General features: G+C 38.7%; 1 protein-coding gene across 2 annotated transcripts; it reads right to left on the bottom strand.

Annotated features, from left to right (window-relative positions):
- Window positions 1-23,142: 23,142 nt before the first annotated feature.
- Window positions 23,143-102,293, bottom strand: LOC106064240 (carnitine O-palmitoyltransferase 2, mitochondrial-like). 2 transcript variants are annotated; one of them, XM_056025664.1, is made up of 15 exons: window positions 102,258-102,293; window positions 97,667-97,707; window positions 94,343-94,539; window positions 91,500-91,559; window positions 86,700-86,803; window positions 84,761-84,894; window positions 83,255-83,359; window positions 82,957-83,054; window positions 81,196-81,342; window positions 74,876-75,002; window positions 74,543-74,742; window positions 64,996-65,165; window positions 53,278-53,503; window positions 43,590-43,778; window positions 23,143-24,188 (listed from the first exon to the last, which is right to left on the bottom strand). In XM_056025664.1, exons 1-15 carry the CDS (start codon window positions 102,276-102,278, stop codon window positions 24,064-24,066), a joined length of 1,944 nt encoding a protein of 647 aa, XP_055881639.1. In that variant the 5' UTR covers window positions 102,279-102,293; the 3' UTR covers window positions 23,143-24,063. The 2 variants fall into 2 exon arrangements, with proteins under 2 accessions (XP_055881639.1, XP_055881638.1); XM_056025663.1 differs by lacking the exon at window positions 102,258-102,293 and adding an exon at window positions 100,972-101,791.
- Between the last annotated feature and the right edge of the window lie 2,875 nt (window positions 102,294-105,168).

Here is a 105,168-nt window from a genome sequence, read left to right on the forward strand (position 1 = left end):
TCTTCAGTACAAAAGAGTGCGTGATGTAGGTGTGGCCAATCCTAAGTCTGGACATGGTTGTGCTACCACGCCTTGTCAGACCCTTAGATGTGGGCCGCCACCTGACATCCGCCACAATCTGCCTGAGTTTACTGTGAGTCTCAGCCTCCCATCGGTTCTGCCACTCTCGATAGGTGGCAGAGGCAATACTTTGTCTCAGGTCCGAGTAGGGAATTTGGGTTCCTGACACCGCATGATTTAGGGCTCTCTTTGCTTCTCTGTCTGCGGCTTCGTTTCCCTCAATGCCAACATGGGAGGGGACCCAGATGAAGGTGACATGCCTACGGTCGGCTGTTATTTGGTCCAACAGCTTCAGGCTCTTATGTACCAATGGGATGTCAGTCTTCATCCGCCCCAAAGCTTGCAATGCAGATTTGGAGTCGGAGCAGATTATAAATTTACTCCTTTCTGATGCTTTTACGGCCATAAGTGCAAGCAATATTGCGTGCAATTCGGCCGTAAAGATGGAGCAGCCATCGGGGAGTCTACGGGAGATTGTTTTGTTCCGAAAGGAGCAGGCACACGCGACCTTTCCCTCCATTTTGGATCCGTCTGTGTAGATGGTGCCACAATCTCCGTAGCTCTCCTGCAGTTCCCTGAAGTGGACTTGTAGTATGCTTGGGTCTGTATTTTCTTTTTTGAAATTAAAGAGGGATAAATTTAATTTGGGTTTGTTCATTAGCCATGGAGGATTCTGTGGGGTTTCGATTTTAGAGATTTGGTCAATGGGTGGGGTTAAATTTTGAATGGGTTCTCTCATTCGAAGGCCCAACGGCTGCATTGCAAACTTTTTCATTCTTACGTCCATGGGAAGTTCTCCAGCCTCCAAAAGGAGACTTGGGATAGGTGATGTACGAAACGCGCTGAGACAGAGACGCAGGGCAGCATTTTGTATTGGTTCCAGTATTTTTAGATAACACTTCCTTGCTGCTCCATATATTATGAATCCGTAGTCCAACTTGGATCGGATAAGACTCCGATATAGCTCCCAAGTCCGTATGGCTGAGTACTCTAAGTATGTTTAATGACTTTTGGCATTTCTTCTTAAGTTCCTTAATGTGGAGGAGAAAATTAAATTTGGAGTCTAGGGTGAGGTCTACAAATTTTGTAGTTTTCATGACAGGGATCTTCTTTTTGTGTAAAAATAGTTCAGGGTCTGGGTGAATTCCTCTTAAATTACAAAAATGCATGCTAACTGTTTTGGAGTTCGAAAATTTAAAACCATTATCGATTGCCCAATTTTGAATTTTATTTAAACATAACTTTCTTTTCTTTCTAAAGTATTGTAATGACCATGTTCTGTAGTGACTCTATGGTTGCGCACCAGAGAACGAGGATGGACTAAATGAACGGGGAGAGAGGAAGAGGAAGTACGAGAGGATTGGAACGGTTCTTGTTTTGGTGATCTATGTTGATTAAACTTTGTATTGTCTTTGTTCCCATACCTCGTTGAGTTGCCTCCTTTAAATGTTGTAACATTGGTGTCAGAAGTGGGATCTGAAGGAGTGCGAGAGGATTGGAACGGTTCTTGTTTTGGTGATCTATGTTGATTAAACTTTTTATTGTCTTTGTTCCCATACCTCGTTTATTTGTTCACACATTGCATCAATACCTTCATATATCTTGCGAATAAGCTCATAATCTACGGTTCAATTTCAAATAGGTGTGACAAGTCGGATTAAGATTTGGCCGTTTTGGGTGTCTAGGGGATTTTATAGTTTGAGAATCCTCACTTGCACATATAAACTACAAGCACAGCGTTATAATGCAGGCAACAAATACTATATTTAGATGTAAAATTATGTACAGTTTAGTATACAAAGGATAATTAAAAGGTAAAATGCTGTACAGTTGCTAGGATGGGATCTAGCGTATTTACATGTAGGAGACTATCATCATCAGATATTAGAACCAAGTGGTCTGAGTGTCATTAGGCTGGTTGCTTAGCCTTTGGTCCGGTGCTGCACTGGTGAGACGGGTGTGGCTGGTACTAATGCTGTCTGCTGGTGGGCGGGCGTAGTCGATCCAGGCTCCGGTTGCAGTCCAACGTTGTATGGTTGCAGAGCTGAGCTGCGTCTACCAATCAGTTAAGCCAGTGACGAGTCTGTGGCTAGCGTTGTTACTTGGACTCTTGAAGGATGAGTTGAACTGATGTCTGCAGATCTGGTGCCAGCAAATCTGTTATCAGCTTTAGGTTGCTAAGATTTCAGGTGGATGTTGCCTATAGATAAAAGCTGCAACGATATGATGTATGCGTCGGTTTAGCCATAATGATAACACTGGGAGGTAGATGCCTTTCCGTGAAGGACATCTTCAGACTGATGTAGAGAAACTATAAGCTAGTTTCATAAATATCAAAGGGAACTAACAAATGAATATATTGTCCCATCAAGGGGGATAACAATAATAATGGGGACTCCCATAAAGGGAAATAACAACAGTAGTAAGTAATATATGATAAGTAATACAAGTGACGTTCACCAATCACGGTGAGTAGCAAGTACATACATAGATTAGATAAATGAGATGACAGGGGAAGGGGAGATCAACGTCTGATACTCGCCCATGCTCTCCCATAAGTAAACATAGAGCATAAGTAAATACATACTCAGTAATCAGACATGTTTACATAAGTGTCTTGATAATTCCCTGCCAAGGAATTAATCAATGATAATATATTGAGGGCTCGTGCTGAGCGCTAATATATCAGAGTTAAATTAATAATAGTTAAAGAGCTAAATACATCTGGTAAGAATTGTTAATAAATTCTAGTCCAGATGGCTTGAACATTTAGCCACAAAAGTCATGATATAAAATATAAGTATACAGTAATCTACTTACATTATCCATGATAAGAATTTGCACAAATACGTACACAAATAATGTAGTAGTAAATGCAAAATATACATGTATATACATTACTAAGTAAAATGGTTCTCAAGCACTTTACTAAGTTACATACCACCAATCCAAAGTGAAATAAGGGAATGAAAATAGTCTAGAGCTCAAGCAAGAGATAGATGTGCTCCCTGTCAGCTCTCCAGCGAGAATGAGATCGGACGATGAAGTCTTGTCCATATACACGTGGAGAGAAGGGGGGGGGTGAGTGACAAGAGATAAGTACAAATGTGGTCTAGACTATATGGTGTCTATTGACAAAGGGGTCCCCGCTTGACCGTGACGAGAGTTTCCGGTAGATAGACATTGCGCGAAGGCGCGAGTTGAAAGCCCAGGAAATTCGCCCAGGTGGTCAGAGACAAAAAAAGGGGGGGGGATGATCGGAGGTGCCCAGGGAAAAGTAGGTTATACCTTGATACTGGCTTTGCTCTAGACGATCGGGGAGACCGCCGCCCGAGGTGTCGAGTTGAATTGGCACTTTGAAGTGACCAGCCGTTCCCGAAAGGGGGGGGGAGGTCAACGGATGTTTGCCAAGATAGATGGAGGGAGTGTACTCTTGTCAAGAGTCTAAGTGTGGTACGTGTCAAGGTGGGGATGGTAAAATGTGACATCGCTGCCAAAGGGGGTGGGGTTGGATTGGAGGGGTGGTGGCTGTATTTTTAGCGCTTGATCGCTAAATTAGTAAAATTGATGATTACTAGCGTGTAAATAAATTAATTAAATGCTTAGACCTGAGTGATACCTTCAGTGAGCTAAAACGGTTCGTCACAATAGGTAGGTCTCCGGATCTTCGTCTTCATCAATTAGGGCTTGCCGGAGACGAGCTGTAAGCACCTCCTTGCTTCAGGCGTCTGTAACGAAGTTCCTGCCTTAGCTCTTTAACTAAAAACTGGTCTAGTTGTTTCAAAGATGCCATTGTGCTAGAATCCTACCTCATCTCGTTGAGTCGCCTATAATCCCACTTCTGTCACCAATTGTTATAACTGAAGTGAGGCAACTCAACGAGACAAAGACGTTTATTTACACGGAGACATGACAAATACAAAGGGGTATCTGCCTTGAGTACAGCATCTCCATATATCTCTCTACTTGGGCGGAAATCGTTTGTCTCCTAATGTCAACATCCGACTTGTCTGGTCACAGATAGTGCGCACCTTCTTTCTGCACTAGCTTGGATGGCGGTGCGCATGGAGCAATACAATGGCTTCTTTCTTTTAAGTGCCCTGAAGGTCAGGTCGCTAGGTGGATCGAACGTCTGCAAACCTATGAATTTGAAATTCACCATCGAAAAGGACTAATTCTCCAGAATGCTGATGCGCTATCTCGACGACCTTGCAAAACAGAATGCAAACATTGTAAGAAAGTTGAGGAAAAGGAAGAGATAATCGATTGCCAACGTTTGGACCTGAATGTTTTAGGACCTTGGTCTGATGAGAATATCTGAGAGGATCAGCTGAAAGATGTGGATCTGGCAACCGTTCTTCTTGTGAAGGAGAGGGGACAACGGCCAGATTTGCAACACATTGCTGAAAAGGGGGCTGCCATGAAGGCGTACTGGGCACAATGGGACTCAATGGTAGTGGAAAACGGTGTTCTTAAGCGAATGTGGGAATCTACTGATGGGACATCAACACGATTACAAATAGTTCTCCCAAAAGTTAGAATCCTAGAAGTACTCCAAGAGTTGCACAATGGATTCACGGGTGGTCACTTGGGTATTAACAAGACGTTGGAGAAAGTGAGACAAAGGTTTTATTGGTGTCGGTACAAGGAAGACGTTGAGGATTGGTGCAGAAGATGTGACCGATGTGCAGCAACGTCGAACAAGGGGACCCCTACAACAGTACAACGTAGGTGTTTCTTCGAAAGAATCGCACTGGATATAGCTGGCCCGTTTCCTGAGACACTAAAAGGCAACAGATAAATTCTAGTAATAATGGACTATTTTAGTAAATGACCTGAGGCTTTCGCGATACCAAACCAAGAAACCACAACAATAGTCGATATTTTAGTGGAACACTGGATTAGCCGCTTTGGTGTATCTATGGAACCACATTCAGATCAAGGACGCAACTTTGAATCCAAGCTATTCCAGGAGCTTAGCAAAATCTTAAAAATTGAAAAGACTCGAACAACGCCACTTCGCCCTCAGTCAGACGGGATAGTGGAACGCTTTAATCGCACATTGATACAACACTTGGCTAAGATGACAGTAGAACAGCAAAACGATTGGGATGACTACATTCCTCTATTCCTCATGTCTTATAGAGGAGCCGTTCATGCAACCACTGGTTATACGCCAGCCAAATTATTATTTGGTCGGGAACTTCGGCTGCCAGCAGACCTCTTATTTGGGTTGCCAGGAGAAAAACAAACGACAGCTAGCGAATACGTAACAGAACTTAGGGGGAGACTTGAGAGGGTTCATGCACTTGCACGGAGTAGGATAAAAGACAGTAGCGACCTCATGAAGACCAGATATGATAGAAGAGCCAATTCTACGGGGTTTGTAGAGCATGATCTCGTTTGGCTGTACAACCCAAAGAGAAGGAAGGGAAGATCGCCTAAATTACAAAAGGATTGGGAAGGTCCATATCGGATTGTGAAGAGAATCAACGACGTGGTATACCGTATCCAGAGGGGTCCTCGAACTAAATGCAAGGTGGTACACGTCGATCGGTTGTATCGGTATTGTGGAGAGGAGAGAGGAACAGAGTCAGTTCGGGACGAACAGACATAAGAAGGAGGCAGTGTAATGACCATGTTCTGTAGTGACTCTATGGTTGCGCACCAGCGCACGAGGATGGACTAAATGAACGGGGAGAGAGGAAGAGGAAGTGCGAGAGGATTGGAACGGTTCTTGTTTTGGTGACCTACGTTGATTAAACTTTGTATTATCTTTGTTCCCATACCTCGTTGAGTTGCCTCCTTTAAATGTTGTAACAGTATTCATGTTTTTCCCATGTGTAAAAATGACAAAGTCATCAACATACAGAGAGAACTCTATGCCAAGGGACAGAGCTTTTATAATACTGTTTATTTTTATGTTGAACAGGGTTACTGAGAGAATGCTGCCCTGGGGTACACCCATTTCCTGGTCATAAGTGTCAGAAGAGGAGTTTTAGGAATCCCTCACAAAGCAGGGAAGGTGTCCCTTAAGCCCCATAAACTCCAGGTCACGTAGAATGCCATGTTTCCAGGTTGTATCGTAGGCCTTTTCTATGTCGAAAAATACAGCTACTAGATGTTCTCGTCTTAGCAATGCATTTCTGATGAAAGCTTCCAGCCTTATCAAGTGGTCAGTTGTTGTCCGCCCCTGCCGAAATCCACAGTGGTAGTTGGAGATTACCTTGTTTCTCTCAAGGTACCAGACCAGCCTATTGTTTATCATCCTTTCCATGGTTTTGCAGATGCAGCTTGTTAGTGCTATTGGGCGATAGTTAGTTGAGTCAGATCCATCTCTTCCCGGTTTAGGTATCTCTCTTGCTTTGTGTAGGTTGTCCACGTCTCGCTGCCGTATAGTAACGTGCTAAGGACGCATGCCTTGCAGACCTCCATTTTGGTCGCTGTGCTGAGCTTCTGGTTTTCCCAAACTCTTGATCGGAGTCTAGCGAAGGTTGATGCGGCCTTCCCTATGCGTTTTTTTTTATCTCCTCTTCAGTGACAGGGGATCTTGAATTGTAGACCCAAGGTAGCAGAATTTGTTTACGGCATCTAGCTTGTTATCGTCAATGAGAATAGATGGTGGTAAAAATATATAAAATCTATATATTAATTAAAATAATTTTGTTCACAAACTATGATTTCTCCATAAAAGAAGAACCGCCCCCCCCCCACTCAAAGGGTTTAGGTGGGAAGGGCAGTAAAGTTATTCACCCCTCCCCCCTCACATAAAGATCGGTTAAAAAATCAATAACAAGTTTTAATCATATAAATATTTAATTGATTCTGTTTGCAAGCTGTGATTTCTACAAATAAATTGGACCGCTCCCCCCACTCGAAAGTTTATGGGCGGGGGGGGGGAGGGGACGCCCCTCCCGACCCCACCAAATCGACCAACATACTACAGGGGGCGAAATAATCTAAAAATAGGTTGAAATATAAATAATTAGTACATATTATTAACTTAAGTAATAATTTCGATTAAAAATTGTGTGAAATCTATACTAAAATTCGTCCGCCCCCCCCCCTTCGCCCCTCCTCGATCAGCCAGTAAGAGGAGTCATCTTGAGGAAGGAGAGACTGCTGGCAGAAAAAACTTGATACCGGATATTGAGTTGCTGCTGCCGAAAATTTGCAGTCGACAGACACACTGAGAAAAAAAACACGTTAGGATTTTGGGAGTTAGTACAAAACACGGCTTGACATCTCTTCATTCTTATGTTTCTTTACTACATCTCGCTTTTCGAGCAATAATAATGTTCAACTTACACAACCCCTATGTTCGGGCAGGGTGATGTACCTTTTGTCTGGCCCCTTTCCTAACAGACCTGTACGGCTTGGTAGTACCTGCTAGGAGTGATTAGCTCCCGCTGGTACAGTCTGAGTGTCGTTGAAGCATGCGAGCTGTCTCGCCGCTGCAAGGTATGTGCATCAGGGGACAGATGCAATTAATGTTCATTATTTTTTAAAAATCTGCGCTTGACCATTTCCTTCCAACTTTTGTCATTCATTCCTCGCCATTATGCGAACTTGGCTGGCTGAATCGCGAAATGGCCGGCCATTTCGCGCATCGGACTTTCAATGGGTGTGCGTGTGTGTTACCAGCAAAGTGCATAATCTATAATACTATAGAATGCTTTTCGGTTTCAGGCGAAGTAGGAAATTTTGGTGGCGGCATTTTTGCAACTGGATCATTTCGGCGCAAAATATTTTAGATACCGGTACATATGTTAATTTTAATTAAATAAATGGTATTAGATTTATCCGGGATTCTCTCTTTCTATAGAAACATCCGAAACAATCTATTATAGATATTTGTTTGGAAAGGAACATTTTAGGTTAAATCATTTTTCAATAGCTTTTGTTTTTTAAAAATATTTTAACGTGACAGACCGACCAACAGAAGAAACGCACAAAATAAGCGGCTTTTATAATGATAAAAATTAAATATAATCTGATTATTTAAAACTTTTTGAGGGAACTAATTTAGTACCATGTTTTGCCATAGCCGTCACGCTACTGCACGAACGTCGCTGTATAAAAAGTCCATTTAAAAAAATGTGCATGACATTTACAAGGTGCCTTTTTAACCTTTATAAACAAACATAAATGTTTTCTTATTTTAGTAGCTAGTTGATCATAAAAAACAGTTAACTAATATGCCGATGATTGCGCCCTGCTAGCTCACAAAGAATATGATCTCCAGAACGCGGTCAACGAATTTTCATACGCTGCCTCCTCTTTCGGTTTATCTATAAACCTCGGGAAAACAGAAATCATGTTCAGATGTCATCCAATAAAACCTACTCAGTCCCAAAGATCATCGTAAACGGACAGCCCACTTCACATATCTAGGAAGTATAGTATCATATGATGGATAACCATCTGGCAAAGACAAATAGTGCTTTTGGACGCCTTCAGGCGAGAGTTTGGCGGAATAAATCGCTCCGTCTGCATACAAAAATCAATGTTTACCAAGCGGTGGTTCTCTCAACCCTTCTATATGGATCTGAGACCTGGGTATTTTATATACAAAAAGCATTCAAGACTACTTGAGCGCTTTCAGCAAAGATGTTTGCGCAAGACCGCACTACAAACAGCGATGTCCTTGCGAACGCCGGTACGGACAGTATAGCGGGACTTCTTATGGTCCGACAGTTACGCTGGGTAGGGCATGTATTCCGTATGGGAGACGAACGTATGATAAAGGCATTCTTTTTTTTGTGAGCTAAAATGTGGTCGATGTAACAGAGGTGACCCATGGAAACGCTTTAAAGACCAGCTTAAGCGCCAAATTGCCTTAGCTGACATAGAAGAGAGCATCTGGTTGAATGCGGCCTCAGAACGAGACAGCTGGAGGTCACTCACATAGGCCGCGGGATACACATTTGCGACCAAAAGAAAATCCGCTTCTGAAGACAGACGCAGACGGTGAAAAGAAAATCTTAATCGATCACCCGCGGACAATGGTTATGCTTGCCCTGGATGTGGCAAAACATGTATGTCATAGCTGGGGCTGCGTAGCAACGGGAAATACTGCATTCCTTATTAATCTTCGGACTCGAAGACAAGTCTAATTATTATTATTTTGTGAACATTTCTTGTACATTTTATAAATATATTTGATTTTTTTTAAATCAGTGATACTGAAAATACACACAATCAAGATAACAAAGAGAGTTAGTGTTATCACACAAGCTCAGACCACATCGAAGTCTCCAATGGACCAGGAATATTTAAGCCATAGTCTTGTTTCTATCGTTTAAATTATTAAAATAGTAAAAATCATTTTGCGTTTTTTTTTTCACATAAAAGCAAACAGGACACCACTTCGTCTTTGATAAGACTCTTGTAATTCTCTGGAATAAGTAGAGTAGAGATCCAACTGATCACCTAAAAACATAATGGAAACCTCCCAGACAGTGTCTTAGGGTGTCATCCCTTCCCATCAACTTTCTTCAAATATGTTCCAATAAACACTATTCCTAGTTAGTTCTTTATACAGTAAGCTGATTACCTACTATTATTGATTTTTACTCAAATGTTAAATGAGTGTCAGTTCTATTATAAAATCCCACTGTTTATGACATTTTTTCAAATGTTATTGCAAATTTTACGATATTTAATTAAAATTAGAAACAGACTTAACATCATGTGAGCTTGCTCTCCCAGAGCTAGTTTTATATGCAATTTTAGCTATTTTTAAAATGTATTTTTGTTGTATAGGTTAGAGCTATTTTTATATATTTTATTTTTATAGGTTAGTGTCAGATTTTATAGTTGTACTTCCGCATATTTATATAGGTTAGTGCGGGATAGTATAAAAGGGATGTACTACATGCTGTCTTAAATCAGTTGAGTGTACATTTGACCAGTGGTCAGTACCATATCTGTCTGTGTGACAGCTGAAGATCTTTGTGGTCTGTCGTCTAATTATATTTTTATTCTTGTACCTGGGACGGCCTGTAAGTTTGTAACTATTTTATTTTTTTACTAGATCTATGTCACACTATGTGTAAGGTATAGAAAATACGAAAAACATGCATATATGTAACCCTGCCGGACCAAGTAAAACAAAGGACGTTTGTTTTACTTGGTCCGGCAGGGTTACATATATGCATGTTTTTCGTATTTTCTATACAGTCGTTTACCCCTGCAGCAGTAAATCTTTGTTTTTTTGAGTATGTGTAAGGTAGTTATTTTATTTTCTACTTGGACTATTTGTCATAATAGTTGGCAACATGCTGTATTGAAGATGGCGGCGTCCATCAGTCCTAATAGAATATAATATAGTTTTGCATTTGTGTTTTGCAGACTATTATTACTGCTCTTAGCTGCTGAATATTACTGCTTTTAGCTGCTGAATATTACTGCTTTTAGCTGCTGAATATTACTGCTTTTAGCTGTTGAAATAGCTGCTGCTTATAACTGCTGTTGTAGATCTATTCTAATTCTAGGGAATCTAGTGTTATTTTGTTTCTGCTATTGATAGTTTTGTTATTGTTTCTGTAGATCTATTCTAGATCTAATTCTAGGGAATCTAGTGTTATTTTGTTTCTGCTATTGATAGTTTTGCTATTGTTTCTGTAGATCTATTCTAGATCTAATTCTAGGGAAGCTAGTGATATTTTGTTTCTGTAGTGTTGGCTTATTAGTGGTTTAGTTATAAGTTATAGTCTGTTTCTGTTCTTAGTGAATACTAGATGTTCTTGTTTTAGTGTTATGGGTTGATTATAGTAGTAGAATGTTGTAGATCTAGACTAGTTTATTGTGGTGTGTTTGTGTAGATCTAGGTCTAGGGTAGTAGTTGTGGTGATTTAGTTAGATAGTTGGTTTGGTTAGTTGTTAGTGTTTGTAGTAGTGTAGATTTAGAGGGTTTTAGTTAGTTGATGGGTTCAGTAGTGGTGATTAGTCAAGTTAGTGTATATATTATATTTTATTATTGATTTATTTTTGTATGTAAATAAAGTTTTATTTATCGTAAACTAAAGTTTGTTATCTTGTTTTCATTTAGTTAAGTTAGTATAGTTAGTTGTCTGGTTACTTAGGTGACTCTAGCCCCTTGGTCACCATACCGAGGTGCACAGATTGAGCCCACCCAGTAGCGCAAACATCTGCCTACTGGTAAATTTTAATGTTGAGCAGCAGAGAATAGGTCCTCCCACTCGCGCCTGCCTGACCTGCTCACAATCACATGAACAGGTTTCTTTTGTTTTACTTTAAGACAGAAGCGGTATAACGTTGTGCTTTTATATTTAATCTTTAACTACCTTCTATACGTGTCTAGGCATGTTTGGGCATAGATCTACAAATTTTAATATAATTAACTTTTCCGCTGTGTCTGCTTTTGCCAAGATATAATTTTTTCAACTTGGTCGCCATCCCCAAAAGGTTTTCACCCGTGCGACCGCACCCCCTCCCTAGTGACGCTACTGCTCCCAGATACGTAGCCTACCTCTCCCCAACAATGTCGATTAATATATATTATATTGGATTAGATGGGATAGGACATTTAAAAAAAAATTAGCCCGCACAAGTTACCGGTTTCCCTTGCGAACAGCATAGTGCACTTGTTACGACACAAGACTCTTCAAAATATTAAGACACTTTCAGGTTTTACTCTAGAAATACTTTAATATTATAACAAGTTACATAAACATGAACATTTCATCTCCCATCCTGTCAATCTCCTTCCGGCTTCTTGTTTTTAACATCCCTCCCATTCAATACCCAAATTCGCACCTTTTTTCCCATTCGCACCATGCTGCGTGCGCTTCGACCGTAACACCCCCCTTGTTTGCCAGGTTTGATGAACATCGAACGTCCTTTAAATATAAAAAATAATTGTAAACCACGGTACAATATAATTATATTATCTTCATTAATTCTCCTTCGGTTAAACCAGGTAAAAAACACCAACAACAAAACATTCAACAGCATAATTACATATCACCATTCCCTTCATTATTATTTTAGGTTCAAAATTACTTGCATCCATCCCAATATACAATGCCCAAACTTCCTCAACGAACCAATCAGAGTTAATCTCATAATTCATAATTATAAACTATAATTAACTATGTAACTATAATAATATATTTAAAATTTCTATCAATGGTTCCCATCAAATTCTCAATATAACAACATATATTAATATCTCGACACCTCACGCATGTAACGAAGCTTCGTTAATCCATACAGTCTTCGATTACCCTAACTTACACCAATATACATATACGTATACATATACAAAATATTCCAATCTGTTATACATGTCTATTCATGACACTGCTATTCATTGTGTTCTCACCAAAGTGATTTTACTGACATTAATCTTTTGAATAACCAATTGTAACAAAGTTGCCGTGCCCTAGCTCCTTTCCTTACTTCCATTTCTTTTCCTCCTTAGGTACACCGTGATAATGTGTCAGCTATCACATTGTCTTTCCGAGGTATTGTCCTGACCTCAAAGTTATAATCCATAAGTTGCAATGCCCACCTGGCTATTCTGTTGTTACCTAATTTATTTGTATTAATGAAGGCCAAGGGAGCGTGATCCCACTAGATAGAACCCCTATTTTATTATGCACCATACAATGGCTAGTCCTTCCTTTTCAATGGTGGCATACTACAACTCCGCGGCTGTCAGTTTCCTACTCACATATAAAACAGGATGTGGGACACCATTCCATTTTTTGCATTAGACAGCCTCCTATTGCAATGGCTGATGCATCTGTTGCCAAAATAAATTCCTTAGTATTGTCAGGTAATTTCAAAATCGGTGCCCCAGAAAAGAAAGTTTTAATTATGTCCAGTGCTTCTTGACATTCTTCCTTCCATCCACACACTATTAGGTTTTCCTTTTTTTTTTGTCAGATTTGTTAGCGATTCAATTATTCCTTTTTTTTTTGTCAGATTTGTTAGCGGTTCAATTATTTCAGAAACATTTGGGATACATTTTCTATAAAAGTTGCATAGACACAGAAGGCTTCTAATTTACTTTGGTACCTTAATGTCCAATATTTTTATACTGTTTCTCCCAGTGGTGTAATGTACTCATTTTTAATCTTATACCCCAAAATGAAATTTCACTGAGACCAATTTTTATCTTTGTTGGTTTCAATGTTAAATTGTTTTCTTTGATAATTTTAAAAACCTCTCAAAGGCTTTGTATATGCTCATCCCATTGCTTACTGAAAATGCATATATCATCTAAATAACAAATTTTGTCTCTTCAATGGTTGAATAATTTGGCCATTATTCTGTTAAACGTGGCTGGAGCATTGACTAAGCCAAAGCTCATCACATTCCATTGATATATGCCAGAAGGTGTCTTAAATGCCGATAATGGTTTAGCTTCTTGTTTCAGAGGTACTTGCCAGTATCCTCTAGACAGATCCAACGTGCTAAAAATCTTTGCATTTTTTTAGCTTAGTCAACATTTCTTCTGCTTGTGGCATTGGAAATAGATTAAATTCTGTGACTTTATTCAACTGTCGATAATCCACACACAATCTTAAGTTGCCACAATTTTATTTAACAAGCACAACTGGTGCAGCCCATGGTGAACTAGATGGTTCTATCACTCCAAGTGTTAGTAGCTCATTAACTTCCTTCTGTATTGCTTCTCTATGGTGTAATGGAATCGTATATTGTTGCAGTTTATTTGGAACTTTGCCAGTTAACTTGATATCATGTTCTATAATACTTGTTTTTCCGGGTAAATCTGTAAAAATATTCTTATAATCCTCAATTAGTGCCTTGATTTCTTTAGCTCTTTCAAGAGAAACTCCATTCACCGCGACATCCTTCCATGTTTGCCTACTTTCTGTTGCCACTGTCTCTATTGATCTAAACTTTTCCTCTGTCTCCATTTCTTCCGTCACACAGGCAGCCATTACCATCAACTCCTATTTACCTCTTTCTTCACTTCTTTGTCTTGGTCTAAACTCGTTTAACAAATCCACATGAAATATTTTTAACATCGAATCAATGTCTATTTCATAGTCCATATCGCTAATTTTCCTTGCTACTTTGTATGGTCCCAGTCAATTTGTGCCCAAAGCATTATTGTTATCCTTATGTAAGACCAAAACATCTTGTCCTGCCTCTAATTCCGTCATTTTTCTATGTTCATTCACTCCGGAACGTGTTAATTCATTTCTCTCTAGCACCTGTCTATCCGCTTCTTCACATGCCTTTATAACCTGATTTCTAATTTCTGTCACAATATCGTAACTGTCATTAGTTACTACATGATCATGTGAAATTATCAAATCGTCCAATATTGTCATTGGACCTCGTGGATTTCCTCCATAAATCAATTGAAATGGTAAAAAACCCTGTGGTTTCATTACGACTCTCCCTGTATGCAAATAGTATTGACGGTATTGCCATATCCCACTCTTTGGGTTTATCGTCCACTACTTTAAATAATGCTTTATTTAGATTGACATTGAAACGTTCACAAGTGCTCTGTGGATAATACGAGGTTGTAAACCTTTGCTGGATCCCAAACATGTTCAAGATTTGATTTGATTTTTGATTTGAGGCACATCGGCACAATTTAGGCCATGTCCTGCCTGCAGTCCCTTAAGGACTACTCTCTCTCTAAACAACAAGGGACAGATTCTATACAGTCATATAATTAAAATCAAGGTCTATTCACAGTTAAAATAGTAAAGGTAGTAAAAATTTAAATATTTGGTAAAAATCTAATGTAAATAGTGCATGTTCATAAATTCAGAAATCACATCTTCGTAGATAGCCCCACTTCCCGAATAAAGCCCAGTACCTTCCCAGGGTCGACATTATTAAATAGTGTTTTTAGATTAGTGGCTCTAAAATATTTCGCCCTGACATCCTGGTATCTGGGGCAATCAACGAGGATATGTTCCACGGTGAGGCGAGAGTCACAGTACTCGCAAAGTGGGGGCTCCTCTCTCTTCAGTACAAAAGAGTGCGTAATGTAGGTGTGGCCAATCCTAAGTCTGGACATGGTTGTGCTACCACGCCTTGTCAGACCCTTAGATGTGGGCCGCCACCTGACATCCGCCACAATCTGCCTGAGTTTACTGTGAGTCTCAGCCTCCCATCGGTTCTGCCACTCTCGATAAGTGGCAGAGGCAATACTTTGTCTCAGGTCCGAGTAGGGAATTAGGGTTCCTGACACCGCATGATTTAGGGCTCTCTTTGCTTCTCTGTCTGCGGCTTCGTTTCCCTCAATGCCAACATGGGAGGGGACCCAGATGAAGGTGACATGCCTACGGTCGGCTGTTATTTGGTCCAACAGCTTCAGGCTCTTATGTACCAATGGGATGTCAGTCTTCATCCGCCCCAAAGCTTGCAATGCAGATTTGGAGTCGGAGCAGATTATAAATTTACTCCTTTCTGATGCTTTTACGGCCATAAGTGCAAGCAATATTGCGTGCAATTCGGCCGTAAAGATGGAGCAGCCATCGGGGAGTCTACGGGAGATTGTTTTGTTCCGAAAGGAGCAGGCACACGCGACCTTTCCCTCCATTTTGGATCCGTCTGTGTAGATGGTGCCACAATCTCCGTAGCTCTCCTGCAGTTCCCTAAAGTGGACTTGTAGTATGCTTGGGTCTGTATTTTCTTTTTTGAAATTAAGGAGGGATAAATTTAATTTGGGTTTATTCATTAGCCAAGGAGGATTCTGAGGGGTTTCTATTTTAGAGATTTGGTCAATGGGTGGGGTTAAATTTTGGATGGGTTCTCTCAATCGAAGGCCCAACGGCTGTATGATGTTAGGCCTTCGATTGTATAATTCTACCTCTGTGGGGTTAAATATGGAGTCGAAAGATGGGTTTGTGGGGTTGGATTTTAGCTTGACTATATACTGCATTGCAAGCTTTTTCATTCTTATATCCATGGGGAGTTCTCCAGCCTCCACATGAAGACTTGGGATAGGTGATGTACGAAACGCGCCGAGACAGAGACGCAGGGCAGCATTTTGTATTGGTTCCAGTATTTTTAGGTACGACTTCCTTGCTGCTCCATATATTATGGATCCGTAGTCTAGCTTGGATCGAATTAGACTCCGATAGAGCAGCAGCAAGGTATCTCTGTCAGCTCCCCAGTCCGTATGGCTGAGTACTCTTAGTATGTTTAATGACTTTTGGCATTTCTTCTTAAGTTCCTTAATGTGGGGGAGAAAATTAAATTTGGAATCTAAGGTGAGGCCTAAAAATTTTGTAGTTTTCACGACAGGGATCTTCTTTTTGTGTATAAATAGTTCAGGGTCTGGGTGGAGTCCCCTTAGATTACAAAAATGCATACTAACTGTTTTGGAGTCTGAGAATTTGAAACCATTATAGTTTGCCCAACCCTGAATTTTGTTTAAACATAACTGTAATTTCCTTTCTAAGTTGTTCATGTTTTTCCCATAAGTAAGAATGACAAAGTCATCAACATACAAAGAGCACTCTATGCCAGGGGACAGCGCATTTATGATGCTATTTATTTTAATGTTGAACAGGGTGACTGACAGAATGCTGCCCTGGGGTACACCCATTTCCTGGTCATGAGTGTCAGAAGCGGAGTTGCCCACTCGGACCTGACATTTTCGATCTTTCAGGAATTCCTCCACAAAACGGGGGAGGTGTCCCTTAAGCCCTATAAGCGCCATGTCACGTAGAATGCCATGTTTCCAGGTTGTGTCATAGGCCTTTTCTATATCGAAGAATACAGCTACTAGATGTTCTCTTCTGAGTAATGCATTTCTAATATAAGCTTCCAGCCTTACCAGGTGGTCAGTTGTTGTCCGCCCCTGCCGGAATCCGCACTGGTAGTTTGAGATCACTTTATTCCTTTCCAGGTACCAGACCAGCCTACTGTTAATCATTCTTTCCATGGTTTTGCAGATGCAGCTTGTTAGTGCTATTGGTCTATAGTTAGCTGGGTCAGAGCCGTCTCTTCCCGGTTTAGGTATCGGTATAACTGTGGCTTTCCTCCAGCTGTTTGGGAAAGCGCCTGTTTGCCAAACACAGTTATAGACCCCTAGCAGGACTGCCAATGAGGGTTCAGGAAGGTGCTTGAGGAAATGGTAATGGATAGCACCAATAGCACTTTTGCAAGCTGTATCAAACCATGGTTTGCTAGGCCGTTTTGGATTTGCAGAGGTTAGGGGTACAACTTTCCTGGCTATACTTAGTAGCTTGCTAGCAAAGGTATCAGCATGGTTCTGTTCATGGAGGATATTTTCTGTGATATCCTCAGAGCATCTTTTTTGGAATTGTTCCCAATCGGCCTTATTCAGTTTCCACCGCTGAGGTCGTCCCAGTGAAGGGAGATTGTTAGTAATGATGATTGGGAAGTGATCACTTCCCCGTAGATCATTGCTAACTGACCATTTAAAATCGTCCAGAAGTCCGGGGACGCATACGGTGAGGTCAATGCATGTGAATGATCCAGTTCCTGGGTGCAAGTAGGTCTGTGATGCATCATTAAGTATGCATAAATCATGTTGGAGGAAGATATCCTCCAGCATACGACCTCTTGTGTCGGTATTGTTGGATCCCCACATGGTGTTATGGGCATTGAAATCCCCAAGGATTAAATAAGGCCGGGGGAGTTGTTTCAATAGTTCCTCCATGTCTGTTCGGTTTAATGGAGCGCCTGGTGGTAGATACAGGCTGCAGCAAGTGATAACCTTGTGAAGGGTTATCCTAGCTGCTACGGCCTGGAGTGTGGTTTGTAGTTCTACCCTCACATGGGGGATGCTATCCTTCACAAGGATACAGAGTCCACCTGATGCTCTCTCTGCATCCTCAACATTCTTGGTGTAAGCACGGTAGCTTCGGAAGCTGATGCAATCTTTCAGAAATGTTTCCTGTAAGCAGACAGCTACAGGAGTCTCAGAGTCCATCAGTAGCTGCATTTCCTCGTAATTGGCCTTGAGGCCTCTACAATTCCACTGTACAATTCTGGAATCCATGGCTTATTCTAGATGACCTACTTGGAGCTATTTGGCCTTGGGAGGCCCCCGGAGGGGTTTCCCTTTATTCCAGTGACCTTGGTATTTTTATTCTTGGGTTTGGATGGAGAGGAGGACAACCCCCTTTTGGGGGAAGTCTTTCTCTCTGGAGAGGGGAGATTCCTCTGGTTAGAGCGGAGGTTATTTCCTCCTCTCTCACCTCGGGCATCCTCTCCGCTTTGATTTCTCCCCTTAGGGAGTTGGTCAACCTCTAACTCGGTAGAGGTTGGGGTGTCTGGCTGGGTTCTCTGAGGAGAACCTGTGTCAGACATGATGTCTCCGGGTTCTCCCGGAGTATTGGTTTTGACATGCTGCTCAGTCTCCATGCTCTCATCAGCGAGCACAGAGAACCTGTTCTTTAGCATGACAACAGGGCTTTATTGTTTCTTCAGAGGTGTGTTCTTTGGCGGTGTTTTCTTCTGAGTTGGGGGAGGAGGAGGGGGTGGTGGGGTCAATGTGTCCGTCTGTGTGGCTATGGATCTTCCTTTCTTAGCAACAGCCTGGGCGTAGGTCTTTGTCAAGCCGAATTGGCCCTTGGGTAGGGCCAGTACAGCCGATTTCGCCTGGCTAAAGGTACATCCGTTTCTTGCCTTGTACTCCTGCACGGCAACCTCCTGTTTCCACACAGGGCAGTCCTTGGAGTAGGCTGAGTGGCCAGCTTGACAGTTTGGGCATTTGAACTGGGCTGTGCAGCCCTTGTCCTCATGACCCTCTCCAGCACATCTGGCACACACAGTGTTCCTCTTGCAGACTGCCGCGCCGTGTCCATAACCCTGGCACTTGAAGCACCTCATGGGGTTAGGTATGTAGGGCCTCACTGGAACTCGTAGGTATCCTGCCTTCACATACTCTGGCGGTGTCCTAGTTCCGAATGTGAGGATAATAGTGGCGGTTTTGATCTCCTCACCCTCCCTGCGCCTGGTAATGCGCCGGGCATGGGTGACTCCTTCAATGCCCTCCACTATTTCCTTCTCGGAACATTCCAGTAGGTCCCTAGAGCTGATTACACCTCTGCTGGTGTTCAGACTCTTGTGTGGCATGACTTCCACTTGGAGATCACAGAGTCTTCTGCATCTTAAAAGCCCATCAGAGTGTGTCTTGCTGTCTACTTCTACAAGGAGTTCCATTGTTTTGTGTAGCTTAGACACACTCTTGGGCTCTCCCACTACTGACTTGAGTCCCTTATAGATAATAAAAGGGCTCAACTTTGTCAGGCTTTTTCCCTCCTCTGTGCATCTAACCACCAGAAATGATGGCCAGGTGGCACAGCTTTTTGGGACCTCCTCTTTTTTATCGTCAATTCGACGTTTCTTGCCCAGACATAGGTCTGGGGCAAGTAGTTTTGTGTGTGTTTTTTTGTCCATATATATTTTGGTTAATTCGGCACCTGTGCTCCCCACCCGCCATCGAGTCCAACAAGGGGACGGGCCATTCGGATGTCCAGAATGGGCCCGCCAGGGCTACACAGGTGCTATACTCAGTCAGCTGCTACATCGGACATGTGTCCGATACAGCAGCTCCCTGATTGACCCTCCAGCCACCGCCCTCCAGCATAGGTCGACGACCTATGCTGGTAGCTCGGCATGACCAGCCGGTTGACTCAGAGCGGGCCATCTGGGTCTCAGGTCTAGGGGAACTTGGAGCCAAAGTATTGTGTTGTTGTGGTTTATCCTCAGATAGCCACCACTCAAACACCAGGATCTCTTTATCCCCCCTTACCCGTCGCAGTCCACGGCAAACGGACTGGTCTAGGACGTAGTGAGAATTTAAAGTTAAGGAGACAGAGTGATGATCAATGAAGGCAGACTTAGGAAAAGAGGAGGCAGACACAATGATAGAAAAGAAGTAGGGCACTTTTGAGCTAAGGAAAGAGGAGCGCAGTTTAACGTCATGTCTCGGGACGATTCTGATTCATGCAAATCTTTGACGGTACCTCTGATGCAAATGATTTCGATGATCTAGAAATTTTCTTACACTTTGTAGTAATAGTAATACCTCAGTAGACAGGAATTTGATACAGATATAAAGCAGGTCTTGCCTTTTACGTAGGGCGCCACTTGTTACAGTTCAAGACTCTTCAAAATAATAAGACACTCTCAGGTGTTACTCTAGAAATACTTTAATATTATAACAAGTTACCTAAACATGAACATTTCATCTCCCAAACTGTCAATCTCCTTCCTGTTTTTAACATCCCTTCCATTAAATACCCAAATTGGCACCTTTTTTCCCATTCGCACCATGCTGCGCTACGGCCGTAACAGCACTATTACCCACTAGTAGGCCTACTAATCCTGATCATAATCTACTTTAAAATAGGTCTAGACCAAGCTCTAGAATATATCTAGAGCTAGACTAGATTTCTAGACTAGTTCTAGATGTAGTCTAGATGTTTAGGTATAGATCTAGAATCTAGACTAGGTCTCGATCTCAAATGTAGACAGATCAAAATCTAGATCTATATCTAGAATCTAGACTACACCTAGAATCTAGATATAGGCCTATAATCTAGATCTAGAATAGAATTCGTATGACTTTAAATCTTAAAATTACTAGACCTAGAGTTAGGCCAATATTATGATCAGGATTAGATCTAGTAGTCCTACTATAGGGGAAGGTGGGGTGAAATGTCACAAGGGTAAGTTGTCACAAACACTATATCGATATAATGTGATGCGCTATAAAAAATGTGAAACTACAGTTGAGATGTTTACGGAAACATTTACAAATAGTTATAAAATGAAGTCGATACCTTTTCGCATTTTAAAATTATCATGATTCATTGTTTTTGACTGTTCGGAAAGTGGTATTTTATTTTTGTGTAATTTTGTTGAAAAACACTTATAATTTTGAGATGATTGTCTAACATTACACTGTTTCATATCTCTGTGTATTAGTTACACATTGAAATTAGTTTTTTTCTTAGAGCTCGACCCAATAAAATGTTATTAAAATAAATGTTCTGAAAATTGTTGTGGGGCAAGTTGTCACACATGTTGGGGTAATTTGTCACAGTTGTGACAACTTGCCCCAATGAAGATTAAGCATTTTGAAAACAAATTTTAATATTAATATTTGTTTATTAATAATTATTTGTTTTATTGATTCCTTTTTATGGTGATACCTAAATAGATACCTAAATAGTATTAAGCGACTTTCTCTTTAAATATTGCTGTTTACAAAGGTTATGCCAGCATCAACATACAGAAAAGATGTCCTCCGAACGCAACATTTATTTTAGAAAAGAAGTTACCTAGTCCTACTATTTAGATAGGTTGGAAGTGGGTGCATTGCTGGAAGAAGTGAACAGATAGTTTACAAATATTATATAGAAAAAAATAAACATTATTTTGAAGAAAAACCTGCAGCTTTTCTTGTTAGGTCAAAAACTTTTCAGAACCTCCACATATATATATCATTCTTTCACGACGGCCAGTCAAGGAAACTACTACAAGAACAAAGTCTTGACTTAATATGCTATTTCTTTTAGACATAGAAAGATATGGTGATTTTTTAAATGTGTGACATTTTACCCCATGCCTGTGTCAACTTACCCCGGTGTGGGGCAAATTGTCACAACCTCAACCCAGCCACTTTTTTGTTGTATAACTTTGATAAATAAAGAGATAAAGTTTATTTCATTTACTCTAATTGTTGTCTGAATGTTTAAGTTAAGTTTAATGTTAAGTTTGGTGAGAATCAATGAATTTTAAATATATTTAAAACATCAAAATCTGAAAACTGTGACAACTAACCCCACCTTCCCCTACTATTGAATAATAATGCACTATGCTGTTCGCATCACATTCACTTCTTAATGTGATACTACTGTTTACAGAAATAAGTCTGCACCCCTATACTGTAAGAAGATAAACTATGTCTTAAATAATTTATAGATGTAGGCATACATTTTGTTCAAATTGTTTAATATGTTTAAATAAAAATCTAGATCTACATCTGGCCTCTATGAAGTCCAATTTAGATTGTTGTCAAGTGTATCATGAAGATATGTCAAAACTACGCGCTATTCAAGTAGTTTAAATATACATAAACTTTCAACTAAAACGAAGTTCGTATTAAAATTATTTAAAAAAACATTTGAATCAGTATTCTAGGCTATTCCATGAGTTAGTTAGTTAATAAATGGAAAATCTATGTTATAATGATCCATTGATACGTTTTCCATTGTGACCTTAGTTGCAATTTTTTTTTATCAATGCGCGAATCTATGAATGAAGCTTGATTTATTAATGAATGAAGATGTCTGTGTCCTCTTTAAAACACTTACCTCCCCTGAAGTTTTTCATTTAAAAGTGGTGTATTTAAAAAAAAAAAATCTGCTTGCATTGATAATTTAAAAAATTAGATGGTTGATTTTCGGGAAAGAAAAAAAGTAGCCGTTGCATCAGAACTTTGAATGATCTAAAATATCATAATGTCCGATTTTCATTTTCTCTTCTAGTTTCTTAGATTTAAACGGGATGGATAGACAGACAGGCCACACAAAACTAACAGCGTCTTTTTCACTTTCGGGAAAGCAAAAGTGCTTTGTCGTTGTTAACCGTGGGACAAATTATTAACTGCCCCATAGATCGTAGGCTCTAAAAGGGATCATTTACTTTTTAGTTATAAATATGGCTAACATGTACTAATGTATGTGAATCGTAAATACATCTCTTATTTAAAAAAAAAACGCTATTGCAAGACCAAGAATATGATGCACCATTATGAAGCATGATAAAGGTGTTGATGAAATTAAATTTTAATCTATTTTCTATATCCAAATAGACTGACAAAGCTTAATTACTACAGGAACTCTTCTCTATGCCAACTGAAATAAAAAGTGTGAAACAAAATCATTAACTACTGACTGACATTTGAAATAAAATGTAGCAATCATACAAAAAGAAAAAAAGAATTTAGGCAAAATATTTTCTTGTCAGTTATTTTGTTAGTAATCTTTTTTTTTTTTATTTGGTGTGTGGGATGGGGGGGGGGGTGGACAAAGTTTAACTGCTCGACCAATACAATATGAAAAAAAAAGAAAATCACATTTTCCCAATGAATTTTAATTATATAAGTAAAGGCATACAATAAAATAATACAATTAGGATATAGCCAAAATCACTAAGGCAGACTGTATAACAAGAACTCTTTTAAAATAAATGATGCATTATTATCATGGTAATGTGAGAATTACATTGAGATTGAAAGATAGCAAGAAGGAAACAACATGTTACAACACATAGCATTGCAGTATCTTATCTTATAAAATACAGACGTTACTTCAAAAAAGGACATGATTACATCATAGGCGTTTAGTCATGCATGTTAATCAATGACTTAAATTCTGCCAAGTCACTGGTTTTCCTGGCTGACTCTGGCAACCCATTCCATGCTCTAATAGCACTAGGTAAGAAGGATCATTTGTACAAATTTGTACATAATACATTTTAGAACTTCAGTTCAAATAATTTAACTGTAAACTTTTTCAAGTGGTTTAACAAAAAAAAAACACCAATTTATTGTGCAGGTAAGAATATTTGCAATCTTTCTTACCTTATCCAAAGTCATTGGGTAAACCAGATGTACAGTTTGAGTTAGGATCATTATGAGAACTGCACTAGGACTGCAGGCATTGCATTATACCTTTGCAACTCAGCAAATGCCAATAGATTAATTAAGTCTTATTTACCTTAAACTTTAAAATGCTTGTAAAAATACTACATAACAATAACTCATTCATACTACAAACATAATTTACCATTAAAGAAATAATTTAAAAAATACTTTTCATCAATTCTCAATAAATTAACTGATAAACATGATCTTTTGCTATGTCCAAAAAATAAAAAAAAATGGGTGAATAAAGAAACATTGAATTTTGAGGAGAAAAAATCACACAATTTTCAACAGAAATAAGCATTAGCCAACAAAATATGTCATCATGTATAAAACAAGTATAACAATTATCCTTTGATAATCTCTAAAATCTGATCTAAACTTCTCTCACAACACTCAATGAAATCTTGAGCACTGCAAGCAGGAAATGTTGTCACATTGAATCCTAGAAATGTGTCCTCAACACCATAGCCTGAAAACAAGTAGAGCATGTCAAAATAAGTTACAAGTAGTTAGATCATTTTCTAAAGAAACAAATATTAATATTTTATTGTGAATATTGGATAGATAGCCCATAAAATGATAATTTACTTTTTAAAAAAATGTGATTATTATCATAAGGCATCCCAGCAAAGTCTTGCTAAAAATTATACTAATCAGACTAAAACTGATAGTTGACAAAATTATATTATACAAACAAATTATATTAGACAAACAAATGTGTTTCAGACAAGGTGGCAGCACAACAAAACAAACCCTAAACCTTAGGATACTCTGCGAGAAATATCTTAAACACCAAGAGACTCTCTTTCATGTCTTTATTCAAGAAAGCTTTCGACAGAGCATAGCAATGATAAAAAGTACAATATAAATAAAAACATAAAAGTAATTGAGAACCTCTATTAGCAGGCAAGTAGTGTGAAGTACTTCAACAATAAAATTGGAGGCTGGTTAAAAAAACACATTTGGAGTGAGACAACATTTTTACACTCCCAATTGAGGAATTAAAAAAAAAATTAGCAATTTCTGAAACTAATTTTACGAAATTTTTTTTTTTTTTTTCACTTCTGTCTTTTTACATCACATTTGACCACAAATTGATTTAATATTGTATTTAATATGAAGTATGTAACTGTTTACACTTGTGCATAATGTTCCAGAACTGTGGAGCTAGCTTACTAGTTGTTATCCTTGTGACTGCTGTCAAATTACAGTCAGTCAGCATCGACTTATTCTTACACTTTTTTATTTTCAAACAAAAAAAATACTTGTTCACAGATGAATGTCAACCTAAATAATGTGAAAGTTTAGCAGCAACTTTAAGTGTGGATTGATTTGATTTGATTTGTTGATTTGAGGCACATCGGCACAATTTAGGCCATGTCATGCCTGCAGTCCCTTAAGGACTACTCTCTCTCTAAACAACAAGGGCCAGATTCTATACAGTCATATAATTAAAATCAAGGTCTATTCACAGTTAAAATAGTAAAGGTAGTAAAAATTTAAATATTTGGTAAAAATCTAATGTAAATAGTGCATGTTCACAAATTCAGAAATCAGATCTTCGTAGATAGCCCCACTTCCCGAATAAAGCCCAGTACCTTCCCAGGGTCGACATTATTAAATAGTGTTTTTAGATTAGTGGCTCTAAAATATTTCGCCCTGACATCCTGGTATCTGGGGCAATCAACGAGGATATGTTCCACGGTGAGGCGAGAGTCACAGTACTCGCAAAGTGGGGGCTCCTCTCTCTTCAGTACAAAAGAGTGCGTGATGTAGGTGTGGCCAATCCTAAGTCTGGACATGGTTCCTAAGTCTGGACATGGTTGTGCTACCACGCCTTGTCAGACCCTTAGATGTGGGCCGCCACCTGACATCCGCCACAATCTGCCTGAGTTTACTGTGAGTCTCAGCCTCCCATCGGTTCTGCCACTCTCGATAGGTGGCAGAGGCAATACTTTGTCTCAGGTCCGAGTAGGGAATTTGGGTTCCTGACACCGCATGATTTAGGGCTCTCTTTGCTTGTTGTTGATTTGAGGCACATCGGCACAATTTAGGCCATGTCGTGCCTGCAGTCCCTTAAGGACTACTCTCTCTCTCTAAACAACAAGGGCCAGATTCTATACAGTAATATAATTAAAATTAAGGTCTATTCACAGTTAAAATAGTAAAGGTAGTAAAAATTTAAATATTTGGTAAAAATCTAATGTAAATAGTGCATGTTCACAAATTCAGAAATCAGATCTTCGTAGATAGTCCCACTTCCCGAATAAAGCCCAGTACCTTCCCAGGGTCGACATTATTAAATAGTGTTTTTAGATTAGTGGCTCTAAAATGTTTCGCCCTGACATCCTGGTATCTGGGGCAATCAACGAGGATATGTTCCACGGTGAGGCGAGAGTCACAGTACTCGCAAAGTGGGGGCTCCTCTCTCTTCAGTACAAAAGAGTGTGTGATGTAGGTGTGGCCAATCCTAAGTCTGGACATGGTTGTGCTACCACGCCTTGTCAGACCCTTAGATGTGGGCCGCCACCTGACATCCGCCACAATCTGCCTGAGTTTACTGTGAGTCTCAGCCTCCCATCGGTTCTGCCACTCTCGATAGGTGGCAGAGGCAATACTTTGTCTCAGGTCCGAGTAGGGAATTAGGGTTCCTGACACCGCATGATTTAGGGCTCTCTTTGCTTCTCTGTCTGCGGCTTCGTTTCCCTCAATGCCAACATGGGAGGGGACCCAGATGAAGGTGACATCCCTACGGTCGGCTGTTATTAGGTCCAACAGCTTCAGGCTCTTATGTACCAATGGGATGTCAGTCTTCATCCGCCCCAAAGCTTGCAATGCAGATTTGGAGTCGGAGCAGATTATAAATTTACTCCTTTCTGATGCTTTTACGGCCATAAGTGCAAGCAATATTGCGTGCAATTCGGCCGTAAAGATGGAGCAGCCATCGGGGAGTCTACGGGAGATTGTTTTGTTCCGAAAGGAGCAGGCACACGCGACCTTTCCCTCCATTTTGGATCCGTCTGTGTAGATGGTGCCACAATCTCCGTAGCTCTCCTGCAGTTCCCTAAAGTGGACTTGTAGTATGCTTGGGTCTGTATTTTCTTTTTTGAAATTAAGGAGGGATAAATTTAATTTGGGTTTATTCATTAGCCAAGGAGGATTCTGAGGGGTTTCTATTTTAGAGATTTGGTCAATGGGTGGGGTTAAATTTTGGATGGGTTCTCTCATTCGAAGGCCCAACGCCTGTATGACGTTAGGCCTTCGATTGTATAATTCTACCTCTGTGGGGTTAAATATGGAGTCAAAAGCAGGGTTCGTGGGGTTGGATTTTAGCTTGACTATATACTGCATTGCAAGCTTTTTCATTCTTATATCCATGGGGAGTTCTCCAGCCTCCACATGGAGACTTGGGATAGGTGATGTACGAAACGCGCCGAGACAGACGCAGGGCAGCATTTTGTATTGGTTCCAGTATTTTAGGTACGACTTCCTTGCTGCTCCATATATTATGGATCCGTAGTCTAGCTTGGATCGAACTAGACTCCGATAGAGCAGCAGCAAGGTATCTCTGTCAGCTCCCCAGTCCGTATGGCTGAGTACTCTTAGTATGTTTAATGACTTTTGGCATTTCTTCTTAAGTTCCTTAATGTGGGGGAGAAAATTAAATTTGGAATCTAAGGTGAGGCCTAAAAATTTTGTAGTTTTCACGACAGGGATCTTCTTTTTGTGTATAAATAGTTCAGGGTCTGGGTGGAGTCCCCTTAGATTACAAAAATGCATACTAACTGTTTTGGAGTCTGAGAATTTGAAACCATTATAGTTTGCCCAACCCTGAATTGTGTTTAAACATAACTGTAATTTCCTTTCTAAGGTGTTCATGTTTTTCCCATAAGTAAGAATGACAAAGTCATCAACATACAAAGAGCACTCTATGCCAGGGGACAGCGCATTTATGATGCTATTTATTTTAATGTTGAACAGGGTGACTGACAGAATGCTGCCCTGGGGTACACCCATTTCCTGGTCATGAGTGTCAGAAGCGGAGTTGCCCACTCGAACCTGAAATTTTCGATCTTTCAGAAATTCCTCCACAAAACGGGGGAGGTGTCCCTTAAGCCCCATAAGCGCCAGGTCACGTAGAATGCCATGTTTCCAGGTTGTGTCATAGGCCTTTTCTATATCGAAGAATACAGCTACTAGATGTTCTCTTCTGAGTAATGCATTTCTAATATAAGCTTCCAGCCTTACCAGGTGGTCAGTTGTTGTCCGCCCCTGCCGGAATCCGCACTGGTAGTTTGAGATCACTTTATTCCTTTCCAGGTACCAGACCAGCCTACTGTTAATCATTCTTTCCATGGTTTTGCAGATGCAGCTTGTTAGTGCTATTGGTCGATAGTTAGCTGGGTCAGAGCCGTCTCTTCCCGGTTTAGGTATCGGTATAACTGTGGCTTTCCTCCAGCTGTTTGGGAAAGCGCCTGTTTGCCACACACAGTTATAGACCCCTAGCAGGACTGCCAATGAGGGTTCGGGAAGGTGCTTGAGGAACTGGTAATGGATTTCGTCTTCTTCAGGCGCTGTGTCATGTGACTTGTCCAGCGATTCCCTCAGTTCCTCAAGCGAGAACGGTTTGTTGTAGTCTTCATTGTTCTCTGACCTGAAATCAATGGGGTGTCTTTCCTCCCTGGTTTTGACTTTTTGGAACTCTGGCGTGTAGTGTGCAGTGGATGATTTTTCTGCTATTGAGGATGCAAGGCAGTCAGCTATTTCTCTGAGGGACGTGACAGTTCGTCCTTGGTTTTTCAAATGCCCTATTGCATTTGATTCTTTCCCTTTGATTCGCCTTACTGCCTTCCAAACCGCTCTAGCAGAAGTTTTGGCATCCAGACTGCCGACAAAACTACTCCAGGAATTCCTTTTGGCTGACCGTATGGTTTGTCTAGCCTTTGCTCTAGCTATCCTGAATAGCTTTAGGTTTTCCTGGGAAGGATTCTTTATAAATGCAGCCAGTCGTTTTTTCCTATCACCAATAGCACTTTTGCAAGCTGTATCAAACCATGGTTTGCTAGGCCGTTTTGGATTTGCAGAGGTTAGGGGTACAACTTTCCTGGCTATACTTAGTAGCTTGCTAGCAAAGGTATCAGCTGGGTTCTGTTCATTGAGGATATTTTCTGTGATATCCTCAGAGCATCTTTTTTGGAATTGTTCCCAATCGGCCTTATTCAGTTTCCACCGCTGAGGTCGTCCCAATGAAGGGAGATTGTTAGTAATGATGATTGGGAAGTGATCACTTCCCCGTAGATCATTGCTAACTGACCATTTAAAATCGTCCAGAAGTCCGGGGACGCATGCGGTGAGGTCAATGCATGTGAATGATCCAGTTCGTGGGTGCAAGTAGGTCGCTGATGCATCATTAAGTATGCATAAATCATGTTGGAGGAAGATATCCTCCAGCATACGACCTCTTGTGTCGGTATTGTTGGATCCCCACATGGTGTTATGGGCATTGAAATCCCCAAGGATTAAATAAGGCCGGGGGAGTTGTTTCAATAGGTCCTCCATGTCTGTTCGGTTTAATGGAGCGCCTGGTGGTAGATACAGGCTGCAGCAAGTGATAACCTTGTGAAGGGTTATCCTAGCTGCTACGGCCTGTAGTGTGGTCTGTAGTTCTACCCTCTCATGGGGGATGCTATCCTTCACAAGGATACAGACTCCACCTGATGCTCTCTCTGCATCCTCAACATTCTTGGTGTAAGCACGGTAGCTTCAGAAGCTGATGCAATCTTTCAGAAATGTTTCCTGTAAGCATACAGCTACAGGAGTCTCAGAGTCCATCAGTAGCTGCATTTCCTCGTAATTGGCCTTGAGGCCTCTACAATTCCACTGTACAATTCTGGAATCCATGGCTTATTCTAGATGACCTACTTGGAGCTATTTGGCCTTGGGAGGCCCCCGGAGGGGTTTCCCTTTATTCCAGTGACCTTGGTATTTTTATTCTTGGGTTTGGATGGAGAGGAGGACAACCCCCTTTTGGGGGAAGTCTTTCTCTCTGGAGAGGGGAGATCCCTCTGGTTAGAGCGGAGGTTATTTCCTCCTCTCTCACCTCGGGCATCCTCTCCGCTTTGAATTCTCCCCTTAGGGAGTTGGTCAACCTCTAACTCAGTAGAGGTTGGGGTGTCTGGCTGGGTTCTCTGAGGAGAACCTGTGTCAGACATGATGTCTCCGGGTTCTCCCGGAGTATTGGTTTTGACATGCTGCTCAGTATCCATGCTCTCATCAGCGAGCACAGAGAACCTGTTCTTTAGCATGACAACAGGGCTTTCTTGTTTCTTCAGAGGTGTGTTCTTTGGCGGTGTTTTCTTCTGAGTTGGGGGAGGAGGAGGGGGTGGTGGGGTCAATGTGTCCGTCTGTGTGGCTATGGATCTTCCTTTCTTAGCAACAGCCTGGGCGTAGGGTCTTTGTCAAGCCGAATTGGCCCTTGGGTAGGGCCAGTACAGCCGATTTCGCCTGGCTAAAGGTACATCCGTTTCTTGCCTTGTACTCCTGCACGGCAACCTCCTGTTTCCACACAGGGCAGTCCTTGGAGTAGGCTGAGTGGCCAGCTTGACAGTTTGGGCATTTGAACTGGGCTGTGCAGCCCTTGTCCTCATGACCATCTCCAGCACATCTGGCACACACAGTGTTCCTCTTGCAGACTGCCGCGCCGTGTCCATAACCCTGGCACTTGAAGCACCTCATGGGGTTAGGTATGTAGGGCCTCACTGGAACTCGTAGGTATCCTGCCTTCACATACTCTGGCGGTGTCCTAGTTCCGAATGTGAGGATAATAGTGGCGGTTTTGACCTCCTCACCCTCCCTGCGCCTGGTAATGCGCCGGGCATGGGTGACTCCTTCAATGCCCTCCACTATTTCCTTCTCGGAACATTCCAGTAGGTCCCTAGAGCTGATTACACCTCTGCTGGTGTTCAGACTCTTGTGTGGCATGACTTCCACTTGGAGATCACAGAGTCTTCTGCATCTTAAAAGCCCATCAGAGTGTGTCTTGCTGTCTACTTCTACAAGGAGTTCCATTGTTTTGTGTAGCTTAGACACACTCTTGGGCTCTCCCACTACTGACTTGAGTCCCTTATAGATAATAAAAGGGCTCAACTTTGTCAGGCTTTTTCCCTCCTCTGTGCATCTAACCACCAGAAATGATGGCCAGGTGGCACAGCTTTTTGGGACCTCCTCTTTTTTATCGTCAATTCGACGTTTCTTGCCCAGACATAGGTCTGGGGCAAGTAGTTTTGTGTGTGTTTTTTTGTCCATATATATTTTGGTTAATTCGGCACCTGTGCTCCCCACCCGCCATCGAGTCCAACAAGGGGACGGGCCATTCGGATGTCCAGAATGAGCCCGCCAGGGCTACACAGGTGCTATACTCAGTCAGCTGCTACATCGGACATGTGTCCGATACAGCAGCTCCCTGATTGACCCTCCAGCCACCGCCCTCCAGCATAGGTCGACGACCTATACTGGTAGCTCGGCATGACCAGCCGGTTGACCCAGAGCGGGCCATCTGGGTCTCAGGTCTAGGGGAACTTGGAGCCAAAGTATTGTGTTGTTGTGGTTTATCCTCAGATAGCCACCACTCAAACACCAGGATCTCTTTATCCCCCCTTACCCGTCGCAGTCCACAGCAAACGGACTGGTCTAGGACGTAGTGAGAATTTAAAGTTAAGGAGACAGTGTGATGATCAATGAAGGCAGACTTAGGAAAAGAGGAGGCAGACACAATGATAGAAAAGAAGTAGGGCACTTTTGAGCTCCAAAAGTGCTAAGGAAAGAGGAGCGCAGTTTAACGTCATGTCTCGAGACGAGTCAGAATGTTTTGTTTCAAATCTTTAAGTACTTATCGGAAATGCTTGTGGTTAAGACAACTAACTCTAAGTTTGATCATTGAGAAAATTGGGCCAATAGCATCAGTTATTCAATGCAGCTTTGGACAAACTTTCCCATTTAGAGTTTATGGTTGGGATATTGTTCTTTAATTTATTTTAAAAAACTTTTTCTCAAAGGCTACATCAGTTGTTACACTAGCCAACCCAACACAGTTCTTCATAGCAATTAATGTAAAAACATATCTTTGAATGTTTCAAAAAATTGCCAATAAAAATAATCTTTGTTAATTTTTAACTTTTTATAATGACATGTAGAGACAATGTTTCTTTAGCCTCTTCATCATAAGTGATAAAAATTAGAAGTTGTAATAATTTATATAGATATTTAAATTTATTTATTTGTAACATATTTGTATGAGTTTTGAGTTTAGGCACATCAGCACAATTTAGGCCATGTTGTGCCCCATATTTGTATGTTTGATATGTATAATCTGTGGGCTCACCTGATTTTTGTAGGTGTCCGCATGACACATAAAACACTCCAGCCCACCCCTGGGATATTGGAATCTGCTCTTGAAGGTTATGAAGGCAATGTAAGCATTGGAAGAAGAAATACTAGCTTGCGCTTTACGGGCAACATAGATGGTCTGGCTAGAACAGAAGAGCTAGCTGACTAGGTGAAGCGCATAGACAAAGACTTCTGCAGCATATGTTTTGCAACTGGAGGCAAGTGTCAGTAGTTTTAAATAACTAAAAACTATCATTTCAGATTAAGGAACCAAACCTGAACTATTGGCCAGAATTGCACAGTCCACATGAGCACTTGAAAAACTCAAAACAACATGGAAAGACAAAGGCATAGATTTGACACTAATATCAGACTGATATGCTCCCTAGTCATGGACACATTCTTGAATGCTTGCAAATCTTGGCAATAATTGCAGTACTAGAGAGGAGAATCCTAGCAATGGAATTGAGATACTATAGAACAGTGATGCAATCTTATTAGAAACTCATAGATCTAGTACTTAATTAATTAATGGGATGTTTGAATCTTATTTCTGAATATCCAACTGTAGAAATGAGATACCAAGTTGGAGCGGTGAATCTAGATGTTCCTCCATAAAGTTCTCTCAAAATTGCCCCTGTATAGCAAAAAAAAATTACTTGAGTTGAACAGTAACAGAAATAACGGTAGAATTGGCTGTGACAACAGAAAAGATTTTGAAATCTGTCACTTAGCCTGTTAGTTTTGAATGGAGATATTTACTCACAATTTCCACTCAGGTGATAAAAATTGACGGCTTCAAGTGTGTTCTACTAATAGATTCCTCCAGACTTTTCGAGACGGAGATCAGCAAGTCTGGGGCGGTCAAACAGAATATGAGGCACGGTTTCCTCTTCTCCGCAGCGGGTGCACCGTGAATCGAAATTTGGCCATAGCTGTGAGAAATATGACCCAACAGGATAATGGCCTGTCCTGCACTGTGCTATAATAGCTTGCTCAGGCCTGGACAGCCTCCACCACGGGGAAGTGCGCTCCCAGACTCCACAGGCTTTTTGGTGTCGATATTGGGAGACCATGGTCCGGGGCTTTGCAAAGCCTGTAGTACAGATTTTGAGTCAGTGACCACAACAATCTGTGTTGCCCTAGAATGTCCCTCGCTGAGTTGCGAGTCAATGAGTTTAAAGGCTTCACAGACTGCCATGGTCGAAACTGCAAACACTACCACATGGTCCAAAGATTTTGACTGAGTGAGAGCCAAGAAAGTCAATGTAGGCTCCATAGCCTGCTCTTCCAGAATCTATCGATGCCGACTTATCAGTGTATGCAAACATAGCACTGGGCTTGAGGGTATTAATGGTCTCCAGAGCTAGGATTTGAAGTTCGTTAAAAAAACGACTTAGATTTGATTTAAATTTGATTTTAGGCACATTGGTACAATTTAGGCCATGTCGTGCCTGCAGTCCCTTAAGGACTACTCTCTTTCTACATAACAAGGGCTAAATTCTATACAGTTAAATCATTGAAATCAAGGTCTATTCACAGTTAAAATAGTAAAGGTAGTAAAAATTTAATAATTTGGTAAAAATCTAATGTAAATAGTACATGTTCACAAATTCATAAATCAGATCTTCGTAGACAACCCCACTTCCCAGATAAAGCCCAGTACCATCCCAGGGTCGACATTGTCGAATTGTGTTTTTAAGTTAGTGGCTCTAAAATATTTCTCCCTTACATGCTGGTATCTGGGCAATCAATGAGGATATGTTCCACGGTGAGGCGAGAGTCACAGTACTCACAAAGTGAGGGCTCCTCTCTCTTCAGCACAAAAGAGTGCGTGATGTAAGTGTGGCCAATCCTAAGTCTGGACATGGTCGTGCTACCACGCCTTGTCAGACCCTTAGATGTGGGCCGCCACCTGGCATTCGCCACAATCTGCCTGAGATTATTGTGAGTCTCAGCCTCCCATCGGTCCTGCCACTCTCGATATGGTCGGCTGTTATTTGGTCCAACAGCTTCAGGATCTTATGTACCAATGGAATGTCAGTCTTCATCCGCCTCAAAGCTTACAATGCAGATTTGGAGTCGGAGCAGATTATAAATTTCCTCCTTTCTGATCCTTTAACGGCCATAAAGGCAAGCGATATTGCATGCAATTCGGCCGTAAAAATGGAGCAGCCATCGGGGAGTCTACGGGAGATTGTTTTGTTCCGAAAGGAGCAGGCACACGCGACCTTTCCATCCATTTCGGATCCGTCTGTGTAGATGGTGCCACAATCTCCATAGCTCTCCTGCAGTTCCCTAAAGTGGACTTGTAGTATGCTTGGGTCTGTATTTTCTTTTTTTGAAATTAAGGAGGGATAAATTTAATTTGGGTTTATTCATTAGCCAAGGAGGATTCTGAGGGGTTTCTATTTTAGAGATTTGGTCAATGGGTGGGGTTAAATTTTGGATGGGTTCTCTCAATCGAAGGCCCAACGGCTGTATGATGTTAGGCCTTCGATTGTATAATTCTACCTCTGTGGGGTTAAATATGGAGTCGAAAGCAGGGTTTGTGGGGTTGGATTTTAGCTTGACTATATACTGCATTGCAAGCTTTTTCATTCTTATATCCATGGGGAGTTCTCCAGCCTCCACATGAAGACTTGGGATAGGTGATGTACGAAACGCGCCGAGACAGAGACGCAGGGCAGCATTTTGTATTGGTTCCAGTATTTTTAGGTACGACTTATCCTTGCTGCTCCATATATTATGGATCCGTAGTCTAGCTTGGATCGAATTAGACTCTGATAAAGCAGCAGCAAGGTATCTCTGTCAGCTCCCCAGTCCGTATGGCTGAGTACTCTAAGTATGTTTAATGACTTTTGGCATTTCTTCTAAAGTTCCTTAATGTGGGGGAGAAAATTAAATTTGGAATCTAAGGTGAGGCCTAAAAATTTTGTAGTTTTCACGACAGGGATCTTCTTTTTGTGTATAAATAGTTCAGGGTCTGGGGGAGTCCCCTTAGATTACAAAAATGCATACTAACTGTTTTGGAGTCTGAAAATTTGAAACCATTATCGTTTGAGTACCAATTAGTAAAGGACCTCACTACTTCAAAGCATGGAAGAACCAACACAATACAAGACAAAAACAACAAATGCTTAACCGAGGACAAAGATGTGTTGAAAAGATGGACGGAATACTGTTCAGAGTTGTATAACTTTGAAATCTCAGGAGATCCAGAGATGAGATACTAAATGTCCCGACAGTTTCCAACATTGAAGACTATCCGATTCTTCGCTCGGAAGTAGCAGCAGCAGTAAAAGCCCTGAAAAAGGGAAAATCGGCCGGAGTTGACAACATTCCTGGCGAACTTCTTCAGGCGGGAGGAGAAACTATGATAAACGCACTCTATATGATTTGCAACAAGATCTGGCAATCAGGAGATTGGCCCAAACCCTGGACCCAATCACTCATAATAACCCTTCCAAAGAAAGGCAACTTACAACTCTGTCAAAACTATCGCACCATCAGCCTCATAAGTCATCCCAGCAAAGTACTGTTAAAAATCATATTAAACCGGCTAAAACCGATAGCAGACAACATCATTTCAGAAGAACAAGCAGGTTTTAGACAAGGTCGCAGCACAACAGAGCAAATCCTAAACCTCAGAATACTCTGTGAGAAATATCTCCAACACCAAGAGAATCTTTTCCATGTCTTTATTGATTTCAAGAAAGCTTTCGATCGAGTATGGCACGGAGCACTCTGGGCGACAATGGAAAAGTACAACATTAATAAAAACATAATCAAAGTTATCCAGAACCTCTACAAGGAGGCCACCAGTGCGGTGTACTTCAACAATAATATTGGGGACTGGTTCAAAACCACAGTTGGAGTAAGACAAGGCTGCCTACTGTCACCAACACTCTTCAATATCTTCCTTGAAAGGATAATGGAAGATGCCCTCGAGGGCTATGAAGGTACTGTTAGCATTGGAGGAAGAAGAATTACTAACTTGCGCTTCGCAGATGACATTGACGGCCTAGCAGGGACAGAAGAAGAACTAGCTGACCTGGTGATGCGCATTGACAAGACTTCCACAGCATATGGCATGCAAATAAATGCCGAAAAAACTCAAATTATGACCAATAGCCATCAGGGCTTTAAAAGAGGCATCAGTGTTGGAGGTGAAAGGCTGACTAGTGTTAACAGCTTCAAATACCTCGGAACTATTGTCTCAGATGAGGGAACAAAACCCAAATTATTGGCCCGAATAGCACAGTCCACAGCAGTCCTTTCAAAACTTAAAATAATATGGAAAGATAAGGGCTTAGCCCTCGGCACCAAAATTAGACTGATGCGCTCTCTGGTCATGGCCACATTTTTATATGCTTGTGAGTCGTGGACGTTGAATGCAGAGCTTGAGAGGAGGATCCTAGCAATGGAATTGAGATGCTACAGAAGGATCCTAGGCATCACATTCAAAGACCGCATCACAAACCAAGAAATCAGAGACAGGGTTACTGTAGCGATCGGAGCTCATGACGACCTGCTTACTATTGTGAAAAAACGAAAGCTTAAAACCTTTGGCCACATTACGAGATCTACGGGGCTCGCAAAGACCTTTCTTCAGGGAACAGTGCCAGGGAAAAGAAGAAGAGGCAGACAGAAAAAGCGATGGGAGGACAACATTAAAGAAGTGGACAGGCCTGCCATTGAGAGAGGTTCTGAACAAGGCAAAAAAAAGGGAGGAATGGAGAAAGACGGTCGACAAATCTTGCCTGGTGCCCCAACGGTCCAACAGACTAAGGGATAGGTAAAGGGGTAAAGGTAATCGTTTGCCCAACCCTGAATTTTGTTTAAACATAACTGTAATTTTCTTTCTAAGGTGTTCATGTTTTTCCCATAAGTAAGAATGACAAAGTCATCAACATACAAAGAACACTCTATGCCAGGGGACAGCGCATTTATGATGCTATTTATTTTAATGTTGAACAGGGTGACTGACAGAATGCTGCCCTGAGGTACACCCATTTCCTGGTCATGAGTGTCAGAAGGGGAGTTGCCCACTCGAACCTGAAATTTTCGATCTTTCATGAATTCTCCCACAAAACGGGGGAGGTGTCCCTTAAGCCCCAGGTCACGTAGAATGCCATGTTTCCAGGTTGTGTCATAGGCCTTTTCTATATCGAAGAATACAGCTACTAGATGTTCTCTTCTGAGTAATGCATTTCTAATATAAGCTTCCAGCCTTACCAGGTGGTCAGTTGTTATCCGCCCCTGCCGGAATCCGCACTGGTAGTTGGAGATCACTTTATTCCTCTCCAGGTACCAGACCAGCCTACTGTTAATCATTCTTTCCATGGTTTTGCAGATGCAGCTTGTTAGTGCTATTGGTCAATAGTTAGCTGGGTCAGAGCCGTCTCTTCCCGGTTTAGGTATCTGTATAACTGTGGCTTTCCTCCAGCTGTTTGGGAAAGCGCCTGTTTGCCACACACAGTTATAGACCCCTAGCAGGACTGCCAATGAGGGTTCAGGAAGGTGCTTTAGGAACTGGTAATGGATTTCATCTTCTCCAGGCGCTGTGTCATGTGACTTGTCCAGCGATTTCCTCAGTTCCTCAAGCGAAAACGGTTTGTAGTAGTCTTCATTGTTCTCTGACCTGAAATCAATGGGGTGTCTTTCCTCCCTGGTTTTGACTTTTTGGAACTCTGGCGTGTAGTGTGCAGTGGATGACTTTTCTGCTATTGAGGATGCAAGGCAGTCAGCTATTTCTCTGGGGGACGTGACAGTTCGTCCTTGGTTTTTCAGATGCCCTATTGCATTTGATTCTTTCCCTTTGATTCGCCTTACTGCCTTCCAAACCGCTCTAGCAGAAGTTTTGGCATCCAGACTGCCGACAAAACTTCTTCAGGAATTCCTTTTGGCTGACCGTATGGTTTGTCTAGCCTTTGCTCAAGCTATCCTGAATAGCTTTAGGTTTTCCTGGGAAGGATTCTTTATAAATGCAGCCAGTCGTTTTTTCCTATCGCCAATAGCACTTTTGCAAGCTGTATCAAACCATGGTATGCTAGGCCGTTTTGGATTTGCGGAGGTTAGGGGGACAACTTTCCTGGCTATACTAAGTAGCTTGCTAGCAAAGGTATCAGCTGGGTTCTGTTCATCGAGGATATTTTCTGTGATATCCTCGGAGCATCTTTTTTGGAAATGTTCCCAATCGGCCTTATTCAGTTTCCACCGCTGAGGTCGTCCCAATGAGGTGAGATTGTTAGTAATGATGATTGGGAAGTGATCACTTCCCCGTAGATCATTGCTAACTGACCATTTAAAGTCGTCCAGAAGTCCAGGGACGCATACGGTGAGGTCAATACATGTGAGAGATCCAGTTCTTGGGTGCAAGTAGGTCGGTGATGCATCATTAAGTATGCATAAATCATGTTGGAGGAAGATATCCTCCAGCATACGACCTCTTGTGTCGGTGTTGTTGGATCCCCACATGGTGTTATGGGCATTGAAATCCCCAAGGATTATATAAGGTCGGTGGAGCTGTTTCAATAGGTCCTCCATGTCTATTTGGTTTAATGGAGCGCCTGGTGGTAGATACAGGCTGCTGCAAGTGATAACCTTGTGAAGGGTTATCCTAGCTGCTACGGCCTGTAGTGTGGTCTGTAGTTCTACCCTCTCATGGGGGATGCTATCCTTCACAAGGATACAGACTCCACCTGATGCTCTCTCTGCATCCTCAACATTCTTGCTGTAAGCACTGTAGCTTCGGAAGCTGATGCTATCTTTCAGAAATGTTTCCTGTAAGCAGACAGCTACAGGAGTCTCAGAGTCCATCAGTAGCTGCATTTCCTCATAATTGGCCTTGAGGCCTCTACAATTCCACTGTACAATTCTGGAATCCATGGCTTATTCTAGATGACCTACTTGGAGCTATTTGGCCTTGGGAGGCCCCCGGAGGGGTTTCCCTTTATTCCAGTGACCTTGGTATTTTTATTCTTGGGTTTGGATGGAGAGAAGGACAACCCCCGTTTAGGGGAAGCCTTTCTCTCTGGAGAGGGGAGATCCCTCTGGTTAGAGCGTAGGTTATTTCCTCCTCTTGCTGCTCAGTCTCCATGCTCTCATCAGCAAGCACAGAGAACCTGTTCTTTAGCATGACAACAGGGCTTTCCTTTTTCTGCGGAGGTGTGTTCTTTGGCGGTGTTTTCTTCTGAGTTGGAGGAGGAGGAGGGGGTGGTGGGGTCAATGTGTCCATCTGTGTGGCTATGGATCTTCCTATCTTAGCAACAGTCTGGGCGTAGGTCTTTGTCAAGCCGAATTGGCCCTTGGGTAGGGCCAATACAGCCGATTTCGCCTGGCTGAAGGTACATCCATTTCTTGCCTTGTACTCCTGCACTGCAACCTTCTGTTTCCACACAGGGCAGTCCTTGGAGTATGTCTGAGTGGCCAGCATGACAGTTTGGGCATTTGAACTGGGCTGTGCAGCTCTTGTCCTCATGACCATCTCCAGCACATCTGGCACAGACAGTGTTCCTCTTGCAGACGGCCGCGCCATGTCCATAACCCTGGCACTTGAAGCACCTCATGGGGTTAGGTATGTAGGGCCTCACTGGAACTCGTAGGTATCCTGCCTTCACATACTCTGGCGGTGTCCTAGTTCCGAATGTGAGGATAATAGTGGCGGTTTTGACCTCCTCACCATCCCTGCGCCTGGTAATGCGCCGGGCATGGGTGACTCCTTCAATGCCCTCCACTATTTCCTTCTCGGAACATTCCAGAAGGTCCCTAGAGCTGATTACACCTCTGCTGGTGTTCAGACTCTTGTGTGGCATGACTTCCACTTGGAGATCACAGAGTCTTTTGCATCTTAAAAGCCCATCAGAGTGTGTCTTGCTGTCTACTTCTACAAGGAGTTCCATTGTTTTGTGTAGCTTAGACACACTCTTGGGTTCTCCCACTACTGACTTGAGTCCCTTATAGATAATAAAAGGGCTCAACTTTGTCAGGCTTTTTCCCTCCTCTGTGCATCTAACCACCAGAAATGATGGCCAGGTGGCACAGCTTTTTGGGACCTCCTCTTTTTTATCGTCAATTCGACGTTTCTTGCCCAGACATAGGTCTGGGGCAAGTAGTTTTGTGTGTGTTTTTTTGTCCATATATATTTTGGTTAATTTGGCACCTGTGCTCCCCACCCGCCATCGAGTCCAACAAGGGGACGGGCCATTCGGATGTCCAGAATGAGCCCGCCAGGGCTACACAGGTGCTATACTCAGTCAGCTGCTACATCGGACATGTGTCCGATACAGCAGCTCCCTGATTGACCCTCCAGCCACCGCCCTCCAGCATAGGTCGACGACCTATGCTGGTAGCTCGGCATGACCAGCCGGTTGACCCAGAGCGGGCCATCTGGGTCTCAGGTCTAGGGGAACTTGGAGCCAAAGTATTGTGTTGTTGTGGTTTATCCTCAGATAGCCACCACTCAAACACCAGGATCTCTTTATCCCCCCTTACCCGTCGCAGTCCACGGCAAACGGACTGGTCTAGGACGTAGTGAGAATTTAAAGTTAAGGAGACAGTGTGATGATCAATGAAGGCAGACTTAGGAAAAGAGGAGGCAGACACAATGATAGAAAAGAAGTAGGGCACTTTTGAGCTCCAAAAGTGCTAAGGAAAGAGGAGCGCAGTTTAACGTCATGTCTCGGGACGCCATTTTGGGGGTGATACCATCCAGCCCGGGAGCCTTTTTAAGCTGGCATTTCCTTATGGCAGCATTAAGCTCACCTATCGAGAATGGGGAGTTCATCGTTCCCTCAGCACTTTCGGTCTGTGGTTCCTTTCGGTCTTTATTTTCATCAGCTTTGCGAGCTTTATCAATGGCTTTGGACATTGGAGACTTCTTGGCAGCCTTGTTGATCTTAGCAAAATATTTGTTCAACAAGGTGGCAATTTTATTCTTTGATGAAATGGTTACCCTACTGGGTGAAGATAATGAAATTGCCGTTTTCGTACACCCAGCATTTTCGAGATTTCTTAGAAGACTCCAGGTCTTAGAGCTATCCGTTAGGTCTAACCTTGCACAGGTGTTGGTCCAACGTTCTCGTTTATCCCTGTTAACAGACGTTTTGACTAGTAGGCTGAGTCTGTTATATTTCTGCCTGAGTGTTGGATTGTTTGGGTTCTTTTGGACCTTTTGGTATGCCCTTTTCCAAGCCATAACTAGTTTGTTGATTTCAGCCGTCCAAAAGTTTAGAATTTTTTACAAGGGTAAGTTCGAGGAATAAACTTTTTAGCCATGCCCAGGATAGTAATATTGGAAGGTGGTCACTGCCAATATCGCCTAGTACTTGATAAGTTATGACAGATTCCAAGTTAGCAGAGACGAAAAAAAGATCTGGTCGTGATAATGAACCACTGCTAGCATGCAGAAGAGTAGGGGGAGAGTGTTTGTTTTGCAGAAGAAAAAGGTTAGTAGAATTGCACAGGTCATCAACTTTTTTACCAGAGAGATCAGTGTCATCATAGCCCCAGGAAGGTGAATGGGCATTTAGATCTCCAGCTATGATAGTGTCTACAGTTATTGTCTCTCTGACATCTAAAGCCAGTTATTGTTTTGATGGATTATAAACATTGATGCACTTGAAGCGTCTATTATTTTTCCAAATTTCTAATACCAATGTGTCTGTCCTCCCCTGACTCAAGTCTGTGGACACTTTCTTGGCGACCAGAGCATTAGCCACCAATGTAACCAGGCCTCGGCAATCCCCACAGGAGCAGCGGAAAACAGAGTACCCGGGTATTGAGACACTTCTTTTTTCACCTATCAGACATTCTTGTAGTAAGGCAACATCCACACACTCTTTGTGGAGCAGGTTAGTAATTTCAAGTGTCTTTGGAATAAGTCCTCGGACGTTACATTGAAGGACTTTGAAAGTATTAGTATCAGATTTGTAAAATTGGGGATCATGTTGCTTTATCTTTCCAGCTAAATTAGCTTGGGGGATACTTACTTTCCCAGTATGAGGTGTTGGTGTTGGGTCAATTTTTTTTTTTTGAGACTTGTGGTTTTTTAATTGTTGTGTTTGTTTGGGGGGAAAAGGATGTTATCAGGGTTTGTGTGTTGGGAAGAACGGTAGCTCTTTTTTCACAAAGTGGCCAGTTCTCCCTTTGTACCAACGTTGCGAGGCGATTAGTAGCACATTTTTCGATGCCAGGCCTAACGCCCTTTACCTGGCTAGTGGAGCCTGTTAGGGTCTTCTCAGACCCGCTTTTCTTTGTATTCATTCTCGACATAGGTATGGGTTCCTCCAGGGGAAGGAGATTTGGGTTGCCCCTTAGAGCGAGTAGTGAAAACAGTCCAGACATTAACATTGGACTATAAACGATTTAACAAATGCATCTAAACTTAGCAAGCTACAAATTGCGGTGATATTGAACACTGGATTTTCAATAACTTCTTATCTTTTGCGAACTAAATGTACCAGACCATACAAAGCTAATAACAGTTTTTCACCTTACATAGGCCACTAAAAATGGAGATGATGCGCCAGAAAGCAGCATGGCATTCCAACAGTCAGACATTATAACCTTACTTAAAACATGACAGAGCATCATGGTGTCCTGCTGTGAAAACTGGCACACAGGTTGCTGAGGAAAAGAGAACAATGCTGGCAGAAGAAAAACGCCAGAGAAGAAAAGCAAGGCCAATGACACTAGCTTCAGCAGACGAACATTCCGGGCTCACATAGGTCTCACCAGCCATATGAGGAGGCATAAAACCCCAGTGCAAAGCCCTCAGCCCCCTGGATGACAAAGTGGTCATCATCGAATCACGATGGAAGAACTATATATAGTTAAAACCAAATGGTGTTAATTTTGTTTAATACCTCATGCACTAGAAATAAAGAAACAATGTAAAGGTAGATTTGTTAATCCATGTGCTAGAAATAAATTATAAAAGTGCAATTGCTTTCCAAGTAGTGGCCTGAATAAGCCAGGAAAATGAATGTTATAATACTAGAAAGATTATCACTTAGATACCTTGTTTTACTAATTTTTGGGCCACCATCATATTTAGAGCATTTATAGATACATTGCATTGCAGAATAATTACTATAACAAAAAAAGATAAAAGTACATATATTCAAAACTGGATTGAAATACAAATTATTCATTTGAATATATGTTTACAAAAAAACTTGATTCAAACTCTCAAGAATGAGGTTCATTGCATGTGAGTGCTGTCTTTATTATACTTTCAAATGGAGTAAGGGAAAGTTTTATTATTTTATATACTTCATCTTTCTCACTGTAACAAGACATTACTTTGTACAATATAAATAATTTGTAAAAGTTAAAGTAGATATGGTGAGAAAGCAGATTTAATTCACTTAAATTTGTTAAAATTAAATTAATTTTATGACATAAGACAAGTGGCTGCAATATTCTTTTTTGGCTGCTTATGAACAGAAACTAGCCATATGAAAACGGAACAATCATTTACCTATTCCAAAACCATTTGGTGTTACTGCAGCAAAACCACCAAATTGAATTGAAGGATCTGTAAGTGTAGAAGTGCTAAGAATAATATGGTTCAAATTACTGTAGGAATGGTGGCTAAATATAGGCAAGGATAAACCTTTCTGCTCTGAGAGTTTTTTTAGACAAAAAAGATGACGATCAAATCCTTGACCTGTGAAGAGATACACACATATATATATATATATATATAGTCAAAGCTTTTACTGAAGCAAGACAACGGTAAATGACATATATGATGATAAATTAAATTATGGTTCTATTTATTCTCTTTTGTTTGATAAAGATAAGAAAAAAGTTCATTTCTTTAAGTTGTCTAATTTTGCTCAGTGATGAAATTATAAATGTATTTGGGATACAGCTGTGGAAGTCTCTACTGTAAATTAGATTTACTATAAATTTATTTTTTTTTAGTCTGGATGTATAAGGATATTTATTTTGAATAGATAGCTAGATTTTCTTTTTTACTTAACAACAATTTATTTTCTGCAAAAAATTGCACACAATGTAAACATCCAAATTATACCATTCTTTTCTAATAATGAAATGATCAAAGGGCAAGAAATAACTAAAATTATGTATAATGACAAATAAAAAATCTACAAGTAAAAAAGGCAGCCAGAAAAATGTTTCTCAACAAAATTTAATGACATTTCTTAAGCACTTAGATTGTATTATTCTTACCCTTAAATTGTCAATTATTTTGTTCATTAAAAAAAAATTTTGTTAGAAATTTAAATGAGAAAAACATAATAAAAAAAAACAAACAAAGCTTATATTAAGTGTAATTGTATCAATTAATTTGAGTCAGTAATTAGATTAAATTTGTAATAGGACTAGACTAACAATAATAAATCCGTGTGATTAGAAATATTTTTACCATTTGTTTTTATTTAGCGCAATGTCATGCTTTTAGCTTTTTCAATGCTCTATGATCCTATCACATTCTCAATGCTCTATGATCCTATCACTTTCACAATGCTCTATGATCCTATCACTTGTCTCAATGCTCTATGATCCTATGACATTCTCAATGCTCAATGATCCTATCACTTGTCTCACTGCTCTATGATCCTATCACTTTCTCAATGCTCTATGATCCTATCACTTGTCTCACTGCTCTATGATCCTATCACTTGTCTCACTGCTCTATGATCCTATCACTTGTCTCACTGCTCTATGATCCTATCACTTGTCTCACTGCTCTATGATCCTATCACTTTTTCAATACTCTATGATCCTATCACTTGTCTCACTGCTCTATGATCCTATCACTTGTCTCACTGCTCTATGATCCTATCACTTGTCTCACTGCTCTATGATCCTATCACTTTTTCAATGCTCTATGATCCTATCACTTTTTAAATGCTCTATGATCCTATCACATCTCACTGCTCTATGATCCTATCACTTGTCTCACTGCTCTATGATCCTATCACTTGTCTCACTGCTCTATGATCCTAACACTTGTCTCACTGCTCTATGATCCTATCACTTGTCTCACTGCTCTATGATCCTATCACTTGTCTCACTGCTCTATGATTCTATCACTTGTCTCATTGCTCTATGATCCTATCACTTGTCTCACTGCTCTATGATCCTATCACTTTTTCAATGCTCTATGATCCTATCACTTTTTAAATGCTTTATGATCCTATCACTTGTCTCACTGCTCTATGATCCTATCACTTGTCTCACTGCTCTATGATCCTATCACTTGTCTCACTGCTCTATGATCCTATCACTTGTCTCACTGCTCTATGATCCTAACACTTGTCTCACTGCTCTATGATCCTATCACTTTTTTCAATGCTCTATGATCCTATCACTTGTCTCACTGCTCTATGATCCTATCACTTGTCTCACTGCTCTATGATCCTATCACTTGTCTCACTGCTCTATGATCCTATCACTTGTCTCACTGCTCTATGATCCTATCACTTGTCTCACTGCTCTATGATCCTAACACTTGTCTCACTGCTCTATGATCCTATCACTTGTCTCACTGCTCTATGATCCTATCACTTTTTTCAATGCTCTATGATCCTATCACTTTTAAAATGCTCTATGATCCTATCACTTGTCTCACTGCTCTATGATCCTATCACTTGTCTCACTGCTCTATGATCCTATCATTTGTCTCACTGCTCTATGATCCTATCACTTGTCTCACTGCTCTATGATCCTATCACTTGTCTCACTGCTCTATGATCCTATCACTTGTCTCACTGCTCTATGATCCTATCACTTGTCTCACTGCTCTATGATCCTAACACTTGTCTCACTGCTCTATGATCCTAACACTTGTCTCACTGCTCTATGATCCTATCACTTGTCTCACTGCTCTATGATCCTATCACTTTTTTCAATGCTCTATGATCCTATCACTTTTTAAATGCTCTATGATCCTATCACGTCTCACTGCTCTATGATCCTATCACTTGTCTCACTGCTCTATGATCCTATCACTTGTCTCACTGCTCTATGATCCTATCACTTGTCTCACTGCTCTATGATCCTATCACTTGTCTCACTGCTCTATGATCCTAACACTTGTCTCACTGCTCTATGATCCTAACACTTGTCTCACTGCTCTATGATCCTATCACTTGTCTCACTGCTCTATGATCCTATCACTTTTTTCAATGCTCTATGATCCTATCACTTTTAAAATGCTCTATGATCCTATCACTTGTCTCACTGCTCTATGATCCTATCACTTGTCTCACTGCTCTATGATCCTATCATTTGTCTCACTGCTCTATGATCCTATCACTTGTCTCACTGCTCTATGATCCTATCACTTGTCTCACTGCTCTATGATCCTATCACTTTTTCAATGCTCTATGATCCTATCACTTGTCTCACTGCTCTATGATCCTATCACTTGTCTCAATGCTCTATGATCCTATCACTTGTCTCACTGCTCTATGATCCTATCACTTTTTCAATGCTCTATGATCCTATCACTTTTTAAATGCTTTATGATCCTATTACGTCTCACTGCTCTATGATCCTATCACTTGTCTCACTGCTCTATGATCCTATCACTTGTCTCACTGCTCTATGATCCTAACACTTGTCTCACTGCTCTATGATCCTATCACTTGTCTCACTGCTCTATGATCCTATCACTTGTCTCACTGCTCTATGATCCTATCACTTGTCTCATTGCTCTATGATCCTATCACTTGTCTCACTGCTCTATGATCCTATCACTTTTTCAATGCTCTATGATCCTATCACTTGTCTCACTGCTCTATGATCCTATCACTTGTCTCACTGCTCTATGATCCTATCACTTGTCTCACTGCTCTATGATCCTAACACTTGTCTCACTGCTCTATGATCCTAACACTTGTCTCACTGCTCTATGATCCTATCACTTTTTAAATGCTCTATGATCCTATCACGTCTCACTGCTCTATGATCCTATCACTTGTCTCACTGCTCTATGATCCTATCACTTGTCTCACTGCTCTATGATCCTATCACTTGTCTCACTGCTCTATGATCCTAACACTTGTCTCACTGCTCTATGATCCTAACAATTGTCTCACTGCTCTATGATCCTATCACTTGTCTCACTGCTCTATGATCCTATCACTTGTCTCACTGCTCTATGATCCTATCACTTGTCTCATTGCTCTATGATCCTATCACTTGTCTCACTGCTCTATGATCCTATCACTTTTTCAATGCTCTATGATCCTATCACTTTTTAAATGCTTTATGATCCTATCACTTGTCTCACTGCTCTATGATCCTATCACTTGTCTCACTGCTCTATGATCCTATCACTTGTCTCACTGCTCTATGATCCTATCACTTGTCTCACTGCTCTATGATCCTAACACTTGTCTCACTGCTCTATGATCCTATCACTTTTTAAATGCTCTATGATCCTATCACGTCTCACTGCTCTATGATCCTATCACTTGTCTCACTGCTCTATGATCCTATCACTTGTCTCACTGCTCTATGATCCTATCACTTGTCTCACTGCTCTATGATCCTATCACTTGTCTCACTGCTCTATGATCCTAACACTTGTCTCACTGCTCTATGATCCTAACACTTGTCTCACTGCTCTATGATCCTATCACTTGTCTCACTGCTCTATGATCCTATCACTTTTTTCAATGCTCTATGATCCTATCACTTTTTAAATGCTCTATGATCCTATCACTTGTCTCACTGCTCTATGATCCTATCACTTGTCTCACTGCTCTATGATCCTATCACTTGTCTCACTGCTCTATGATCCTATCACTTGTCTCACTGCTCTATGATCCTATCACTTTTTCAATGCTCTATGATCCTATCACTTGTCTCACTGCTCTATGATCCTATCACTTGTCTCACTGCTCTATGATCCTATCACTTGTCGCACTGCTCTATGATCCTATCACTTTTTCAATGCTCTATGATCCTATCACTTTTTAAATGCTCTATGATCCTAATACGTCTCACTGCTCTATGATCCTATCACTTGTCTCACTGCTCTATGATCCTATCACTTGTCTCACTGCTCTATGATCCTAACACTTGTCTCACTGCTCTATGATCCTATCACTTGTCTCACTGCTCTATGATCCTATCACTTGTCTCACTGCTCTATGATCCTATCACTTGTCTCATTGCTCTATGATCCTATCACTTGTCTCACTGCTCTATGATCCTATCACTTTTTCAATGCTCTATGATCCTATCACTTGTCTCACTGCTCTATGATCCTATCACTTGTCTCACTGCTCTATGATCCTATCACTTGTCTCACTGCTCTATGATCCTATCACTTGTCTCACTGCTCTATGATCCTAACACTTGTCTCACTGCTCTATGATCCTATCACTTTTTAAATGCTCTATGATCCTATCACGTCTCACTGCTCTATGATCCTATCACTTGTCTCACTGCTCTATGATCCTATCACTTGTCTCACTGCTCTATGATCCTATCACTTGTCTCACTGCTCTATGATCCTAACACTTGTCTCACTGCTCTATGATCCTATCACTTGTCTCACTGCTCTATGATCCTATCACTTGTCTCACTGCTCTATGATCCTATCACTTGTCTCACTGCTCTATGATCCTAACACTTGTCTCACTGCTCTATGATCCTAACACTTGTCTCACTGCTCTATGATCCTATCACTTGTCTCACTGCTCTATGATCCTATCACTTGTCTCACTGCTCTATGATCCTATCACTTGTCTCACTGCTCTATGATCCTATCACTTGTCTCACTGCTCTATGATCCTATCACTTGTCTCACTGCTCTATGATCCTATCACTTTTTAAATGCTCTATGATCCTATCACGTCTCACTGCTCTATGATCCTATCACTTGTCTCACTGCTCTATGATCCTATCACTTGTCTCACTGCTCTATGATCCTATCACTTGTCTCACTGCTCTATGATCCTAACACTTGTCTCACTGCTCTATGATCCTAACAATTGTCTCACTGCTCTATGATCCTATCACTTGTCTCACTGCTCTATGATCCTATCACTTGTCTCACTGCTCTATGATCCTATCACTTGTCTCATTGCTCTATGATCCTATCACTTGTCTCACTGCTCTATGATCCTATCACTTTTTCAATGCTCTATGATCCTATCACTTTTTAAATGCTTTATGATCCTATCACTTGTCTCACTGCTCTATGATCCTATCACTTGTCTCACTGCTCTATGATCCTATCACTTGTCTCACTGCTCTATGATCCTATCACTTGTCTCACTGCTCTATGATCCTAACACTTGTCTCACTGCTCTATGATCCTATCACTTTTTAAATGCTCTATGATCCTATCACGTCTCACTGCTCTATGATCCTATCACTTGTCTCACTGCTCTATGATCCTATCACTTGTCTCACTGCTCTATGATCCTATCACTTGTCTCACTGCTCTATGATCCTATCACTTGTCTCACTGCTCTATGATCCTAACACTTGTCTCACTGCTCTATGATCCTAACACTTGTCTCACTGCTCTATGATCCTATCACTTGTCTCACTGCTCTATGATCCTATCACTTTTTTCAATGCTCTATGATCCTATCACTTTTTAAATGCTCTATGATCCTATCACTTGTCTCACTGCTCTATGATCCTATCACTTGTCTCACTGCTCTATGATCCTATCACTTGTCTCACTGCTCTATGATCCTATCACTTGTCTCACTGCTCTATGATCCTATCACTTTTTCAATGCTCTATGATCCTATCACTTGTCTCACTGCTCTATGATCCTATCACTTGTCTCACTGCTCTATGATCCTATCACTTGTCGCACTGCTCTATGATCCTATCACTTTTTCAATGCTCTATGATCCTATCACTTTTTAAATGCTCTATGATCCTAATACGTCTCACTGCTCTATGATCCTATCACTTGTCTCACTGCTCTATGATCCTATCACTTGTCTCACTGCTCTATGATCCTAACACTTGTCTCACTGCTCTATGATCCTATCACTTGTCTCACTGCTCTATGATCCTATCACTTGTCTCACTGCTCTATGATCCTATCACTTGTCTCATTGCTCTATGATCCTATCACTTGTCTCACTGCTCTATGATCCTATCACTTTTTCAATGCTCTATGATCCTATCACTTGTCTCACTGCTCTATGATCCTATCACTTGTCTCACTGCTCTATGATCCTATCACTTGTCTCACTGCTCTATGATCCTATCACTTGTCTCACTGCTCTATGATCCTAACACTTGTCTCACTGCTCTATGATCCTATCACTTTTTAAATGCTCTATGATCCTATCACGTCTCACTGCTCTATGATCCTATCACTTGTCTCACTGCTCTATGATCCTATCACTTGTCTCACTGCTCTATGATCCTATCACTTGTCTCACTGCTCTATGATCCTAACACTTGTCTCACTGCTCTATGATCCTATCACTTGTCTCACTGCTCTATGATCCTATCACTTGTCTCACTGCTCTATGATCCTATCACTTGTCTCACTGCTCTATGATCCTAACACTTGTCTCACTGCTCTATGATCCTAACACTTGTCTCACTGCTCTATGATCCTATCACTTGTCTCACTGCTCTATGATCCTATCACTTGTCTCACTGCTCTATGATCCTATCACTTGTCTCACTGCTCTATGATCCTATCACTTGTCTCACTGCTCTATGATCCTATCACTTGTCTCACTGCTCTATGATCCTATCACTTGTCTCACTGCTCTATGATCCTATCACTTGTGTGGACTAGTTGGGGAGTTGGTGGGGGGGAGAGACGTGAAGCATGTATCTAACATGATTGCTTTCAACTGGAGGAAAAAAAACTTGTTCACTCAGGGCTCAAGCCTTCTCAAGGGGACTAATTCATTGTATATCACCACATCTAGCCTGAGCTAGCCTTGAAAACCAGTGACTTGGCAGAATTTAGGTTATTGGTTAATATGCAAGACTAAATGCATGACGCTTAGGACGTAATCATCTTCTTTTTTGAAGTAAAGTCTGTATTATATAAGATAAGATCTAACAAGTACAGTTATTTCCCTTGTTCGATACTAAACAAAATAATTAATTACCAATAGTTAATTAACTTTTTTTTTTTCATTCATTCATTTTTCGTCAAGTACAAGAAATAAATGTGCAAAATTTCATTTTGATCAGAGATTGGTTGTGGTAGAAATTACACGAGCAAACTTTTTACCGGCAGTGAGATGGAATAAGCTTTATAAAAAGGGCACAAAAACTAACTAAGAAAGACATCCCACAAGGAAAAGGTCCTAAAATATATTTTCTTCTTCATCTAGCTAACTTTTTATTGCTGGGCTGATTTTATTGCTGAGCTGAATGTTCTAATAGTGCTTGTGCAAGTGAAAAGATGCCTACTGAATAATTAAAAGACAAACTATACAACATAAAAATTGGGCTTAAACCAGAGGTTCTCAACCTGTGGGGGGTCGCCTAAGGCCATCAAAAAATATTTGTGTGTGTGTGTCTATTCTAACGTGTAAAACTTGACATCGTACAGTTTTTCCATTGAAAGTTTAAATTTTATTATTCTCATTCGAGGATAAATAATGCAGACAAATCAATCAGAAGTACTTCAAACATTTTCATTGTCGCAGCATAAATATTTTAACAATTTAAAAAAATGTAAATAATGCATAATGTAATGTGACATGATTTTGGAATCTTATGGTGATGTCCTGATGTAATTGAAAAGCTATTTTGTTTAAAATTAATAATACGTAATTGTTTAAAAGTCCATGCTATTGAAGGTAACATTTCATCATGGAACAATTAACATGGATTTCAATCAAAAGAACGTTAAGAAAACAAGATATTATGTAAATTTTTACGTTATGGTTTTACTTCAATAGTTTACACAGGAATTCCAAAACCCCAATGTGTCATTTGTACAGAAGCCAAATTTAAGAAACAAGAAAAAACTTTTACACTGCCAAGGATACTCAGAATTTTAGACATAAGGTTAGGTCAAACTCTTGAAACAATTACATCAGCAAGTGATGTATTGGTTTATTTTTGGAAATTTTTGTTTATCTCTTTAGAAAAAATTACTGGTGTTTGCACAGCTGGTGCTCCAAATTTGCTAGTTTGTTGGCCTGGATTTCAATGTTTGGTAAAGAATGGGTCACTAAAAGTCATTGGAACTCATTGACAAAAATTAGTAATGAAGACACTGCCACAAGAATTATAAGAAGCAGTAAAAAGCGTCACCCCAAGGATCAAAAGCAACATGCTACAAATTTGTTTGAAAAAAAATCAAATCCTTTCAAATAAAGCTTCAGATTGGGAAAAAAAATTGGACAAAACATACTGCACATCTTATCTACTCCCTATCAGGAAATTGACATTGAACTTGACAAACAGATACAATTTGAATTTGTGAAAGAACATTTGCGAATGCTTGCGGAGAAAATATCATCATAATTTTCAAATCTACTAGACATCACATTTGCCAAAAGTTTATTAAAATTCAAAGTTGAAGATATAACAGAGACATTAAGAAAAAGCATTAGTGATTCACGAAAAGATTTCTCTTCAATGTAAGTTACACAAATTTGATTCAAGTGTTTGCAGTCATATCCGACTCGTCTGAGTTGCGCCTTTTCAAAATCCATTTCTAATAATATATTTTGCAAAACAAGTTTTCCAGAGTGTTAGTTATGAAGTCTAAATACAGAAAAAGACTTAAAGCAGAAGATGACAAGAATTCTTGACCTGGTGAATCAGTAACAAGATCAGACTGTCAAAATTATAATCAAAATTAAACTAAGGTAATGTTCCGCCATCCTTTTTAAAATGCAACATAAGTATACAACGTGAATATGGTGAATGAGAAATAGATAATTAAATGGAAGTAAAAGCTACAATTTGATATATTTGTAATTTAATTACAAAGAGCAGTATATATTACAAGAATAGAATTTTGCATGTTTCGTGATAAAACATACAATGTTTGCAATACATATCAGATATTTACATTCAGATTATGATCTTGTAATCTTATGAACGAAAATAATTTTATGGTTGGGGGTCGCTGTGTAGTGATGAATTATAAAAAGGGCCACCGAGCCAAAAAGGTTGAGAACTGCTGGCTTAAACTCATATAAAATACTAATTCTGTTAATTACCCATGGCAGCTTCTTTTGTAAGTTGATTATGTATTGTTGAGCAATGTCTAAGGCCTTCCATCAAATTATTTTGCCCATTCCTATTTCCACAATATAAAATTTTACACATAGCATCAGTAGCTATTGTACAAGGTCTGACTGTTTCAGTTCTTCCTTTTTTAAATGCCGAAGTACTGCAGGATTCATAAGTTCCAACATTTTTCCCAAACATTCGATAGTGTGCCAGCTATATAATGAGAAACAAACATTAATTGATACAACAAAATAGAAAAAAAATAAATTTAAGACAATAAAGTTTTCAACAATATGCTCCATTATTTACTACAAGTGCTTGTTAGTATATTTATCTTTAGCATGTTTCATGAGCTTACCCCTTCACTAGGAATCTCATAAAAGATAAATCCACTAGTGTGTACCTTTCTTTCTTTCTTTTTAACACAGTGGTAGTCTGTGTGAGGTGTCAGTAATTTGATACATTGTGGTGGCTTTTATATTGGGCATTTGTTGGCAACAGTATTAAGGAATGACCATGTCTTTGCTGTGTTGTGCTGATGTATTTCATTTAGGGTAATTGAAAGCATTCATATCTGAGTCACTTGTATTTGTGTATTTGCCATTATATTTCTGCAGAGAGGTGTTCTCATGGTCATTTTTTGTCCTTTTATTTCATTTAGTGATGCAGTTTGGGTAAGGCCTTTGTTATTCTGGGTTGTGCTAGACTCCTGCAACCACTGCCACTAATTGTGTTGGACAGTATTGTGCCTGTCTACATATAAATCTGTGCCTGTAGGTGTGATGCATAAAGGTGATGATTGTTTCTGTGTTTATTCTTGCACAATTTTTCCCATTATAGGGATACTAAACTTCCATATGGCAATGTCTTCGATTCTGAAGATTAAGAATAAGTGCAGTGTTTCATTTTGATTTGTTGATTTGAGGCACATCGGCACAATTTAGGCCATGTCGTGCCTGCAGTCCCTTAAGGACTACTCTCTCTCTCTAAACAACAAGGGCCAGATTCTATACAGTAATATAATTAAAATTAAGGTCTATTCACAGTTAAAATAGTAAAGGTAGTAAAAATTTAAATATTTGGTAAAAATCTAATGTAAATAGTGCATGTTCACAAATTCAGAAATCAGATCTTCGTAGATAGCCCCACTTCCCGAATAAAGCCCAGTACCTTCCCAGGGTCGACATTATTAAATAGTGTTTTTAGATTAGTGGCTCTAAAATGTTTCGCCCTGACATCCTGGTATCTGGGGCAATCAACGAGGATATGTTCCACGGTGAGGCGAGAGTCACAGTACTCGCAAAGTGGGGGCTCCTCTCTCTTCAGTACAAAAGAGTGTGTGATGTAGGTGTGGCCAATCCTAAGTCTGGACATGGTTCCTAAGTCTGGACATGGTTGTGCTACCACGCCTTGTCAGACCCTTAGATGTGGGCCGCCACCTGACATCCGCCACAATCTGCCTGAGTTTACTGTGAGTCTCAGCCTCCCATCGGTTCTGCCACTCTCGATAGGTGGCAGAGGCAATACTTTGTCTCAGGTCCGAGTAGGGAATTTGGGTTCCTGACACCGCATGATTTGCTTCTCTGTCTGCGGCTTCGTTTCCCTCAATGCCAACATGGGAGGGGACCCAGATGAAGGTGACATCCCTACGGTCGGCTGTTATTAAGTCCAACAGCTTCAGGCTCTTATGTACCAATGGGATGTCAGTCTTCATACGCCCCAAAGCTTGCAATGCAGATTTGGAGTCGGAGCAGATTATAAATTTACTCCTTTCTGATGCTTTTACGGCCATAAGTGCAAGCAATATTGCGTGCAATTCGGCCGTAAAGATGGAGCAGCCATCGGGGAGTCTACGGGAGATTGTTTTGTTCCGAAAGGAGCAGGCACACGCGACCTTTCCATCCATTTTGGATCCGTCTGTGTAGATGGTGCCACAATCTCCGTAGCTCTCCTGCAGTTCCCTAAAGTGGACTTGTAGTATGCTTGGGTCTGTATTTTCTTTTTTGAAATTAAGGAGGGATAAATTTAATTTAGGTTTATTCATTAGCCAAGGAGGATTCTGAGGGGTTTCTATTTTAGAGATTTGGTCAATGGGTGGGGTTAAATTTTGGATGGATTCTCTCATTCGAAGGCCCAACGGCTGTATGACGTTAGGCCTTCGATTGTATAATTCTACCTCTGTGGGGTTAAATATGGAGTCAAAAGCAGGGTTCGTGGGGTTGGATTTTAGCTTGACTATATACTGCATTGCAAGCTTTTTCATTCTTATATCCATGGGGAGTTCTCCAGCCTCCACATGGAGACTTGGGATAGGTGATGTACGAAACGCGCCGAGACAGAGACGCAGGGCAGCATTTTGTATTGGTTCCAGTATTTTTAGGTACGACTTCCTTGCTGCTCCATATATTATGGATCCGTAGTCTAGCTTGGATCGAATTAGACTCCGATAGAGCAGCAGCAAGGTATCTCTGTCAGCTCCCCAGTCCGTATGGCTGAGTACTCTTAGTATGTTTAATGACTTTTGGCATTTCTTCTTAAGTTCCTTAATGTGGGGGAGAAAATTAAATTTGGAATCTAAGGTGAGGCCTAAAAATTTTGTAGTTTTCACGACAGGGATCTTCTTTTTGTGTATAAATAGTTCAGGGTCTGGGTGGAGCCCCCTTAGATTACAAAAATGCATACTAACTGTTTTGGAGTCAGAGAATTTGAAACCATTATATTTTGCCCAACCCTGAATTTTGTTTAAACATAACTGTAATTTCCTTTCTAAGGTGTTCATGTTTTTCCCATAAGTAAGAATGACAAAGTCATCAACATACAAAGAGCACTCTATGCCAGGGGACAGCGCATTTATGATGCTATTTATTTTAATGTTGAACAGGGTGACTGACAGAATGCTGCCCTGGGGTACACCCATTTCCTGGTCATGAGTGTCAGAAGCGGAGTTGCCCACTCGGACCTGAAATTTTCGATCTTTCAGGAATTCCTCCACTAAACGGGGGAGGTGTCCCTTAAGCCCCATAAGCGCCAGGTCACGTAGAATGCCATGTTTCCAGGTTGTGTCATAGGCCTTTTCTATATCGAAGAATACAGCTACTAGATGTTCTCTTCTGAGTAATGCATTTCTAATATAAGCTTCCAGCCTTACCAGGTGGTCAGTTGTTGTCCGCCCCTGCCGGAATCCGCACTGGTAGTTTGAGATCACTTTATTCCTTTCCAGGTACCAGACCAGCCTACTGTTAATCATTCTTTCCATGGTTTTGCAGATGCAGCTTGTTAGTGCTATTGGTCGATAGTTAGCTGGGTCAGAGCCGCCTCTTCCCGGTTTAGGTATCGGTATAACTGTGGCTTTCCTCCAGCTGTTTGGGAAAGCGCCTGTTTGCCACACACAGTTATAGACCTCTAGTAGGACTGCCAATGAGGGTTCGGGAAGGTGCTTGAGGAACTGGTAATGGATTTCGTCTTCTCCAGGCGCTGTGTCATGTGACTTGTCCAGCGATTCCCTCAGTTCCTCAAGCGAGAACGGTTTGTTGTAGTCTTCATTGTTCTCTGACCTGAAATCAATGGGGTGTCTTTCCTCCCTGGTTTTGACTTTTTGGAACTCTGGCGTGTAGTGTGCAGTGGATGATTTTTCTGCTATTGAGGATGCAAGGCAGTCAGCTATTTCTCTGGGGGACGTGACAGTTCGTCCTTGGTTTTTCAAATGCCCTATTGCATTTGATTCTTTCCCTTTGATTCGCCTTACTGCCTTCCAAACCGCTCTAGCAGAAGTTTTGGCATCCAGACTGCCGACAAAACTTCTCCAGGAATGCCTTTTGGCTGACCGTATGGTTTGTCTAGCCTTTGCTCTAGCTATCCTGAATAGCTTTAGGTTTTCCTGGGAAGGATTCTTTATAAATGCAGCCAGTCGTTTTTTCCTATCACCAATAGCACTTTTGCAAGCTGTATCAAACCATGGTTTGCTAGGCCGTTTTGGATTTGCAGAGGTTAGGGGTACAACTTTCCTGGCTATACTTAGTAGCTTGCTAGCAAAGGTATCAGCTGGGTTCTGTTCATGGAGGATATTTTCTGTGATATCCTCAGAGCATCTTTTTTGGAATTGTTCCCAATCGGCCTTATTCAGTTTCCACCGCTGAGGTCGTCCCAATGAAGGAAGATTGTTAGTAATGATGATTGGGAAGTGATCACTTCCCCGTAGATCATTGCTAACTGACCATTTAAAATCGTCCAGAAGTCCGGGGACGCATACGGTGAGGTCAATGCATGTGAATGATCCAGTTCCTGGGTGCAAGTAGGTCGGTGATGCATCATTAAGTATGCATAAATCATGTTGGAGGAAGATATCCTCCAGCATACGACCTCTTGTGTCGGTATTGTTGGATCCCCACATGGTGTTATGGGCATTGAAATCCCCAAGGATTAAATAAGGCCGGGGGAGTTGTTTCAATAGGTCCTCCATGTCTGTTCGGTTTAATGGAGCGCCTGGTGGTAGATACAGGCTGCAGCAAGTGATAACCTTGTGAAGGGTTATCCTAGCTGCTACGGCCTGTAGTGTGGTCTGTAGTTCTACCCTCTCATGGGGGATGCTATCCTTCACAAGGATACAGACTCCACCTGATGCTCTCTCTGCATCCTCAACATTCTTGGTGTAAGCACGGTAGCTTCGGAAGCTGATGCAATCTTTTAGAAATGTTTCCTGTAAGCAGACAGCTACAGGAGTCTCAGAGTCCATCAGTAGCTGCATTTCCTCGTAATTGGCCTTGAGGCCTCTACAATTCCACTGTACAATTCTGGAATCCATGGCTTATTCTAGATGACCTACTTGGAGCTATTTGGCCTTGGGAGGCCCCCGGAGGGGTTTCCCTTTATTCCAGTGACCTTGGTATTTTTATTCTTTGGTTTGGATGGAGAGGAGGACAACCCCCTTTTGGGGGAAGTCTTTCTCTCTGGAGAGGGGAGATCCCTCTGGTTAGAGCGGAGGTTATTTCCTCCTCTCTCACCTCGGGCATCCTCTCCGCTTTGATTTCTCCCCTTAGGGAGTTGGTCAACCTCTAACTCAGTAGAGGTTGGGGTGTCTGGCTGGGTTCTCTGAGGAGAACCTATGTCAGACATGATGTCTCCGGGTTCTCCCGGAGTATTGGTTTTGACATGCTGCTCAGTCTCCATGCTCTCATCAGCGAGCACAGAGAACCTGTTCTTTCCACTATTTCCTTCTCGGAACATTCCAGTAGGTCCCTAGAGCTGATTACACCTCTGCTGGTGTTCAGACTCTTGTGTGGCATGACTTCCACTTGGAGATCACAGAGTCTTCTGCATCTTAAAAGCCCATCAGAGTGTGTCTTGCTGTCTACTTCTACAAGGAGTTCCATTGTTTTGTGTAGCTTAGACACACTCTTGGGCTCTCCCACTACTGACTTGAGTCCCTTATAGATAATAAAAGGGCTCAACTTGGTCAGGCTTTTTCCCTCCTCTGTGCATCTAACCACCAGAAATGATGGCCAGGTGGCACAGCTTTTTGGGACCTCCTCTTTTTTATCGTCAATTCGTCGTTTCTTGCCCAGACATAGGTCTGGGGCAAGTAGTTTTGTGTGTGTTTTTTGTCCATATATATTTTGGTTAATTCGGCACCTGTGCTCCCCACCCGCCATCGAGTCCAACAAGGGGACGGGCCATTCGGATGTCCAGAATGAGCCCGCCAGGGCTACACAGGTGCTATACTCAGTCAGCTGCTACATCGGACATGTGTCCGATACAGCAGCTCCCTGATTGACCCTCCAGCCACCGTCGACGACCTATGCTGGTAGCTCGGCATGACCAGCCGGTTGACCCAGAGCGGGCCATCTGGGTCTCAGGTCTAGGGGAACTTGGAGCCAAAGTATTGTGTTGTTGTGGTTTATCCTCAGATAGCCACCACTCAATCACCAGGATCTCTTTATCCCCCCTTACCCGTCGCAGTCCACGGCAAACGGACTGGTCTAGGACGTAGTGAGAATTTAAAGTTAAGGAGACAGTGTGATGATCAATGAAGGCAGACTTAGGAAAAGAGGAGGCAGACACAATGATAGAAAAGAAGTAGGGCACTTTTGAGCTCCAAAAGTGCTAGGAAAGAGGAGCGCAGTTTAACGTCATGTCTCGGGACGTTGCAGTGTTTCACCTGACTATGCAAACCCAGTTGCGACCTGCATATTTTCCCACAAGTCCAGCAGACAAAGCTATTGTGCACTGGCAATCTAATTAACTTTTCTTTCTGTCTTCTGCACCTGCCTTCAATAATGGCTTTTCTTTAAGTCTCAAATGTTTGTCCCACAGCCTTTGTGACAGCTTTCCAACTGTCTCTCTTAGAGGCCAACTGCAGTCAGCTACTTTTGTCTATGCCAGATTCTAGCACTGATTGTTCTTAGGTTAACATATTTAAAATGTACTTTCTTTGTTGAATTGCTTTTAAGCTTATGGAGTTTTATTATGCTGATAAAATCTTTCTTTGAGGTTCGTCTGTGTACCTCTGTTTAGGGTGAGTATTAAGGCATTACTGCATTTTGCAGTTGTTTTGCTGAAATAGCGTACTTGACTAGACCTTTCAAATTGTCTTTTCTTACGTCTCTACAGGGAGTTAGCTATGGGATTGTAGATTGAGTCTACACTACAGTTAGCAGTGGGCCAGCGCTGTGACGTTTTCTTGTTTATTTAATGGTTGTGTTTTTAGGTACTGGAAGGAGTTTGCATCAGGTGTGTTTTGTTGTCAAGTATATTGTGGGTGTTATATCAAGAAGCTTAATTCCTGTATTGTTCTTGTAGTGGACAGAACTTTCTAGCTGTAGATTCTGCTGGGGCTAACTTTGCACTGTTTACCCGTTCTGACGGTATGTAAGACACTGGCGGATCCGGGGAGGGGGCCCTGTACAAATTGTAGTATAGATTTCACACAATTTGTATATGAATTTATTACTTATGTTAATAAAATATACTAATTATTTATATTTCAACCTATTTTTAGATTATTTCGACCCCCCTCTAGTATGTTGGCTGATTTGGTGGGGTCGGGAGGGGGCAATGGCATCAATCCCGCCCCCCTACTAAACTTTCAAGTTGAGGGGGGGGGTCCAATTTATTTGTAGAAATCACAGCTTGCTAACAGAATCAATTAAATATATATATTAATAAAACTTGTTATTGATATTTAACCGATCTTAATGTTATGTCGTTCCCCTGTTGGCCAATTGGGGGTGGGTGGGGTGAATACCTTTACTGCCCTTCCCACCTAAACCCTTTGAGTGGGGGGGCGGTCCTACTTTTATGGAGAAATCATTGTTTGTGAACAAAATTAGTTGAATTAATTTATAAATTTTATATTATGTTGCTCCCCTTCTGGTATCTTGGCCAATTTGGTGGGATAAGGGGGGGGGGCGCGTTAGGTACTGCCCTCCACACTTTGAATGGGGGGGCGTTCCTATTTTTATGGAGAAATCATAGTTTGTGAACAAAATTATTTGAAAATCTATATAATATAAGCTATGTATTGATATGTGAACCCATTTGTATATTATGTCGCACCACACTCTAATCTCAAATTTTATGATTAGTAAATATAAAATGAAAAAGAGTTGTACCAAGTGGCTAGGGCGATACCTGCAATCGCCTTCCGCCCATCGGACAAACCAATACTTTTTCTTTTCGTATTATAGTTAAGAATTACAAAATGAAAAAAAATCTGTCACTAATATAATTAATATATGCTATAAATTAAATTCTTATATCGTGTCGCACCACCCCTATTCTTTAATGTCAAATACAATCATTGGCAGAGATTTTAAAAACGATCGAGGATTAATCGTTTTCACTCTACCGACCCCTCCCCTTTCCAGAGGAAAACATGGCATTTTAAAAATAGTCAAATATGGCGACAGAATTTATGTAATTTCACATGAACTTATCATAATCATTTTAAGAAAGACTTTGCTTTGGAAAAGTTAGAGTTAGAAAGTTTTTAGTATAAGAATAATGATTGAGATGAGTTCTAAACCCAAATATTCTTTTCCTAATCGCCTTTTTCCAACCTTTACTTAATCTGATATTTTCCAAGTTAAATAAATTTGATTTTATAACTCACATTTTATGCTTGAATCCTAAAAATGCAAAAAAATTTTTTATCCAATTTTTTTTTCAGTGGCGATCCTCAAAGCCTTAATCTAAATATGTGAGGTATCTTATCTTTTCAAGGAACAAATCAGTTTTATTTGCATTGCATTAAGGGCCTATAAATTCATATTCGAATATTTTTCAAGTAAAACATTATTCAAGAGGTCCTTTTTTAATAGGATGAATAATGTGCTGTAGGTCAGGATAATGCATTTCTGCAGTGAAGAATGCAAGAAAATGCTTTTGGCGTCAGGGCTTCGCCCCCCCCCCCCCCCCCCGAACCCCACTGATTAATAATGAGCTGTAAGATGTCAGGAGAATGTGATTCTGCAGTGAAGAATGCAAGTAAATGCCTTTGGCGACGGGTCTTTGCCCCGAACCCCACTGATGAATAATGAGCTGTAAATGTCAGGAGAATGCGTTTCTGCACTAGGGAAGCTTAAAGCGCTCAGCCAGACCCCCAAGTTTGCAAGAGAAAACGCCTCAACATTTTCGCCGAAGGTTGAGAAAGACGCTTTTTTTATTCTCATATATATATATATATATATATATAAATATATATATATATATATATGCTGTACGCACGTTTCATAGGGTTAGGGTTTACTGGGCGTTAGGGTTTGGAAAAAAATCCCCCCCCCATTCCAAAGTCCTGGATTCCCTAGTGAGTACAATGTATTAATCAGGTTGATATTTCGGTACCAGTGTCATTAATAAAAATTTTGTGATTTAGCAGCATGAATAGATTTAAGTTATTCTTTGTTTCAGGGTGGAAGGCTTGGGGTTACGATGGAGCATGTAGTTTTGAGCTCGCTTCTGGAGTCGTGACTGATCCCTGAGATTAGTTTGAACCGTACATTTCCGTGCTGTAGTTTTTGGAGTTATCGGGCCCTGTGTCAGAAATTGAGTGTGCGTGCATGAGGCGTGTTCATTTAGGTAATTAACAATGCATTATTTTACTATCCCATGATTTATACATGTTCTGAAAAGGGTTAGGGCGTCTAGTGTGGTGGCTTAACTTGTTGCCACCAATGGCTAGCATCTGTGAAAGGGGGGCAATTTTGTAGGTCTCTCTTGCCAATACATAGCCTCTCCACATCAAGTCCTTGGCAGTACCTCCTTGTGGTGACAGATGGAAACTGAGGCTGTGAAGCCCCAGGCTAATCTGCAGGGTCTCAGAGGAGGTTTGGCCCCAAGATGTAAGTCCTTTATGGCCCATTGGCGTGCGGAAACACCCTGCTGCCCACAAACCAATCCCCTAGCTACAGGTTAATAGCAGCACTGCCTTGTGTGTGCCCCTCTAAGGCTAAGGGAGTAAACCCTAACCGAAAATTCGGTTATGGAGCCTTGTAGACGGGGAGAGAGTGGCAAACTCCTGCAGCCACCTGACCCTAAATCGTGATGGCTTTCCATTCATTTGGACCAGGTCAATATGGAAGACAGTGGAGTGTTGACGTATGGGCCGCCCAGTACTCACAAATTTACCGCTTTCCCCCAGCAATGGAGAGGTCACTCTATCTCTGACAGTAATGTCTCAGAAAAAAACACGGAGAGTGGTAGTTACCTAGCTGATTGGCATAAGCTGGAATGACTGGGACCACTCTCACCAGTAGGAGGGGCTTTTCAGCCTCACTGAATAGATACTGCGTGACAATAAATTGCTATCCCACCACAGCTTTCTGCACCACTGGGTTCTTGGTGTTATGACAAAATAAAAAACCAAGCTGTTCACCTGCACCTGCCAATACAATCAAAAGAAAACCCTTAACATTAATGCGAAACGTATTGAAAGTATGGACGGACAATATGTCCAGGCTTCAGTACTGATCCTGAACTCGTAACCAATATGTGTTATACTGCTATCATCAACAAAGAACTCAGAAGTGGCCTGTCTTACAGAAAGCAATTATACATTCTAAAAATAAGGCTTGTCTTCGAGTCCGAAGATTAATGAGGAATACAGTATTTCCTGTGGCTATGCAGTCCCAGCTGTGACCTCCATATTTTGCCCCACTAGGGAAAGCATAACAATTGTCCACCGGTGATCAATTAAGATTTTCTTTTTGCCATCTGCGACTGTCCTTGGCAGCGGATTTTCTTTTGGTCTCAAATGTGTATCCCGCTGCCTTTATGAGTGACCTTAAGCTATCTTGTTCATATACATTCTACTGGCAAGGAAAACCAGAACAGAGCCCCATGGTGTCTTTTTGCAATAAGAAACAGTCTCGTCCCCTGCATTGCTATGTTCCCCATAGGCAATGAAAGTGTAGCACACAAAAAAAATATTATTTGTGCTTACTCACCAACCCTAACAAGTACATACTTCTCTGGCAAGGAATGCCACAAAGTCTCTTGGTGGCACCAATGCTAAAAAAGGTGGCACCAGCTTGACTTCTGCATCACTTGAAGGAAATTGAAAAGTGTCATCCACATCCGCTCATACAATAGCGTGGACTGCAACACAGACCATTCACTAGTGCTAAGCATTTTCAAACTCCTGAGGAAAATAGGTTGTCCTCCCAAACTAATGAAGTTCATTGAGTGCTTTCATGAGGAAACAAAATGTACAGTGAAATTCAATGGAGACCAATTAGCACCTTTTGAGGTTCGCAGTGGTGTGAAGCAGGGATGTGTGCTCGCACCTACTCTGTTTGGTATATTTTTCTCCTGCCTACTGCATAATGCTTACAGCGACATCAATGAAGGTGTATTCTCCATACAAGATCCTCTGCAAAACTCTTAAATTTATCAAGGTTGCGGGCAAAAACCAAAGTTAGTAAGGTACATTATCAGGGAACTTCAGCCTCTGGATGACAAATTATCTGCTGCTTGACAGAAGTTCGGCTTAAATATTAGTCAAACCAAGACTAAGCTACTAGTTCATAACAAATACTGCACCTCACATAACCATTAATGGTCAACCATTAGAAATTGTTTACCATTTTTGCCATCTTAGCTCCATCATATCCAACGATGACTGGATAAACATATTTACAATAGGATAGCCAAAGCAATGGCAACCATGTCACAGTTGTAGAAAAGAGTAAGGGACAATACTTTGCTAAAATACCAAAGCATTAAAAATACAGTATCTGTGTAATGAGCACTTTGCTATACGGAAGTGAAACATGGTCAAAATTCTCATGGAATGAAAAAATGTTAAATATCTTCTACTTCATTTGTGTAATTAACAATGCATTATTTTACCATCATATGATTTGTAGATATTCAGAATATTATTTATTTATATTTAGTATGGGTCAAATAAATGATAACAATTACTAAAACATAAATGATTTTTTTTAGAGCCAAAATAAATGTAGTGTGAGGGACATTTGTGTGTGTGTGTGAATTCAATTGAGACCTTTGGAAAATGCAATATTTTTCCTATGAATGAAATCCAATATCTGATCCATATTTCCCACATCACTTCTTCCATTGACTAATTTTAAGATTCCATTATGATTAATCTTGAATGGAGTATATATGGTAAATCTCATGTTCTAACGTTACAACACATGTCCAATAAAACATACACATCATAGAAAATAATTTTAGAAAACAAGTACCTGTATCACTAATTGCATGACAGAATCAGGACTGAGCTTGGCATTCTTGATATCTTTTTTATTGAGCTTTTGATACTGCAAATGCTGGACATCTAAAGTACTTGTTACTTCTTTAAAGCGTTGCATTGCTTTGGTTATTGTTTCTTTAATGTAAGGATCTAGTCGCAACTCTTTTATTTACAAAAGAAATTATTTTATAAATTATAAATAAGTAAAATTTTACAATTTTACAAACATAAATTTTGATTTAGATTTCAACACAATTTACTTGAAGTGTTTTAATTAAAATTTATTTTAGTACTTGGATCTAAATTTTTGTTTTTAGAAAAAAACAACACATAAACATTCAATTAATTGAAAATTGAAAAACATTATTGCAAAATCATGACAAAGAAAAAAAAAAGGTATTCATATAAAATATATTTTATTAGTGTAGCATTCTCAGTCTGTGAACATTTTGTATGGTGCTTCATTTGTTCACCCACTGACACACAACTCAATGTAGAATCTAATTGATAAGCAACTTATTAAATACAAGCTTTTCTTTATATGCCAGGACTACAGGTAAATGTCAAAAAATCAAACACTCACAAAACTTGTCTATAGACAACTCAATTAGTCCAGTCACTCAGCTTGTAACAATGATCCACCCTTGCAGGTCACTTAGGTCTAGCAGTATTATCTTACAGTGATACAATCATTAATCACATTCCTTCTTAGTAATAGTGCTATAGCTTTGTCAGCAATCAAATTTCTGACAGCAGAAAACTGACTTAACTATCACTCCTATCAGGTAATGAATATATTAGGACATGGATGCATGTTGAGTATAAATAGGTAAAACTGTGATTGAAGATAAGTAGACAGCAAAATTTCATGTGAATAGATTGGCTTTTTTTATCTTAAAAAGTTCAAAGTAAAACTTGATTATTAAGCAAAATCTCTTATATTAATCATGTAATTAAGACTTTAGGAACAGTTGTTCTACCTTTAGCAAAGAATATAAAAACGTTTAAGTTAATTCCTACTTTATGTTCAAATAATATAGTAAAATAAGACACTTTAGAAAGTTAATATGAGAAAAAAAATGCTGACAATGAAGTACACTTCTTCTTATTTGTTCTCATTGTTATGTTGGAGTGTTCAGATGACTAGACCAATACATGAGATGAACTGCGCAGTGGTTTCCAAATCAGGGAGCTCTCCATATAGTTTTCTTTCTATTGGGGTGTTTTGGGGCCAGTGTCTTATACGGGCCTCTTGGTAAAGAGAGCAGTTTTGGAGGACGTGGTTGGCATTCTCTGGTGATACTCCACATGGGCAGATTTCACTGGTTCCAATTTTGAGCTTCCGGTACATGTGTTGTTGCATTCTGTTGTGTCCAGTCCTAAGTCGAAAGATTAGACGTTGGTCTTGTCGGGATAGCTTATAGTAAGCGTCATCTTTCTTGTGATTTGGATGAGAGCTCATCCATTTCTCATTTATTTTATTTACAATTAATTTCTTCAATTCTTCTGGATAGAGTACAGAGTTTATTTGTGAGTTAGTTCTCCCACTCTTGGCGAGTGTGTCAGCCTTCTCATTTCCTTCTAGTTGTATATGAGCTGGTATCCATTGAATAACAGTTTTTTTGCTGTTGTTGTTGAGCTTTGTAAGTGCTGTTCTGAGATTTTTAATATAAGAGGAATCAGAGTTTTGCAAGCTTTGGAGGGTTGTTTTCTTCACATCGGTTAGAAAGACAATCTGACAGTGTGGGGAACTTGGATGATTTGCTAGCATGAAGTACACTGAAGACTAAACTAGGAAAATTTTCAATGCACAGAGAAGTAATCAAGAAAGGTTGCCCAGACACAATAAACAAATTCCAATTGAAGTCAGCCATACTGGGATTCAAGAAACTAGTTATAAGCTACAGATGGCAAAGGTCTGAAAATACTTCATTCACCAAGCTTCAGATGTGCTAGAGTTTATCCTAATTCTTATTTAGAAATAATGAAGTTTAATTTTTTTTTTAGAAAGTCATGGCGATTCAAGCTAGAGAAGTCATGGCCAAGCAGGAGCTCAAACATTGCAATGACAATTAGGGATCGCAGCAGATGTATTGAAAATCAAAACGAATAGATAGTCGCTTTGATATGCCTATGGCCCAACTTACCAGACTACAGCATCGGTAAGATCCTCTGATGGTTCTACCCTATTAACTAGCAAGGCGGATATACTAAATCGCTGGACAGAACACTACAGCCTGCTATTTGGTGACAAAAGGCACATATCGGAGGAATTGTTGGCAAATGTTCCTCAGAAAATTATGACAGATGAGCTTGACGACTCACTGACATTTGAGGAAGATGAAACTCAAAAAACACAAAGCACCTGGCTCTGATAGACTTCCGGCTGAAATATTTAAAATGGGTGATGTCACTCTAACCAAGAGGCTAACAGACTTGTTCGCTCTATGCTGGGAGAAGTACATGGTCCCACCTGAACTTCGAGATTCCATAATCATATCCCTATACAAAAAGGGTGACAAGTCTAACTGCTCCAACTTTCGAGGCATTACACTTCTATCAGTAGCAGGAAAGATCTTTGCTCAAGTGTTGCTTGACCGACTAACCCACTCTTTAGTGGACGAGGTCTTATCTGGAAGCCAATGTGGTTTCAGAGCCGGTAGAGGTAGATCTGAAATGATATTCGTTCTGCGACAATTACAAGAAAAATGCAAAGAGCAGAACCTAAACCTATATGCTGCCTTTGTGGACCTCACCAAGGCTTTTGACACGGTCAGTCGTGATGGTTTGTGGAGGATTTTGGCTAGGCTGGGATGCCCACCTACGTTCTTTATCCATTCTCAAGCAGTTTCATGTGGGACAAAAGGCCAGATCAGACACAATAGTGCCCTTTCTGATCACTTACCAATAGAAAATGGCGTGAAGCAGGGCTGTGTACTTGCTCCTACTCTATTCGCTATCTTCTTTGGCGTAATGCTGGGTCAAATGAGGCAGCGATTGCACGAAGGCATCTACATCCGCTTTCGTTCAGGTGGCAATGTGTTTAATCTTTGACATCTACTATCCCATACAAAAACAAAAGAGATAGTCATAAAGAAGCTTCTCTATACTGATGATTGCGCCCTGCTATCTCACAATGAATATGATCTCCAGAACGCGGTAAACAAAATCGCATACGCTGCCGCCTCTTTCGGTCTATCTATAAACCTTGGCAATACAGATTCTGTTCCAGAAGTCACCCAATGAAACATACTCAGCCCCAAGGATCACCATAAATGGACTGCCCCATAACATAGTAGACCACTTCACATATCTAGGTAGTATAGTGTCAAATGACACCTCACTTTCAAGGGAAGTTGATAACCATCTGGCCAGGGCCAGTAGCGCTTTTGGGCGCCTTCATGCGAGAGTTTGGAGCAACAAATTGCTCCGCCTGCCTACAAAAATCAATGTCTACCAGGCGGTGGTTCACTCAACCCGTCTATATGGCTCTGAGACATGGACACAGACAGCTTCTGCTAACAAGGCCAAAACCTTGGTCATCAATAAAAGCTATAAAGAAGGACTGCTTTTCTTCTCTTCTCTGCTCCTTTAGCTGTCACATTGAGAAAATCATATCTGTTATCTACCTGCCCTAAAGCCACACTGCAACTCTGGATAAACACGTTCTGCCAAGATCTGCAGACGCTTTAGTATTACCCAAGCAAAAGCATTTTCAACAATGTTAAGCAGTGAAATGCCTCTATAATTGTTACAATCAGAGCGGTCACCTTTGTTTTTAAAAATTGTAACTATGTTTGAATCTTTCAATTCCTGGGGGACCATTCCTTGTGCTATACCCATCGCTCTGTTTGCAGCGCACAATCAGTGATGATTGAACCATCTTTTGACTAGAGCAGGGAACACTTGCTGGTGTGAAGTCCAAAGGCTTTTCTCATGGCCTCGTATAGTCCTCCTGTTATCGCAGTCAGCACAAGATAGATATTTTCACATAGGTTCTGCCAGTATTTGTTTCTATGGCAGTTTCAATTTCTGTATGGCAGTTTCCCCATCTGGCAGACTTGGTTCAAATCAGTCCTTGTTTTTCTAAATTTGTTCCCAAATACCAGTGATGACGTTTGGTACATTGCGTCACGCATCAACGTCCAGCTTTTTTCTATCTCAGTCACTGAGAAGTTTTTAAAAGCTTCCTCTAATTTGTTCTCAAATTCTGTGTGAAGATCAGAATTGTTTGTGCTAGTGGCATTCAGAGGTGGTTTTCTTTTTCCCTGTGATTCTTAGTAGGCAGCAGTCTTGTCCGGCAGGACACTAAAATGCGATCAGTATCACAGCCCACACTTTAAAAACTACATGTCAGCTGTATGTTTCCAATCTCCCTTTTCCGTGTCGGAACCATATCCAGCTGGTGCCAGTGCCTAGACCTAGGATGCCTCCATAAGACACAGTGCGATTGTTTTGTCCAGAAGTTGGTAATGCAGAGCTTATAGTATATGCAGAATTCAAGCAGTCTTTGTCCATTCTCATTAATTCTTCCGATTCCAAAAAGCCCAAAGCAGTCTGGCCAGGTAGTATGATCTGATCCTACTCTGGCAATGAAGTCACCTTTTTGTTTTTAGGAATATTCACAATGGTTTCTTAGAGGTCGTCATAGAACTTGTCTTTGTCCTATTGAAGATAGTATGATTGCATATGCACTAATTAGAGTGACTTAGTATGATTGCATATGCACTAATTAGAGTGACTAAGTATGATTGCATATGCACTAATTAGAGTGACTTTATCAGATATTGTCGTCATACTTATGCTCCGTTCTGAGCCACCAACTAGGGGGACTATGAGAAGTAGACTATTCTTGACAACAAAGTCCATGTCATGCATTCGAGTCTCATCCTGTGCTTTCCCGTTCCAAAAGAAAGTATATTCAGTCTCCGGGAGCATACTGTCTTCAGCCAGTCAGTTTCTGGAAGAGCTGCAAAGCAAATATGTAGTGTTTTCAGCTTGTTGTTTATTACTGCCGTCTTCCTTGCCTCATCTAACTGCCGAAGATCATGAGACCAGGACACACTGTCATTTCATTTGGCAACAAATTTCTTTTTCATTTTAATTTTTCTTCTTTTGTTGGTTGGTACAAGTTTTCAACCTTCTTGTCATTTTAAACTAAGTACCCATTAGTGCAAGCAGGCTGTGGTGGATCAGCACCTAACTGTTTGGGGGCTTCCCAGGTTGAATAAATGTTGCCTCCTGTAATGTTTTAGACGCTTTTTAGCAGCACCAGAGTTTCCTCTGCACCATGGTCCCTCTCTCGACCTTGTTGATGTGATCCAAAGGAACACTTTGCATTAAATTTGGCACCAGCTAGTTGCAGAAGTTGCCGGAGGCAATGTCATAGTTGATACTTCTAACGCCTGAGAGGCTTCATTCCTGATATTTTGTCGAGGTTGTCTCCTGAATCCTAAGTACTGCAAGGCAGCGGTGGTTAGGAGTTGGAGTACCCTTCTCCTAGATGAATTGTCTTACTAGGCTGATGAGCTTCATATCCCTGAAGCTCCTGGTTTTGTGGTATCCGCTTTCACCAGTTAGTAAGAGCAGTTTCGCCAGGCGTATTATCTAAGCCACACTAGGAGGCCAGGTGCTGGACTTAGTTGTCAGAGGCTATTTGAGACGCATACCATTAGGAGTACTTTATAGACAATGGGAGCTTATTCTCATTGACATTCCCTGGCCATGACAACCTTTGATATTAACAAAGAGAATAAACTAAAGTTGTTGAAAATTGTGTATTTTCTACAGTTTATATACTTGTGATATGTTAGAAATTGCCACAACACATGTGCTGGCTTGATACATCAAATGAAATTTCATGTGGGGCAATGAAAATCTAAAAACAGGCCCCCTTCTAGAAACATCCATGTCTAGTAAAGACCAGGAATTGAATGTGGTTATGCCTACTTCTGTTGCAGAAAGAGACACCCTAGGATTAAATGTACTGCCGACATGCATTATATCTCTGGTGTATTTCTATGAGCATTTTCTATCAGTGCATCCATTTGTAATTTCTATTTTAAGTTTAGACTCTTGATGGATTTTTTTTGTTTTTGTTTTTAATAGGCTGCCAATTTATGGTACTGAAATGATGTTAGCTTGGAGTATGGATGTCACCTTAGAGGTTAAAACGATATGAGTTACTACCAGTGTCATTATCAATGTTGGAATAAAATTGATTTTAAGCCTTTGAGTTCCATTGTTGTAAATTCTCAAATTTAGTATGATAATTAAGGTGATTCTGCTATATTGAGACTACATGAGATATCGACTGTGAAATCCAGTGGAAAAGTTATTCAATACTGAGAAAAATGTATTTACTTACTTGTTGTAATATTAACCTAAAGGTCTAATTTCCAATTTAAAAAATTACCTTCATTATCCAAAGCAAAAAATATAATTCTTAATTTTTTTTTAATTCTTTAAAAAAAAAAAAAAAAAAATATTGATCTAATACTAAGAAATAAATAAATAAAAAATAATAATGAATAATTAATATGTCTAGTTAAAAAAAATACTTTTTATATCTTAAGAAACTTAAAATATAATCGTTTACTGAGTAGGCCTTGTAAATTGCAGTATGGTCACTTTTATTTAAAAATTCTCAAAAAAAAAACAAAAACCAATAGATCTGGTTTCACTAAAAAAAAAAAAAAAAAAGAGCCCCCACACTTCCGTTCTCCTTCTGAAAAAGACATGATGAGCTCTTCTTGTTGAAATAAAAAAAAAACTACTTCTAGCATCCCAACATATCCTAATCTTTTAAACTTTTAAAGTTCGGGTTTGGTTCGGTCAGATTTAAGCTCGAGTTCAGTTCGATGACAAGTATACTTCAGGTTCAGTTAGATCTAAAGTTCAGGTTCGGTTGCATATTATGAAATTAGGTAATAGCAAAAACTATTTACATGCAATAAAGTTCAATTTATTAGATAAAACAGAGATGCCAAACCTTATTCAGCCCAAAGGCCATTTAAACTTCCGACAATCGTGTCGAAAAATATAACAGAAAAGATAAAAAACATTAATAAAGAATGAGGTAATTTTATTAGAAACCAAACCCGTGGATATAATACACTAATACATGGGATGTAGGAAGTTTATCCAAAACCAACTTCTGAAAATCTCTCTGCATTGATGAGACACCAAGTCAAAGCACTAAATCTATATGATCGTCTGTGAGGAAATAACACCAGATTGATTTGGCCCCTTTCCGCTTACTAAATGAAAAGTTGCAATGTCATTTATGTCAGCTATTAAAAGTGAAATCAACTTGTCTTTCTTGTAGTTTGTTATTGAGTTCATTTAGACATGATGTAATACCAATTTAAAAGGCCAAAGCCGACAATCATCAGGGGTCATTTAGTAGCGTTCATTAAGTAGAGGCACTTGCTTTTATTCTCCATCATGAAAATTTCAGTTTCATGTTTCATATCAAAAAAGATTTTAGAACCCTTCCTCTGCTTAACCAGCTTGCCTCGCTGTAAAATATAACGTCTTCATATTTTGTACTGTCATAAAATTCTTATTTTGTTGTTCGACACTTGACATGTTAGAAAACTCATAACATGCTTCTGATTTAAAATCTTGCCACAGAGGTTCCTTGATAATTTTTCTAATAACTCTTGCTGTCAGTTTGTTTCGCTATGACATACAGCCATACTTCTGACAATATTAGTAGTTACTCTCACCAATTTATCCCAAAGAAAAGAAACATCCTCCATGATGCCTGAAACTTCTTTGAACAGATCTTTAGCAGTGGTGGTCCCATGCACACTTCTCATAGCGGCTATCTCTTTTGTAATTTTAAAATTGCTTTTCATACCTCAAATAAATACCAAGAGTTAAGCAGTATCATATATGTTGGCAGCAAAATATTTCAAACTCTGCTGCTCTCTCTTAGTTTTAAATTGAGATGCCGTATTGTCATGCGAAAAAGGGTGGCGGCTTCAAATGCATTCTTATTTTTATGACACACCTTCTTCCATCACTGAAAGTAACCCTCTTTTTACGAATTCACAATCAAAAAAGGCTTCATTTCACTACTCAAAATGTGAGCAACCCTTACCGCCAACTCATTGTCTCTACTTTTTTTTCGAATCTCCCATTTCATTAACGCACAAAAATTGAATGGTACGGCACCCGTTGCATTGATACCAAAAAAAAAAAAAAGAAAACCCAAATTGATGCAATAAAGGTGAACATAAAGCCAGCTCAAGACAGCGTCAGAATTTTCCAAGCTTTAAAAATAACTGTCCAATGATCTAGCTGAAAACTACAGTTGTTTTTGTTTCTTACAAGAATATTGTAAATCCTGGAATCTAACATAGGCAACGTCTTCATTAATATTCATGTATAATGAATATCTGAATTCTAGATCCATGCACGAATAATATGTAACCTATGCAATCATTTTAACCTGACAATTTGACTTTTATATCTAGATTTATTATTCAATCCTCATTATGTATATAATTCCTAATAATATTATTACTTTATTTTAATCATCATCTTCATAGTTATGTGCTTTAAGTGTGACTGTGTGTGCATGATGAATCTGTTAATTTAAACCTTGTGATTTTATTACACTGTTATGTAACTAAGTAAATAATCTTACACAATGAAAACACATCATAATTTGAAATATCTTAAAATTCATATGCACTAATTAAAATTACAACTAGATATAAATATAATTAATACAACATAATGAGCATTATAATATTTATATTTAATATAGGCCTAACTATTACTATTATTATAATTTTAAAAGTCCTGACAGATAGATGATGTTAAGTTGGAACTAAACACTACATTTCCTAACATCCCTACATCTTAGTACCATACAAGACATGCTCAGGCAGCATGATGAACAAACCCAAGATACTTGATGGGAGATTGACTAAATTGACTTTAATTTATTGAATTATTTTGTTGTTTATTCTGATCAATACTGTATTAAGTTTTAAGAGAAATTTAATACTGTTTGTGAAAATTTGTACAACAATGCATCACAGCTATGTTGCCTTGTTCAGAGATGTATTGCATGGTTATTCTCCTTTTGGCCTATCCTAGTCTATACTAATAATTGCTTTTATTAAAATTGAAATGTATAGTAAGTACTATTAAGTTAAAGATTTTATGCAAGCTTTTAAAAAAAACCTGGATATACCTACAATGGTTTAAAATGACTATTAAGATAAATAGGAATATGATAATTGCAATGTTAATTTTTAGATGGTAATGTCAAGTTTCTTGAAGTGTTCTTTCTTGTGAAGACAGATGGTATCTAGTGATTTATTGATAAAATGACATGACATGATGCTTATTCCAAAAATATGGGTAGAAACATCTCCAATTTATCACACATATAATATACTTTCTTTCCTCTAAATTTTATTCAGCTCTTCTGTATTGAAGAGGTGATTTACCTATCTAGACTTATTCTTCATCAAAACTTCTATTTTAAAAAATTAATAAATTGAAATCATAATTCTTACCTAGCCTTTGGACTTTTTGATCAGAATTAGCTGTACTTGATGCTGTAGTGTTGGGGTTCACTAATGAATTATGTATGCTGTCTTTAAAAACTTCTTTAATATAACGAAGCAGTGCCACACCATCTCCCCAAGAATGTTCAAGATTAACACCAGCTGTGCCTTCTTTGGTTAAAATCAACTGAAAACTTTTATCAAACCACCTAAAAAATAATTGGTCCGATTATTTACCATACTATAACATTAGACTGTAAAAAAACAACAACATAACATTAACAATATTCTTTACTAGCCATATTAAATGCTTACTTGTAAAGTATTTAAAACTCAAATTACCTGTTGATACCATCCCCATAAAGAAACTTTCTTGACAAATCATTAGGATCTTTAGGTTGGTCATCATCCAGACACAAGACAAATATTGCACTTTCAATAATCCTTAACTTGTTTTCATTTCTGGGATCTAAAGAATGTTTTATTTTTCAGCTTGTTAAACATTAGACAAATTTGAAGATTATACATCCTCCTATAAGACTGGGACAATGGACATAAACAAGGTTCAAATTTTGGGCCATCATAGTAACAGTCAATCCAAGGTCTTGTAAGATTAGACTAGTATGATCTCCTGAGCATAGCCAGGGGAGTGGACTTTGCTTAGGTATTTTTATTGGAAAAAAAAGGGGGGTTGTGGTTAAACCTTGACTTTACTCCCAGAAAAAAAAAAAGCAAAAATATAATAACCAAAATCAATAAGCATAGCCAAAGAAAAGTTTGAGGAGAAAACCCCCCTCGCATAATAATAAAAAAAAACTATAGCTAAACAACAGTCACCAAATTCCAACAGAGTAGCCAAAGAGAGCTTTGAGGTTAAAAACTCATTCCTAAAGAGAAAAAACAGATTGAGCAACACTACAGTACTTCTAATTCAATGGGTGCACCTGTTGGGGGGTGGGGGGGGAGGGGGGTTCAAACTTCTATATTTCACAGTAATTTCCCACTTTGATCTTTATTTCCAACCAGATGCTGGGCTCCCTCAATAAAGTGCAGTGAATAACAAATTTAATATTTGACCTGCACTTTTTTAATTCAAGAAAGAAGGATTGACAATTAAAGATAAAGCAAAAGATGGCCATTATCAGCGGTATGATCATAACCAACATGGCGTTATGTTAGAAGTAGGTTGTGTTTTGAATAGTAGTTGAATAGTAATTAGATATAGCGACGTTTTAGGAAGACTGGACGAATTTCCCAGTGGTTAATAAAGTATCATTTTATAGAACTGAATGTTATCAACTATATTCAACTTGTAATGTTCTGTGGCTAATGTTAAGTAATAATTGATACATAGTCGAAGTCAGATTAGATTAGCCCACAACATTATTCAAATCGTACTCATCTATCAAAAAGATTTCCACTACTTTCATCACACATTGGCCTTTGATGATAAAAAATCAGCCTAGAGAAGCATAATCATGATTATTCTAATCGTACTTCTATCTCTCCAAAGATTGTCCTACTTCCACCACACCTTGGCATTTCTTCATTACATCATGCAATATGCCCAAATTAATATTGGCATTCCTATATTATATTTTAGTGTGCAGTGATATATTACTTAATATAAACCAAGTAGACAACATAGGAGATATAGAAGTACAAGAAAAGGGGATCCAAAAACTATTAGCGAACATTAAACCGATTAAAGCATCTGAACCTGATGGTATTCCAGCTAGATTACTCAAAGAACTAAGCAATGAGCTAGCACCAGTGTTCAAAATACTTTTTCAGGCACCTCTTAATCAGAGGCAGAGTACCAAGGGACTGAAAAGAAGCTAACATCAACCCCCTATTTAAAAAAAAGGAGAAAAATCTGACCGAGGAAACTACAGACAAGTATCACTAACCAGAATCACATGTAAAATCATAGAACACATGTAGCAACATCATAAACCACTTAGACAAACACAATGTCCTTACTCCATACCTACATGGCTTTAGGAAATATAGGTCATGTGAAACACAACTAATAGGACTAATTTGATGATTTTTCAAAAGGTTTATATAGATAATAGTGAGCAAATAGATGCTATCTTATTAGATTTTTCCAAGGCTTTAGACAAAGTTCAACACCATAGTTTGCTTAAAATATTTTGGCATTGATGGTCCATTGCATAAATGGATTAAGGATTTTCTGATAGGGACAGAACAAACTGTAATAATAAATGGCTCTAAATCAACACCAATAACAGTAAACTCAGGTGTACTTCAAGGAACAGTCTTAGGTCCACTACTATTTTTAATTTACATAAATGATTTACCAAATTGCATTAGTTCAAGAACAAAAGTCAGATTATTTCCAGATGATTGCATAATATATAGAACAATAAAAACAACACAAGAGACAGAAATGTTACAAAGAGAATTAGATGAATTAAAGAAATAGGAATCTAATTGGAGCATGTCTTTCCACCTAGAAAAATGTCAGTTATAAAGAGTAACAAAAAAAATAAAAAAAATAAATTCCACTTATCTTATTCATGGTAAACCAGTAACACAGGCTAAAAACGCAAAATTTCTAGGTGTTGTAATAAATGAAAAACTTATCCATATTGATGAAACTATCAAAAATCAAACAAAGCATTAGGGTTTATTAAAAGAAATTTCTATATATCATATAAGAAATAAAACTAAAACGTTATTTAACCTTGGTTAGGCCAATAATAGAATATGCATCCTTTGTTTGGGTCTCCTCAAATCAAGAAAACATTAAGAAACTGAGACTAGATTTTTTGGACGTCACACGGCCTAGTTAGACTAAAAAGTGTCTTTATCCTAGACATTGGTGCACCGAGTTCTTATAGCATTTCATTAATTCCATATGATGTCAAAGGAAAAAAATTCCATTACCTCACACAGCCTAGTAAGACTAAAAATGTCTTTGTTAACACGAGAGAGTTGAAAGCTCATAAACATTGGTGTACAGAGTTCTTATAGCATTTCATTTAAAGATTTAATTAACGGTATTAGATTAATCTGGGATTCCTTCATTCTTTCTCTCTCTCTATATATATATATATATATTAACATCTAGAACAATCTATTATAGATACTTAAAACTATTGCCATGTTTCAGTAGGAACAATAAGGTTAAATCAGATTTTCAATAGCTTTTAGTATTTTTTTTTATCTAAACGTGACAGACCGACCAACAGACAAAATGCACAAAAATAAGCAGCTTTTATCCTGATGAGGGCAATAAACAAAAAATAAATAAAATCTGATTATTTAAAACTTTTTGAGGGAACTAGTTTAGCCATGTTTTGCCTTTACAAAAAAACATAAATGTTTTCTATTTATTTCTATTTCTAATTATTTCAGCCGCTAGTTAACCAGAAAAAACACAGTTAACTAATATTTATATTTGTTGTGAACATTTCTTGTACATTTTATAAATATATTTGACTTAGTGATTTTGAAAATTTACAAAAAATCATCTCTCTTAGTTACCATATTGTAACATAATCACCCTTACATTTTTTTTTTATTGTTTTAGAATTGGTGTATTTTTATGAAAGAAATCGCTAGCATAATTAATTTTATAAACTAAAGGCTTTGCTTTTAGAAAACAAAAAATAGCCATTGCACCTAAACTTTGCAATGGTTGGTGAAATAATACTTTTCATTTCTCTTCTAGTTTTTGAGATCTGAGTGTGACAGAAGGACATTTTGCACAAACCTAATAGCGGCTTTTCCCCTTACGGGGCATTAGACCTCTTGGTGGTGGTAGGGGGGTTTAACAGCTCTACCCTATGCTCCTTAGTGGCATGGGAGGAGTGTTCAAGTGTAGGCCAAATATTATTTCAAATAAGAAAGCAATGAATGTTAAATGATTCCCAGAATGGAAATCTATATAAAGCAATCCATTCATGAATTATCATATCGATGGACAAGGGACAGTAGGTCACTGGTATGAATTTTGCAAGTGAATATGACCTGTGTTATGGTCAATTGATCAGAAGCCTTTGTGGACCAGAGACAGTGTGTAAGGCAGTGCAGTTCAAGACAGGACAGCAAGGAGACCAGGACTGTTAGTCGGCTATGAAGTTGGTGCAGTCCCTGAGTGAAACGTATGAGTCTAGGAAGAGAGAGTAGAGTTTAGTACTGCATTATGGTGATGTACAGTGTAATATTTGTAGTCAGTTTATTGTATTGCCAATTGTGTTGTATTGGCTGTTATCTATTCATTAAGTACTACTATAGGAGTCGGAATTTAGTGACTGTATTTTTGCTTTCATTTTGTTTATTTTAGATGAAATTTTATTACTAAACCATTACTTGCCCCAGAGCAGCAAAGGGGGTTTTGAGTTTAAAACCCCCTTACAGGGGGTTTTGCAGTTAAATCCCTTTCTTCTAAAAACCAAACGAAAAAAATAATGCAAATGACAATCCCCGAATTCCTTGAGCATAGCTAAAGAGGATTTTGATTTTAAACCCGCCTCCAAAATTTACGATAAAACCCCCATTTCAGTATAAGACTATCCATTCATCAGTCACCAGATTCTATGACCGTAGCCAGCGGGGTTTTGTGTTGCAGCTAAAACACCTCTTCAATACAACAAAAGCAAATTACACACTCTAAATTTTATGAGTGTAGCTAAAGGGCATTTTGAGTTTAATTTTAACCTCCCCTCCAGCGGGGTTTGAAGCTAAAAAATACCTCTTCAATATAAAAAAAAAATTGCTGTAACATCGAGAATGTGTATGATGTTGAATGCGGGGTTCGTGTGTCCACTTAGCACATGACAGGTATGAATAGTATACAAAAACTTAACCTTTATTTGATAATAATAATGTACTGCAAATTCTTGGTCGTTGCATCAAAATATCCAATATGAAACATAATTACATCTGCATAGCAGCGGTGTCAAGTATACAAGTCCTTTAAAATAAAACTTCACTAATAAAATTTGTATCCAACTGTCAGTACAGAAAAATAACTACTAGAAATATATGTACTGTCTAAAGTGACCACTGGCTTCAACTGCCCAAAGGATACCACCCAACTGTCAGTGACCACTCTCTCAACCCTTAAGGTTACCACCGTCCGCACTGGACCAAAAGATACCCCTTAACTTCAACTGACCAAAAGATACCACTGAACTGATTTCAGTTTGGTCATTCTTACTTCCTATTTCTATATCAGGAGTTTCATGTGTCTTTTACTCTCATGACCCGAGGTGAACATATAGCCAGGCAATGTCAACCGATACTGTGACAATTACACATTCAAAATTCTATGAGCGTATTAAAGGGGTTTCGAGTTTAGACCCCCCTTCAGCAGGATTTGAAGCTAAAAAAAATACCTCTTCAATCTAAAAAAAGCAAAGTACACACTCAAAATGCTATGAGCATAGTCAGAATGTTATAAAGATTAATTATGTACACACACACACATATATATATAGTTGGGGGGATGGGGTCTAGATCTAGCTCTATCTAACTAAAGTTGTATTAATTATTAGATCTAATAAGCCTGCATCTACTATCTAGATTATTCTATAGAAAGTCTATATCTAGATCTAGAAAAATTCTATAGCTAGTCTAGATTTCTAGATCAAACTTAGTAGATCTACAATATTGAATATACTTCTACTTATAGACAGATCTATCTACTTTTCAACACCAAGACCTAGAATTATATAATATACTAATGTATACTAGACTTAAAGGGAAACTCCGAAGGTTTTTCAAATTTGAGTTATTGACATATTTAAATTCTGCGTGAAAAGTTGTACTAGTAAACATTTTACCATTTTGTATTTAAATGCTTAGAAACATTTATTTTTAATAAATTAGTTAATTCTTGACATCTAAAAAAACAACGGGATTCTTTGAGCTTTTGTTTTAAGCTATTTCAAACGTCACTTCCCTCAACAATACTGAAAGAGAAACTACATTTAACCAATTGTATTTTTGTGCAGAATTTTTTTCTCTATCAGGTACACCTAAATTCACAGCCTTATAATGCTAGTTTAATTTACAAGGAGAACTGAAAAATGCAAAAAAATATATAAGGAAAAATGTAATTCCGCCTAAATGTACTAATTCTAGTTTTAATCCAAGAAAAGAAATGCGTCCATGCAATATTTACCAATCATTAGTTTATTAACTTTTTTTATGAGTTACAAGGGGAAAGCAGTTTTTGGATGAAAAATCATACTCTCATATTTTCCTTTTCATTTTGATTCTAAATATGCAAGATGCATACTAGTAGGCATTTCTGTTACATACAATATTACAAAGTTATATAAATAAAATGCTGGTCTTTATTTTTATTTAAAAAGCAATTTAGCTTTGCCAAAAGCAAAACCAAGCTTATTGCTAACTGTCCTTATAATTATAAAGTGATTCCTATAAGTGATGAATGCCATGGTTACTCTTATTTTTTTTTAGTGTCAGCTGCACAGTTAATATATAAAATAAGGCTGTATGCAGGTGTACTGGGCTTCCTGGTCCTGTGATACTGGTATGTGCTTTAGAATATAATAACAATGGTCCTGAGTTCCATCCTGCAGGAGTTTGGCTAGGACATAATAATCCTCCTTTCTAAATGTATGTCTCAAGCATATTAAAAAAAAAAAAAAAAAAAAACAAACCTGCATTTATAAGCTGTATTCTAGCTCTAGTCCAAATATCTCTATTTTCTGTTGTTAAAGCTGACACTGGAAACTCTGGTGGACTTATTTGATTTTCTAAGATAAACTTTAGATGAGACAAAACCTCATTTTCTGGAATTATGTTGCCTGAAAAATATTATCATATTAGATTTACATTCTGTTTTTATTATTATTATTTTTTAAAATCATTTTCAATTTCCAGACAGACAAGAGTGAGTTGATATAGGCTTTGTAAAAATGTCTTAATTTTTCAGGTTATACTCATTATCTGTCCTTTCTTTTGCACAGGTTAGTTATAACTAGTCAGCTAGGTAGTGTACAAATAATAAGAAATGTTCTGTTTATGATGTATTTAGAATACTTCAGTGATAAATATATTTTTTATCAGAAACTGGTTTTGAAATGTATGAAAAATTTAGTGTATGAGGTATAACAAGAGTATCAAATTAAGAGAAAGAAAGAAGTGAAAACTGTTCAGGAAAATAAACAATAAAAGTTTATTGCTATCAAATGGTGACCATGCTGTACAAGAATTCAAGTGGCTTTTGTGGTTTGAACCTGCTTACGAGTTAATCATAAGATGAACTGAAAAGAAAAGGCCTATAATTATAAACACAGTTTGAAATTCTTTATGTTAAGATAAAGTGAAGAAACTTTCCCCATATAGCTTTTTGTTTAAAAAAAAACCAAACCATTGCATTTAAAAAAAAAATGCAACATTTTAGTTTTCATTTCAATGTCTGTTGTGGATAAAAAAATAACAAAAAACAATCACACACTGAAGTACACATAGTTCAATGTTTAATCCTTTTAAAACTTAATTACAGCAGTTCATTGAAAAAAAAATTAAGCAAAATCACAGTAAATAATTACAATGAGACTAAATTAAAGAACGTTTTTCATTTTCAATTGACAGAACAACTGGCAAATACTCTCTTCTTGTGTTAGTTTAGAACAGTACTGAAACGAACTTCACCTTCTTGACAGATTAAGCAATAGGATAGCTTAAATATTATTATTTCTTTGTTATACAAATACTGAAGGGAACTACAATTGACAAAACTATCAAGATCTTAAAGTTTTTGAATTATCAAATAAAAATAAATTTAAGTGCTGATAATAGACAGAATTTCACCCTCTCCCTTGACTAATAAACTGCCCAACTATTTATACTATAATATCTGTATCTTTCAGAATTCCCTTAAAAAATGTTCTCCTTTCCTTTATTTTCTAGAACTAACATATGTCATAGAATTTAGTGATATGATCTCAATAACTCATTGATTCACAAGTAATTAACACATGATAAATGTTTAATTTTCTCTTCCTTCACTTTGACTTGGGAGCATAGAGGCTGAGTGGTAAACTGCTTGTCCAAAGACTGGGATTCTTAATTTCAGGATTTTGAGGATGCCCTTGAGTTCACCCAGCTCTAATGGGTACCTGACTTTATTTGTGGACAGTAAAGTTGGTTGGCCATTGTGCTTGCCACATGACATCCTGCTCATTAACCATTGGCAAAAGAAACAGATGTGCTTTACATCATCTGCCCCACAGATCACAAGGTCTTAAATGGGGGTACTTTTTGGAATAAGGTCAAAAAAAAAACAACTAACAAAAATTTTTTGATTTTTTTTTTTGCTGAAAAAGATGGGTCCAACAAAATTTGTAGAATACCTCAAATTTTCCAACACTGAAATAAATAAATTGAAAAAGATTGATAAAATATGTTATAAATACCTTCTTTATCCAACATATCAAAAACATAAAAATGACCATTTCTCATTACTAAAATATGTTTGGCATTAGTATCAGTAAAGAGCTCATCCTTTTCTGATCTGGGGAAAAAAAATGTGTATTTAATACATCTTCTTAGATAATTTGGTGGGTAAAAAGTAACTTTGTAAAAAAAATATGGAACAAAAAGACAAATAAAGCAAATGTTGTTTGTTAAAGTTGTATAAAAAGAATAATTGAATGATAAAAAAAAATCATTATTAAAACTTTCTTCAAAAAAAAAAAAGAAAAAAAAATTTACCTTGGGATGCGACATGAGTTGAATAAATTTTTGTACTGACTCATGTCAAGAGGAAATGCCTTAAACAAGTAAGCACCATAGCAAGAAAAAGATCTTGGGATAAGCCTGCATAATTAAATAAAATTTAGTATTTACACTTTTTGAAAAAAAAAAACAAAAAAAAACATTGATATTGGATAGTACTGCAAAAAGTATACACAATTATGTAAGTGCACTACAAACAGCCATGTCCTTGCAAACACAGGTATGGACAGTATAGAGGGACTACTTATGTTCAGATAGGGCACTTATTCTGTATGAGAGACGAATGCATGCCAAAGGCAGTCTTTTTTGGCAAGCTAAAAGGTAGTCGACATAACAGAGGTGCCCCAAAGAAATGCTTTAAAGACCAGTCTAGGCGCCAACTTGTCTTAGCTGACATAGAAAAGAGCACCTGGTTGCAGGTGGCTTCAGCTGGAGACAGCTGGAGGTCACGCACAAAGTCCGCAGTATACACATTTGAGGCCAAAAGAAAATCAGCTGCCAAGGGCAGACACAGACGTCGAAAAGAAAATCTAAATCAACCGATTAAGTGTTTAAGTGCAATCAAAATGAATTCAGTCTTTTCATTTGTGAATAGAATAATCGCTTTAGGTACCTATGTAACAATTTTAACTGTTACTATCAGCCACTTGTTCATTTCTGCTCCAATGTGATGCAGGTTTGAAAATGAAGAAACAAGACACAAGAATGAAGCAATTAACTTGACTTTTTGATTAACATTCAATGTATAATATAAACAAGCACAAAAGCTTCTTAGTGATGGTAAATGGATTGAATCAAAACTTAGATGTCTTAAAGCTCAAATTTCACTGGCAACCATACAGAGATGTTGAATCTCAAAATTTGGTGAAAATTATTCAAGTAGGATTTAAGACATAAAACTCAGTCAGAACTTAACAACTGGATAAGATTACATAATTACAAGTGATGAGGATGCCTATTATAAAATAGTGTGCTGACATGAAAGGCAGGGGCCATTTTCCAAAGGTTATGGTCTATTTGGACAAGTTAAGCTTTGGCCTTTTGCATTAAAGATACACCTATTCAACACAATCGGCATCCCAATGGTGACATATGCAATAGAATGCATAGGAGAAATGAAAGACATCTGTAAAAATCAAAAAAAGGCTAAATATGATTACGGCAGTGATTAATACAGATTTTAAGAGTCACTTACAAAGATCAGGTCAGAGAAATCTTATGTCAAACAAGCACTCGACTACTTAGCCAGATATGACCAAGCATTGAATGAGGATTAAATTGCATGCCCCATAGATAGCAATTACATCTAGACCACAACATGGCATTGTCATGGAAAAACAAGTACTATCAAAAGTTGTTTTTTTTTTACAAGGAATGTAATGTAAATGATAGTTTCAATCATTTGGTAAGCCCTTTTTTATCTGTCACATAAAGAGTTAATTTGAAAATTAAAGTAAAAAACTTGAATTTGCAATGGCTCACCTACACACAGTTCTGAAAGTTTCAGTATTAGATTTAGCGGCATTCAAATGAAAGACTTCTGGTTCTAGTTTTTCATCTCTAATGGTTTTCATCATACGTACAGAGGAAATTAGCATGTTAGTTGCTTTTATCAGCTGACAGAAATAAAAATCAACAATAGTTATCAGTAGACACAATTTAATGTAAAAAAAAATTACCGGGTACATAAAAATGTCCGTATTTTAACACCCTTTACATTTTAATGTTTATTTTGTAAGATATCTTTTCAGTATTTTTAATAGAATTTCAAACTTTAAAATCTTATTCTCTTTATCTATTGATTAACATTCACCTAGTTTGAACTATTTTCTTTTTTTATATAAATTAATCCTAACATAGTTTATGGGCTTATTATGTTGAAAAGATGCTACTGATAAAATTGAATTGTCTCAAAAACAATAAGGACTATTCAAAATCTGATTTCATTAAAATTCTCATGTGCAACAGCTGATTTTGTCCCTTAAAAGTGAACCCTTTTTTTTTTTTGAAAGAAAATATGCATGCAATTCCTATTTTTGTTAGTAAAATACACCATTTTTAAAACAAGAATTATAAATTATATACTAACAATAACAATAGTGAGGTTTTGCATTACAGCACTCAAAGTTTCACATAAATTTTAATTATTCTATTTACTTTAGGAAAAAATTTAATTTTAATATTGTTAAGTTTTTGCTTGTTCTGATTATTTGAAAGCACCTATCTTGTGTACATTGCATTAGAAATTTTTTTAGAGATTTTTTGCTTGATTTGCTCTTAAATAAATATTTTTAAGATGTTTAGTTGATTGTTTGTGTAAGCCCTTTTTTATCTGTCACATAAAGAGTTAATTTGAAAATTAAAGTAAAAAACTATCAGTAAATACATAGGTGCTCTACAGGTCATTTTGTAGATGCAACAGATGATGTAAAGGTCATCTGTTTCTATGGTCCATGGTTAACAAGAGTGTCTGATCATGAGGCCAGCACAATTACCAACCCCCTTTACTTTTCACAAACTAATGTCAAGTTAGAGCTGGGTGGACTCAGAGGCATTCTAAGGATCTGGAAATAATAATCCCAGTCTTCACAAGTATTCAAACCCAGAACTCTCCAGTTCAGAAGCTTTACCACTCAGCCTCCTCTTTTTTGTGTGACTTATTTATGAAAATTAAAATTAGCTTTAATAAATCACTACATTATTTTGAAAAAGGAAAAATCATTGCCTTTCCACCCAGTGTTATTTTTTTTACATATACTGATGGATCAGCATCAATATTAGACTCTGGAAGAGAAGGCTACATTGAGTTTCCTGGTTCTGACTCAGTAATTAATATCTTTGGACCATGAGGTATTCTTTGCAGTTTTGATATAGAGGCTTGGATATCTGAGAAGCCTTACAAGTCTATATAATTATAACATTATTATATTTTGAAAAATTATAACAATTAAACCAGAGTTTTCTCTATGTGGGCAATCAGCTAGTAATTTGTTTTATCAAAGATCATAAACTGTCAAAATTCTAAGAAAATTGTCTAAGACATTTTCAAGTTTCTTGTTCACCTAGGTTCCAGTTTCTGTGAAGAATTTACAAGCTGATAAGAGGAATTGTAAAAAAGAGTTCAGATGTTCTTGTAAACATCAAGTCCATGACATGGTGCTTTTCAGATCCTTGAAATTTATTTATTTCATCATTCTTTTGCTCCTGAAACATCAGATCAGCTTATTTATCAATTAATGAATAGGTGCTCTACAGGTCATTTTGTACATGCAACAGGAGCAACTCTCTGAGATAACATTTCTAGACAAAAGAATGTTGAAAAAAACAACATTTTTGTCTCTTTAGTTATGTTGTAAATAAAGGACAGTTTTGCTGTCACAATGTTAAAGATCAATGCAAGTAAATAAAAATGCTTAAGTACTTGTGTATTATATTCAGGCCGAGGGTCATCAGAAAATGTTAAAAATGGACTGTGAGTAAGAACTACAGAGCGTCTGTCTTTCAGGTACATATCAAACCAAACATCTGCAATAAAAAAAAAATCCTTTTAAAATCTTAAGAGATAATTTTACAAGACTTAAATTGAAATGCAAAACTGAGGAATATAGTGTAGTAGCCATTTATTACCTGTAGCCCGTGGGTCTTAATTTGCGTATCACTGTCAATATAGTCACTGAGAGTGTTTTGGAAACAATTAAACAAAATAATAATGTTTTAAGAAAGCAAATGTTTCAATGTAAAATTAGTGAGAATGGAGCTATCAAAATAGCTAATTGACGTAAATCTATTTTTTAAAATAAAAACATTTGCTTGTAGGCCTACATATATATAGATCTAGAGTCTAGATACTATTATAATAGATGTAGACCTACTATTATAAGAATGAATTCAAGGGCTCAAGAAGCTTATTAATTATTGTATGTTAGTATATTTAATATCCCCCATATAGAGCCTCATGTAGCCAATCATAGTGTGTTTACATAGCGCATATTAGGTGTGCACAACACATGAATGGGACTATTAAAATGTATATCAACATGGGAGCCATAGCAAAAGGATGTATGTAAAAATGCTTTATAAACACAAAATTTGAAGGTTAATTTGATTAGAATATGAAGTGAATGGACCTTATTTTGTATGTTCATGTGTTAAAATATAAAAATAGAACTATCATCTTAGAATAAGATCTAGAGTTAGATGTAGGCTTCGATAGATTTTCTTTCTGTGCATGCGAGGAGCCTTCGATCTGCACATGCATGACATTTCTGTCTTCTCTAATGAAAGAAGCTAGCGATGAATGGGTTTTAAATGGGTCAGGACGTCTAAATTTACAGATATAAGGAACTAATTTAGGTAATAATGCTTTTGAAAGACAAATATGAAGGTTAATTTATTAAATAATGAAATCAATGGACTATATTTTGTATTTTCATGTGTCAAAGTAAAAAATTATCTTTGCAAAGTGTAGTTCTTAAAATTAGATCTAGATCATTTCAATCTTGTCTCATGGCTACATGACGTAGATCCATGAAATAGTAATACTTTTATAAAGTTGGGCAACTTTTTTTTTGAGGGTCTTAAGTTTGTTTTAGGGCTACTATACATACATTACGGTTCCCGTTAGTACTCAGGGAACATTTATGCCAAGTTTTATCAAGATTGTCAATCGGTTTGGATTTCTATTAGGGACATACACTCATGCATACATACATACGCCTTCCTTTCTGCTTTATATTATAGATATGATAAATACCAGTGACAGAGGGAGATATCAGCGAGACAATTTTAGTACTTCTACAAGCACTAAAACACTTTTGTATTTGTGATTACGAATATTAATATTAATTATAATGCCACTTTTTATTAAATTAATGTGAAGAAAACTGACTATGTCATTATGCTGATAAGAACATTTTATACAATTGACCAGTCAGCTAAGTGACAATTATTATCCCACCCCTCCCCAAAAAAAAAAAGAAAAATTAAAAGAACTATAAATTGCAATAAGCAATATATATATATTTTACAAGATCTTAGCTACATCTGAAACTAGACATTTGAAATGAGACACTGGTAACTACACATTATTTGAGTGAAAAAATGTTTATGCTAGATATAATATTTAATTAAAAACTCTACAAAAGCATTTTATGACTACAAAAACATAAAGCAGCCTATACAGTGAACTCAAATCTTAAAGTATTCCAACAAGGGAAAAAAATACATCTTACAGTGCTAGGAATAAAGTAAGATAAGAGTATTAGAAGACCAAATGAGTTGGTCAATGTAAAATTAATCCCTCTTACAAGCCTCTCAGTGTCTGTCAATTTATGTATTTTATAATGGGAAAGGCTTCGGTAGTCAACCCTGAGGAAAAATCAGGAGCTGGTGACCCTAAGACAGTTTGCAGCACCCAGTGCTACACTCTGGCAGAACCTGCGATGCTGCTGACCCCAAACTTTATCGGCACTGCCGTTCCTTTGGATACATCAGCTTAGTGGAGAGGGGGGAACTGATGTGTGGGCGACATCGTTCCGACCACAGCTAATGCCCAGGCATTCATCTCACCAAGATGATCCATAGTCGCTTCGCGACTGAAGGAGGCCATATATATAAGAGGTTGTGAGGATTTAATTCTTGATATCCTATACTCTAATACAAGCAATTCTTGTATGTATATTTATATATATATATAAATTTGCCCTCAGCACAAAAATCAGACATTTGTTGTGGCAACATTTCCTGTATTTGTGCAAATCTTGATCTCTAACAGTAGAATTAGAGAGAAATTGAGATATTACAGAAGGATTTTAGGCATCACATAAAAGACCATATTACAAAATTGGAAATATGAAACAGGATCACAGTGGCAATTAGGCCTTGTGATGACCTTCTGATCATGCAAGTTAAGACCGCGGGCACGCTGCCCTGCCTCATCGTGGCGCCCGCGTGGAAACGGCCATTTGAGGATGTGGCTAGGCGAAATGGGTAGCAACACAGGACTCCCGTGGGGATGCCCACGGGTAGACGAGAGTCCACCCCTTGCACGGGCGGGGTTGTAACAAAGTCCCCACAAACACGTCACCAATCCATGCGCTGTTCCTCAAAGGGACCGTTACATAAATGGCGGATCCCGCACAGTTAGCTTGGTACATTGAAGGAAAATGGCAGAAGTCCCCGGTGCATTCCCGGCCTTCGGCCGTGTCTCTAGTCCACCTGTCGGGGGCCGAACGCATCGGTAAACAGCAATGCCTTACATAGGCATTGTCTAGGGTCTCTCCCAAACAGAACTGTGTGTTCACACAGGTTTTTTTTTTTTTACTGTTTGGTGTCCAAGCAGGTTTTTTTTCAAACTTAGAGCTCGAAGAGCCTTCGGCTCAGCTCTTAGACATCAACAAGTTAAGACTGTATGGCCATATAATGAGAGAGAAAGACAAAAAGGGATGGGAGAACAACATAAAGTAATGGACAGGTCAGTCTATGTAAGAGACTCTAATCTTGACAGTGTTTTCAAGGTAATTTGGGAAAAGGTGGTATTTTACTTTTTAAAAAACCCATGCTTTACCAAGTAACCTTAAGATTATGCAGCATTTGATGTAGATGTAGCTAAGAACCTCTACAAGGATGCCACCAGTGTGATGTACTTCAACAATAATATTGGGGACTGGTTTAACACACGGTTGGAGTAAGACAAGGCTGCCTACTTTCACCAGAACTTTTCAATATCTTCCTTGAAAGGATAATGGAAGATGCTCTCGAGGGCTATGAAGATACTGTAAGCATTGGAGGAAGAATTACTAACTTGCGCTTCGCAGATGACATGGATGGCCTAGCAGGGACAGAAAAAGAACTAACTGACTTGGTCATGTGCACTGACAAGACTTCCGTAGCAGTAGCATCGTGGTCGAGAGGCTAAGTGCGCTTGACCTTGGCTTGGCTACCTATGAAGGGGGCTCGAGGTTCGACACCCGACTCAGGCAGAGTTGTGTTTACTGAGCACCTAAAGACAGCACGGAAAAACTTTCTCCTAGATACTCCCTCCCCCCACTGGTCCACAAATGAGATTGGACCAAAGCGCTCTGAGCATGCTATGAGCATGAAAGTAGCGCTATATAAAAGCCATAATTTATTTATATGTTATGCAAATAAATGATAAAAAAACAAAAAAAATTATGACCAATAGCCAACAGAGCTTTATAAGGGGCATCAGTATCAAAGATGAAAAGCTGACTAGTGTCAGCAGCTTCAAATACCTCAGAGCTATTGTCTCAGAATGTGCTCCCTGGTCATGGTCACATTTTTATATGCTTGTGAGTCTTGGTCACTGACTGCAGAGTGAGAGAGGAGGATCCTAGCAATGGAATTAAGATGCTACAGAAGGATCCTAGGCATAACATTCAAAGACTGCATCACAAACAAAGAGATTAGAGACAGGGTTATTGCAGCAATTGGACCCCATGATGACATGCTATCATAAAAAAAATGCAAGCTAAAAATCTATGACCATATTACAAGATCTTTGGGGCTTGCAAAGACAGTACCAAGGAATAGTACCAGGAAAAAGAAGAAGAGACAGTCAGAGAAAGCGATGGAAGGACAACATAAAAGAATGGACTGGCCTGCCATTGAAAGAGGTTCTAATAAAGGCAATGGACACAGAGGAATGGAGAAAGACAATTGACGAATCTTGCATGGTGCCCCAACGGTCCAACAGACTAAGGGATTGGTAAAGGTAAAGAAGCTAAGAAGTTTCTCACTAAGGCCATAATGAATATAGAGCATAACAAATGCTCTGCTTGAATGTTCCTAGAATCATGCCAGGACAGTAATGCTAAATATAACCATTTTAGAATATGAATAGCAGAGACTTTCTTCCAAAACATTAAGGTACAATTGGTTTAAGGAATTAGCTGCAATGTAAAACAACTCAACATGAACAATAGTTTTTCAAGACAGGAGGGGGATTTAGAAGACTTTCTATTAAAATCACAATGTAAAATGACAATTAGAACTAATAAAACATAAAGCAACTCTTCAGATTGGATGTCGCATCCCGTTCACTCATTTTCATTATTGCATAAACATTTTATATTTCCAAAATGAGCTCAGGGAAACATCAACTCTCAAGCTTACTTAACAGATCTTTCAACCAATAAAGCTCATTCACCAGGTACTATATTAGCAATCAATATATTTTTTTAAATTAAAATATTCTATTTACCTGAAACATAATTTGAATCTTTGTTTTTTCTATCACTCTCAACAAGTTCTTTTTGTAACTCTGAAATATACAATGTAACAGTTTAAAAAGAAGATGAAATATATTCATTTTATTAAAAAAAAAAAGAAATAACACGTAATGAAATAAAAAAAAGTGTTGCATATTGTAGAGTTGTCTTATCTGGGTGTGTAGATTTTGAACTGATCAGAAGAAAGGTTGTGTGTTTCTGTACGCGTAGCATTACTATTGCATAGCAATAAACACAGATCAAGACACTTACAATAAAGTAAATCAACAATATGGTATGAACATTTAATCCATAACAGGAAAAGTCTAGTCTCATTCACTATAATAAACAATGTTAATTCTATGAAAGCCTAGCCTCAACTGTCCGTTTATCTATATCTACACTACAGTCTCGTTCCTAAAGTGCGTCTTTACAATATCCTTTAAAAAATAACACAAAACCTAGTTTTTGGAAAATCTACCTAGCAGTATAGGATAAATAAAGTTTACAAGCCACTTAATCAATCAATATTCTACCTGATCCAACAAATCCTATCAAATTGCCTCTCCTATTTTTTACTTTATAATTCCACTAATTTTTTTTTATTTTCTAGTCCAGCTTATTTCATTTTCATGAATTTCATCACAATTGTACTTTATGCAATTAAGCTGTTATTTATAGCTGTAGTCCTAATAAAGTGCAATGGTATAGAGTGGTGTTAATGCTTGGTCCACTTGTTCTTTGCAAATCAGGACATGATTCTGCTTCTGCTCTCCTGCATACACTCTATTGGCTTCCTGTGACTTGAAGAATTTATTACAAGGTGGCCATATTTTTTTTACCAGTGCATCTATAATGATGAAATGCCCTCAAACAAGTGATAACCCATATGTCCTTCAAAAAACCCTGTGATCTATGGTCTCAATGCTTCTATGTGCTGTTTTTTTTTTTCCAAAAAAACTAAAGTTTGCTGGTCTTTTTCTTATAAAGACCAAGGCATGGAATTCACTCCCCAATGAATAATACCAATCGCATACTTCACTATATTAAGAAGAACAATAAAAATTATTAAGTTAACTTATTTACATTCATTTGTCTTATATAAATGTGTTTGACACAGAGACAATGGTTTTATGACATCATCAGTTGCGTCACTAGGGGGTGCAGGCCGCACAGGGTGACACCCATCAGGGCGTGACACCCATCAGGGGGGGACACCCAACTGGTAAAATGCACTTTTCCACAATGCAACTTTTAAAAATAAAAATTACTGCCTCTAATGTTTCTCAGAGTTCAATATCAATATGTCACAACCCTTCTTAATTTAATTTATTTGACTTGTAATCTTCTTACAATGAGAAAAATAATGCGTTGTAGCTGCCAGGAGAAAGATTCTGAAGCTCAGTAATGCAGAAAAACGCTTGGCGCCAGGACAACTCTGAGTGAGCTTAAAGTGCTCCCTCAAACATCTTATCTGACCAGTTCAATGGCTAACATAACATTTTTTGGTTGTAAAATGTTGAGAAATACAAAGACTTAAACTCCCTAGCGTGTCATTCGAAGAACAGGGCTGCAAGATCTTTCCATAGAAATCAGTCTAACAGCCAGGCGACCTAACAGCCAGGGGTGCCACCCATGAGACCAAGATTGTATTGAGGAGGTGGTTTGTAATCTCTAGGCTAATGAATATGTTTGTTCAGATAGGCTGCACTTTTTGAAAGAAGGCTCCTGCTTTCCAATTCGACAATGAACATGGTGATATACATCTCCATCGCTTGAGATAATGCTGCCAAAATAGGTTAACTTTTCTATTTGTTCAAGATCTGTATAACCAATGTAGACCGGGGGAGGGGGAATCTTGGTTGACTTGCACCCAATATGCATAGCTTTGTGTGCTTCTTTATCCGTCAACACGTGTAAAAATTTAATTGTATTTCAAAGTAATGCTATATTTCTGCAAAACTCAAATCGGTTTGGTTTAAGCCATGAGGCCCGAGTGCAGCCTGTTTAATGAGATCGTCGATGGCTAGAAGAAAGAGAAAAGTTGATAAGATACACCCTTATCTCTCAGCTGTCACGACATTGAAGAATTCCGTTATTCCACCTTCTGTTGTGACATGACAGCTTGATTTGCTTTAGACATGTTGCTGAATCTGGACACATTGTTGCGAGATGCCGAATTCTCTTGCTATTTTCCAGAGTGATTTTGATGGACCCTATCTAACGCTATTTTGAAATCTACAAAACTGATCAAATCCCTTGTTGGTATTTCAGGCTTTGCTCGATGATGTTTCGCAGGACGTAAACCTGTTCAGTGCTTGATTTGCCTTTTTGGAAGCAGCTGAGAAACACTAGTATAATGTAAAACCTTTTTCGAAGGGAGCTCTTAAAGAATATCTAATATGTTCAACTCATTGTTTCTAAATTCAATAATGTTACATTTTCAATCTATGTAATAACTATTGGTAACATGTCAAAAAACAAAGACATTTTAAATTTGAATTGAAAACCATTTCGTGTGTAACCAACTGAAAAACAATGCCAAATGATTTACTACTTTATACAATTAAAACAAAACCATGGCTTGAATATTCCTTACTCCATAGGCTGATTTTAAAGTGAGTCTAAAAGAGTTTTGAATCTATTTTTGACTAACACAATACTTTGACAATCATATGATCAAGTATACTTTTAAGGCATTCTAGAAACTTATAACTTTTCTAAATAGTACTTGGAATATTTAATACTATTCAAACTTGATAAATCATAATGTAAAATAATTTGCAGTGTGTAACTAAGTCATTAATAATTCATTACATGTTTAACAAAATATTACCTCTTCCTTCTCCATTCTGAAAATCTTTAACAATCCTTTGCACTTCTTTATGTTCAGTTTCTGACAGTAAAGGTAACTGAGCATTGAAATACCTTTGACAAGATTTTTCTAATTCAGGTATTGGGAGTTTAGGCAAACTTTTTTGAAAGTGGTAGGTAGGGATCTTGCTAACATGAAGATATTCACGATCATTGGAACTGTTGAATAATAACTAAAAAATCTGTCATAATTTAAGAGAATATTTTGTGCATTCTGAATGCAGAAAAAGAAAAAATAATTGTCATTGTCATCCGATAAAACAAATAATTTTGTATGATAGCACATTTATTAATGATATGAAGTTTTCATTACTATTGTCACAGGAGCTATCAAATTGTAATTTGTAATTAATTGAATATCACAGTTGAATGAAGTACAGAGATATAATTAATGAAGATGAATAGTCTATAGCAAGTTGAATAAGTTTCTTTCTCTCCATAAGTTTGAGAAGTTATGTTTTGAGCAAAAGTGTCTCTGATTTAGTGTACAGTCTATTGTAATTCCTTAACCACAGTTTCTTGTTTTTTGTTCTTTCTTAGTGAGGTCGGTTAGAGTTAAGTGCTATAAAGTTTGGTATCAAACACCTGTAAAAGTTGTACAGTCCTTGAAAACCTCTAATTTGCTTTTTTTTAAGCACATGAATGTCCATAATTTTTCTGTTGATGATTTTTAACAGGTTGTGGCAGACAATGTAACCTAAAAATGTTTTTTCTGGAATGGCTAATTCAACTTTTTGGATTTGATATTAAAGCCATTGTGCTTTCAGCTTATTGAATTTTGTATTTGTCTTTGCAAATGTTCTTTCTAGATATAATGAAAGACAAAAATGTTTATGTATGAGACAGTGTCCAAGCAGCCAATTATTGGTACTAGTAGAACTGACTATTTCAAATGGCATGTAGTTGAACTGGAAAAATACAAATGCTGTAGTAAATGCTGTGCATTGTTTGTATTATTTCACTTATTTGATTAAATGATAGATTTTTGTGATGTACTTTGTTTGATGTAAGAACTTTTGACAAGTTATTTTGTTGAATAGTCCATTTTATTGATAAATGATTTAAGGTTTGCTTGTGGATTTATATTTTTACTGTGTCTTCCTGTACATTTTTTGTTAATATTAATCATTCTTCTGTTCTGATATGAATTCTTTTTTTTTTTTTTTAATATAATTTGGACATTTTTATTGTGTCCTCTGGCTTCATGTTTTGTTCAACTGCATTATCAGCTACTTGGTTATTGTTTCTTTCATTTTGTTCTTTTAAAGTTCTTTCTTTTTCCATTGTCATTAACATTGTAACGAATGTGTTGAATTTTTGGCTTAGTTTTATGAGTTTATTTGTATTAAGTAGTAATAGCTTTACAATTCTAATTTATGAAGCAGAGACCTCAAAAACCACCTTTACCACTATGAAAAAAAATTCAGGTATTCATTAATACCTGTCTCAAGAACTCCAATGATGAACTTTGGCAAAAAAACAAAGCAGCAGCCCATTTAAGTAGATATCCTTTAGAGTTGCTGGAGTTGGATAAGTCATACCATTTGCAAGTGTACATCTAACATAACATGCAAGCCTTCACCTGGAACCCCAAGGAAAGCAGAAGAGGAAATGGCTGAGGTATACATGGTGTTGCGATTTGGAAGCAGATGCCAAGCAGATGGGCAAGATTTGGGGACAGTTGGAGAGACTCACCCAGAACCGAGATGCCTGGAGGAAGCTTGTTGACAGCCTATGTCCCAGACGGGACCACAGGCACAAAATGAAATGAGAAAGTAGTATTCGTTATAAAAAAAAAAAATAAGTTTAACCTTCATAAGTGTGAATATCAGAAACTATTACTAAAAAACCATATTAAACACTTTAACTTCCAAACCATGGGTTCATGAGTTCAAATCCCAAAAAGGACTGGGATTTTAGGATGACCTTTGGGAATTTGTATTAGTACCTGACATTAGTTTAGAAAAGTATGTATAAGATGCATAAAACTTAATTATGTATTTGTATTATGTACAAGTATATCTGCTACTTATGATATACCAAAAAAGCTTGTTTTGTTATGAATAATTAATTACTTGTGCATGTTGTATGGACATATTTATACAAAAACAGGATTTAAAAGGCTGTTTGTGTTATTCATGAATGATATCGACATTTATCTGCACTTTGTCAATTTCTGTCTACTTCTAAAAAAAAAAATTTTGCATTATTAGCACTAGCTGTCACAGACATCATGTTTTAATTATATTTTGTATGGAGAAAAAAAAAACTGTGATTATTGGCGGTTCAATGTTTCTGATACCTTTTTGTTACCTTAAATATAAGTTAATAAGTTATTTATTTTTATATTTATATTATATTATACTAGTCGACCGGCGGCGTAGCATACGCCGCTATTTTGCAAGGCCGACCTTATGCCACTGCAACCTATGCGACTGAAGTGGGAACCACACTTTCATAGGACCCACGCTAATTCTAGTTGTATAATTTATTAAATTAAACATTTTTATAACTTATAACAGATTTCCCGCTGCCGCCTGATTTACCTTGATAAAAAAAAAAAACGCCATTATGCATTACTGTAATTGTGTAATCTGGTGAAAGAAGCTTCTCACGCCTCAAACTAATGAAGAATTACTTGAGGTCAACAATTCTCGTAGATAGATTGAAATATTTGGTAATTCTTGCTATCGAGCATGATCTATATTATATAGGAAATAATGTTTTTATGATATACTGTATGACTTCGCTACACGCAAGGCTCCTAAAGTAGTTCTGTATGTAGTAAAGAATGAATAAAATGCAAAGACAAATTTATTTTCTAATACAAACTCTTAAATTCCACTTATTATCTGTATCACTACCCAAACTTGGCCCTGCGAAATCCGTTTCGCATAGGGCCCCACAAAGGTTGAGTCCAGCCCTGCTTTTTAGTGACGGGTGAATACAGAGTAGATTACTTGTTCTCCCCCCCTTTTTTTAACGCTAAATTTACGTAAGGTAGAAATAAAAAAAAAGAGTGATCTTTCTTAGTCACAACTGTCCGGCCCTGCTATTTTGTGACGGGTGACTACTACTTGTTCTACCCCCCTCTTTTTTTTCATAGGTTAACTCTAGTTCGTCCGACTTGCAGAAATAAAAGAGTGATCTTTCCTTTACTCCTTTGCGCATGTCCAAACTCTTAAGTCATGAAGAGCTTTATATATTATATTTTTATGTATCATTTTTTTTTAAATTTATTTAAAATCTGAGACTATTTTATTAAATAAAATTTAGGCTGACTCACCTGTTCAGCAAATTTGAACTGCATGTTAGACTTCTAGAAAACTAAAACAAAACAAACAATATCTTAAAAACATGAAGTATAAATAAATCATCTAGATCTACACTCAATTGGAAACAATTTAAAGGGTCTATTTTATTATTAGATCTAGAAAGATCTTATGTGATGCAATAATTTTTAGCCCTGTTATACAAATAACAAAAATGACTGTAATAAATATCTGCTTTTCACAGCAGTCACTCATATCTTATCTACAAGAAGGACTACAGAGGCTAGTGAATGCTTTGACTTGACAGATGCTTGTCAAGAGTTCAGCCTTACAATAAAGACCAAAATCCTGGCACAAGATATCGCAGATATACCAGTGATAAATATTGGAAATCACACACTTACAGTGGTGCAGGAATTCACATACTTGGGAACAACAATAGCCAGCAACCTAGATTTAGACACTGAGCTGATAAAAAGAATAGGAAAGGCTTCTGCAGCAATGGCAAAACTCTCCAAGCGCAAGTAAGAAAATACCAAATTGACTACGGCAACCAAGATCCTAGTCTACAATACCTGCATTCTGAGCACACTTCTTTATGGCAGTGAGAACTGGGCAACTTACATGCGTCAAGAACACAGATTAAATAGCTTCTACTAACTCTACCTGTGACGCATAATGTGCATCTCCTGGAGGAATCATGTCTTCAACCAGGTAGTTTTGAAATGGACCAATATGCACAGCATCTATGCTCTCCTTACACAGAGAAGACTATGCTGGCTTGGTCATGTCATTTGCATGCCTGATGGAAGAACCCCTAAAGACATCCTATATGCAGAGATGTCTGCAAGCTAGACATGAGAACCACAGGCATCAAACAAAGTATGTGGGAGGAGATAGCCCAGGACCAGTCAGCATGGAGACAAGACTCTGGGTGCTGGTACAAACTTAGCAGAGTGCAAAAGAAGCTGCATCAGTCAAGAAAAAGAAAGCTGCCCTGTCAGCTAGCCTTAGGATAGATATATAATATACATGCACAAACTGTGGCAAACTCTGCCACTACAACATTGGCTTGATCAGTCACTCCAGATTCTGCCACTTCTCAAGACAAAACCAAAGCCAGTGACTTACCTGGGTGTATGCATTGTCTTCTGAGACACAAAAGGAGCCATATAATATATTTATATGCTTTTTTCGTAAAAAAAAAAAAAGGTTCCAGTACTCAGTGCCTAACTTTCAACTACTGATAAATTAATAATAAAAATGTTAAAATACAAGAAAAGTAATATTTTTACCCACACTGAAAAAGGTGCTGGTATGCCGTACCGGTGGGTACCGTCACAAAAAAGCATTGTGTATATATATATATATATATATATATATATATATATATATATATATATATATATATATATATATTTATATATATAGAGTCTATATTATATTGTAATAACTGAAGTGAGGCAACTCAACAAGATATAGGTGTTTATTTACACCAGGACATCACACATACATAAGACAACGTCTGCCTTGAACCTAGCATCTTCATCAGCTCTAGACTTAGGCGGAAGTTGTTATCTTCTAATGTCAACATCCTTCTTAGACTAGTCTCTAATAGTGCCCACCTTCTAAACTATCTTGGATGGGAGTGTGCATGGCAAGGTTATAACATTGCCCCCTTCTTAGCACTTTTCATCCCAAAAAGAAACACTGCAGTAGAGGTTTGACAGTTCAGGTGGAGGTCGATCAGTGGGAGCCACAGGCGGTAGGGAGCGTGTTCCCCATGAAGCCTCTGGTGCCGCTTTCTCTTTCTCCAGTTGACCAGGCTGTTCTTCAGATGATGATGTGGCCATTTGACACACAAAGAGAAAGTGCTGAGCACTGTTTTCTTCAACACAGCTGTTGCTCGGACACGCTGTTTCAGCAGACCCTCCAGACAAATGCCTCTCAAGGAGACTGCAGGTTCACATGCAGCGACATTGCAAACTAAGTTCAATGTGCTGCGGTCATTCTCAGCTAGCAGTTTCACATCCAGGAGATAGGTCTCTTTAAGTTCAAGTTGAAGATGTTTTCCTCTTGCCAGCTCAGATTTAGCCTGTGTTGATTGACATTTGTCTATGCCAATGTCGATGATGAAGGCAGAAGTACACATACTTTGTTGGTGATTTTCTTGGCATCTAAATTCTCTGTTTGATGTGCCGCACGTACAGTTCTTGTTTAACTTCTGGATGCAATTGTCGAGCCTTGAATTTCCCTCATAAGCACCGGAAAATAGGCAGAGGTCTTTAAGGTCCATAGCAACAGGCTTGGCCGCAGACCCAACGTTTTCCTGATCTGTCCGGCTCATTGAGGTACTCTTAACAGGTTCAACAGGAACAAAAGCTTCAGGTACATAACAGACTTCACTTTCTTCATTTGTCTCTTTCCTTTAAATTCGGTACATCCTGTTGAGATCGTCGCAGCAATCATTGTCACATTTCTCATCTTCATCTTGAAAGTCACATCCACAAGACTTGCCCACAACACAAACGGCGCTCCAATCCCAAATGTCCCCGTCACCACTGTTTGTGCAGCCACAGTCCTGACCATGCAACTTCTCCTTCACCAACAAGTCTATTTTTCCTTTCGCCTGAGACACCCTTTTATCGAATTGGTCTGTTTGTCCTTCCCCTTACAATACCTTTTCTATTACCTTGTTCCCCATCCTATTTATTTGTTCACGCATTGCATTAATATCTTCCTGTATCTTCCCAATGAACTCAACAATCTCCGGCTCACTTTCCAATAGGTCTCCGGATCTTCTTCATTGATCAGGGCTTGCTGGAGACAAGTTGTAAGCGCATCCTTGCTACCACCAAGCTTCAGACATTGGTAGCAAATAAGCTCCTGCTTAAGCTCTTTAATCGAGAGCTGGGCCAGTTGTTTCAAGGATGCCATTGTGATCGAATCCTACCTCCTCTAGTTTAGTCGCCTATAATCCCACTTCTGACACCAATGTAATAACTGAAGCGAGGCAACTCAACGAGATATAGGTGTTTATTTACGCGAGAACATCACACATACATAACATAGGACAACATCTGCCTTGAACACACAGCATCTTCATCAGCTCTAGAGTTAGACTTGGGCAGAAATTGTTTTATTCTAATGTCAACAACCTTCTTAGACTAGTGGGTGGTGTGCATGGCAAGTTTATAACAATATTATAGTTCTATTTATATTTATAGATCTAGAATCTAGTATCTAATAGTATATCTAGACTAGATCTAGATATAACTATAATTATAATTCTATATATTTATATAAATAAAATATTTACCTCAAAATTGAATCTAGATGTACAATTGATAAAATTAGGCCTTCTATTAGATCTAGAACAATAATGTAGATGCGGATCTATTCTTTTAAAAACTAGACCTAGGCCTAAACCTTTTATACCCTCTAGTTTCAAAAACATTTTATTTTTTAGTTTCTAGATCTAGATCTATATAAATCTAGACTTTTAACTTTAGAGTAGATCTTTAGAATACTTCAGATAGACAGAATTAGAATAGACAGATAGTCGCCTCAGATACTATCATACTATGAGATAGATCTAGAATCTAGAGTCAATATTCAAATATAGACTACTCTAGTGATAGACATAGAATTGATAGAGTAGAGTGATACTGATACTGATAGAGTCTAACTCTAGTGACAAGTCACTGACAAGTGACACTGATAAACTCAAACTGATACTGATCTAATAGTCAAAGTCAAGAGATTTGATAATATTAAGACTTAAGATCTAATCTAGACTTCTAGATCTATAGCACTATAGACTAGAATTGACTAGATCTAGAATTTAAATCTAGATCTAGAATCTAGACTAGTGACTAGTAGATTCTATCTACTAATATTAGTAATTAGTAATATACTAATCTACTACTAGACTCTAGATCTAGTATCTAGACTGTCTAGAGATAAGACTAGGCTAGGTCACTAGATCATAGATGTAGTCAATGTAGATCTAGATATAGATTATAGATCTAGACTCAAGAGACAGATCTAAGTCCTAAGTTGAAATGATTTATCCGAGTTTACGGACTTTGATCAGTGAGATCTAGACCTAGATTTAGGGAGTCTAGATCTAAATTTGGATTACTTTCAAAATATCCAGACCATGTCCATGGACTATATATACATTGATCTATAGCGTTATAGTTCAGTGGTTCCCAAACATTTTTTTTTAAACCTATGACTAGGCTATGACTATGATAGCCATGCTGGCCATGGATGGACCTCTGTTTTCTTCCCCTAGTCATCTTGCAGAAATTAGACAGTTGATCTAGATCTAGATATCCATGGGAAAATTCTAATATCTAAAAACATGCTAAATTTAATTTCACTTTCCATTTTAAGGCGGAGACTATATATATAGTATAATAGTATATGTTTTGTCTGTTTTGTCTAGTCAACATGTGATGCAGTTTGTCACGGGGGAGAGTAGGCGATATAAATTATCAGGTCAACATGCAGTGTGTCACGGCGGAGACTAGATCATGTTTAGTCAACATGCAATATGCATATAGATATATTTAAGTTTTTAAAAGTGTATACTATTACGTTTGTGGAGGGTAAGACCATTGGAAGACGCACTGCCGTAACTCCAGAGCTGCAATCATGTATAGGCCCCTATTACAAACATGCAATACTTTCAATGGCAATGATAATCTTAGATACAATGGAAAAACATTATAAAAGTAACCATACAAGGAACGGTGGATACTAGACAGCTAGAACATGGAAATCGATCAATGAGAATTAGAGGAAAGATGCCAAAAGTAGACGAGACCAGAAAAATGCACACATGATCAGGGGCGTAGCTAGGAATTTTTTATCATTTAAGGGCCCGGGGGGGGGGGCTTGACTTCTTTGGTGGCCCCTGCATTTGCGTAATATTTAATATTTGATGTAAATGTGAGCTTACATTGCGCTCCCAGAGCTATTTTTGTTGTATAGGTTAGAGCTATTTTTATATATTTTATTTTTATAGGTTAGTGTCAGATTTTATAATTGTACTTCCGCATATTTTTATATGGGTTAGGGCGGGTAGTATAAACACATGCTACATCCTGTACAGCGGTCAGTAAAGTATATCACTGTCTGTGTGACAGTTGATGATCTTAGTGATCTGGCGTATACTTATTTAATCATTTCTATATATCTGTACCTGGGATGGCCTGCTATTGTTACTGCTGAATATAACTGCTGAAATACATGCTGCTGTACCGGTATCTAATATTGCTGCTTTAAGACATTCCAATCACAAACGTGACCTGTTAGCTGTTAAATAAAATTTAAAAAGGAGGTGTTTCAACGAATAATAATGAATTTAACCTATAGTGCACAAGGCATAATCGTAATAAGAAATATTATTGGGATTAATAAATCTATGATTTTTTCAATGAATAAACGTGACCTAGATCGAGATATCTAGAATATATAATTTATGAATGAAAGAAAAAGTGCGGGCTGCTAATTTGAAGCCAGAGACCATACCCACTGCAGGTGATCACGCCAGGTGAGCTGGCGGTGAGGAGAGGTATACAGTAAGCGTGTAGTGTCACAACCTATCAAACCGTGACCCCGCACCTACTCACACCGTCTCCTTCAGGCATTTGAAGCACTCACTGACAGGCAGAGAGCTCTATCTGAAACTCCCTTCAGCGAGTCTATCCTGAGGGACCAGTTCGTAGAAAACATCAGTGACAGGACCCTAAGGAGAGACCTGTTAGAAAGGCTTCGTAACCGGCCAGAATCTACCTTTCTGTCGATAAGAGACGCTGCCATCAGGTGGGTACAGGACGAGGATGTCGCGCCGCAAGTCAACATCACATGCAGTGAAATAAAGCTGGAAGGCTAGCTAGCTGCTCTTTCCAAACAAGTGGAGGAGCTAGCAGCCCAGATTGTGTGCCTACAACTTTCGGGGCCACAGAACTATAGCTGTCCCCACTGCAACAATCATCAACCCGATTACATTAGCGGCAATGTGAGACAGATAACCTCGCAACCGGGTAGGCAACCAAAGCGCACCTTTAGCCAGAAGAGGCCACTGAGGAAAAACAGGAAGTGCTATACCTGTAGCAAACCTGGCCATCTTGATAGAAATTGCCGGCTGAAGAACAGGTTCCACCAAGGTCAGCTAGGGAAATCAGGGAACCGAGCTAATCGTCAACACCACCAAGGCAACTGCTCTAAATGTGTTAGCCGGGACCACTTCACCTGGGCTTGCCCTAATGTTGGTGCAGCAATGAGCAACATTCAGGCTGCCTCTGTGGAACAATTACAGGCAGTACAACTGCAATCTGCCCCCAAGCCAACAGAATTGTCAGTTGAGGTGCCACTGAATCCTAGGCGATCCAACACTGCAGTGGTCCACACAAGCCAACCGGCAGAAATGTTGTCAATGCATGCTGAAGTAGCCTCAGCTGACGCTACCCGAAACCATGTGGTGGCTGGTAGGGAGACACACACCTTCCTATAATTGCGTCAGCCTGAATCCACCCTTAATCCCCAGGATGATTCAGAAGGCCGGAGGAAAAGGATCGACCTTCTGAACATTGGATGCAGAGTTCTTGTCGAACAGAGAGTCAGAGGGCAAGGCAGAATGTTCATGCAGTATGAACCATTTTGCTATGTAATTACTGCAGTACCCAATTATGCTTCTGGCTGGTACATGGTAGAAGCAGAAGATGGCAGTACCTACAGATATGTACGAGAGGAGGAAATGCATTTGTATTTGTAATTTTTTTGCTATTTAATATGTTGATTGCATTTCTATTTATCAAGATGTATTAGTTTGTAGTAACTCTATGAGTACATGTTATCTACATGTGTTTTTAAAAGCTTTTTTAAAGCTTAGTAGTTGCTGTACCTATTTGAGAAGGTACAGAATCAAGAGTACTTTTTTGTGTTTGTTGCTGATGAAGTGTATTCTTTTTTTTTTTTTGCAATGTAATTTAAGTCATGTCATGGAGCTGTAATATTTTTGTGTCAAATAGATTTTCTTTTGATGGAAGAACATGTCAGCATTATGTATGTAATGCATTTTAAGTAATTTGTTATTATCTTATTTTGCGGGGACGCAAAAGTTTTAAGGCGGGATGAGTGTGAGCTTGCGCTCCCAGAGCTATTTCTGTTGTATAGGTTAGAGCTATTTTTATATATTTTATTTTTATAGGTTAGTGTCAGATTTTATAATTGTACTTCCGCATATTTTTATATAGGTTAGGGCGGATAGTATAAATAGTTAAACCCATGCAGTTAAATCCTGTACAGTTGACCAGCGGTCAGTAAAGTGTATCACTGTCTGTGTGACAGTTGATGATCTTAGTGATCTGGCGTATACTTATTTAATCATTTCTATATTTCTGTACCTGGGATGGCCTGCTATTGTTACTGCTGAATATAACTGCTGAAATACATGCTGCTGTACCGGTATCTAATATTGCAGCTTTAAGCTGCTGCTGTAGAT

Source organism: Biomphalaria glabrata, chromosome 4, assembly GCF_947242115.1.
Source record: "Biomphalaria glabrata chromosome 4, xgBioGlab47.1, whole genome shotgun sequence".
In the NCBI taxonomy this organism is placed as follows: Eukaryota; Metazoa; Mollusca; class Gastropoda; family Planorbidae; genus Biomphalaria; species Biomphalaria glabrata.

Coding starts and splice junctions, on each gene's coding strand:
- LOC106064240 (XM_056025663.1), bottom strand. CDS start 101,109: ATGTTTTTGAAACTAGAGGGTATAAAAGGTTTAGGCCTAGGTCTAGTT. Junction 97,708..100,971: donor CATCTAGATTCAATTTTGAG/GTAAATATTTTA, acceptor GTTTTGTTTTAG/TTTTCTAGAAGTCTAACATG. Junction 24,189..43,589: donor ACCAAATGGTTTTGGAATAG/GTAAATGATTGT, acceptor ACTTGTTTTCAG/GCTATGGTGTTGAGGACACA.